At 42.8% G+C, this 144,179-nt stretch overlaps 1 protein-coding gene and 1 long non-coding RNA gene across 2 annotated transcripts; both read left to right on the top strand.

Annotated features, from left to right (window-relative positions):
- Nucleotides 1-31,635: 31,635 nt before the first annotated feature.
- LOC127192317 (uncharacterized) lies at nucleotides 31,636-41,806 on the top strand. The gene is made up of 3 exons (XR_007830939.1): nucleotides 31,636-31,699; nucleotides 39,441-39,535; nucleotides 41,257-41,806. It is a non-coding gene; the product is annotated as an uncharacterized LOC127192317 (long non-coding RNA).
- A 10,436-nt stretch (nucleotides 41,807-52,242) lies between these two features.
- Nucleotides 52,243-143,718, top strand: Pik3c2a (phosphatidylinositol-4-phosphate 3-kinase catalytic subunit type 2 alpha). The gene is made up of 33 exons (XM_051149271.1): nucleotides 52,243-52,393; nucleotides 72,335-73,466; nucleotides 86,584-86,687; nucleotides 94,394-94,551; nucleotides 95,876-95,996; nucleotides 97,006-97,117; nucleotides 100,003-100,082; nucleotides 100,215-100,278; nucleotides 107,930-108,073; nucleotides 109,630-109,675; nucleotides 109,751-109,961; nucleotides 112,284-112,406; nucleotides 113,235-113,402; nucleotides 116,112-116,211; nucleotides 116,738-116,883; nucleotides 119,545-119,733; nucleotides 121,713-121,806; nucleotides 122,363-122,457; nucleotides 123,203-123,383; nucleotides 125,140-125,244; nucleotides 126,684-126,776; nucleotides 128,403-128,532; nucleotides 130,125-130,261; nucleotides 133,686-133,855; nucleotides 134,390-134,546; nucleotides 135,252-135,361; nucleotides 137,378-137,585; nucleotides 138,263-138,387; nucleotides 140,105-140,222; nucleotides 140,316-140,388; nucleotides 141,151-141,260; nucleotides 141,344-141,469; nucleotides 143,536-143,718. Exons 2-33 carry the CDS (start codon nucleotides 72,396-72,398, stop codon nucleotides 143,716-143,718), a joined length of 5,052 nt encoding a protein of 1,683 aa, XP_051005228.1. The 5' UTR covers nucleotides 52,243-52,393; nucleotides 72,335-72,395.
- Nucleotides 143,719-144,179: the final 461 nt, after the last annotated feature.

Here is a 144,179-nt window from a genome sequence, read left to right as displayed (position 1 = left end):
TGATGATGGTGATGATGATGATGATGATGATGATGATGATGATGATGACGATGACAATGATAAAGTTGGGGACTGGAAAAGTAGTGCAATTGGTAGTGTATAAGAAACGCTGGGTTTGATCCCCAGCCCTGCATGAAACAGTCATGCTGGCTCCTCCTGAGGTCTCAGCATTGAGGGGGCAGAGGCAGGAAGAGAAACTGAAGGCCAACCTGAGTTACATTAAATCTTACCTCAACCTGAAGCCAGATGTGGCGGCTCATGCTTGTAATTCAAGTTCTGAGGAGTCTGAGACAGGAGGACTGCCAGAGGATGGTGCTGCCCAAACTGGCATCTGGCTTGAAGTTATGTTGGATCCTGTGTATTCTTTCTCCTAATTAGTTATCATATTTGGGGTTTCTGGAATAAAAGCTGAGATTTCTGGGTTCTCTTGAAGTGTTGGAGTTCTGCAAACCAGTGGCCTACACGCCTCAGGGCAACAGCTAGCTGGAGCAAAGGAGTGCTGTCCATCCTTGCACAGGACAGGTTCACTTAGTTTACCACCATCTTCCCGTAGCCTACATACTATCTATCTAGTGCTAAGAAGGGGGTCACTGTTTGGAAATACATAGGAAGAGAAAGAGATCGATGATCAAAGAAGGGGGACCTTCGTTAGCGCTGACCTGCAGCTCTAGCCACAGACGACAGCTTTCCACCATTATGGTGAAGGAGCACTGCCACCCCAAATGCATTGCTTTGCCATCCTGGACGTCTTTGAGTTGAAAGCATTTTAAAACCCCAGTACTAGAGGCTTGAAGAGGTGGCTCGGTGGTTAAGAGCACTTGTTGCTCTTGCAGAGGACCCGAGTTCTGTTCCCAACACCCACACGGTGGCTCATAACTGTCTGTGATTCTAGTTCCAGGGGGATTCTGATGCCTTCTCTGACCTCCGTGGGTACAAGGCACACATGTGATGCACAAATAGACACACAGGCAAACCCTCATTCACAGAATAAAATAAATATAAAAATGTCGGAACATGGATTTAACCCGACTTGCTAAATAGCAAATGATTTAAGGGAAAAGAAAAAAAATCCCAGTACACAGGAGACGGAAGCATTAAGATTACCACAAGTCTCAGGCAATCCTGGACTACATAATGGGTTCCAAGCCAGTTAGGGTTACAGAGTGAGATCCAGACTCAAAAACACCAAGCAATAAAAGGCAGTGGGTTCAAGATGACTCTGACATGTTTCTTTACGTTTTACTTATCATTTTCTATGTATGAATGTTCGCCTGCATTTATGTATATGTGTATGCATGTACATGAAGTGCCTGTAGAAGCCGGAAGGCGGTGTCAGATGCCCTAGAACTGGTATTAAAGACTTACCTATTTAGTATGTATACAATGTTCTGCCTGCTTGTACAGAAGAGGGCACCAGGTCTCATTATAGATGGTTGTGAGCCACCATGTAGTTGCTGGGAATTGAACTCTGGAAGAGCAGGTGGCACTCTTAACCACTGAGCCATCTTTCCAGCCTTTCTTTTTTAATTAATAATTTTTAATTAAAATTCCATTACAGCCAGTGGTAGTGTTGCTGGTGGATGACATTAATCCTAGCTCTCAGGAGGCAGAGTCTGGCAGATCTCTCTGAGTTCAAGTCCAGCCTAGTCTACAAGAGTGAGTTCCAAGACTGCCAGAACTACACGGTGCGTGTATATATATATATATATATTTAATATTGATTTGTACTTTTAATAAATAAATGGTTATTCCTTGACCAGCTTTAAGCCCAAATGACCACAGAGACTAGGATATGTTTAACTACCATGTATCAAATGCTGTGCAATAGCTACTCCATCCTAAACCTCCATGCTAGTATTGTTTCCTCCATTCAGATTTCCCATGCTATACTTGCTTTTCACTCATCTCCTAGGTCCAGCTCATTCCTCCTGGTGTTTCCCGGTACTCTCCCTTTCCTTCCTGTCCTTTCTCCTCCCCTCACCGGACCAGGATGTCCAATCCTATTCTCTGTTATTGCTCAGCATTGCCTAGTTGGCTCTTATTGACAATACAGAGAACAAATGGTGACATGTTTACACAAACTTGAGACAGGAGATACTTAGAATAAACACCGCAATGCACTATCTAGATTGAAACTGGGTAGTGGGGTGAAGAAATCAGCATTTGAATGAACAAGGGTAAACTTTACACAGTCCACAAGACATTATGCCAACAATGTGGGTGTACATATATATATATATATATATATATATATATATATATATATATATATATAACATATAATTACTAAATATAACTTTCTTAGTACATATAATATTACTTATGTGTATATGACTTCAGAACTGACCACTTGGTATTGGATAACCAACTGTGTGGGAGGCTTTTCCATGGGCAAGACTGTTTCTTTTTCTCTTAGTATTCCTTAGTTACCTGTAGTTTTCCATGTAGGCTTGGGGCCAAGAGAGTTCCCCCTTCCATGTGAGCGTGTGTGTTGGTGCCATCCTTGTTCGGGTTTTGTTTAAGCAGCTGTGTGGTTGAGACTCTGTAAAGTTCAGAGCCAAGGGCTGGAAGAGCGCTCTGCACATGCATACCCTGTGAGATAATTCCCCATTCTACCAGTCGCTCAGATGGACTGCAGCAGGAAACACCCGGAGCACCTACGAGTCACACCTGGGGAGAGGCGGGTGAGGGCTTCCAATGAGAATCAGCTATAGAGGAAAAGCCCACCTGAATGTGGGTGGCATTATCCCATGGGTTGGCCTAATAATGTAATAATAAGAACAATAACAACAACAATAATAACTAAAATGGAATAGGCAGCCAGGTGGCACAAGACTATAATCCCAGCCCTTGGAAGGCAGAAGCAAGATCTCTGCAAGTTCCAAGCCAGCTTGATCTACAGAGTGAGTTCTAAGCCAGTCAAAGCTATATACTGAGAGCCTGTCCTACCCTGACTCCCAAAAGCAGTTCAGTGGTGGAACGTTTGTCTCACACGCAGGCAAACCTGGGTTCAATCCTCAGTGTCATAAAAACAAAATGAATAAACTCCTACCTATTCAGCAAAGTGCAGGAGAAGCCTGGGGAGACGCTCGATGAAGTGAACATCTTGCAAAAATGAAGATGTGAGTTAGATCCCAGAACCACTGTTTAAAAAAAAAAAAAAAGCTGAGCATGGTGGTGCATGCTTCTAATTGCAGTGCCAGAGAGGCAGAGACAGGTAGATCCCGGGGGGTTCATGAACCAGCCCGCCTAGCCTACTTGGCAAGGTCCAGCCCAGAGAGTGAGTCTCTCTCCAAAATTAAAAAGTAACAGAAAGTGGATGGTACCTAAGGAATGGCACCCAAGGTTGTCCACTGGCCTCTACACACACATGAGTGGGGGTGGGGCACAAAATAGATTACTTCTCCTAACTACACCACAGTTTCTTTAAAGTAAGAAACAAGTCTTTTGACCTGGGATATGTTGGTGCACACCTATAAGCCCAGCACTTGACAGGCAGATACAGGAGGATCAAATTCAAGCCTGAGCTACTTGAGGACCTGTTTCCTAAGTCATATTCTCTGTGTAGCCCAGGCTGGCTTCAAACTTTCCGCCATAATAATCTTTCTGCCTCTGCCTTCCGAAAGCTGGGATCACATGCGCCTGTTACTGTGTTTCCCAAGTAACCATCCCTCTGCCATCTTCCACTAAACTCTGAAGGCGTCTTCATTGTACATTTATTGTTCTTATTGTAGCTTTATTGGTTTATTCATTTCCTTTCATAGAATTAAAGATTACAAATTAAAGGCAGTACTTTTGTGTCTTCTAGGCCTAGCAATGCAAAGATAGCTGGTAAATGTTTGTTGACTAATGATTGCGGGCAACGTAGAAACCTACTAGACATAGGTGATGGGGTGGGACCAAGATGGGACATACCATTATGTAATTTAAAAATTGCATAACCGGATGAAGCAGACTATGTCATGAGAAAAAAAATCTGTGAGGTTATTTGATGACACCATTCTGGAGTATTGACTTTACTTAGGCGTCCCAGGTGATTCAAGCTCCAAGGAAGTCCTCCCAGTCCGAGCCTTGGCACCTTCTGCAGCATCTGGAGCATGGTAGTGTATCGGGCTGGTTATTCGGTGGAGGTCAGGCAGTGTTGTCTGCGTACACACAGGCCACTTCATATTGTGACTGTTCTGCTGGGTTTTGTGTGGGATCATCCGCTAGTGCCTGGACCAGTACTGACCTATTCTGAAACAAGGCGCTTAGAATGACCTTCACAGGGCTGACCTTTACTGTGAGTTCCAGATAGACTGTGGACTAGTTTGGCATTTGTCTTGGCTCTGGAATTTGAGGCCTCAGGTGAGATCATAAACAAGGTCAAAACACATATTATAGCCAGAATTCAAGGATAAAAGCCTCACTCATTCTCCGCAGCCAGGGCTGGCCTTGAACCTCCCAATCCTACTGCCCCCACTTATCAATGCTGGGATTATAGGCATATGTCATTATGCCCAGCTCTTCCACAAGGTCTTTTGACAGACAGACAGACAGAGACATATAGACACACAAACACACAGACACACATACACACACACACTCACACACTGCACTAAAGACTAAGAAACTTTTAAATAAATATTCAACTCTAGTTTTTTGTTTGTTTGTTTGTTTTACCATTTAACAACTTAGTAATTCTGAAATAACTATTATGCATCTTAGGGTAGAGAAAACAAATACATGTGAGTTACTTATAGAGTCCTCGGTGTCAGGGGAAAAAGCACAGGCACAGAAAACAGGCGCACAGAATAAAGTTGGGTCTGAATTGGAGGGATCAGTGAGGGTGTGTTTTTATAGAAGTGTACGGGTGGACAAGTGGTGAGCTTTCTGGGGTCCCTGGAAAGCAAGTTCTGGTTTTTGCCAGTTTCTTAATTCATGTTAGGTTTATTTCTGGTTTTTAAGACAGGCTCTTTTGTAGCCCAGGCTGGCCTCAAACTTGCAATGTAACTGAGTATTACCTTGAACCTCTGATCCTGTTGGGTGCTGATATTACCCCACCACGCCCAGTTTAGCAGTGCTGGGCACTGGATCCAGGACTTCATGCATACTAAGCGAGCACTCTACCAACTGAGGTGTGTGCCCACACCTTGTAAAAGACAAAAGTAAAAAACAACAAAAACAGAGTTTTAAAGTTTATGTGTATGCCTTGCTCTCCCTTTCTCTGTCTCTCTGTCTCTCTGTCTTCTCTGTCTTCTCTGTCTTCTCTCTCTCTCTCTCTCTCTCTCTCTCTCTCTCTCTCTCTCTCTCTGTGTGTGTGTGTGTGTGTGTGTGTGTGTGTGTGTGTGTGTGTGTGTAGGGTCCCTAGAGCTGCCCAATATAGGTGCTTGGGATGTTTTTAACTGATGGGCCATTTCTTCAGCTGCCCCACCAAATGTAAAGCTTGATGTGAAAAAGATAAAACAATTAAGTTTTTTTTTTCAGACTAGATATTTGTTGCCCCTCTCTCTTTATGTTTTTAAAAAACTGTTTTACTGGCCAGGTGTAGTGGCACACACCTTTAATCCCAGCACTCGGGAGGCAGGGGCAGGTGGATCGCTGTGAGTTCGAGGCCAGCCTGGTCTACAAAGTGAGTTCAGGAGAGCTAAGGCTACACAGAGAAACCCTGTCTGAAAACAAACAAACAAAAACCTGTTTTACTCATTATTATTGTGGGGAGAGCATATATGTGCCACATAAATTCTCTTCTTCCACCACGGGTTTTGGTGGTTGAACACTGGTCATCAGTTTGAACAGCAAGCACCTTTGCCTGCTGAGCCATCCCACCATGCCTAGCTTTAACTCCATGTGTAATGAGAGATAGCCCTGAATTCCTGATCCTGATGAATCCAGTTCCCAAGGGCTGGGATGACAGGCCTGTAGCACCATGCTTGGCCTTTTGGTGCTCCGACTGCCTGGCCTTCACTAATAGAGTATTCTTTTTCTTTCTTTTCTTTCCCTTTTCTTCTGCTTGTTTTAGTTTGGTCTGGTTTGGATTTTTGAAACAGGGCTTCTCCGTGTAGCCCTGTCTATCCTGGAACTCACTCTGTAGACAAGCTCTCTGAGATTTCAAACTCAGAGATCTAACTGCCTCCGCCTCCCAAGTGCTGGGATTAAAGGCATATACCACCATGCCCAGCCTCTATACAGTATTCGTTTTGTTGTTGTTGTTGTTGTTGTTTTGTTTTGTTTTTTCGAGACAGGGTTTCTCTGTGTAGTGTTGGCTGTTCTGGACTCACTTTGTAGACCAGGCTGGCCTTGAACTCACAGAGATCCGTCTGCCTCTGCCTCCCAAGTGCTGGGATTAAAGGCATGCGCCACCACCACCTAGCTTATAAAGTATTCTTAACTTCTTCCTTCAACCCTGGTCCTCCCTCCAGTCTCCTTTCCCACCTCCTGTCTGTCACCTAAACACAGAGACTCTTCAGTGTTCTTGGGTTGAGCACACATATCTATTGGCAACGCCTGGGAATGCCCTCTCTCTCAGTATTTGCACTATTTCTAGAGTTCACCACTCCCATTCGGCAAGGTAATGAAAGAAAAGCAGATGTCCACACAACCCCTGGGGCCATGGCACTGCAGCCTTCCCTGGAAGATGCTGAGGGCCACAGCATGAGGCACACTGACTAGTGGTGAAAGAAAAACCCATTAAGGAACCTCGTGGTGTATAGAAATCCCGTATCTCAGTTGAGGAAGGCAATGTATGCCTGTAATCCTAGCCCCGCAGTGTTGGAGACAGGGGCATCAGGAGGAGCTCACCCTCTGCTACATAGAGAACTTGAGGGCCGTCTGAGCTACAAAAGATCTGGGGGGTGGAGGTGAAGAAGAAACCGACTAATTGAGATTTCTGAGAGGGAACAGTCATTCAGCCAGAGGACTTGTATATTACTGGTCCCTAAATTTCAAATCTATCCCCAGAGTCAGATAAAGCAGAAGGTACTAGGACTTTTGTAAAACTTAGTTTCATAAGTTCTAAAGTTCAACTGTGTCTGTCTGATTTGACCTTTTTCCCCATATTAGAGAATCCAAAGGCACTGGTTAATTCCAGATTGTGTGAGCAAGAGGTGGTGGTGCATTGAGGCATGGTGGTGTCCTTCTGAGGCAGAGTTTGAGGCCAGCCTAGACTAACAAGCACCAGGCTAGCCAGGATACTCAGCAAGACCATCTCACAAACAACAAGCAGCATGCCGGGGGTGGGGGTGGAGAGGGGGGGGTCGAAGGGGGGGTAAGAGCACTTACCTGGTGTGCGAAAAGCCAAGCTCAATCCCAGCCCCATAAAAAATGAGAAAGGTGGCCCGCTAGAATACAGACCTAGATTTCCAAAGGTACACGTCCTGCCTTTGGAAAGAAGGACAAAAGTCCCATCTGTGTGGCTGGGAAAGGCTGGGTGGCCTTGAGAGCTCCCGGTAGAGACTGAGCAAACCCTTCTGAGATGCCATTCCTAGTTTGACTCTTTAACCCTGCCAGGCTACTCCTCTGCCTGAGTCGTGCCCCTTGAAGGACATCTACGGGAGAAGGCCCGAGTGCAGAACCCTGTCGCACCGCTCACACAGATGAGCCAGCACAGCTTCTGCCCTGAGGCCACTCGCCTACCACAAAGGTGCCGTGTGGTCTCCACAGCATTCATTTTCACTGTGTATGAGCACTTGGCCTGCTTTTATGTGGTTCTGCAGCCTCAGTAGAAAGAAGCCTCCGACCACACACAGTAAGATAGCTATGACTTAGATCAAGCCACCCAGAACAAACGACTGCTTCCTCAAAGGAAGTTAATCTTTGCCCAAGATCTTATGCAGGTTTCTCCTGCTTTGCCCTCTCATTTTTTTCAGAGACGACTTCCCTATTCTAAATCTGAGATTGATGTATATTCAGAACTTTAGACACACCAACATAGGAAACATGTTTTCTTCAAGGCTGTCAAATACAAATAGCCAAAACACTAAGAATGTAACATTTATATAATTCCTGATTGTGTCATAGTTATTCTTACTATAGGTAATTTATTCTATGTATGTGGAATTATATAAATGTATATATTAAAAAAAAATTTTTTTTTTACATGAGAATCTGAGTGACCTATGGGAAGTGTCTCCAACTAGAAGCCAGACTTCTTAGCAGTTGATCCACACGAGCTCTGACACCAGGCATGGGTGGTAGAGGTTGCTTCACATCTCTGGGTCTTGACTCATTTTCTGACAATCACAACCAAAGCAGCTTTTTGTCCCATCAATGAACATCAAGGCTGGACAGCAGCAAGCCCGATCCCTCCGTTTTGCATAAGAGGAAGATACCAAGCTGAGTAGAGATAAAATGGTGCTCCAAGGTCAAGCTGAGACTAAAGTGGATCCCAGTGGCTGTGTGATAGAGGGCTAAGCCAGGCTCCAAGTCCTGTCGTGCTTGTGGGTTGTGTTAGTAAACAACGGTGTGCTTTTGCCTAACACATGCTGTTCTTCCTTCATTTAGACAGTTCCCTTTGAAGAAAATGAAGTCCTTCAGTTGCTTGTGATTTGCCTTGAGGGATTATGAGCTTTTATCTGAACTAGCTGTTTATCATAACTAGATCCACACAGCTTTTAAAAGCTGTTTATCTATGGGAAACAAAAGAGTAAAGCTTTCCAAAAGATGGAAATTAGCTAATCTTATAATTCAGCAAAATGCTCAGCATGAAGTGGAGGCAGCCGCAGGGCGGGGAGAGGTTGGGGGGTAGGATATTAAATTGCCTTGTTTTTAACTTAAGAATTAAAACAGAGCTGGGTATGGTGGTACCTGCCTGGAATCCCAGAAACTGAGAGTCAGAAGCGAGAGAATCAGGAATTCAAGGTCAACCTTTGATACATGGAGAGTTTAAGGCCAGGTCTGAGCTAAGTAGGATGCTGTCTCAAAATCAGACTTCTTTTAAAAAGAAAAGAAAAGAAAGAAAGAAAGGTGGAGGAGGATGCACGGCAGGGGAACGTAGAGGTGGCTCAGTAGTTAAGAGCACACACTGCTCTTTGGAAGATATGAGTTGGCTCCAGCACCCATGTTGGGCAGCTCCCAACCACCTGTAACTCTAAAGGGATCTAATGTGTCTCTATCATGTGCACATACCCACACACCGCCACACATAATTCAAAATCAGGACAAAAAAGTATATAAATAAAGTTAAAACATGATTTCCCTTGTTTGGAAATATATACATAAGTGCAGATTTTCAAGATTTGAAGGTATCCTAAATAATTATTCAGAGTAGCACCATTTGTCTAAAGACTGTAGGTGAATTTTAAGTTTGTCTGTAAATTTCATACAATCCATTTTAATTTATTTCTCTCATTAAAAAAAAAAAAAAAAAAAAAAAACACTTCACAGCCCAGGCCCTTTATTTCTTTTTGTATGTACATCGGGCCATGAATCCGTATGGACCGGGCTCCAGCAGCTCAGGCTCCTCCCCGTTAGTCCTCACGAAGTGTGCATCTCTGGTGGCGCGGGGTGGCGCGTCCGCTGACCCCAGGTGCCCTGCTCCTTGGCTTCTTCTTCTTCCTCGGGCCATTCTCCTTCACGCGCTTCAGGAAGATGTCCTGCTCTCAGAGCGCTTGATGTGCTCAACGCGCACAGTGATACTCTGGAGAGAATCTCGCCCTTCACCTGCTTGTTCACAGCGATGCCTACAGCATGCTGCGTGACGTTGTGGACTCTTCCGGTTTTGCCGTGGTAACACGGGGCGTTCCTTTTTGAACAGTGCCCATTCCCTTGATGTCGACATCATCACCCTTTTAGTAGTATGTGGCCAAAGGAACAACTGCACACTTCCTAAAAGGCCTGGAGAACATACAGCCAGTGCCCCTCCTCTTCCCCTCCCTGTTTGTCCTTTCGGCGCGTTACTGGAAGATGGATGCCGCAGCTGCTATTTCTCTTGTTTTTAAGTTAAACAAGTTGCTCTCTAAAACACTGGAGCTAAGGCCGTATATCAGTGGAGAACTGTGTGTTCATCATGTCCAAGGTCCCCAGACCAATTTAAAACAAGGAAGAGAAAGCTCTCCATGGCGGGGGGAGGGGGAGGTGCCCTTCTTCAAGTTGGCAAAGGCTCGTCAAGCCTGGCATGGTGGGGGATACCTGTAGACAGAGATGGGAAGCTTGCCCCATGGCACATTCCATGCATGGCTTACACAGCGAGTTCCAGGCCAGCTAACATAGCAAGGCCCTGTCTCAAAGTCGAGGTTTCTGATGCAAATTTAGCTTTCTATCTCATAGGAGGGATGACATGACTGCTACCAGTTCAGGGTCTCCTAGACCCTGTCTTGATTTGGAGGTCTGGGAGAAAGGAGGGCTTGCATTGAAGAGAGTGTCTCATATATCCTAGGCTGGCCTCAAACTCAGTATGTAGCTGAGGGTAGCCTTGAACTCCTGATCCGCTTGGCTCTGCCCCCCACTGTGCCTCAAGTGCTGAGATGGCAGGTGTACACCACTCCCCAAGCTGGTCCCAGACCTTGTCTTTCTAAAAGAAATCAACAGGCATCTACTAACTCCAAACAGTCACCACTATCCCCAGGCACTATTCCCACTCCCCTAGCTCCTGACCAGACTTTCCACTCTCCACTCAGCTGCCCTGTTTTGCCTTTATGCTTTTCTCCTCTCCCCCCCCCCCCCCCCACCTATGCTCAGGCACCTGCCCACCCCACCCTTACCCCCACCTCTGCTTCCCTCTACTTTGGGCAGGATTTCTGGCTAAAGCAGCAGGTAGCCATTGCCTTAGACTAGAGAAAGGCAACTGTCCTGGCCCTGGTCTAGGTATAAAAGACAAAGACAAAGGAAGCAAGTCCCTGGGTATTAAGGGAGCACTAGCTAGCTAAGGTCTCAGCTGGGAACTTGGGACAGAGAGGACAGTAAGCACTGATAAATCCCTATTGAGAGCTGATGTGAGCACGCAGTGTAATCCTAGCAATTGGGAGCTGAGGCAGGAAGGTCATTATGAGTTCCAGACCAGTTTGGGTTACATAGGAAACCCTATATAAAATAAATAGATAGGAAGGAAGGAAGGAAGGATGGACGGACAGAAGGAAGGAAGGAAGGATGGATGGATGGACGGACAGAAGGAAGGAAGGAAAGAAGGAGAGAGAAGAAAAAGGCAGCAATATACTTTGCTCTTCTCGTTGTAATGTCGGAAGCAGAAGCATTGGTGACACACAGGGAGCCATCAGAAAGCCAAGTCATCCAACTCACACCCAATAATTCTAAGCCTTCATTGACTTTTTTAAAAACCTGTTTAAAAGCTGAGTGTGGTGGCACACGCCAGTAATCCCAGCACTCAGGAGGCAAAAGCAGGCAGATTGTTGTGAGTTCGAGGCCAGCCTGGTCTACAAAGTGAGTCCAGGGCAACCAAGGCTACACAAAGAAACCTTGTCTTGAAAAAACAAAAATCTGTTTAAGGTCGTTTGAGAAAGGGTTTTACTCTGTAGCCCAGACTGGTCTTGAACTCAATATATAAACCAGCCTGGCCTTGAACCCACAGTAGTCCTTCTGCCTCAGCCTCCCAAATATTGGGATTGCACACATGCACTGCTGTGCCTGGCAAGAGCCTATGTTTTTATTACATCATTTATTTATTACATGGGGGGCACTCTCTTGCCACAGCACACGTGTGCGGGTTGGAGGACAGCTTTAGGAGCGGACTCCCTCCTTCCACTCTGAAACCCCGTGGGATCAAACTCGGGTCATCAGGCTTGGTGGCAAGCATCTTTACCCAGGGATCTGTCTCGAAAGCCCCACTTCTATATTTCGACACCCCTGGGAGCTCTGGGCAAGCATTCCTGTGTGTGTCTGCTAGGACTGTCACAACAGCACACCACACGCCCAGTTGTCAGGTCCAACTTCCCACGGCTAGACAAAAGCCAGCGCTCCTCAGGAGTCTGTGAAGCTGGCTCCTCTCCACCTCAAGAGCTCTCTCCCATGTCACTGGCAGAAGGGACAAATGGCCGTCTGCAGTGCCTATTAGCACACAGAAGCACATGGTGACCCCTAAGCTCCCTCAGTATTGCAAGTCGCTGTTACACATTTCAGAGTCCATGCTGGCACGCAGGGCGTGGTGGCCCACGCTTTTAATCCCAGCACCCGAGGCAGAGGCAGGTGGATCGCTGTGAGTTCCCGGCTAGCCTGATCTACAGAGTGACTCCAGGGCAGCCAAGGCTACACAGAGAAACCTTGTCTCAGAAAAAACAAAAAAACAACCAGAGTCCATGCTGGCATCCCGGCTCTTCTCACCTGGTCCCTTGCCAGCATTTCCAGCTCAGGGGCTTCCTACCCTGCAGCTTCTCATCGTCTTTATAACCCCGCTATTTAGGCTGGGCTGTCTCTCTGGCTCGTCTCTCTCTTCTTCAATGGCTTTGCGCTCCCCCTGCTCTCATGGCCAAGTCCAGTCCGCTGGCCATGTTTAGCCTACTACGTCCTCTGTCTGCTGCAACTCTTTCAGACGCCTCTGTCAGTTCTCTCTTTTATTGTGGATGAAAAAAAAGAAATAAAAAGGAAAGGAAAGACATGACTGCTCCTAGGTATGGTGGAGGAGAAAGTGTATTGTAGATATGTGAGAGAGCAGAGCCAGAGGCAGGGATGTCTGGGAGAGTCCAGCGGACATGACTAGCCTGAGCAGGGCCCTGTAGGGAGAGCAGGAGGGGAGGGGAGAGGGAAGAAAGGGGAGCCAGGGGCAGCAGCCGAGAGGTCAAAGGTACAAAAAGGACGGGATAACCAAATGTCTGGATTATATATAGGGAAGAGCCTCTGGGGAAGGGCACCCCAGGCCCTGGGCTGAAGAGTATGCCAGCCATACCTTGTAACAGGTAGGGACTGAGGGATGCTGGGAGAACCTGAAGGCCAGGTCCACTTTGATATGCCAAATAGACACCTCAGCTGTGAGGTTTGAAACTCAACACATATCTCCAACAAAAATCTTCTGGCCGGGTGTGGTGGTGCATGCCTTTAATCCCAACACTTGGGAGGCATAGGCAGGTGGATCACTGTGAGTTCGAGGCCAGCCTGGTCTACAAAGTGAGTCTAGGACAGCCTAGGCTACACAGAGAAACCCTGTCTCAGGGGGGAAAGGCCAGTAGGTGCTGGAGAGATGGCTTAGAGGTTAAGAGCACTGACTGCTTTTCCAGAGGTCCTGAATTCAATTCCCAGCAACCACATGGTGGCTCACAACCATCTATAATGAGATCTGGTGCCCTCTTCTGGCCTGCAGGGGTACATGCAGGCAGAGGACTGTATATATAATAACAACTAAATGAATCTTTAAACAAAACAAAACAAAATCGTCTGATTAACCACACCTTGGAGTGGTCCTTTCATCAATTTATATACCAAGGACCTTAATGATGGGAATTTTCTGGTGGAGGCTTTTAAAGACTGAGAAACCAAAGCTCTCAGTTGGCAGGATCAAGCCTGAGGCTTCTGTGCCTGCTTGGCCGACGGCTCTCCTCTCACTGTGCTCTCCCAGGGCCTTTCTCTGTTCCAACTCTTTCCTAGCGTTTCATGCAGGTCCTAAGACCCTCTCTGTATAAGGACATCAGCCAGTTGGGTAAGGGCCCCTTAACAGCCCCGCCTAATTTTAACCACGTTCTTCAAGGCCTTATTTCCGAATTATCGGGAGAAAGGATACTTACTAGCACGCGAACTTGGAGGATGCTCCAGCTTTCTGTCCTCAGCCACTAAGCTAAGTCTGGCTTCATCTGTCCCTTTCTCTGAAAGGGCCCAGGTAACCAGAGCCCAGAAGACAGGCTCAGTCTGCCCAAAATATACAATCTAGGGCTATGGAGATGGCTTAGTTGGTAGACTAAGTTGCTTAAGTTGCAAGTCTGAGGACCTGAGTTCAATCCCTATCGCCTACATAAAATCAATTAGCCAGACATGGTAGCACACACCTTTAACCCCAGCACTTGGGGGACAGAGGCATGTAGATCTCTGTAAGCTGAAGGCCAGCCGGTCTACATAGTAAGTTCTAGGCCAGCCAAAGTTACATAGTAAGACCCTGTCTCAAGAAATAAAGCTAAATAAATAAACAAACAAACAAACAAAATTTAAAGAGCCAGGCATGGTGGTGTGGATTTTATAAGTTAAAATATAATTACATCATATTCTTCCTTCCTTCCTTTTAACCCTTTCTATGCACCACACACACTTGCTCACTCACAAATTTATGGCCTGTATGTCTTTGATTTTTGATGTGTATATCATATATGTGTACAGACGGTTATAAATATAACCTGCTCAGTTCATATCTGTATATATTACCTCAGGACTGACCACTTTGTATTAGATAACCAACTGTGGGGCTCTTCCCTGGGAAAGACTGTCTCTCCCGCCTTCAGCATCGCCTGGAGTTCTTCGTCTAGGGTTAAGGCTCCATGAGGCCTGAACCCTTTCCGCATCAGCGTGTCTATGGTTTCCTTCTTCAGGTCTTCTTTAGATAGCCATGTTGATCAGATTTCATGGGTGTAGCTTCTTCCTGTCTCAGCAAACTTCCTGTCACTCTGGTTCTAAGAACCTTTCCACCTCCTCTTCCAGAGCGGTGATCCCTAGGCCTTAGGTACAGCAGTTGAGCTGTATATATAATCAGGGAGGCCTGGGCGCCCATGATCCCTTGTTCTCTGCATTCTGATCAATTGTGGTTTTCTATAATGGTCTCTATTGCAAGAAGAAGTTTTTTATTTGGTTGTTGGTTTTCAAGACGGGGTTTCTCTGTGTAGCCCTGGCTGTTCTGGAACTCACTCTGTAGACTAGACTGGCCTTGAACTCAGAGATCTACCTGCCTCTGCCTCCTGAGTGCTGGGATTAGAGGAGTGTGCCACCACCACCCGGTTTACGAGTGTCACTCTTGCACCCTTAGGGATATTGTACCAGGTGGTGTGGATTTTTTTTTTTTTATCCCAATTACAGTAGAGGCAGAGACAGGCAGATGACCCCTGATGTTTGCTGGCCAGTCAGCCTTCCCTAAGCAGCAGGCACTAGGCCAATGAGACATACTTGTCTCAAAAAAAGTAAAAAGGTTTCTGTTTCTGAGGAACAATACCAGGGTTGTCTAGCAAACACACACACACTCAGACTGAGGCTAATCTAGTCCCAGAGCGGGAACTGTCAGCATCATGAGGGTGACACACTCAAAGGCGGATGCCTCTGTCAGCATCATGAGGGTGACACACTCAAAGGCAGATGCCTCTGCTTCTCTGTCACCTTCCTCACCTGCGAGACTGGCTCTTCCTCAGGTTTCCCAGAGTACATGGAATGTCTTCCCCACTCCCAAATGACCTTGTTTCCCTAGAGACTATACAAGCTGGTGAAGAATCTCAAGCTTGTCACCTCTGCTTCTGAAGAGCACTCGTGTCTGGTGTTTTTCTCAAGAACTTCTGCGAACTCCCAAACAATAGCTCAGAACACAGGCTAGTCCGGTGATCTTATTCAACTCTCATAACACGCCACAGACACACTACCCCCTCTTTACAAATGAGGAAGGGGAGCTGCAGGGGTGTTAGGTAACCTGTTTAATATAGAATATTAGGAAATAGGAGGCCAGAATTTGAGCTGGTTTAAAAGCCTGCGGTTTTAATTCCAGCAATATCCAAATGATCCCCTTGGCTTTTTCTTCAGACAGGCTCCAAAGCTGCCTTTCCCACTGTTGTCTACCAACAACACAGGACTGACCTGTGTGCCTTCCCCTGTGTGGAGTTTATGGGTCACCTGTCAACCTCATGAGTTTGATTACTGTAAAATTTTCACTATCACCAATTAGCTAACATTGAATGCTCTAGCAGTGCTGGGTGATTTAATCTTAACTCCCCACATGCAATTTCTGCCCTCAAATGACTAGGGCTTCCTATAAATTGCTAGGACTAGGCAGAGTGTGGCAGCACTCATGTATAACCCCAACACTTGGGAGGTAGGAACAGGGGAGTGAGGTATTTGAGGTCATCGTTGGTCACACATCGAGGTGGAGGCCAGCCTAGGTTGCAGGAGATGAAAAGGGTGGGGCACGTCAGCACGAAAAGAATTCTTCCAGGAGTGTGATGGTTAGTGTCAACTTCACAAGCCTTGCAAGGCCCTGGAAGCTGGGCCTCCGGGCACGCCTGTGAGGATCTTCCTGTGCTCAGGTGAGAAGACCTGCCTGCCATGGTTGCACCACTCTCTGGGCGGGGACCCTGGGTGGTAGGACCACTGTGACTTCCCCCTATGAGTGACTGTAATCTGGGACTTTGATCAAAAGAAACGAAGAGAAAAACACTTGTCACTAGAAAGCAGCCACAGGGTGGTCCCCTGAGAGTCAGTGAGAAAGGGGAAGTGGAAAGAGAAAAAGCCTCGGCAGCACAGCAAGGCTTCTTCTTAGACAACTGACTGTGTCAGAGTACTGTCCCAAGGGAGCAATCGAGAGTTGTGGGGTTTCCCCTGGTATTTGACTTACGTGAGGTTATCAGCCTTGACCTCTGACCCACTTTGCCTCCCAACAACACTATGTAAGAAATACACCAGCAAGGATGGCAAGATGGCTGGTTCACCCGGCAGTCTGATGGCCTGAGTTCTGTCCCTGAGACCACGCGGTGGAAGGGGAGCACTGACCTCCACATGTTAGCTTCACCCCACGAGAATAAGACCCCTCGCACTATTTTTTTTTGAGCCAAATTTGAAGCAAGCTTCATTAAACTCTGGCCGGGAAGATGGACACTGGCTAGGTCCATATTCGGGAATCCCAAAGAATGTCCCTGAAGGATATTAGACAGGGGCTTATAAAGGCAAAACCCATGATCTTTTGTACTTCCCACCTTCAGCCAGTCAGAGGCAAGTGTACTTCCTGACGTACTTCCTGACGTACTTCCTGCCTACATACCTCCCGCCTACATCTGATCAAGCACATTCTTTTAGATAGATCTCTTAAGCACAGTAATTAAAACAAAACATAACTCATACATATGCACTCTGTGGGGCATGCTGGTGTATACGCACACACACACACACACACACACACCACACCACACCACAAACACACTCAATAAAAATTCAATAACTTCTAAAGAAGAAATCCCAATGGGGAGATAGATAGGACTCCTGTGTATGGACTGTGAAAATACACTTTCATACTGTTGACTTCAGGGACTTGTAAGTTGTGGGACTGACACTATTGTCTCAAAGTCGGGTGGTCAGTAGATTGGTTGGTTACTTTAGCTTGGTTTTGTTTTATTTTAATTTTCTGAGACAGAAATTTTAATGTGACCCAGGCTGACCTCAAACTTCCTATGTACAGATGAGGATGACCCAGAACTTCAAATCCTCCTGCCTCCACCTCCAGAGCTCTGGCATTACAGGCACTGCCAACACATCCAATGTTATGTGGTGTTGGAGACTGAAGCCAGGCCACTTTGCGTGCTAGGCGAGCACGCTACCAACTAAGCCACACTCCTGGCCCTGGAAGTCAGTTTGAAGAGTGTGCTTAAGCCTCAGTTCCACGGTCCCTCAACGAACAGCAGGAAGTTTGGAGTCAGTTCACTGAGCACTCTGAGTGCTTTCGTCCACTGAGATAATTTTCTTTCAGTTTTGTTGTCATTTTCATGGTGGGCTATTGTCTGCTCAGGCCTTCAGCAACAGCTGGAGGCTGATCCTTGGCAACAACCAGCCTTCTGGGAGCGGGAAGGGCAGTCTTGGATGTGTGTCACTTCCACCGTGGCAAACTTTGCTGCGTCATTGAGTGCAGAGCCACAGCTGTGTGTAGCCTTTCTGCCCTGCAAGTACAGTAGAGAAACAACCTCAAGAACACAGGTAATCTGGATGTGGTGGCTCCGGCCTGCTAACCCTAGCCCCCAAAATGCTGACGCAGGAGCACTGGTGTAAGGTTAACGATGGCTTGAGCTATAAAGTGAGGTCCAGGCCAACATGGGCTACAGAGTAAGTCCCTAACTCAAAACAAACCAACTTACAGATAATAATACATTTACCAAAATAATTAAGAAGTGATAATGAACTTTTTGTCTTTGTTTTTAATGTCACATGTGTTAATTTCCTATCAGTTAGCTTGTAACCCTGGGATTATTTAACGATGGGCTGACAAGTTCCTGAAAGTCGTCCGCACTTGTGAAATGATAACTCCCTCCAGCATCAACGCTGAAAACCACCAGTCCAGCTTGCTCTCTCTTAGTTAAGCAATGGTGACAAGTGTATGTGTCAGCTTTCCATCACTGCAACAAATACCTCCCGAGAGTAAAGAAACTTAAAAGGTTTATTTGGGCTCACAATTTGCAACTTCAGCTTCTGGTTATCCCTGTGGTATTTGAGCCCAGCCTGTCTGGGAATGAATGAGAGAATGAGGACCTCCCCTAGTATCACGCTTCCATGACCTACCCTCCCACTAGACCCACTTCCTAAACACTCCTCCTAAACAGCTCCGCTGTGCAGCAGTGCCGAGGGCCTGGGCTAAGGACCAGGTCTTTAGCACATGAATTTTGGGGGCATTCTATATCTAAACCAGAGTAGCCAGCAAACCTTCTTGGCCTGAAAATTAGGAATTGGTAGCAAACGATTTCGCTGTAGAATGCATTACATTCATGCTTTCCAGATGTCATTAACACAGAGAGATGTGCTGCTAACTCTGGTACTGGGGATTTGTGAATACAGACATAGGTGGTTCTAGAAAACGATCATTACTGCTCAGATCTAACATGCAAATGTCTCTGTAAACTATGCAGCCTATCTGAAACGATTCACATGGTTTAGAGAGAACTAGAAATGGATCATTGTATGAAAAAAAATAAGAGTGGTCCTTAGGAACAATGAAAAGACAAGCCTGGAAAGGCGTCTGTTGAAGAATGTTACGGGAAACACACAGGGAACTCTTTTGGGGTTTGGTTTGGTTTGGGGTTTGTTGTTGTTGGGGTGTTTGTTTGTTCTGTGTGTCTGTTTCCCAGGCTGAGCAGGAACTTGTCTTAATCTTTTTGCCTCAGCCTCCCAAGTTCCTGGACTATGTGCCTGCACCACAGAGCCATGCTGCTTTCTGACTTCAGGAATTCTGAGGTGATCTCCCTTTCTCTAGCCCTGCTCACCTAACCCCACTCAACACAGCTCAAGACCTGACTGAGTCCCATAATAAAAGCCAGGAGCTGTGGTGCAGGCCTGTAATCCTATACCTGGGAGGTAAAAGCAGGAAGACCAGGGAATCAAGGCCACCCTCAGCTCTAGCTCAAGCCTTGAGCTACAAGGCACCGTGTACCTAACAACAACAAAAGGAGTCCTTTCTGAGCTGCTCTGTTGTGTGTGTCCTGTCCAAGGTATCAACACCTGTGGCCAAAAAACAACATGTGCAGCATATGAGATCACTGTGGCCTTTAAACATTAGGTTCTGCTTGGCAAACATGGATCCAAATCTCTCCTGCTCAGCCTTCCTCAGGCCACCAGGGACAAGCTAGCAGGTAACAAAGTCAAGCTAACTAGCACCTTACAATGACACATAAGGAGCCCATGGGCAAAGGGTAGAATTCAAGTGTCACTGAGGAAGCATAGTTTAGACAGATTCAAAATGAAAGAGGGCCACCTACAAACATATCACAGGAGGCTGGGATGAGTAGCAGACCGAGAGAATAGTTCCCTCAGATAACGCAAAGCTAAGGTGGACATGGCGAGTTATGTCCAGAACTTACAAGGAACTTGAAAATTGAAACCAAGGCAGCTTTTTTTAATTGCAAGTTGACTTAGGATTTCCTGACTGTTTCCTTTGTTTGTTTTTTTGTTTGGGTTGATTATCTTCTTTTTTGAAAAAGGGTTTTAGCCAGGCAGTAGTGATGGTGCATGCCTTTAACCCTGGTACTCAGGAGGCAGAGGCAGGTGGGTCTCTGAATTCGAGGCCAGCCTGGTCTACAGAGCAAATTCTAGGACAGCCAGGACTGTACAGAGCAGTCTTGTCTGGGAAAGGATGGTGGGGGTGGGGGCTCTAATGAGATATGCCAGAGGTCATGGCTGCAGATAGGCACATGTATGAATAAGCCTGCCTGTAGTAAATCTGAACTTCACTGTCCTGGACATTTTTAAGGTAGTCCCCAAATACCATTGGTGGGCACGTAAGCTAGTCCGCCCACTGTGGAAATCAATGTGGACCTACCACATGACCCAGCTGTGATATTCCTGGATATCTGGCTGTTGTTTTGTTTTTTTGAAAAAAGGGTCTTATCTTATGTATCCCAGGCTAGCCTCAAACTCATTTGTCAGATGAGCTTGTGCTACCATACCCAGATTTAGGCGTTGTTTTATTTTGTTCATTTTTGACATGGTGCTGCAGAATTGGCATGGTGGTACGCATCTGGAATCCTAGAGCTTAAGAAGCAGAGGCAGAAGAGTCAAGAGTTCAAGGCCACCCTTGGCTACATAGCCAGTTCAAGGCCTGTAGGAGATCATAAGACCCGTCCTCAGTAGAACAAACAAACAGAAAGACAAGGTCTCAGTACACATAGCCCAGGCTAGCCTCAAAGTCCCAGTTCTCCTGCCTCCACTTCCTGAGTGCTGGGATTACAGGCCTGCATACTTAGCTTGTTAATGTGTATTTTATTATAATTTAAATATTTTATAAATTAACAAAATAGCTGGAATTCAAATTGTTTATGGTGGTTTGATTGAGAACACCCCCTTGTGCTCGCTTCAGCAGCACATATACTAAACTGGAACAATACAGAGAATATACCCCGAGTGGGTGGAGTTGTTTGGGAAGGAGGAGGAGGTGTGGCTTTGTTGGAGGAGGTGAGCTCTTGCTGTCCCTGCTGCAGTGCTTTGCTCCGTCAGCATGGCCTGAGGCAATCCTCTCAACCTACAGCCCAATTAAACTCTTTTTTTTTTTTAAATAAATTGCCTTAGTCATGCTGTTTTGTTATAGAAATAGAAAAGTAACTAAGACACCATCTATGATTATAATACATGTTCTTATACATGGTACTCTTGTGTGGGATTTAATTATTCTTGGCTAAACCTCAGAAGTGCAAGTACAAATTTAAAGCATAGGGAAATGACAGCATAGCCCAAGAGGAGGATGTGTACTTCTCCTTTTAAGACTCAGAACTGGGCCTGGTGTGGCAGGCCTGGAACCCTAGCTACGCAGGAGGATAAGCTAAGACTGAGAGTTCTAGGCCAATGCATCCAGATCCTATGTCAAAATAACAGTGTTTTTAGAACAACATAAAAGTGCCGTGGGGGTAGGGTGTGCTGAGGATGCAGTGCGATGGCAGAGTGCCTGCCTAGCACGCACGAGACTCCAGGTGCATATCCTGGAACCACAAAAAGGGTAGATGATGAACACGATTTACAAAACTTTGTTCTTAAGATGTTTTGCCTTTTTAATTATATGTAAGGGATGAGGAGATATGCGCATACAGGTGCAGATAACAGAAGAGGCCAGAAGGGGGCGTAAGATCTGCTGGAAATGTAGTTACAGGCAGTCGTGAGCCCAGTGCTGGAGATCAGATTCTGGTTCTCTGTAAGGGCAACAAAGCACTGTAATCTGAGCCCATTCACAAAGCTCATCAGATTCAGAATATGAAAAGTGAATTGGAGCTGATATTGACTCCTGAAAATTGGCTTCTGAGAGCTGGAGCGATGGTTCAGTTGGTCAAGTGCCTACAGTTCAAGGGTGAGGCCCAGAGTTCTGATCCTCAGTGCACAAACGGTCCTGGTGGTCACACGGTGAGATGGAGGCTGGGAGAGGAATCCCGGGAGCCCTCAGGCCTCGCAGTGGTGAGCGCGAGACCCTGTCTTACACAAGGTGGAAGGTGAGAATCAAACTCTGACGTTATCCTTCTGATATGTGTGCCTGAACACACACACACACTCACACACACACACTCACTCACTCACACACTCACACACACTCACACTCAGGGGGGAGGGGGGAAGAGGTAAGGGGAAAGAGGAGAGAGAAAGAGAGAGAGAGAGAGAGAGAGAGAGAGAGAGAGAGAGAGAGAGATTTTAAAAAGAAAAAGTCCTGCAAAATCAATGCCAAATTAATAAATGTATGCATGTGATATATGCTCTCCAAATGCTCACTGAACAGGGACCTGGAAAAACCTTTGAATTCAAGAACACAGCTTAAGAAGAAAAAGGACTGAGTCAGACAGGTCAGCTCTCAGCACTCTCGGGCCGCACGCCAGCTGGGTGTGTGTTGTCTTTAATGAAGCACTCGCCAGCCTAGATGACTGCAACGTGTTCTTCATAATGTGCCAAGCTGCAAGGCAAGCTGCTTTATAAAGTCAGCTACATAAGATGTCCTTATTTCTCCCAGAACTCAAAATGATCAGTCCATTATTTTTATTCTTAGTTTGGAGACAGGGTCTCTTGCTGTCTAAGCTGGTCTTGAACTTCTAATCCCCATGCTTCTGAGTGCTGGGATTATAGGCATGTGCCTCTTCCGAGTGCTGGGATTATAGGCATGTGCCACTTCCGAGTGCTGGGATTACAGGCGTGTGCCACTTCCAGAGCTATGATTAAAGAATGTATGTGCAGCTGAGGTCTAGCTTCCAGAATATACCCATTTTAATTATTTTCTTCCTCATACCATCTGCTGTAACGCCCTTGCTATCCCCACACTCCCTCCCCTATGAAGTTCTTTTTTTTTTTTTTTTTTTTTTTTTTACTTTTGTAAAGATTTATTTTATTTCATTTATGGCTCTGTGCGTGCACAGGTCTTCAGGTATTCATGGAAGCTAGAAGGGGCCTTGGATCTCTTGGGGCTGGAATGACAAGCATTTATAAGCTGTCCTATGTGGGTACTAAGAACTGAACTCTGGTCCTCTGGTAGAGAAGCAGGTTCTCTTAACTGCTACACCATTTCCCCAGCCTTTCTTGGATTAATTTTCAAGTGCATTTTCTGCTGTAAGATTTTTGCATCTATCCCCGATGGTGATGCATGCCTTTAATCCCAGCACTTGGGAGGCAGAGGCAGGCGGAGCTTTGTGAGTTCGAGGCCAGCCTGATCTGCAAAGTGAGTTCCAGGACAGCCAGAGCTACCCACAGAGAAACCTTGTCTCAAAAAAAAAAAAAAAAAAACCAAATAAAATACATAAACAAACAAACAAACAAATAGCAAAAGCAAAAATTAAATAAAATCTTTAAAACTTTGGTTTTTTTTTTTGTTTTTGTTTTTGTTTTTTGTATTTCCCTAGGTCATGGGGGTCAAAGGCTGGTTCATTCATAAAGGGTAACTAACTATTCCAGTTGATGCCAGGAGTGGGGGCGCTCTGAGAGTAAAACCATTTTAGAATTCCAACTGTTACAATAAAACTGACTTGATGCCAGGCAAACTGAGTACCAGGTGACCCTGAGTTCTGGGAACCTTTAGTCTGAGCAGGATGCGAGTCATCTCTTTGGCTGTTGCCATTTTGGTTTTGGTTGTGCACAGGCCAGGCTGGCCTCACATCCACCATGAATCACAAGTGTCCTTGAACCGCTGATCCTCCTGCCTTCACCTTCCAAGTACTGGGATGATAGTTGTGGACCACGGGACCTGAGCTAGGATGTTAGTCATTTGAAACCTATGATTTGAAATCCTCTTCTCATTGTGTCTTGATCTTTTACAAACAAGGGAGAGAGAGAGAGAGAGAGAGAGAGAGAGAGAGAGAGAGAGAGAGAGAGAGAGAGAGAGAGAGAGAGAGAGAGAGAGAGAGATCACATAAATACCTATGCATATAAATGTAAATGCGTATACATGTGCATGTATGCACAAAGGGGTGAAGGGAGCTAAGCTACCAATTGCAATAAGCCAAAAATAAAAGTACCAGCCAAGCATTTGTAATAATGTAAGAGGCTGAAACCAGAGAAAGCCCTGACTCCCGTCCGCCCCAAGAATGTCCCATGGAACATCAAGGATCATGAGATTGGAGAATACTGTTTTGCGGCCAAGGCACCCCTGAGAAAAAGACTCCGTTTTTGAGGACCCTGGAAGGGGAAGCTTTGAGTAAAGAGCCAGGAGTGGGCTGGGTGTGGTGGCACACACCTTTAATCCCAGCACTCGGGAGGCAGAGGCAGGCGGATCTCTGTGAGTTCGAGGCCAGCCTGGTCTACAGAGTAAGTCCAGGACAGCCAAGGACAGAGATCCTGTCTTGAAAACAGGAAAAAAAAAAAAAAAAAAAGAGCCAGGAGTGGAAAAGTACTAAGCCAGGGAAGAATAAAGTATCTCTAGCATTCCCTCTTTCCTGGTCTCTCCAACAAGGAGGTCTCCACAGAGACCCTTGAAGAAAGCAACAAAGACCCTCAGAAAGAAGCCTCATAGTCTACGAATGAAGACCAGCTTAAGGCCGCAGCCAACCAGGAAGCCTAAGACCTGAGTCTGTGTCAAAAGCTCCCTCCAGCAACCACAGTGTGATAGGTGTGAAAGACAGGCAAGGGGAGGACACACTCCGCTGTGACACTTGCCAGATAAAGCCTGCAACGGCCTGGAGTGACCTGTGACAAATCACGCATGTTTGGAGCAGGAATTGAAATCCTTCTTTACCTAAATATATCAACAGCCCAGTAGGAAAAGAGTCAAACACTGTCATTGACTGGCTAGAGAAAATGAAATGGAAGTTACCTTTTATTTCATTAGTGAAAATAAACACAGAAAAGTTACACTGACTCACTTTGTGTTTGCGTGTACGTGCACACGTGGCAGGACATGTGTGAAGAAGTCAGAGGACTCGTGTTGGAGTGAGTTCTCTTTTTTTACCATGTGTCCCAACACAATTCAGGCCATCAGGCTTGGAACAAGTGCCTCTGTGTGCTGAGCTATGCGCCTGTTTTGCTTTTGTTTTTTTGTCTTGTTTTTGTTTTGAGACAGGGTCTCACATATGTCAGGCTGGTCTCGAACTTACTATGTAGCCAGGGAAGCTCCCAGGAGTCTATGGGGGTGACCCGAACTGAGACTTCTAGCAGTCTGGGTTGTGGAGCCTGAAGTGGCTGCCTCCTGTAGACAAGTGGGACTTCCAGTAGAGAGAGGGGGACACCAACTCACCCGTAAAACCTTACACCCAGAATTTATCTAGCCTACAAGAAGTGTAGGAGAAAAGATGGAGCAGAGATTGATGGGACGGCAAACCAGTGACTGGCCCAGCTGAGACCCACTCCATGGGAGAGAGCCAACCTCTGTCACTGTTAATGATACTCTGCTCTGCTTGCAGACAGGAGCCCAGCACAACTGTCTTCTGAGAGGCTTCATCCAGCAGCTGATGGAAACAGATGCAGAGCCTCACAGCCAAACAATAGGCTGAGCTTGGGGATTTCTGTAGAAGAGTGGGAGGAAGACAGAGAGAGAGCCAGAGGGTCCAGGACACCACAAGACGACCTACAGAGTCATCTAACCTGGGCCCATGGGGGCTCACAGAGACTGAACCACCAACCAAAGAGCTTGCATGTGGATCCCCTAACAATGGGAGTAGGGTCTGTTTCTGACTGTGTTGCCTATCACTGCCTTGTCAAGCCCCAAGAGGATGCACTTAGTCCTGTTGTGACTAGAGGTGTCTGGGTGGATTGCTACCTCTTGGGTGCCTCCCCTTCTCTGAGAAAAAGAATAGTGGGAAGTTGGGGATATAGGGACATGAGGGTGGGACTGGGAGGAGAGGAGGAAGGGGGCAGGGATCAGGCTGTGAAGATATTATATTAATAAATAAATGAAAAAAAAACTAATTGTATAGCCAATGCTAACCTTGAACTCCTGATCCTCCTGTCTCATGGTGAACCTCCCAAGTGCTATGATTACAGATATGCACAACCATGTCCCACTTGGCATTCTTTCATACTGTGCAAGGGTGTGTATTCAATATTGGCTCTGCAGAATGCATGTTAAAAATCTGCTTATATTCAGAACTGTGTCTTTGTTCAGCAAACATATCCTAGGAAATTATCTTGCAGTGAGGCTTTCACATGTGAAAAATAACAGTGTGAAGTCATTGCTATCCACTGTGTAAGTAGCAAGCAATCAGAAGCCATCTTTATGGTAAGCTGCAGGCTAAACCGCACATGGCATGTCCATTCACAACTATGGCGCCTCCATTCAGAAGTTACGTCCTCATGTGAAAGTGCTGGACACTGTGTCCAGCGTACTACAGCTTATGTGATAAAAGGGAGACGCCAGATGTGTGACGTTGCTTAGAAAACGTACATGAGAAAGTAATAGCTGATTTTGGGGGAACAGCACAAAGTCCTGAGTAGGTGAAGTAGAAACAAGTGTTCACTCCTTTTGACCTTTTACATTCCGAACCATTGAAAGAAAAAGCAGAAAGCTGGTTGCAGCCCCTCACATCTGCAGTGCCAGTGTGCAAGAGGCTGAAGGCAGCGGATTGCTGTGCTACACAACAAGGACACATCAAGACTCGACGCCAATAAGACAAAACAGAGCCCAGCATGGCGCCTCACACCTGTCATCCTGGAAGTATTGCAGGAATTGAGGCCAAGGGACTGTGGCAGGTTTTATAATAGCCTGGGCCACATACTGAGTTCAAGAACAGCTTGGGCTATAGCAGGAGACCTGTCTCAAAACAGGTAAATCACCAGGCATAGTGGCGCACGCCTTTAGTCCCAGCACTCAGGAGGCAGAGGCAGGTGGATCACTGTGAGTTCGATGCCGGCCTGGTCTACAAAGCAAGTCCAGGACAGCCAAAGCTACACAGAGACCCTGTCCCAAAAAACCAACCGCCCCCAAAACAAAAACAAAAACCCCCAAAACAAAGCAAAAAAACCAAAAACAAACAATAACAACAAGAAAAGGTTAAGTCTTCTTTGAAACACTCACTTTTTTGTTTATGTTCCCTTATCACTCGTTGATTAACTCAGCTATCACTCCATTGACAACACTAATGTGTTTGGCCCTCTCTCCGTGGCCCAAGGACCACTGCAGAAGGAGTGGGAAGACCGAGAGCCAGAGAGGGAGGAGAGCTGTGAACTGCGTTGTCTGGCTATGGCATGGCTGCTGCAGTCATGAGCACAGCCCCACTCTGGCTGCCTGCACAAGATGCACAAGGACAGATGGCTAGGGTATCTGAGTTAGGGCTTCTGTTTGCCATGATGGAACACCATGGCCACAGCAACCTGAGGAGAACAGGTTCACTTGGCTCATAGTCCACTGAGAGAAGTCAAGGCAGGGACTCCCAACTGATCAGGAGCCTGGAGGCAGGAGCTGAGGCAGAGGCCATGAAGGAGTGCAGTTACTGGCTTGCTCCGCATAGCTTGCTGAGCTGCTTTTTTATAGAACCCAGGACCTCCAGCCCAGGAGTGGCCTCACTCACAATGGGCTGGGCCCTCCCACTCAATCTCTAATTAAGCAAATGCCCTACAGGCTTGTCTGCTTTTCAGTTCTTTTGCTGGAGGCATTTTCTGACTTGTCTGCAGGTGGTTCACAACTACCTGTAACTCCAACTTTGATGCTTTCTCCCATCCTCTGCAAGCACCTGTACTCATGTGCACATACCCACATACAAACACACACATATGCATAATTTAAAATACAATTAAAAAATTTTTTTGAGGGCTGGAGAGATGGCTCAGTGGTTAGGAGTGCTGCCTGCTCTTCCAGAGGTCCTGGGTTCAATTCCCAGCAACCACATGGTGATTCACAGCCATCTGATGTCCTCTTCTGGCCTACAGGCAGAACACTGTATACACTGTATAAATCCTTTTTTGTGTGCATTTATGTCTTTATTAATAAAGGAAATAACGTTTATAATTATGGAAATAATTTCAGGGGCTAGTTGCATCTTTAGAGGTTCCTGGGGCTTACAGAAACACAGATGAATCTGGTAGCAGACACCTCATCTTCAGTCCTTCAAGCAAGTCTCCAAAAGCCAAACATCCCCCCTCACTTCTGCAAATTCCAGAAACAACACAACACAATTCCTCCTATAATTTTTAGTTCAAGTGGTCAAAATTAGAACTTTTAATTGTATGAGCTCCAAATGATTGAATACCAACATGTGTAATGAGAAAAACAATTACAAACACAGACTACGGAAAGCCATGGGCACAGAGGAAATTTACCTATAGAATGATGGTGAGTTCTGACCTCAAGACCTCAGCAAAGTGATTTTTGGTCAGATATCCATTACCTAGGACTATGAAAAGCTAAAGGTCACAATTTCAAGTTGTTAGCTTTGATGTTACCACTTCCTTCCAAAAGATTTGCTTATGGGCTTGAATCCAGAAAAAAATTAAAAAGTATAAATTGTCACCATTTTGAGTGACTGCCTGCAGCAAAGTGTGATACAATTTCTAACAAGACAAAATGGAAGTTCACCCCATTTCAGACTGAGTTACATAAGGCACAACAGCTTTCTTTCAGGATCCTTCTCTTCCTCTGAAAAAGTCTTTAGATGGTATCAGGTTATTTGACAGGAAGTCAGTATGGCGCCAGTGTGCACATGGGTACACAGGCATGCTCTGGGGTCTTCACGTGTATACACATGCACATGGCCTCTTTCACCTTTTTTTAAAAGAGGGAAGTACAGTCCTCAGAGACAGTAGGTAGTTCAGCCTTCATTTGGGCCTAGCATATGATTCAACCATTGCAGACCACCAACCTGCTTGTCCACTGCCCCAGGGAGACCTACAGCCCATAACCCTTTCCATGAGAGTCAAGCTCTGATGGGGATGACCATGAGGAGCAAGGGCAAGCCAGGACTGCAGATGTGTGCACCTGGGAAGGCGCGTCTGGACTACTTGGACTCTGTTTTGTGTGGTCCAGTCAGCGCGTGTGAGGTTCTCAGGAAGGCAAGAGTCAGCCAGAATCCTGTTTGTGACAGAGGGCCAGAGGGCGAACCAGCCAGGGGTTCACACTGGAGAGATTTAGCATGTCTAGAAATAGATTAACTAAATGTCTCAAAAAATTAATAGTCAAAGAGAGGGGTGACAAAGAAAGAAGGAAAGGAAAGGGGGGGAGGGAAGAGGGGAAGGAAGGGGCGAACCCTTTGGAAAATGTTAGCTAACAAGGATGCCTTCCTCAGGCAGAAGGGGGAAATGCCACGAGATGCGTGGACTATGCAGATGAATGCGGCAGTGGAACCACAGGCCTCTCTATACTTCCGTCATGGCCAGTGCACACACAGAATGCCACCTAGGCACCGTTTCAGCACTTCTTAGTATATACAAGATTAAACCATCAGAATCATTCTAGACAAAATATATATCTTTCTTTAAAAGAGCAAGGTGGTGGGTGGGAGAAAAGTTTCTTCTTAGAGTAGATCCCCTACAGAAATACAAAGACCAAACTGGGCTTTTGGCAATTCTAGTTGACATAGCTGCAAGGTGACCACGATGTTGTCGGCTGACTTTGAGGGGGTGTCTTCAAACATGACCTCACAGCTGCCATCTGTGGAAACCTGTCTATGAGAGCTAAGGGACGGGTGGTCGGCCTTCACTGACGCTGTAGGGCAGAGTAGAAAGGAGCGTAGTTGAAGCCAGAGCGGGGACGAAGGCTTTAAAGCCGAGGTGGGCCCTCTTGGGTCCCTCACACGCCCAGGGATAGACTCTTAAATAAAATAGCACTTCCTTAAAAATCTGCCACCTAAGAACCATTTATACATCATAGAAAAATAGCGATTTTATAAAAAGAAATATAGTTACTTTGTTAACATGGTCTATTTTAAACCAGCAATTATTTTTCATATAAAGAATATCTAAACAGTCACACATAAAGTAGAACCAGGGAAGACAATGCAAAGCAGAGTGAGTGCAGTGTGTGTGTGCTTCAGTGCCAAGTGAGCCACCTCTTGGATACGTTACAACGAGTGCGACTCCTCAGGAACACGAGGAAACTGTTGTGATTCTAACAGCAGGTACTCACAAGTCACCCCGAGCTGCCAAAGAGGGCGTAACAAAAATGGGTCATACCTACTTACTCATAGTCCCTCAAACTCTGAGTGTCTGCACACCTAGCCACACTCCTAAACGTGAGCATGGGCTGGGGAGATGTGGCAAGGAACAGATGACATCACTGTGCAATCAAAATTACCCATTGCTCCTTCCGTATTTGATTTTTCACATGAAGCCAGATTAACATCAAGCTATTTATCATCTTGGTCTAATCCACCAGGAAGGGGAATTGATGGGAAAACTCTTTTCTAAACATGGGATTACATAGCCAGGCTGTAAAGACAGGTGGTGTCTGCAAACCACTGCCCTAACTCTGTAACAGTCCTGTAGGGAGGGCAGAAAAGGAGGAATCAGGACACTGAAAACCCAGCAGGTCCCAGCTTCAGCCTGGCCAGGACGGGTTGGTCAGCCCAAGAGCACTCCTTTAGCCGAGGCGGTGGGGGCCTCAGCAGCGTCCATCACACCCTCTCCACTTGGCTGGCGTCATATGAATCTGCACAGCACAAGTCCTGCTCTGCCATCTTCTCCCTTGACACTTCAGGGTGCCCGTTTTCTTCTTGAGAGATGGAGGACAGATGCCCTGCTTGCCAGGCCTGGTCCTCACCACTCAGGGACATAAGGCCTCCTGACAGCCAGGCCCGACTCGCCTGGCCTTTAGTTGGTCGGGCTCGTCCACAGAGTCTGCGCTCTTGGAGCTAAGAGTCCTCATCCGAGACAAGGAGTTAACCTCCCTCATTCTTATCAAGCGAACCAAGTCTGCCTTCTTTGGGGGTGATGCCAGTTTTTCCTGTAAGCTCCCAATCACTTTGGAAGGGCCTCTGAGCCTCTTTTCAGAGCCCAGCACACTTGTGGTCTTCTCTATGAGATGGAACAGAGTGGACTTGAAGGGTAGTTTTGACTCCTCGTCCTTCTGCTCAGACTCGGCACTGGTGGTCTGGCTTGCAGAGATTCTATCCACAGCTGAGCATGTAGAAGCCTGGGGGGCCCTTTCTCCTACAAAGAGGGGACTCTCGGTCCAGCCGCACTTTCTCCTGCCACAGAAGGCATCAGTGGTCACTGCGGGGACCCCTGATGGTGCTGAGCTGGGTAACACATCCTCCCTGGGTGAGTCTGGGCTGCAGGCACTTGTATCAGGCTCAGGGAGTGGGCTCTGCCCTCCTCTCCTGGCACCTGGCAGAATGTATAAATCTTTTTTTAAAAAATTATTTTGAGACAAGGTCTTACTATGTGGCCCTGACTGGCCTGGAATTCACTTTATGTAGAACAGGCTAACCTTGAACACACAGAGATCTGCCCTCCCTCCTCCTCCCTAGTGCTAGGATTAGAGGCAAGTGTGCCATCAAGCCGGTTCCACAATAAAATCTTGAAGGGGGAAAAAACAGCCTAATACAGAAGCCGTTAGAACAATAATGATAACAAGATGTCAAGGCATGAGAAACAGGGCATGGCCACTTATGGGACTCCCAGTTAGCCTTTTACCTCCTTGATCACCAGCAAAGAATACCACAGAGAGGATGGCCCCATTCCTCCAGCATTTTGTTTTGTTTTGTTTTGTTTCCTAGTGTTGGTTTTTGTTCAATTTTCTTTTTAATCAGCACTAACCTAGCTCCCCCTGCTGGACAGAAAACAGTACAAAAAACAAATCACTTTATAAACCAACCCATAATACAGTGGTAAGAAAACAAAGCCTGTGGTAGCATTGAGAGTCTTACCAGAGATGACAGAGTTGTGACTGTGACATTCTGGAATCTCTATAATGGCTACATAACAATCAGCTACCTCATGCATTTGGAAGCAGAGGTGTGGCAAGTCTGGGACTACAGACCAGGAAACTCTGAGCATAAACCCAGCCCTGGTTACAGCTATAAAAGTAAGTGGCCTCTGACAGTTCGGCGGAGCCGTCTCTTGACTACTTTTTGCCTCAACATCTGCACTGTGGGCACTGACTTGCTGCCGGCTTCTCGCTGGCATTGAATTACTTGAGTCAGGTCAGCTACCAGTGGAGGCTGGAGATCTAGGCACAGTACAGTGGATTTGGGGGTGCTTGAGGGAACGTGGGGGCTGTCTGTGTTTTTTAGCGTAGTGCTTGACTTACCGCAATAATGTCCCATTATTTTCTTTTTCACCACTGAATCTGCCAGGGACTTGAAGTCATTTTCAAGCCTCACAGAAGATGTTTTTAGATGGTCAGCCTCCACTGGGTTGTCCGTAACATGAGAAGTACTTAATCTTATTCACACTTTGTCCTAATTTCTTTGTTTGTTTTTCAAGACAGGGTTTCTCTATATAGCCTTGCCTGTCCTGGACTCACTTTATAGACCAGGCTGGCCTAGAACTTACAGAGATCCGCCTGCCTCTGCCTCCCGAGTGCAGGGATTAAAGGTGTGCGCCACCATCAGCAGGCTCATTCCAATTTCTTACCAGTAAGCCTGGCATGCAAAACTTCATGTTCTCAAGGAAATCCATTCTGCTCTTTAAAAACACTTAAAGTGTGTGTGTGTGTGTGTGCACGCACATGCGAGTGTGTGCAAGTGCTTATGCCATGGTGTTAGAGGACAGGAAAATTTGCAGGTGTCACTTGTCTTCCACTACCGTGTGAGTCTTAAGGATCAAACTTGAGTTGTCAGGCTCGGTGGCAAGTGCCTTACACACTAGGTCATCTCGTTGGTCCCTTATGCTACACTGGAGTCTCTCCATTGCTTGTTTTAAAGTGAGCTTTGGGGTCCTAGCTCAGTTGATAAAGTACTTGCCACACAACCATGAGGAGCAGAGTTTGATGCCCAGACCCATGTAAAACGCCCAGGGTTGCCGGGCAGTGGTGGCACACGGTTTTAATCCCAGCACTTGGGAAGCAGAGGCAGGCGGATCACTGTGAGTTCGAGGCCAGCCTGATCTATAAAAGTGAGTCCAGGACAGCCAGGGCTGTTACACAGAGAAACTGTGTCCCAGAAAAAAGGAAAAAGAAAAGAAGGATAAGAAAAGAAAAGAAAAAGAAAGAGAAATAAAAACAAGATGAATGGCTCAAGCAGAACACACACATGCACTCACATACACACAAAAGTATATATATACAAAAGTATGCAGGGAGCCAGATATCGAGGCCTGAGCCTGTAATTCTAGTATGTGGTCGGTGGGAGCAGGAGGATCAGGAATTCAAGACCAGTCTAGCTATACAGAAAACCTGAGGCCAGTCTGGGTTACACAAGTCATTATCGAACAAACAAAAAAGAGGGGGAGGGAAGTATACTTCCTGTGATATAAAATCACTGGCTGCCATCTTGCCTACTTGAAGATTACAACGAATCAAAGTCAGCTCCGTCCTGTTGCCTCTTCTATACCTTTTCTTGCCCTTAGATTAGGAGAGAAAAAACTCCTGGAAGCCTTCGAATTCCGCTCACAAGAAAGTTTGTATGTACAGCGCATATACATGCAGAAATGCCCAGTGATGAGTGCCTCGAAAGGGTAGTAGGTCTCTGTGAGCTTGAGGCCAGCTTGGTCAAATAGCAAGCTCCAGGCTAGCCAGTGCTCCATATAGAGACGCTGTCTAAATAAATAAATAAACAAACAAACAAATAAATAAAAGGTGGGGAGTCAGGGAAGGGCCAAAGAGGCTGCCAAGGAAAGCACATTCCAGCATTCCAGGCAAGGCAGCAAGTGCTGAGGCTCTTAAGAGGATTTGGCAGTGAGGAGCTGGAGGAGTGGGAAACAGCTTAGAAGCTCCACGAAGGTGAAGAGATGTCAGAAGCTATGCAAACACGAATTCCAACATCAAACTGATCGTTATGAGGTACTCAGTGACAATATTTGAGAAAACTTGCTCAATGTCTTTTGTTTACAAGATTCCAACCATTTACACGAAATAAATCAATTGGTTCAAGTAACTGGGGTGGAAGTGAGAAGACCAGCAGAAGCGGGGTCAACTGATGACACAAGCAAGCCCATTACACCATTGCACAGTCCTTAGCGGTAGCTAGGCCAAGGCAGTATTGCATTCTGGTCTCCCAGGGGGAATAAGAGTGGAAAATCCCAACAATAATGAGACTCAGTGAACCCAAGACAACAATGAAGTCATTCTTAAGGGAAATATAGCTTCCTGGTATATTTCTGACCTGAGAGAAATGGTCTCTAACTATGAGTCACTCTGACACAATGGCCAAAGTCTCAAGAATGTGCCTACACTACACTAATGGACCACTTTCAGCCCCAGAGATGAATATTACAAGGTTCTGAGGACCAACTCTTATAGCTAGTCTCAAGCATAAAGCCACCACGCAACAGCAAAAGCATCCCACAGGAAGCCAGCTGGCCACACAGCTAATTCTAGTGGCTACACATGAAGAATTGTGTTCTGAAAAGCCAGCCAAATCCCTGCATTAGTGACTCTTCGAGGAGCCCCCAAGGAATACCGAGTGAACCACAGTAGGGAATCTGACCTCCTCGGTAAGAAAAGAGGACACAGATGATCCTTGCTGCCAAATAATCACCAGCTTGACAGTCTGAGGAGCTGAAGACAGACAATAGAGCTCCAGACCAACGACAAGCCTAATGTTGGCACCTGACCAGAAAGAGCATTCTAGTGCCGTCTGGACAGTAGCATAAAGAGTTTGTAAGTACAGTGGGTATGGTGGCTCACTATAGGTATGAAAAAGACTAAAAGGCAATATGACTTCAGTTGGGTGTGTGGTACATGCATGCAGTCCCAGTGGTCAGCAAGATGAGACTGGGGAATTGCCCTAAGTTCAAGTCCAGTCTAGTCTTCATAAGGAGTTCCAGGTCAGCCAGAGTAACATAGCAAGACCTTGCCTCAAAAACAAAAATAAATATACCACTGCTATTAATAACACAAGAGAACAGAGACAAGTTTTACAACATGTCTGAGGTGATCCAAGGGGCTCAGAAACACACCAAAGCCCTACAGTCACAGAAGTGCGGGTCACGGCGCTGCAGATAGCAGCATAGCTGTGAAATCACTTGAAGCTAGGGCCTGAGTAGTCAGAAGAAGTGTGTTTCCTAGAACCCACTTGTAATCCCAGCGGGAGCTAACAGGAGCTGGATGCTCGATTTGTGCCAGACACTGGTCAAAGCACTTCCTATACATTTTATTTGAATATTTATTTATGTATATTTGTTTATTTATGGTTGTTTGTTTATATAATGGAGCTGAGGCATGAGGAAAGTGCATTAATAGCTCAGTCCCACGGAAAGGGAGTCTGAGGACCAGGAAGGTAAAGGCGTCTTCCTACATTTGTTTGTTTTCATGTGTGTTGGGGACTGAACCCAGAGCCTCATGTAGGCAACAAAAGCACTTAGCCACCAAGCTGTACCCGCCTCCAGCTCCAAACATCATCTTGACTCTGTTGGTGTCCCCCTGTGTGCTAGCTGCTCTCATGATGAGCTTTGTGATCTCATACAAGCCCAATTAAAAAGTTAGACTCAGGTTGCTGTCTCTAGTACGTCACCCGAGGTTTCTCGTATGTGTCCTAAAGGAGAAACAGATCTAGCTCCACTGGCCAGAATCACCTGTGCACACCTAGGCTGAGAATCACACATGCACTATGGGTTCATAGGGAAAGAAAAACGGCTTTGTCGTCAGCCATGCTAAGAAATCATCTGGCTCAGGACGTGCTCTTCAGTGAACTCAGAGCACCTTAAGATAGCTTTGTCCATGGCCTTTGATAAAAGAGGAAAGAGAATAATTTGTTCTCCTATCAGAAACATGGATTGGTTGCACTCAGTAGTCATTGTGTTCTACTTAATCATTATCAGAATGCATGGCGTGGCTTAGTTTTTATTTAAGGGCTCCCCCTCCCCCCAGCAAGGTCGTCTGTACCCAGGCTGTAGCCACATACTCCCTATGGCGCAGAGGATGACCCCGAATGCTATATTTAAAAAACAACAACAGCTGCTGCTGCATGTATTATTTATTTGTTATCTGGCGTATGCTTGTGTATGTGTACATCTGTGTACATGCCTGAGTCTCTTGGCCCATGTAGAGGCCACTGGTAGACATCAAGTGTCCTTTTTTATTTTATTTTATTTTTATTTATTTGTTGAGACAGTGTTTCACTGAACTCGGTGCTCACCTATTGCCCAGACTGGCTTGTTAGTGAGTGCTGGGGCTCTTCCTGTCTTTTTTCCCTTCCCTCCAGCACTGGGTGATAGACACGCACTGCTATGCCTGACTTTTACATAGAGGGTGGGGATCTGAGCCCAGGACATGCTTGCACAGCAAACACTTTACCACCCTTGTTTGTTTTTGAGACAGGGTCTCCAGTAACCTACACTAGCCTTGAAGTCACTGTGCAACTGAGGATGACCTTGAATTCCAGATTTTCCCATCTATATCCTCAGTGCTAGGATTATAGTTGGGAGCCACAGATTCATGGCTTATCCTATTTTAATTTATATGTAAAAACATTATTCTGAAAGGGGGTTTTGAAATCACCTGACTACCCAAAGGATACATGAAACAAAAAGAAAATGAAAAACCTTAGGCCGGGCGTGGTAGGGCATGCCTTTAATCCCAGCACTTGGGTGGCAAAGGCAGGTGGATCACTGTGAGTTCGAGGCCAGCCTGGTCTAATAAAAGCAAGTCCAGGACAGCTAAGGCTACACAGAGAAACCCTGTCTCAAAAAAACAAAAACAAACAACGACAAAAAAACCTTTAGTATGCTATTTGACTTTTGATTTTTATAACAAACATGGGAACCCAGGTATGGATGGTCATGCTTGTAATCCCAGCATTTGGGAGGCAGGAAGATTGCTATGAGTTCAAGGCCAGCCTGGGCTACATAGTGATTCTAGGACAGACTGAACTACAGAGTGAGATCCTACCGCAAATCCCTAAAATAGCTAGGCGTGGTGGCACACACCTTTACTCCAAGCACTCAGGAGGCAGAGGCAGGTGGATCACTGTGAGTTCGAGGCCAACCTAATCTACAAAGCGAGTCCAGGACAGCCAAGGCTCCACAGAGAAACCCTGTCTCGGAAGAAAAAAAAAAAAAAAATCCCTGATAGCTGGACATAGTGATGCACACCTCTAAGCCCAGCATTTAGGAGGCAGTCAGGTAGATCTCTATGAGTTCAAGGCCAGCTTGGTCTGTGTAGTCAGTTCCTGAACACCCAGGGCTACATATAGAGATCCTATCTCAGAGAGAGGGGAGGGGAGATAGGAGGGAGGGAGGGAGGGAGGGGGAGAGGAGAGAGAGAGAAGAGGGAGAGGAGGTTGGTTTTGATTTACAGCTTTGGAGGTTCCCTTCTGTGACTGGTTGGCCCCACTAACTTTAGGACTGTGACAAGGCATACACTACATCAGTAGCACATCAAGGAACAAAGATGCTCAGCTCTAGCACTGTATGCAATAAAGGAAGACAGAGGGACCTGGGACCCATTATGCCCTCAAGGGACCCGAAGACCTCCCACTAGCTTCTGCAACACAAACTCTTGGGGGACACTAAAGAGGCAAACTTTGGCACTGGCTTATTGGGTGTTACACTTAGATGCTTACCTCCATATAGTTTTTCTGGTTCTTCATCCTCTGACGTCTCAAAGCACTAAAGCAGGAACAAATACTGAAGTGGCACTCCCTAGGCCAGTGTGATAAGGTGACTCAGGGTTCAAGCCATGGCATCAGCTTGCCTGCTCCAATAGAGCATGTAATCTGGGCAAATTAACTTCCCGATGCTTCACATCTGTAAAACGGGAATTATAATGGCTCCTTCTGAGGTATTCATGAAGATAAAATGATATACTCTAAACATAGGAAGCCTTCAGCAAGGCTCAGCTATTGTTCCAAGTGCCACTTACAGTGTCTTTATGCTGTTTGAGGGCAGGGCAGTGGGAAGAGAGAAAAGTAGGTGACCTTGGTTAGCTAGTTCTCTTGTGAGTCACACCCGACACACTGTTACCTCTTTTCTTTCTTTTTGCCTCTATCGTGTTGCTTTGCTTAAAGACTGCTAATTCTCTAAACCTGTAACTATATGTATAGATTACTTTTCTTGTTGCTATGACTAAATACCAATTTAAGAAAGGAAGGTTGCTGGGCGGTGGTGGCGCACGCCTTTAATCCCAGCACTCGGGAGGCAGAGGCAGGCGGATCGCTGTGAGTTTGAGGCCAGCTTGGTCTATAAAATGAGTCCAGGACAGCCAAGGCTACACAGAGAAACCCTATCTCAAAAAACAAAAAACAAAAACAAACAAAAGAAAGGAAGGTTTAGGGGCTGGAGAGATGGCTCAGAGGTTAAGAGCACTGGTTTCTCTTCCAGAGGTCCTGAGTTCAATTCCCAGCAATCACTTGTTGGCTCACAACCATCTGTAATGGGATCTGGTGCCCTCTTCAGGTGCGCAGGCACTCATGCAGGCAGAACACTGTATATAATAAATAAATCTTAAAATAAATAAATCTTTAAAAAGGGGGGGGGGGTTAAAATAGACAACAAAAAAGCCAGGCATGGTGGTGCACACCTTTAATCCCAGCACTTGGAGGGCAGAGGCAGGTGGATCGCTGTGAGTTTGAAGCCAGCCTGGTCTACAAAGCAAGTCCAGGATGGCCAAGGCTACACAGAGAAACCCTGTCTCAAAATCAAACAAACAAACAAACAAACAAAATAGACAAAGAATTATTTCAGCTCACAGCTTGATGTATAGTTCATCAAGGTAGGGAAGGCATGGCAGTGGCCAGTAGCTGCGGCAGCAGAAGCATGAAGATGCACATCTGGGTAGACCAAGGAGGCAGAGATGATGGATGGCAGTACCAGGAGGCAGAGATGATGGATGGCAGGACAGGAGGCAGAGATGATGATGGCAGTACCAGGAGGCAGAGATGAGGATGGCAGTACCAGGTGGCAGGGATGATGATGGCAGTACCAGGAGGCAGAGATGATGGATGGCAGGACAGGAGGCAGAGATGATGATGGCAATACCAGGAGGCAGAGATGATGATGGCAGTACCAGGTGGCAGAGATGATGATGGCGGTACCAGGAGGCAGAGATGATGGATGGCAGGACAGGAGGCAGAGATGATGATGGCAGTACCAGGTGGCAGAGATGATGATGGCAGTACCAGGAGGCAGAGATGATGATGGCAGTACCAGGAGGCAGGGATGATGATGGCAGTACCAGGAGGCAGGGATGATGATGGCAGTACCAGGTGGCAGGGATGATGGATGGCAGTACCAGGTGGCAGGGATGATAGATGGCAGTACCAGGTGGCAGGGATGATGATGGCAGTACCAGGTGGCAGGGATGATGGATGGCAGTACCAGGAGGCAGGGATGATGATGGCAATACCAGGAGGCAGAGATGATGATGGCAGTACCAGGAGGCAGAGATGATGATGGCAGTACCAGGTGGCAGGGATGATGGATGGCAGTACCAGGTGGCAGGGATGATGGATGGCAGTACCAGGTGGCAGGGATGATGGATGGCAGTACCAGGTGGCAGGGATGATGGATGGCAGTACCAGGTGGCAGGGATGATGGATGGCAGTACCAGGTGGCAGGGATGATGGATGGCAGTACCAGGAGGCAGAGATGATGATGGCAGTACCAGGAGGCAGAGACGATGATGGCAGTACTCATTCAACCATTTTTGTCTTCTCCCTTTTATTCAGCCTAGAACCCAGGAGTGTACCATTCACATTCAAGATGGATCTTCCCCCCTCAGTTGGACCTCTCCAGAAACATACTCACGGCCTCCCATCTACAGGTGTGTCTCATAGGCGATTCTAAATCCAATCAATTTGCCAGTAACCATTATAAGATCATCCCTTCTCAACTTGACATCCAGACAGGGGCCGTCCCACCATAACACTCTACCCCCGGTTCTCAGAGTCTCATGGTGAGCTCATAACACAAAATGCATCTTGAAGGAAATATTCCTTGAAGAGTCCACTAAGTCTTAAAAGTTCCAGCATCATTCAAAAGCCCAAGTTGAAAGTCTGCCCTCAGACTCAACGTAACCTCTTCATTGTGAACTTTTGTAAAATCAAGAACATACTTCAAATATACAGTGGGATAGAACAAATACCCCATTCCTAAAGTAAAGAAAGGGGAACAGACAGGAAAGTTCAGACCAAAGCAAGACAAAAATCCCGGGAGGGCAAGCACAAAACCGCTGTCATCCACAGCCAGGATCTGAGCTCCTTCCTCTCAGTTCTGTAGTCTACAATATACATGGCTTTTCCACAGACCAGCTTCGCTGAGTGCCTGCAACTTCTCTGATGGACATCTGCGTTTCTGACATTTTAACTGCCCTGTGATAGCAACTGCAATTTAGGCGTCATCTTCACAGCTTGATATACAGCCACTCATAAAGAACTCTATGCAGGGACTACAACTACAACCCTGGTACACGATGCCTCCGTGGCTTTCTAGAAGTTTGTCACAAGCTTCCATGATGCCCTCACTCTTCTTTCCTATTTGCAAAAGTAGTATTACGTGGACAGTGTTGGGTTCTCCTAATAACCTGCCAGATCCCACAGGACCACAGCCTTGTTTGGGGGCAGGACTTCTTGTTTCTGCCATTGTGATGTGTCCTAGCACTTGAGTGTCCAGCTGACTCTCCGACATCTATTTATCTACATATTTGTGTATCTCTGTATCTATCTCTGTATCTATCAATACGTCAATACAATATATCTATGAGCAATCTCCATTTTTTCTTTTCTTTTCATTCTTTTTTTTCTTTTTGTTGTTATTTAAGCAAAGGTTCACTATACAGCTCAGTCTGGCTTCAAACACCATTCTCCTGCTTCAGCTTGAGTGTTAGAATTACGCCATACCTTGCTCAACTTTTGCTCAAAACCTTTGTTTTGAGACAGGGTCTTTGTATGAGAACCCCCACAGCAAGGTCTAGGCTGGTCTTGAACTCATGGCCTTCCTCCTGCCTCTGCCTCTCATGGGTCCGGAATTACAGGTATATGAACTGTCTCGTCCAGCTCCATTTTTTTTTAATTAGGAAAAAACAAACTGTCAACTGTGATGACCCAGGGCTGTAATCCCAGCACTTGGAAAGAAGAAACAGGAAGACCACTGGTCCAGGGTCATTCCCCCAGCTACATAGTAAGTTTGAGAGCAGTCCAGACTACATAGATCCTATGCCTTTAAAAATATGATACAAAATGGGTATGGTGGCACATGCCTTCCATCCCAACCTTCAGAGGCAGAGGCAGGTGGATATATGTAAGTTCGAGGCCGGCCTGGTCTGGTTTACATAGAGAGTTCCAGGCCAGCCAGGGCAGCATAGGGAAGCTGTCTCAAAAAAGCAAAACCAACTTAAGTAAATAAACAAAGAAAAACAGAGGCTAGTGAGATGGCTCATTCATTAGGTAAAAGCATTTGCTAAGCCTGAAAATAAGCGAACCACCTCTGATGGAGCAGCCTCCCTCCCCACAAATAGTACAACTATTCCTGTTCTTTTTCTTCCAGCTGTTCCTAAGCCTTGCATGGTCTCCCTAGCCAGACAGAAAAAGCAGGGCGCCGCGCACCAGCAACCCACAAGCCTTCGCGATGGCTCCAAACAGGGACACTGTCGGCAAGTCAACTGCCAGTGCACTCCGCTGTCTACATTCTGCCATGTTCTTGATAAGGCTGCAGAAGCAGTCTGCCAGCTCTTCCTCCTCCTCTTCCTCTTCTTTCTCTTCCTCTTCCTCCTCCTCTGCCCCCTCCCCCTCCTCCTCGTGCCTGCGTTCCTTCTTTGAGACAGGAGCTTGTTTTGTAGGCCAGGCTGGCCTTGAACTATGAATCCTCCTGCCTCAGACTCCCCAACTGTTACAGTTGCAGCCATGGGCCCAATATACCACTTTCATGACGCACAGAGTTGATATCCTTTCCTAAAGCACATAAAAACAGTAGACATTTTCCAACTTAATTTTATGCTTTAGGTAGTAACTCAATTCCATTTTTCTCCTTTAACATTTCAATTCCAATACAGATGCTTCTCACCGCTGGCTTACAAAGTAAGGCTTTGTAATTTGGACTAGGGGGTGTCAAATATAAATAATTTCTTTCATTTATTCATTCAAATATTAAGCTTTTTACTGAATATGGTTGCTCTTGCCTGTAAACCCAGCACTTAGGGGCAGAGGCAGAGGAGGACTGCTGAAAATCTGAGGCTACTCTGCATTAGAGTTAAGTCGCAGGCCATCCTTGGCGAGAAAGTGAGACTTTGTCACAAACAAACAGCTTGTGCTCTGTGCCAGGCACTGTCCTAAATAGTGAGGAATTAGCGATGAACAAGACAAAGACCCTGTTGTCACCGAGTTTACTTCCCCATGTAGAAAGAAAAACAACTGAAAGAAAATCATAAGGAAATTGTCAATGCTTCCCAGAGCATTAAAGTGATAGGTACTGAACTGCTACTTCAGACAGAGTGGTCAGGCCAGTTCTCAGGAGGGGACATTTAGGCAGAGATCTGAAGGATAAACATGGAGCCAGCTAAACTCAAGGGAATGGCATTCCAGGCAAGGGAATTCCCAACACCAGTCCATTCCAGCAGCATGGGAAGCAGGCATTCCGGCTGGAACGCTGCAGTCAGAGGTAAACCTGCTCTGTTTGTACAAGGCTTCGGGAGCAAAGAGGAGTGCTATTGTAGGTGGGGTGGGAACCTTCTGGAGAGTTTGTCTTGTTTCTCTTTTTGTTTGAGACCTACGTGCCATGTAGCCCAGGCTGGCCCGGAGTTCACAGCGATCCTCCTTCCTCAGCGCTGCCACGCTCAGTTTACTGGACGGTTTCAACCAGAGGTGAGATTTGATTTGGGGTTTGCTTGGCTAGCTCTTCTGTTGTCACTGTTTCTGAGGCTAGGTCTCATGTAGCCCAAGCCTGGCTTTGAGCTCACAGCAATCTCAAACTCACAGCAGCTCTTCTGAGTGCTGGGGTTACGGGCATGTACCACTACAGCCACCTTTTCTGAGTTCTGCGCTGTGAAGCATGCAAATGCAAACACGGGGAGTTCAGATGTTAGGTTTGAGCATCATTGATCCAGGAGTGGTACTTAAGCCCCGCGGGACTTGATGGACTCACCCAGTTAGAGCTGCACCTAACATCGAAGGATTGATAAGGAAGGAGCTGACAAAGGACACGGGGGAACAGAAGTTTGCTATGGTGATGAAATACAACCCCAGCTACCCAAGAGAGCAAAGCAAGAGAAATCATGAATTCAAGGACAACCTGGGACATATAGAAAGTCTCTGTCACAACATTTCACAAAGGAGAGCTGGGCTAGCCCATTGGCCAGCTCCAGCATCTGCTCCGCCCTTCAATCTCTAGTACTGAAAAACAAAACAGAATTAGCCAGCCAGTGTATGAGGAATAGGAAAGGCAGGAAAACCTAGGTGACTCTGGGGTCCTAGAAGCCTCCAGAGCCACAAAATGAAAAGCTGCCAAGTGGCCCAGAAAGATGGGGTCTTAATAAAAAGGTATTTCAGAATGTGACTGGGATGAGGCTCACTAGGGCGAGAAAGCCATCAGCAAGCACAGGCGATTCCTCTGGGTTTTGTTATAATCGGAGGCAGAGAAGGAGATGAAGCTAGCTGGAATGCAGGTATGATCCAGAGAGGATGGGGCCCTGGAGGAACCGCCCAGCAGCTCAGGGCACCTGTTGCTCTCCCAGGGAACTGGAGCTCTGCTCTAAGCGCCTACACCGGACAGCTCACAACCACCCACAGCCGGAGCCTCAGGGGACCTGACACCCTTTACTGGCCTCCACCTGCACCTGTATACATGTGGCTTATACTTATTCATAAATAAAGAATAAAAAAAAAGATGTCAAGAGAGACCCTGGCCTCCATGTCTCCATGTTAGCACATGTTTAAAATGGAAAAGGGACGGGGCTGGAGAGATGGCTCAGAGGTTAAGAACACTGGTTGCTCTTCCAAAGGTCCTGAGTTCAATTCCCGGCAAACACATGGTGGCTCACAACCATCTATAATGAGATCTGGTGCCTTCTTCTGGCCTGCAGACAGAATACTGTATAAATTTTTAAAAAGTATTTTTGAAAAATGGAAAAGGGAGATGAGATGACTCGTGTGCACGCAGGGTTTTGAGTCAGGAGGACACGCCAGGAAGGCCCGTTTTGAGTCAGGAGGACACACCAGGAAGGCCTGTTTTGAGTCAGGAGGACACGCCAGGAAGGCCACGAAGGGAAACGTTCTGAACTTTGGCTCCTACTCTTAGGGAAGCTGTAAGCCCATCTAGGGGAATCAACATTGATGACAGGAACGCTGTGCTTGCTTGGGCCTGCTGCAATCCCAGCGTTAGGGAGGCGGAGTTGAAAGCTCAGGAAGCTCAGGTGGCAGAGTATTTGCCTAGCATATGAGGTCCTGTGTTTGAACTCCAGCACTGTATAAAAACTGGGCATGGTGGCACAGGCGTATAGTCACAGTAGAGGCAGAAGGATCAGGAATTCAGGGTCATCCATGGCTACGAGAAGACATCAAGGCCAGCCTGAGCTACATCACCCAATCTCAAAATAAAAACAATTGGGCTGTGAATGAAATCTGTATATATATACATATACATATATATGTATATATATATATGCATGCTAAATACTCAGAACTCACTGGATGGAGGGAACTATAATTATAAAGCTATTTGAAAATATTAAAAAAAAAAAAAAAAAAAAGAAGTAATGGGGTGAGAGAGCTGGTTCATTGTGTAAGAGCACTGGTGCTCTTCCAGAAGCCCTGAGTTTCGTTCCTAGCACCCACATGGCGACTCACAACTACAACTCCAGTTACAGGAGACTGATGCCCTCTTCTGGTCTGGGAACCAAGCATACAAACAGTGTACCAACAAACATGCAAGCAAAACACCATTATTATTTTTTTTAATGGGAGGTTTTTAAGGATTAAACTATGGAAACAGAATCAGGTCTTCAGAAAATGGAAAGATTACAGTGACTGTATCTTCCCATTAAAAGTTAGGGCCCATTATATGGGATAAATTCAATTAATACAGCCATTTGAAAAAGTCTACAAACATTGAGAGTTTTAACTAGCTCATGGCTTAGAACATTTGCCTAGCAGGCACAAGTCTCAGAACTTTTTGTCATTAATGAAAGCAGGGTTTGACATTTAGCTCAGGCTGGCCCGGTGCTTGTTTAGCACAGGCTAGCCTTGAACTGATGGCAGTCCTGCCTCGGCCTTCTAAGTACTAGGCTTAAGGCTCTGACTAGGTTTGAACAGCAGTACCACAAAATCACACACACACACACACACACACACACACACACACCTCACAAATATTTTTGAAAAATTTTAAAATCTACTCATTTTATTTTACGTGTGACTGTTTTGTCTGCATATATGTATGTTACAGGAAGTCAGAAGAGCCCCTGGACCTGGAGTTGTGGGTAATTGTGAACTACTACGTTGCTGTTACTATGTGGGTCCTCTCAAAGAACAAGCACTCTCAGCCACTGAGTTGTCTCTCCAGCCTGTTGTGGGGTGCATTTGAATGGAGGCAATTCCAAATGTCTTCCCTCTGCCTGATGCACCAGTCTGTATCTCTTCCTGTCCAATTCCACTCATTGCCCAGGTTACTGTAACCTAGGAAGGTTACTTCCTGCTGGCCCTGTCCTTGCTCCAGCTGGCTGTTTTTGTTTTTTGTGTCTTGGTTTTTTCTTTGTTTGTTTGTTTGTTGGTTGGTTTGGTTTGGTTTGGTTTGGTTTTTCAAAACAGGGTTTCCTTGTGTACTCTTGGCTGTCCTGGACTTGCTTTGTAGATCAGGCTGGCCTCGAACTCACAGTGATCTACCTGCCTCCATCTCCCCAAGTGCTGGGATTACAGGCCTGTGCCACTGTACCTGGCTGCTCTAGCTGTTTTGGATGTTCCCTCTTGTGTTGAAAGCCAGAACTCAATTTTTCTTTATACTTTTTTTGTTGTTATTATTTTGTGTATGTATGCATGCATGATGTATTGATGTGCGTGGACACACATGTGCCTAAAGTTGTAGCAACCGAAGACCTGGGATTCCAGGAGTGGGCCACCATGCCTAGTTTATGGGTGCAGGGCCTCTCCCACAGGACTTTGTGCATGCATGGTAAGCACTTCACCAACAACTCACAGCCCTAGGCCCCAATCGGCAGTTAATTGAACTCAGCTGAATTTAACACTGGGCCTTTGTTGGAAACTCCTGGACACAAGTCCTTGAAGGACTGATAAAAATTCCATGGCAGCTTTGTGTCAGGCCTTGCACGCAAACCTGTACTGTTCCTGTTCTATCTTCATTTTTGTTGATCATTTAGTTTGTAGTCAAACATGTCCACTGTAATCTAAATATACTTCATGCCCCAATTACCAAGCTCTCAGACTTTAAAATTTAAAAACGTGTGTGTGAAAAAAAAATGTGTGTGTGTGTGTGTGTGCGCTACTACTCATGTGAGAAGTCAGAGAACAACTTTGTAAATTCATTTCTCTCCTTCCCTTCACATGAATTTCAGGAATAAAACTCAAGATCTTCAGGCATGTGCTTGAAGCGCCTTGACGTGATAAGCTATCTCACCAGCCTGATAAGTGCATCCTTTTAACATTACGTCATATCATTCTATTTCATAGTACAACTGATGCAATCCATTTCCCTGTTGATGGACATTTGTGCATTAGTCAGGGTTCTCAAGATGAACAGAATCAATAGAATACATATATATATATATACACACACACACACACATGCACATACACACACACACACGTGTATAACGTATATATACATAACATATATATAGTGTGTAACACGTATATAAGCTTATGTGTATACGTGTGTTAAGGGGGGTTTGCCTCCCCCACTCTGGCTCTCTGACTTGGTTTCTCTCCTTTCTGGGGCACCTCTCCTCTTTCTCCCCTCCCCCTTTTATAATAAAGGGGGGCAGATTTGGGCCAATGAGAAGGCTCATTGGGAAAAGGCACTTGCTGCCAAGCTTGATAACCTGAGATTGAGCTCCCGGATCTATACATTGTCCTCTGACCCACACACACACGCACTGTACGTGTATGGGCACACATATACACACAATAATAAAAATGTTTTCTAAAACTTTTAAAATAAAAGGTGATTTATTAGATTGGCTTACACGATATGGTTCGGGCTGTCGACAACATAGTGTAGACGCTGAGACACTCAGTCTACAACACAGGATGCTTCAGCAGTGCCAACGTCATGCTGAAAGCCAAGGAGAGTCTTGAGGAACCATTCGTCTTCAGGCTGGGTTCCAGTGTCTGCAAAGGATGGCCGTGCAGCAGTAACAGGGTAGATGCACTCAATAGCAAGATGCAAATGGTGTATGTTAGCGTACAGGTGGTCCCACTAGCCTGCCGTACAAGGGCCTAGCAACCTCTGATGTCATCACTTGTCACAGCTGCCAGGTGTGTGTCAGATAAGGACTCCCCACTCTCCCCCCCACCTCACCCTCCCTCTCTCCCTCCCTCCCTCCCCACTCTCTCATAGGCAGCCTCCTCCTCTCCCCCTCTCCCCCTTCCCACAGTAAACCTCCTTTATACCAGATCTGTTGCGGTGGCATATTAATCATTACTATAGCACTTTGCAAGAACAAAAAGTGCTCTTAAGTGCTGAGCCAGCTCTCCAGGCCCTGTAAGGGATTTTCCTGACTAGGTTACTTGAAGTGGGAAGGCTCATCTTAAATGTCACCTTATGATGTCAGCCAGATAAAGGGGTGTCCCAGGGGGAAAGCTTTGCATTGCTCTTGCTTGTTTTGTTGTTGCCTTCCTGCCATGCTGGCAAGTACATACACTTACTTACATGCTATATGTTGGCCTTGATACGTATCCCTGAGCTTTCTGGAACTTGTTAGATAGTCCAGTGGCCTTAACCTTGCAGAGATTCCGAGGAAGTCAGCACTGTGCAGGAGCCTTCTCACAGCCCCATGAAGTAACCTTTGTTATGGTCTCCTCCCCCACGCCCCATTTAAGCCATTAAATGAGACTGATAGCTGAAGTATAAATCTGAGCAATGCTTACATCCCTGACCCAGGGAAAATACGGCTGTGAGAGTCTTGTTCCTTTAGGCTGCTAATCTGGGGTATAAACAAACATGGAGGTCACAGATAGCTAGCAAACTTCCATCCTCCCTGGGCATCTCTCTCGAAATCCCAGTTAGTTGGACAGATCTCTATTAATGCTCATCCCACGCTACCCATCTAAGCCATGCTCTCCAACAGGACTGTCTCCAAAACCAGGAGCCCTGGCCTAGTCGGCGTATCATTCACTGTGTCTTATGCAAAGTTCCCGGCACAGATTATTTGTTCTAATTCCCAAAGTAGGCTACTTGAATCCTAAGACACCTAGTGTTGAGATCAAAGGCATGCGCTACCACACCTAGCTAGTTTTTAAATTTTTTTTCATTTCAGTTTTTAAAAAGTATTAAATTGTTTCTGCATGAGTGTATGCTGTGCGTGTATGGGCACCCAAAGAGGCCAAAAAAGTATGAGACTCCTTGGAGCTTGAATTACAGGCAATTGGGAGCTGTCTGACATGTGTACTGAGAACTGAACTCTGGGAGAGGAACACACACACTTGTAACCACTGAGTCCCTCTCCAGTCCCCATTTTGGGGGAAGTGCTTGTTTTGTTTTTGAGACAGACTTATGTGGCCCAGGGTGGCCTTAAACTCATGAGCCTCCTGCCTCCACTTCTCAAGTGCTGAGATTACAGGTGTATACTACCAGTTGGCGAGACCTAAATTTTTAACACTGTTTCCAAGACCCAGCATGAGATACTTGTTTGACTCACCAGGGAAATAAAAGTCACTTCCCTCTTGTTCCTGTAACAGTGACGCTGGACTTTCAGTTCCTCTGCTGAGCCTTGCTCCCTCAGTTTCTCTGCACACAGCCCTCCTTCAGGGCCTTTCTCTCCCCTCCCACGTTTTGAGATAGGGTCCTAGGCCGAGAGATGGTCCAGCTGTTAAAGGCTAGGCTCACAACCAAAACCGTGAGATCACGTCTCATGTAACTCAGGCTGGTCTTGATATGTAGCCAAGGCTGGCATGGAACTTCTAACTCTCCTGTCTCCATCTTCCAAGTGTGTGCCGCCATGCCTGACCTCCTTCATTCCTGGTTGAAGGCCTTCCTGCTCTCCATCCTAAATCCAAGAGCGCTGGAATTTTCCTTCATACTGGCCACCACAACTGAGAGTATATGACTGCCTAATTGGGGATTTAGTGTTTGTCTCCCATGTACTCTTAGCTCCGAGGAAAGAGAAACACTGCCTCGTTGCCCAGTGTGTGCTCTGCACAGAGCTGTGTCTGACATATTGCACAGCGGGTCAGGGCTCAGCATATCTTTCCTCCCTATGCACCCTCAACACACTTCCCTTGGATTAAGGCAAACATTTCTTATTCCCTTCACAAACTTCATATTCTTTTATTGTTTATACAAATTTAATATCCTGAGTATCATTTATCCATGTCCATGTTATTCACCACAGGTGATGATTTCTGAGGAGTATAGACATAACTTTAAAAAGAAAAAAAAGCTAGGGCTGGGCAGTGGTGGCACACGCCTTTAATCCCAGCATTTGGGAGGCAAAGGCAGGTGGATCTTTATAAGTTCAAGACTAGCTTGATCTATACAGCAAGTCTCAAGACAGCCAAGGCTACACATAGACACCCTGTCTTGGGGGAAAAAAAAAAAAGCTAGGATTGGAACTCCAAGTCTTACATATACAAGGCAAGTGATACACCATTGAACTATATCTCCAATCCTTGTTTTAACCAATTAATTAATTGAATAATTTGATTTAAAATAATTTAATTAATTAACTAGCTAATTAAATTTTGGAGATAGAGTTTCACTGTGTAGCCTAGGAACTCCGGCCTCTACCTCCTCCCAAGTACTGGGATTATAGGTGTGGGTCACTATGCCCAGAAAGGACCACAACTTTAAAATTTAGTGCAGCCCACAGTAGAGTCCTCTTATATAGTTGGAATATAGCATTATGGAAGGAACAAGCAACAGAACTACTTACTAGTGGCCTGGTTGTTTCATAAATGGTCTTGCTAGGTAGCCCAGTGTGCTCAGAAATACACACACACACACACACACACACACACACAAGGGGGTTTCCAACTTGGTGATCCTTTTGCCTCTGTCTGCTGGGCTTCGAGGTATGCACCACCATGGCAGGTTATTCATGGCCTTTTAAAGCTCTCCAGTTACATTTTAAGGGCAGTGAGAAGTTAAAGAGGTTGGGCTATGTAGTAAGATCTGCGTTTGGACTCTATCTTAACAGCTGTGTGACTCTGGGCAAGCTGCTTTTCTCTCTGGTCCTCAAAGTATTCAACTATAAATCAAGAGTGTAACAATGGCGGCCCTTTTCACTCAGGCTGTGGGAGGGCTTCAGTAAGGTAGTACAAAGCACTTAAGGGCAGGGCCTGGTTTCAGGAAATGCTCAACAAATGTCAGCCATTCTTTTCCCATGTGGTAAAAGAGAAAGGGTTCTCACTTCTCACTTGTTACTAGAAGAAATCTGGGGGTACTTGTGGTGCCATGAAGTTCTCTGTGAAAAGTTAAGGTTGAGGCAGTTTAAAGCAAAGCTACCTGCTCAGTTCTTTTGTCTTTTCTATTTTCAAGTCTTAAAACTGAATGGGGGGGGGGGGTTGCACTTCCTTTCACAGGGCTGTGTTCACAACGGTTGTTGCTGTTTAACAACCATCGTCAGGTACCACAGCCAGAGGAGAAAGGCTAAGAGAGGGCTGCTAGCTCAGCTTCTTGACACCTACAATTTGCAATGCTGCCTTTTTTGGAAGCCGCCTAAGTCTTTGCCTTTTCAATTCTAGCTGATCAGAGCCTACCAGCAGGGCCATACAGAAACCATAATAAACGAGAAAGTGAGAACTCCAACAAGGGTTTGTTTGACTCAAACCAGGGAGGGAATCAGCTACCAGGACCCGGAAGAGATAAAGAGGGGGGGAGGGAGGGAGGGAGGGGGTGGTATCTTTCCATAAGACTCGGTGTTTTCTTTCCTAAAGGCACACTCTGTTCTCCAGCAGAAGGTAGGAAGCCAGTCCTGAGAGAACTAGTTTTCCTCACCTTTTTTAAATCTTGAGGAAGAGCTGCCAAGTGTATAAATTCCTCCTTTGATCAGAAGATAAAGCAGACAATGCTGTGGAGCTGAGCAGATTCCTAAGGGACATTCTTATGGGGTGTGTAAGCTTGCTTGGAAATGCCAGGACACAGAGAGGAAGGTGGGGCTGGTGGGCAGCTAGGAGTTGGAAAGGTGGTACAACCGGATGTTGCTCATACGCTTCCCCCATAGAATAGCCTTTATTTTGCTTAGCTAGTGCTGGAGACTGAACCTAAGCCTCACACATTCTAGTAAGGTGCACTGGGCTAGATTGATTGATTGATTGATTGATTGATTGATTTTGAGATAAGTCCTGCCTGAACTGCTGGGCTTAAGCAACCTTCTGTTTTAGCCTCAGCTTGGATTTACAGAAACATTCTCTCTCTCTGCTTCCCCTTAAAGTAGAACGTCATTCAGTCTCCAGAAGTGCAGACATATTTATTTAAACTAAAGGATCAGAGGTCTCTCCTCCCTTACTAAAGGAAAGGGGAAAATGTTGGGAATACGCTTCGAAATTCCAAAACCCGAGCAAGGGCCTGCCAGTTTACTTTGCCACTCCTCTCAATAATTAGCGACTGCCCTCTTCTGCAATCTGTAAAACGGGAATACTTTTCCTATCTGCTTCACAGTTTTGAGTGAGACAGCAGAGTGCTAAACTCTTTACAAGCACAATTCCATTCGGTGCTCACTGGAAAGGTATGATTACTATGGGGCCTGGGTGTGATGTCTGGCCGAGCGCTGTTATTATCGGGCAGGCTACCTTCCTCACCTGGCCGGGGCAAGGCTGTCAGCAAACTCCAAGGCAAGAACCGCCGTCCGCACGCAGCCAGCCCTCCGCAGGAGCCACGTGATGAGCTAATTGCAAACTTCCAAGCACCTGGGCGTCCGCGAGAGTTCCCTAAAAGCTGGAGGGGAACCGAAAGGTTTCCTCTGGACTGTTCTTTTTCTGCCTTTCGATCCAAACTAATCATCTCCGGGCGGCCTGGGGTCAAGATTTCAAACGAGGCAGCCGCAGGCCAGAGGTCGGCTGTGCGCGGTGCTGAGAAAGGGCCCGGGAACAAAGGGCGCTTCGGAACCCGAGGCGGGACCGGGAGGCGGGGGAGAGGGTGGGGATCCCAGGGTCGCCTCCCCGAGAAGCCTGGAGGCCGTGCCTAGCCACCCATTCCCCGGGGCAACCACTCCAACCCCTACCCTCCCCGCCGCCGCCTCGAGGCCCCGCCCTCGCCCTATGCCCCGCCCCCACTCCTGCGCCCCGCCCCCCTCTTCAGGTAGGCCTTCCGCGCCAGCCAATCGCAAGGCGCCCAACCACGGCGAGGGCGGAGCTTGTACCATCGGAAGTGACGTGACGTGCTCGGCTGGCCGAGCAGTCAGTCGAAGCTCTCCGCAGCGGCCGGCTGAGCCAGCTGAGGCGGGAGGAAAACATGGCTTGGCCCTTGGAGGGCGCGAAGGCTCGGCTTGCGGTAGAGACCGAGGCTCCCGCAGCGTGAGGTGAGGAGCGGCGGGTGCGTGTGCAGCGAGGCCTGGCGGGACCGGGGACGCGGAGGGACCCAGAAGGGAGGGACCGCGGCCACGGTGCCCCTGGGTCGCTCCATCCTCTCGGACTCGCTCCTCGGGGCCCCGTCCCCCCACCCGGCCGTAGCCAGCGCCCGGCGCCAGGCCCCTTTGTCGCGGGACGCTGGGCGCTGCTGTCCCTCCGGGGGGGGAGGGGAAGTCACCTCACGGTCCCCCCACCCCACCCCCCGGGACTGTGGGGGAGCCACGGCGGTGGGTCCCAGTCTCCTATTGAACTTCTGCTATGGCCTCTTCCTCCTCCTCCCAGCTCAGTTTTTGGAGCCTCGGGTGATTCTTTTTCTTGTCCTGGGATCCTTCACCTCGTTACCTTAAAAAAAAAAAATCCAGAATCTACTTGCTTTCGGAGCGCAATAATACTTGTGTGTATTTAGCTCATCCTCTTTCTGGGAGGGCATTAGGGTAAGAATATTTAACTCTTCCTGAGTGACTGAGGAACAAGAAATAATTAAAAAGGTGGGGAGTGCATACGGTAATTCTTTGCCAGTGTTGTCCTGCTATAGTTTTATTTTAGACAGTGGGTGTTTGAATTGAGTGACATGAAGGAAGCTTCCCTGTTTGAACAAGAGTACTTATTAAAGAGGTACCCCAAAATCTTTCCAGGTGGGTGTCAGGAGGAAAACTGCCCTGGGAAAAATACTTGACCGTATCGCAACATCGCAAGCCCCAGGGACAAAAAATAAAAGGCTATTCTTAGAGAGTTGGTGAAGTCGCGTAAGGGAAGAGAGGCTGCACAGAGGTCCTGGAACACTGATTCCAGGGAAGACTTTGTACTCTCGCCTCCTTGACGATGGTTCATTCTCCACAAGAAACTTTTAAGCAGCTCTGCTGTAGTTGGAGCTGGTGTAGTCAGTCAGGGTTACAGAGCCTTGGTTGAGTGCCTTGGTTGAGATTTTGAAGCTCTCAGAATGTTTTACATTCAGTGTTTTGCGTATGAAGAAAAGCATTGTAACTAATACAGAGATATTTGTTAACTCAAACCTAGTTCCAAAGTGATTTTTTAACATAGGCACAAAATATAAACAGAGCTTCCACAAATTTCCGTCAGTGTTGGCTAAATTCAGATTCAAAAGTAGTTTATCTTGTGAAAACCTCTGTTGTCTCGGGCATGGTGGTGCACTTCTGTAATTGCAGTGCTTGCCCGCATTGCAGCGCTATGGCAGGAGGGTCAAATTTAATAAAGGAAAGAAAGATTTCTGTTGTGATTTGTGTACATGTTGCCTGCAGCTTAATTTGCAAACATGCTTTGGTTGTCTCTTTTTTCAGTTTTATAGAGCATAAAAGTTGACATATTTGCTTTCAGGATTTCAGAAACTTTCTGGAATTAGCTGTGTATTAAGTGTGTAATTCTTAGTCGCTTCTTCTATTGAGAACTCCAATTTTTCCATTCAGTTTAATGTACTGTGTACATTTCTGTGCCCAAGAGTAAATCTGGCACATTTTTTTGACCATAATAAGTTGACACCTTCAGTTAGTAAATTTGTACCTAAAGACGATTTGATTTCTAAAAGCTCAGAGTTCTTATCAAATCAGAACAGCCCTTCAGATGAGGAGAGGTGCAAAGTGCTTTCTTAAACCGCTTCAGCTGCCCACCTGTAGAGATGTGCCTGAGCTACAGGAGACTGTCTCCAAAAGCAAAAAAGCGAAACAACAAAAGTTTTGTGAACTGGGGCTACAGCTAAGAATTAGAGCTTGCCCACCACAAGGCCCTGCGTTTGATTCTCAGCATTCTCAGAACCAAGTGGTAACTTACCTTGCTTTGATAAGACAACTTATCTGTTTTACTGGTTTATCATATTCCCCAAAGAAATTTAAGACAGGCAAATGATGGTGTTTTAGTGTGCTGCATTTACAGACTTTGGTGATTTGTTTAATCGCACACTCCACCCCCCACCCACACCCCCAGCACTAGGGATTGAACCCAGTGCCTACCCGAGGGCTCCACCACTGAGCCATTTCCCTTTAGTTTGTAACTGAGTTGAGCTGTAGACCAACCTACAGAAACTGGGGAGTGAGAAGGAGAAGAGAGAAAAAACAGTTGTCCAGTCCACCCAGGAAGACAGTTTAACAACTGTCTAACACTGTAGTTATAAAGACAGTGGTGGAGTCAAAGTTCTAAGAAGGATGTGATCTCCTGGGTGGGGAGATGAAACGAGCAGTTCTGTTGAGAAAGTATGCTCAAATTGAGGCTTACAGGATGAGTTCTTTCTATTAACGAGGGCAGCGTGGGTAACAGGGATCAGGCCCTAAGCTTCCTTCCATTACCTCCAAGTGGTAAGTCAATTGAAAAAGTGCCTAACAGCTCTGGTACTGACTGGTAGTTTTCATATACAGTGTTCTTTTAGTAGGAGTCATGGTCACACTTGGAAATACGGCTCCCAATAGGTGTCTTCCACACTCTTCACGGGACTATGGATGAGGGTAAAAGAAATCTCTTAGTCTTTTTGCTTATGTGGGAAAACAAAAACAGTTTTGTTTGCTTGCCTTTGTTGTTGTTTTGAGATAGGTTCTCTTTGTGTATCTGGCTATCCTGGAATTTACTGTGTAGACTAGTCTGGCCTTGAACTCAGAGAACCAACTATTTCTGGCTCCCAAGTGCTGAGTAAAGCCATACACCACCATATCTGGCCATGAAGTCACACTTTTTATATCTTTATTTTGTGCATTTATGTATGCCTTGTATCTTTTTTGCAATGTTATTTCTTGATTTAAAACCTTAATTTCATGAATGTGTAATATAGCTTTGATATTTCTACCCCTACTCCTTTTCTCTTCTTTTATCTCTTCCCTTCCCAATGAACCTCTTCTTCCTTCCAATAACTTTCATGTCTTCCTTTTTCCCTTTTGTGGAAAAATTTAATTAGGCTTCTCTGCATGAGCATGGTTGGGTGTTTATGTACTTAAGTAAAGGTGGCTATCCAGGGCTTGCACCACAGAGGAATATGACTTCCCCACTCCTATAGCTCCTTGAGAGTGGGATGGGTTTATGAGTCTCTTCCCAGTCCATGAAGGAATGCTAATGGGCCCAGTCTTATGCAGGTCTCGTGCCATTGCTTCTGTGAGTAGTGGATGTAATAGCCGTGTCGTGTCCTGAAGACTGTTTTACATCATTCTCCCGTACTGTAGCTCTAACATTCTTTCAGCCTCTCTTCCTCAGTGTTACCTGAGCTTTGGAGTGGTGTTAGCTGATGTCCTGTGTAAGGCTGAGCCCTCAGCAGTCAGTTGTTCTTAGCACATTGGCTAGTCATATATCTCTTCATTAACTTAAAACTACTGTAAACAGAAGTTTCTCTGACCTACACTGAGGATAGCATTAATTTATATAAGTGGGAATATCTAGAAGGCAATTCAACATTATGTTCTCTTACCAAAACAACAGTAATAGCCTTGGGCCTATGACCTTTCTAGCCATTTACAGTACAAGTACAGGCATGAATTTCTGTGGAGTGGGCCTTGAAGCCAATTAGAAGCAGTTGGTTGCCCCCATAACAGCTGTGCTAGCTAATTTGTGTCAATAATTTTCACACAGGCTGGAGTCATCTGAGAGGAGGGAACCTTAATTGAGAAAATGCCTCCACAGATTGGGCTGTAAGTGAGCTTATAGAGCATTTTCTTAATTATTGATTGATGTGGGAGGGTACAGCCCATTGTGGGTGGGGCCACCTCTGGGCTGGTGGTCCTAGGTTTTATAAGAAAAACTGGCTGAGCTGCCCTCCATGGCCTCTGCATCTGCTTCTGCCTTCAAGTTCCCACCCTGTTTTACTTCCAACCTCTCTTCAGTGATGAGCAGTGATTTGGAAGCATAAGCCAAATAAGCCTTTTCCTCCCCAATTTGCTTTTGGTCTTGGTGTTTCATCACAGCAATAGTAACTCTGACTAAGATACTGCACCAGTGGGCACATGTTGGCCAGAAGGTTGGTATTATAGCTCATGGGATTCATAGCAGAAAAGAATGCTGATGACTTTTCTGGTAATCTGCATGATGCCTTCTGACACTGTAAAAGACAGGCGGCAAGGAGGAAGTTTCCAGCTCAGTTCTAACATGTTTTCTGTATGTCCTGCAACCAGAAGTGTTTCTTGTCTTTAGCAATAGTCTGTATTGGGGGATGGGGAGCTTTGGGGACTTCCTTATCCAACACGTTTACTAAGGGTTATCTTGTACCATCCCTGGCACTAGGATTTTTGTTTTACTTTTTTAGAATATTATCCACTCAGGGTCTTACTGTGTAGTCCTGGTCTGGAACTTGCCGTGTAGAGAAGCCTCACAGAGGTCTGCCTGCTGACTGCTGGGATTAAAGGCACGTGTCACCGTGCCTAGCCTATGTGTTGTTTCTCATGTGATAGACTCATAACAGAATGAGATGTACATGTAGACATTTTTGACAGCTAAAAGGGAAATAAGTACAACTGTGAACTACTTTCTGGATTACTTTTTTCTACTTTGCTTTTGTAGGTAGGATCTCTTGAAGCCTTTGCTGGCCTCAAGGCTGTAGCTGAGGAGAACTTTGAAGTCTAGTTCCTCTTAACTCTTATCTATTAAGTGTTAGGATGGCAGGCACCACCATAACTGACCTTGGATTTCTTTTTAGCTATTTGGGTACAAAATAAATGGAATTTTAAAATGATTTTTTCTTTCATTTTCTTTTTTCTTTCTTTCTTTTTTTTTTTTTTTTTTTTTTTGTTTGTTTTTTTTTTGTTTCTTTGTAGCCTTGGCTATCCTAGACTCGCTTTGTAAACCAGGCTGGCCTCGAACTCAAAGAGATCCACCTGCCTGCCTCAGCCTCCCGAGTGCTTGGATTAAAGGCATGCACCACCACCACCCCGCTTAAAATACTTTTTAAATAGATTTGAAAGCAGTTTTTGTTTGCTTGGCTCCAGAGTTATCTCTGAACTTTGAGAATATATCAAAACACTATTTAGTTAACATCCTTACTGTTGAACAGCAATACTTTCTGAAAGTCTTACTGTGAAATGGAGTTTCATAATTTAGTTCAGACTAGGAAAAAAAAAAAAAAACAGACTAGCCCAGAACTGACTGTGTTTGTCGGACTGGACTTGGTCTCATGGTCGTCCTCCTGCCCCAGCCCTCCAAGCGCTGTGTTATGGACATGAAGCACCATTTCTGTCTTTGGTATTGAGATCCAGTCTTGCTGTGCAATTCAGGCTGCCCTGGAACTAACTTGCTGGCCTGCCTCAGCCTACTAAGTGCTTGGGATTACAGGCATGCACCACCCTACCTGACTTCACAGTGACACTGTAGAAATAATCAAGTAGTGTATACTGTTGTTTCACTTCATTTGCTGTACAGTGAGATTGTTAGAAACAAACACCCGAATTAGATAACTTAGACCTGTGGGTTTCAACCACTTTGGGGTTGAATGACCCTCCTTCACAGGGGTCACTGAGACATCAGAAAACACAGATACTTACATTACAATTCATAACAGCAGCAAAATTACAGTTATGAAGTAGCAATGAAAATACATTTATGGTTGGGGGGTCACTACTTCGTGAGGAATGGTATTAAAGAAGTTCAGCATTAGGAAGATTGAGAACCAGTGACTTAGACCAACAACAGTAAGAGCCTGATGCTTGCATTGATTGTTGACTATAGCTTAATAATGCTTCTATTCCTCAAGACTTTATTACTTAGATAAAAAGTAAATACTCTTGTTTTCTTAGAGAAGAAAATGAGGCCTAAATATATTGCATCTAGAAGGTGCTGCTTGAACCCAGGTCTTGCAGTGCTGGCCCAGGGTTCTTTTCACTTTATTTCTTAAGTTGGTGTTTGAATGTTTACATGTAACACATAGCACAGTTTTGGAGTGCTTATTAAAGAATGAGCAAGTTTATATTCTATTTGGAAAGACCAATTATAGTCTATATGAAAATATTTTTCTGAGATAGGGTCACATAGCTAGGCTGGCCTGGAACTTGCTATGTGGCCACAGATGACCTTGAACTCTCCATCTTCCTGCTTCTGCTTCCCAAGTAGCACTCCAGATGTGCGAGGCTGGCTTCCTTCCTCTCTTTCCTTCCTTCCTTCCTTTGTTCCCCTTTTCAAGACAGCGCCTCACAGTATAGCCTATGCTGGGCTTGAACTGAGAGTAATCCTATGGGTCAGTCATATGAGTGTTAGAGTTACATGTGTCTAAGAAATCATTATTAAAGTTCCACTGCGTAATGAGAAGGCAAAGCAAACTATAAAGTTTTTCAGGCGAAAGTGTGAAAATGAATGAGAGGAGACCCCAAAGGAGATGAGTGCTGGGAATGCCTTCTGGTCAGGAGGGGATAGAGCGTGAGTGATTTTGTTTTAAAAACTGCAGTCTAATTAGCAATCAGGAAAATACTTTTTCAAATGTACTATTTTCAGTTTGGAAGCTTAAGTAAACATGTATGCTCTTCCTATGAGATAAGCTCTGACGGAGACCTGGCTATTCTTAGAAATAAAACCACAGTGCTGTGAGTAGCTGTAACTACATTGGTTTATTTATTTAAGCCACTTTATCTATGTTCACAATAGAATTTATGACTTTTAATAAACACTTCATAGTTTTATGTATGTCTGTTTTAGACTACAGTGCTAAGTGGGAAAAGAATGCCTTTTAGCTCCAGGGAACATATAATGTTGTACTTTACCTCTTTTTTTTTAGGTAGTGGGAGGCAGAGTTTTACTGGTAACCCAGCGTAGACTTGAACTCCTTCTACCTTAGTCTCTGAATTCTGGAATTACAGGCATGTACCCCATACCTGGCTTGGAATGACTCTATTTTGTCTGACCAGACTTCCTTCCTTACCCCTTTTGCATGCTAGATGAGTGTTCTGCCATGTAATTCTCAGACTAAAATTCTGTACATGCTGAAATGCTTGACATGACAGTGCTTGCTTCTTCTTCTTTTTTTTTTTTTTTAAGTTATGCTCTCACTCTGTATCCTAGGTTGGCCTTGAACTCATGACACACACATCCTGCCCCAGCCTTGTAAGTGCTAGGATTATAGGTGTAAACCACCACACCCCATAATTGCAGTTGCTTTTTTCTAGTCATAGTTACTGAGGTATGTTTTACATATAAAACCCATAAATCTATACATCTAGACTCAAAGAGAGCACATCTGTGGATTATGGAAAATAGCAATCACAGAACTGGAACAGCAGCAGTTAGGACGGAGATGGAGGGCTGGGGATGGGGCTCCATTGCTAGAGTAGAGTGCTTGCTTAGCATGTGTGGAGTTCTGGGATCAGGCTTGGTGGCTCACACCTGTGGTTATAGTGTTTAACATACGGAGGCAAGAAGATCAGGAGTTTATGGTTATCTTTTGCTACTTAGTATAGTGAGTCTGTGGCATCCTGAGCTACACAAGGATCCTGTCAACAAAAAAGAGGAACAAGGAAGGAAGGAAGAGAAAAACTTCATCACGTCAAGAGGATTGTGTTTGTTCTGAGTTACATCAGGTTGGCCTTGAGCTTCTGGATCCTCCTGTCTTAACCCTCTGAGAGCTAGAATTTAACACGTGAATCTGCACTCAAGTGGGTACATGATAGTTGGACTTGAACCCAGAACCTCGCACCTACTAGATAAGAGCTCTACCACTGAACTGTACCCTCAGTCTGTCTCTCTCTGCCTCATTTTCTCTCACAGACACGTTTACTCATTTGTAGTTCAGTTAGTTATAATATTGTCTATCACTACTGTCTATTTCAGAAAACTTTTATCACTGCACAATGAAACTGCCCATTAAGCGATAACTGTCCATCCTTCCACTCCCTGCTTCCCTTGATAACCATTACTCTACTTTCTGTCTCCATATTTTCTTATTCCAGATATTTCCTGTAAGTGGAAATGTGCTGTATTTGTTCCTTTGGTTTGGTTTATTTCACCTAGTATAACATCTGTAAGGATCATCCATGTTATAGTATTTGTCATTACTTTTCATGGCTAGATAATATTCTGTCATGTGTATATATCACATTCTGTATACCCTTGGTGATGAATACTTGGTTATTTCCACTTATTGGCTGTTATAAATAATAGTGCTTATACTAAGGCTGCACACTGTTTTGGTCAGCACAGTGTCCTTTAAACAGATTGATGTGTAAATTAAGTCTGTTTTCAGTACTTTTGAGTAGGAGTAGAATTGTTGGCTCAATCAATGATTACGTTTACATTTTAAAATAAGCACACAAAGGTTTTTTAGAGTGGCTGCCTGATCCTGCATATATTTGCCACTTCATATTTTCCATTTAAAAAAGTTATAGTTGTCAAGTAGATTTGAAGTGTGTCTGGTTGTAGTTTTGATTTGTATCTCCCTTCTTACTAATGATGCTCAGCATCTTTTCATGGGCTTGGACTTAGTGCTGGGAGCACATCGATGCTCATTTCAGTGATTGGAGACACACACACACACACACACACACACACACACACACACACACACACATATTCTTCATGCATACCAGCTAAGCACTCTACCAACTAAGCCACATTCCCAGCCTTACTCAGTTTTTTATCATTTATTACTGTTCCCTTACTTTGTGATTCTTTAGTTGTGTTTCTCAGTTTTACTTTGTCTCCTCTGTTGGAAATGGAGGTGTGTACGATTTACTATTATTTGTCATGCTGATATTTTGGTAATGTCAAAGTGTATTTAATGATTCATGTCAAATGAATGAACAGAAAAGTAGTCCAAAGTTCACTAATTATCTCCACCAAGAACTTCTGTTGGGAAACCAAGTTAGATTGCAGACTTTGTGGTCTGCATGTTGTCTTTTAGAAGAAGCTTCTTCTGTGACTGTCTTCTCATTCTTGACCCTGCCCACTCCCACATTAAGACTCCTGTCTAGACACAAGGTTGCTGTGGCTGGGTATCCTGGGTGTTTAGGATGTTGCTCTTAAGGGCTGAGAGTAGAACAGCGATTCCTGCTTATTAGGTTACATCATAGCCTTGCCTTTTGTTGACACAGAAGACTTAAGCCTGTTTATTAGTATACTTGAACAAAAGATTTTGAATTTAAAAATTTTAAAATATGGGTTGGCAAGATAGCCTATTGGGTAAAGGAGCTTGCCACAAAGCCTGACAACCTGAACTGGATGCCTGGGACTGATGTGGAGGAGAAAATCAACTCCCACGGTGCCCCTCACACCTCATACACACACAATAATAGTAACAGTAATATTAATAATTTAACTGAAATAAAGACAAGTAAAATTATTTGTCTTCCACTTTATTCTTGAGCTTCCGTGTTCCTCTGTTTACAATTGTATGGCAGGCACTATACCCACTGAGACACCTCACTGGCAGATCCTGGAGCTCTGGATATCCTTACTTGCTTTTTTCCCCCCTCCTTTTGAGCCAGGCTTACACTGTGTAGGTCTGGCTGGTCTGGAACTCTATAGTTGGAGCAAGCTGACATTAAAATCACAGTGATCCTCTTGCCTCTGCCTCCCGAGTGCTGGAATTATAGGTATGAGACACCATGCCTGGCTTCTCCTGTCTTTAAGATCATGAAGAATCTTGGGGAAACTCTTCTCTTAGTTTTCCCATGCCTCATTCTCCCCGCCCACCCCCAATTGATTCAAAATAACATCTACGTCCCCAACAAAGTGATTCTTGTTTTTAAATTTCATTTACTATCTAAACTTAGCATGTTTTGTTTAAATTAAACCACTTCCTTTTTTTTTTTTTTTTTCTTCTTTCTTCTTTCTGGTTTTTTGAGACAGGGTTTCTTGGTGTAGCCTTGGCTGTCCTGGACTCACTTCGTAGACCAGGCTGGCTTTGAACTCACAGTGGTCTGCCTGCCTCTGCCTCCCGAGTGCTAGGATTAAAGGCGTGCACCACCACTTCTAACATTTCCACTGCCACCATCCTTATAGCAAGTCATTGTTAGTTCCCTCATTGTCTGTTTATTTGTCCCTTGGGCCTCCCTCCATTTGCCAAGAAACCCACAGCCCTTTACATGCTAGGCAAAGCTTTCTACTATGAGCTACATCCCGAACCCTCCATTTTTTCATTTGTCTATTTTCTACAGGTAGGGATTAAATGAACAGTGTAAATTCATGTGCATGAAATCTATCTCTGCCTTGTTACATTGATAAGTACAGTAGTGTGTCTCCAACACCACATACTCTCGTCTCTCTCCCTCCCCCCTCTCCTAGTCAGAGCCCCCTACCCACCCACCCCAGCTCATCAAGTTGTATCAGGACTGAGCTCATCCTCTTTCCCTGTGTTCTGGCAAGGCAGTCTTGTCAGGGGGAAGTGGTCGAAAAGCAGACAACAGTCCATGTCGGAGACAGCCCCCGCTCCCTTTACTAGTGGATCCTGAGCCGGAGCTGCCATCAGCACATCTGTGTAGAAGGCTTAGGTCCAGTCCACACAGGATCCTTGGTTGGTACTTCAGACTCCACAAGCCTCTCTGGGCCCTGGTTGGTTGGCTCTGTTAGTCTTGTGGAGCTCTTGTCATCGCTAGGGCCCTTTTCTCCTGTGCCCCCCCCCCAAATTTTCCACAAGATTCTCTATGCTTCACCCAATGTTTGACTATGAGTCTCAGCATCTTTTTCAAATAATTCTGGGTGGAGCTTCTCATACTCTTATTGTCAGTTTTCAAGGTTCTCTGAAGGAAGGCAGGGAGGGTTGATACACAATCTTAATGCTTGAGCTTTTTTTTTTCTATTTTGTGGCTAGACATTGAACCCGAAGCCTACAGCTTCAGCTAACTAATTCTCCATCTTTATCAAAAACATTTCACCAGATCCACAGAGTAAAATTAAGTTTGATACAAATGAAGAACTTTCATTGTGTCAGAATGTAAGGCGGAAATATTACTGCACATTTAATATCAATTTAGAGGAAATAAAATTTGCAAATCAAGTTTGATGTTGAAATGTTGGTGTTTGAGTAAATCTTACTATTTAGTGCATAAGTACTTCATTTACTTGAGAAATTGGTTCCCTGAGAGCTGAAGTGCAGCTAGGATAAGAATCCAGTAATCAATCTCAATCTCAGTCAGTCATGTCCCCGTCCCCTCTTTTACACACACACACACACACACACACACACACACACACACACACACACACACACACCCCGCCCTCTTTGTCTCACTTTCTTGCCCAGGCTGACTTACAACTCTATATGTAATCTGTGCCAGTGGCTCTCAATCTTCCTAATGTTGAAGCTCTTTAATACAGTTCCTCATGCTGTTGTGACCCCATAACCATAAAATTATTTGTGTTGCTACTTCATAACTATAATGTTGCTACTGTTATGAATCATAATGTAAATATCTGTGTTTTCTGGTTGTCTTAGGGGACCCTTGTGAAAGTGTTGTTACACACACACACACACACACACACACACACACACACACACACATATCTCGGCCAAGGAGTTGCAGCCTACAGTTGAGAAACACTGTTCTATGTCCTGCTGTCAATTTTGTTTAGTTGTTTGTAATTGTAGGTTTGATAATCTGTTAGGATACATAAAATGTACTGAATGCTGTTATATTTGTGGTTAATGGTTTATTACAGGGAAAGGATAGATTAAAGTCAGCCAAGGAAAAGAGCATGTAGAGCAAAGTCCGGGAGTGTTCCCAACATGGAACTTCTGGTCATTTTCCCCGTGAAGCCAGAATGTGCTATGCTCCTACTATCAGTGTGTAACTGTATACATGGAATATTGGCATCCACGGATTCTCACATGAATTTCAGGGACCAATTTTTTTCCCTACTATATCTTCATTACATAGGCATGGTTGGTAGTCTTCCTGTGTAGTTGAACTCAATCTCCAGGTTGAATTCAGAACATACTTTACCGCCTAAAGTTTTTCATACCCCAAGTCATATAGCTGGTCGTTCTGTATGGCCAGTCACACACTAAGCAATGACATTTCTTTCAGATATGCCAAAGTAGACTTCTTTTTGGACAAGGATAATTATTTATGCAATATGTAAAATTATATCTTACTTCTAGTCAGGCATGGTGGCAAGTGCCTATAATCCATGCACTCAGGAAGTGGAAGCAGGGAGATCAGGAGTTCAAGGCCAACCTGAAATACATGAAATAAATACACAACCCTTCACAAACAACCCTTCACTTCCTTCGTTAAAGTACCATCTGTTTAATAAGTTAATTTGATGACAACATATTACAAAAGGAGTTACAGGTGGTTGTGAGCTACTTGACGTGGATGCATTGGATCTCATAATTTCTCTCTGGGAATTAAACTCTGGTACTCTTCAAGAGCAGTGCATGCTTGTAACGACTAAGCCACCTCCAGCCCTGTGGGTTTCATTTAATGATTTTTTTTTTTTTTTTTTAAGGATCATGTTGGCCTTGAGCTCACAGATTTTCCCTTCTGCTTATCTCTAGTTATCTACCATAATAAGCACACATTTTATTTGTAGTACTTATTTTGCACTTAATTTTTTGCTTTTGAGACAGATTGGTCTTGGACTATTACATAGCTGAGGATGTTGTAGTCCAGCTCCCACATGGCAGCTATTTTACTGTAAAATTTTAAGTTTTATAAAATACTTTCTTAGTTAATTATTTTCTCATGCATGGGTTGGGGATATAGTTTGGAATACAGATTTAAAATAGTTTTATTGCTATTGTCTCAACAAGAGAAGGTGATTTAAGCATCTTTTGTGAAGTGCTTATTCAGAGTCTTTCATTTTACTGCAGTGTTGTTGATTTTTCCCCCCAGTGGCTCTTTGTTATCTGTCAGGGGGATTAGCTTTTGCTACACACTGTAAGTAGTAGGAAGCTCTTTCTTCTTGAGCTATTGCTTTCTACAGACATTTTATAGGGTTTTTGTTTTCATTTTGGTTTTTTTGAGACAGGGTTTCTCTGTGTAGCCATGGCTTGGCTGTCCTGGAACTCTGTAGACCAGACTGGCCTCAAAGTCACAGAAATCTCCCTGCCTCTGCATCCTGAGTGCTGGGATTAAAGGTGTGCGCCACCACTGCCTGGCATAGTTCAACAACAGCAGCAACAACAGCAACAACAACAACTACAACTACTACTACTTCTTCTTCTTCTCCTCCTCCTCCTCCTCCTCCTCCTCCTTCTTCTTCTTCTTCTTCATCTCCTCCTCTTCCCCTTCCTCCTCCTCCTTCTTTTTTTCAATTTGGCTTTCATCATTGAGAACAGTACAGGGTGCATAGTATACATCTGAGAAACAACATTGAAAAAGGAACACAGTTCATGGTGCTTTCCTTTGTCACATTAAAATGTTTATGTACCCTGCTAGAGATGGCTGGGTGGTTCAGAGTGCCTAGTATTCTTGCAAAGAATCTAGGTTCAGTTCCCAGTATCTGTATAGCAGCTTATAACCATCTGTACATCCAGTGCCAAGGGATCTGAAGCACTCTTCTGGCCTCTGGGCACCAGTCATACAAACAGTATACGTACTTGCATTTAGGCAAATATTCATGTACATAAATAAAAATAAATCTTTTTTTAAAAATGTATGTGCCCCGTACGTTCATATGTTTATAAGTTTTGAAACAAGCTGTATGCAGTGGCTACACATAAACTGTTATTTTTGTGTTTGTGACTTTTTTAACTATATATACATATGTATGATATTATATATCATATATATATGCTCTATCTGCGTGTGTACCTGCAGGCCAGAAGAGGGCATCAGTATAGATGTTTATGAGCCACCATGTGGTTGCTGGGAATTGAACTCAGGATCTTTGGAAGATTAGACAGTGCTCTTAACCACTGAGCCATTTCTCTAGGCCCCCCCAAATATACTTTTTAAAAAATTTATAGCTATGAGTATTTCGCCTGCATGTATGCATATGCACCTCTTGAATGCCTTGTACCCTCAGAGACTGGAAGAAAGCATTGAATCCCCTGCAACTAGCACATAGGTTCTGAGAATCAAATCCCGTTTTTATTCAAGAGGAACCAGTGCTTTTACCTGCTAAACCACCTGTCCAACATATATATATTTGATTGTGAATACATTCTGTCTGGTGGGTGTATATATTTGTACATGCACATGCAAAGGCCAGAATATGACATGAGGTGCCTTTCATCCTCACTTTCCCATCTTATCCTGAGGGATGGGGTCTTTCACTGACTTGAATCAGGCAGCCCATTTATGGGAGGTTGGTGGTTAGTCAAGCTCCTGGGGTCTGCTCGCCTTAACCCCAGTGCTCTCCTTTTAGGCATGTGCTACCATACTCAGTTTTTGTTGTTTATTTGTCTGTTTGTTCTCTAGCCTAGTTCTCAACACAAATACATTGTCTATGGCATGTTACATTTATAATTCTAGAATATTGTTAATCAGAAGTTATATACTTTAAAAATAGAAAAGTTATGAAGAGGGCTGGGGATATAGCTCAGTAGCAGAGCATTTGCCTCACGTGTCTTTGGTTTGGTTCTTTCTTTCTGGTTTGGGTTTTGGGTTTTCTTTCTTTTGGGGGGGGAGTGTTTTTTTGGTTTTTTGTTTGTTTGGTTGGTTGGTTTGGTTGGTTGGTTGGTTTTTCAAGACAAGGTTTCCCTATCCTGCACTCTCTTTGTAGACCAGGCTGGCCTTGAACTCATAGTGATCCGCCTGCCTCTGCCTTCCAAGTGCTGGGAAGGCCTGCACCACCACACCCAGCTCCAGGGTTTTGGGCTTTTGAGACAGGGTTTCTCTGTGTGGCCTTGGCTGTCCTGGAACTTACTCTGTAGACTAGGCTGCCTGTGCTTCCTGAGGGCTGGGATTAAAGGCGTGTGCTTCCTGGCTAGCATAAGCATCAAATTTCAGACCCAGTACTAAAAGAAGAAAATAACTCTACTCATTTGTATATTGATTATCTGTGATGTGATAATTTGGATATATTAGAATACAGTATGTTGTTAGAATTGTGCATGTATTTGTTTTCATTAATAAACTTGTTGAAAATTGAAATTTTCATTTAAATTATGTACATTCTGTGTCTTCCGTATTACTTTGTGACACATTAGTGTTTAATACCAAAGTATTTGGCTTCTGTCTTTAAGTTTTTAAAATATTTATTTTAGGTATATGAGTGCTCTGTCTGTATGTACAATTGTATGCCAGAAGAGGGCACCAGATCTCAGTATAGATGGTTGTGAACCACCATGTGTTTGCTGGAAATTGAACTCAGGACGTCTGAAAGAGCAGACGGTGCTCTTAACCTCTGAGCCATTTCTCTAGCTACTGGCTTCTCTCTTTAGATGGATGAGTTTCCCCTTCCCATGAATCAGAGATAGGATGTTCTCTTTTCATCTGCTGGTGTTTCCATCTTTAATTGAGATGGAACACCTATATTCAGTTCTCTGTTGCCATATTCTTTCTAGTGTTCAAGATAATTGCCTCTTTCTACTTATTCTAAACCCAATGTTGTGTTTTATTTTGTTTTTAAAGGACAAATTGTTAATAAATGAACACATTTTTCCTGGTTTTTGTTTTTCAATTTGAGCTTCTCTTTAATAAAATGGAAGGGTATGTTTGGTCACTAAAATTTTGATTGTAGAAGTGAGAAAGAATTCTTGTCTTTGGTGAAATCACAAATGTGCTAGCCATTTGTTGATGGTAAATTAACTGACAAATTCTGTATGTTATGACTACATAACAGTGTTAATTGCCTCGTGATGGGACTGAAGTGAAATTTATCAGTATAGAAAAAAATAGTTCAAGATTAAGAAAGAAATTTGATATTTATGATGGATAAGTTATGGTGATTTAAGCCTAGACTGGTTTAGGTAATTGAAAAGTGCATCATGTAAATTAGTAGTGCTTGAATTCATTCCACTTGCCATCTGCAATAAGCTTATTTTTATTGTGCTTTTTAGGCTTATTTATTTTATGAGTATGAGTGCTCTGCATGTATGTATGCATGACATTTGTGTGACTGGTGCCTTTGCAGGTCAGAAGAGACTGTCAGGTCCCCTGGAACTGCAGCTAGGGATGGTCGGAATCACCATGTGAATTCTGGGAGACAAAACCAGGTCTTCCGAAAGAGCAAGAGCTCTTAAGTTCTGAGCCATTTTTCCAGCCACTACTTGCTCCAAATTTAGGCATATTATATAACTCTGCTTATGTTTCTTCATTTGTGGACCAGAGATATTAGCAATAGGACTTTGTAAAATTCGTGAGGATTAAATTGCTAATGTACTGTGTGACAGCATCTTTTATTCTCTACCTCTACCTAAATAGAAATATGTGGGTACTTACTATGTTTTGTTTTTTTTTTTAATCAAGCATTAGTAACTACAGTTTCCATAATTGGGGCGCGGGGGAGGGCATGTAGGCCAGAAGTCAACCTTGAGTGTCCTTCCTCGGGGCCTATCCACCTCTTTTTGAGACAGGGTCACTCACTGGAAGTTAGCCGATTAGACTAGGCTGGTTGACCCGTGACTACAGGGATCCACCTACATGTAACACCTCCCATGCTGGCATCGTAAGCCTGCACGACCACGCCTGGGTTTTCACATGGGTGCTAAAGATCAAACTCAGGTCCTCACAGCAAGCAGTTCACTAATTTACCTGTCGTCCCAGCTGCATAATTTTATTTCTAATGCATAATCGGTTCCATATCATTGTCATATTAGAATAGTGTCTTTCTAAAAAGTGATTTTATTGCCTGAATATTTAAGACAGATTTATGGCATTAGAGCAGAGGCCATGGATGACTCATTCTTTGCATTGAAAGGAGGACCTGCTTAGTTCTATAATAATGAGCCATTGAAAACTCATCTGTCTGTCACAGTCAGGTGGAGTTTAGCCTCATCCTCATCATCTCTGATACTCAAGATGCTTGTGGGCAGCAACTGCTTTTTTTTTTTTTTCAAGATTTATTTATTACATATACAGTGTTCTGCCTGCACACCACACGAGGACATTAGATCACATTATAGATGGTTGTGAGCTGCCATGTTGTTGCTACAAATTGAACTCAGGACCTTTGGAGGAGCAGCCAGTGCTCTTAATCACTGAGCGATCTCCAGCCCAGCAACGGCTTTCTTATCCAAATAGTAGAGATCCTCCAGGAGATCATAGGGGCAAGGCCTTTGGACTTAAAGATTCTTAAAATTTGTATTGCCGAATATAAAGCAGACCTGTGCCACACTGTAAGTCCGTCAAGATCACACCGATTTCTGAGGGTGTCAGGCCTTCTTGGCCAGTTTGTAAATATGCTCCTGGACACTGTCAACTGTCCCCTTCAGCCAGGTGTGGGTATAGGCAGTAGAACAGTAGAGCAGAGCCAACTTGGACAGGCCCTTCCAAGAAACAAGTGTGCAAGCCATGATGGTGACTGGCAGCAAAGAGAGTTGTGTCTATTGTTGAACTATAACTTTAAAATCGTGTTTGTGTGTAGATGACAGAATTTAGAACACAACCTACAAGAATTGGCTTTCTCTTCAGGAATTGGCTTTCTTTTTCAACCATGTGAGTACTGAGGCTTTAACTCAGGTTCTCAGGTCTGGCTGAAACTGCCTTTACCCACTGGCTCTGTTTCCTGTTTTTGACTGAGTCTGGCTTTATAGGACAAGCTAGACTGGGGACTCATGGCTGGCCCCCTGGAGCTCCCCGGATCCTCATCCTCCAGTGTTCTTCAGGGAGACAGCCATGCCCAGCCAAGTATCTTGAATTGTTAACATCAGAAAGCATTTAGATGAGTAACAAGCTGACTTGTTTTATTTTTCCTGAGGTTTAAATTTAAATTGTGAGTGAATGTCTAGCACAAAAGGAACAAGGAGCTTTTAAATTAATTTCTTTGTTTTAGGGTGTGCAAATGGTGTCCAAAATTTGGTTGGCTAGTTTAATTGCCCTCTTTTAGAGAATTTTAGCATAGCTATAGCCTTTGTGATCATAAGTTAGTGATAAATACTAATTATAGCATTATTTCTTTAATTTGGCTTTTAAATTTTTAATCTTTAAAATTAAAATGAGGGGCTGGGCGGTGGTGGCGCATGCCTTTAATCCCAGCACTTGGGAGGCAGAGGCAGGCGGATCGCTGTGAGTTCAAGGCCAGCCTGGTCAACAAAGTGAGTCTAGGACAGCCAAGGCTACACAGAGAGACCCTGTCTCGAAAAACAAAACAAACAAACAAACAAACAAAAAAAAAAAAAAATAAAATAAAATAAAATTAAAATGAGGCACTTTGAAACACTTTTACTTTCAAAAAGATAATATATCCCTTCCTTCCTGTTTAATTAAAACAAAACAATTATTTGGGGGCTTGTGGGATGATGGCTCAGCAGTTTAAAAGTACTTGTTCTTACAAAGGACCTAGATCTTACTTCCAGCACTTGCATGTCAGTTCACAACCCCTGTGACCCCAGCTCCAGGCGTCCAATGCGTTTTGCTGACCTCCATAGGCACCAGGCATGCATGTGGTACACAAACACACATGCAGGGAAAACATTCATACAGATAAAAAATTATAATAATAAAATGAATAAGAATTAAAAACTTTATTATGTGTATAGGTGTTTTGTATACATGTATGTGTACCACTTTACCAGAAGAGGGCATTGTATCCCCTGGAACTAGAGTCACAGCTACAAACCTTTGTGTTGGTGCTAGGAATTGAACCTGAGCCCTTTAAACGAGCATCCAGTGCTTTTAACAAGTTCTCATGATTTTTGCTTTCCTTTTATTGAAAAATAGTTGTTTTTTCCCTCACATAATATATTGATTACAGTTTTCCCTCTCTCTTCTTCCCAGTGCTTCTCCACCTCCCCTTCCATCTGGATCACTCCCTTTCTGTCTCTCAGTAGAAAACAAACAGGCTTCTAAGGGATAACAGTACAAATATAACAACATAAAATATCATTATTGGATAAGACTCAAAAGCAGAAGGAAAAGAGCAAAAGAATCAGTGGACAGGGTCTCATGTTAAGGGAGGTTGGCCTTGAACTCACTATGTAGCTGAGGATGTCCTTGAACTTCTGATTCTTCTGCCTCCACTTAGAGTAGTTGTCTTAGAGAGATACATATTTTCATTTACTGTTAAGGAGAAGGTTTAAACTATTTTTTCATGGGTAAAAATAAATATTTTAAGGATAAGTTTTATCAGTATAACTGCAAATAAATTGAATAGGTGTGTAATCAAAACTGCATGGTAAATTGAGTTATAATCTTTGAATAGGTGTAATATTACAACTTTTTATAATTTTAAAACTTGTCCTATTGTTCTAAGCTATGCTACTTTGTACATTTTTTAACATTTCTGTAGTATAATAAAAGGGTCAATAAGTTTTTATAGATTTTGATCAAATAACAGTTTATTTTATTGACTGATAAAGTTTGCTTTTGAGCACTCTAACATCAAGAAGACCATAACTATTTTGACTTTTTGCTTGTATAATTCCTGCCTTGGAAATATGTGAATGGTTCTTAAGTCATTTCATGCCAGAAATAAAGCCAGTGTCACTGGTAAATGACAGCCATTGTGACAGCCGACATGAATTACTCTGCCAAGAATTTTGATAACTCAGGAAGTGGGATAAAGTAAGTGTATTGTCTCAGGATCTTCTGAGCCCAGAAGTGGATAAGGTGTTAATGTGCTTCTCCATTAGGGTTTCATGAAACCTGTCACGGTATATTATTTGGTGTGTGTTATTTTAAGTGGCTTCAAATATTCAGTAATATAAGATGGGTTTTATTTAATTTAGTTACTTGTTTTTTCAGATGGTGTATTACTGTGTAGCCCTGGCTGATCTGGAGCTCACTATGTAGACCATGCTGGTCTTAAACTCAAAGAGATCTGCCTGCCACTTCAGCTTAAATGCTTGGCGTTTGCCATCACACCCAGCAGGGATAGGTTTAAACAAAATAAATTTGTGTTTAGAAAATCTAACTGAGTGTTATGTTTATTTTTATGTATAGGCCCTGGTATTTTGGAAGCCAGAAGGAAAAAAGATTTAAAAGTTTGGTCTCTTTTGTGGACATGGCTCAGATTTCCAACAACAGTGAATTTAAGCAGTGTTCATCTTCTCATCCAGAACCAGTAAGAACCAAAGATGTGGGCCGTGCGGAAGCATTGCAGATGGAAGCAGAGGCTTTAGCAAAGCTGCAGAAGGACAGACGGATGACTGATAGTCCGAGAGGCTTTGAGCTGACGAGCAGCACTAGACAAAGAACACCAAGTTTTAACAAACAGGATTATGATCTCATGGTGTTTCCTGAGTCAGATTCCCAAAAACGAGCAATAGATATTGATGTAGAAAAGCTCACCCAAGCTGAACTTGAGAAGATATTGCTGGACGACAGTTTTGAAACTAGAAAACCCCCTGCATTGCCAGTTACTCCTGCTCTCAGCCCTTCATTTTCAGCACAGCTGTGTCTTAGACCGACTGTTGAAAGAGTGCAGTGGCCCCCCGCGTTATGTGGGCCCTCCACATACACTGTACCCTCTATTTATCCTTCAGCACACAACAAACAGGCCACATTCCAGAATGGCTTCAGCCCAAGGGTGCCTACTTTCCCATCTACAGAACCTGTATATTTAAGACTTCCAGGACAGTCTCCATATTTTTCATATCCTTTGACACCTGCCACACCATTTCATCCACAAGGAAGTTTGCCAATCTATCGGCCACTAGTCAGTCCTGACATGGCAAAACTATTTGACAAAATAGCAAGCACATCAGAATTTTTAAAAAATGGGAAAGCAAGGACTGATTTGGAGATAGCAAACTCGAAAGCTTCAGTCTGTAATCTACAGGCATCCCCGAAGTCTGAAGACATCAGTAAGTTTGACTGGTTGGACTTGGATCCTCTAAGTAAGCCTAAGGTAGACAGTGTGGAGCTGTTAGACCCTGAAGAAGAGAAGAAGAATCCAGTGTTGCTGGCGGAGGATCCTTGGGACGCTGTTCTTCTTGAAGAGAGATCTCCAGCGAGTTGTCACCTGGACTGGAAGGTGAATGGAAAATCCCTTTCTGGGGCAACTGTAACAAGAAGCCAGTCTTTAAACATTCGAACAGCTCCATTTACAAAAGCCCAGGGCCAAGTATCTCAGGTATAGTCTCTCCTTGCTAACTCCTTAAATTCAGTAGTAAAACAGAGTGCATATTTGTGTGAATGATTTGTTAGGAGAAAAGAAAAAAGGTGTTTTTTAAATCTTGCTTTTCTTTGCTTCCAAGGCCACTTTGGTTCTTTTGTTGTGTGGCAAAAGATTAAATGTGATTAGGCCAACTGAAAATTTGCTTAGTTTTTTGTAAGACTAAATAAAACCTAGTTAGTGCTCCCCTCTAATCCCAGCACTAAGAATGTAGAAGCAGGTGGAACTCCGTGAGTTTGAGGCCAGCCTATTCTACATGGTGACTACTAGACTAGTCAGGGTTACTTACATAAAGAGACCTTGCCTCAAAACAAAAAAACACCAAGTAAGACCAGCCTAGTTGAAGATCTGTCATCACTGAAGAAACAGAAGATATTCTTAGTCGCTCTATTATTACCTTATATGTAAACTTTTCCTTTTCTTCTCTTTTATTTCAGGGCAAGCAAGAAATTTTGTCTGTCATTCATTATACAAATTCCAATATATTTTCTTTTGTTATTAAATCATGAAAGCCACAAAGAAAAACATAACTTCAGGGAGCCAGGAAAAGGGCCGTTTAAAAGCTTTTCCTTAAATAACTGTATTGATGAAGGAGAAGAATGGGGTGGATTGTAGAGGTTATCACTAGCTTATGTGTGTGGGTTTTTTTTTTTTTTTTAATTCTTTGAGGTTTTTTTTTTTAATTAGGAATTTAATTTTATGTGTGTGGGTGTTTCACCAGCTTGTATGTCTGTGCCACACACACATGCAGTGCATGTGGAGGCCAGAAGACGGCATCTGAATTACAGACGGTTGTGAGCCACCGTGTGGGTGCTGGGAACTGAGCCTGGTTGTTGCCAGTGCTCAAACTGCCCTCAAACTTCAAATGGCCCTCCCAATAGAGCCTGCCAGAGTGCTGAGGTTACAGGTGTGAGACACTTAGTTAAGGGATTACTGGAAATGGTAGTATATGTTGCTCAGAAGAGAGTCAGGCACCATTTAGCATTTTCCTTTACAAACATATCATTCTAAATATTTTACTTTTATGATATCTGTAGATCTTGGAAATGTTTAAAGATTAAAAAAGAAAAACACCCAAACATGGTAGTTCACACCTTTTTCCCAGTACTTGGGAAGCAGAGGCAGGCAGATCTCTGATTTTGAGGCTATCCTGGTTTATATAGCAGTTTATGGTCCACCAAGGCTGCATAGTGAGAGTCAGCCTCAAAAAGAAAAAAGGGGCCATGGGTGGTGGCGCACACCTTTAATCCCAGCACTTGAGAAGCAGAGGCAGGCAGATCTCTGATTTTGAGGCTATCCTGGTTTATATAGCAGTTTATGGTCCACCAAGGCTGCATAGTGAGAGTCAGCCTCAAAAAGAAAAAAGGGGCCATGGGTGGTGGCGCACACCTTTAATCCCAGCACTTGGGAAGCAGAGGCAGGCGGATCACTGTGAGTTCAAAGCCAGCCTGGTCTACAAAGTGAGTCCAGGACAGCCAAGGCTACACAGAGAAACTCTGTCTCAAAAACAAAACAAAACAAACAAACAAACAAAACAGAAAAAGAAAGAGAAAGAAAGAAAAAAGGGGGCCAATATGCCTGAGTGGATCATATGGTAATTTGTGTACAGTTCGTTGTTTTGTTTGGTTGTGGTTATAGAGTTTCGCTCTGTAGCCCAGGCTGGCTTTGAACTCATGCTCTTCCTCCATCAGCCTCCTAAGGACTGGTGTTTCAGACAGAGTTGCTGATAGGCCCAAGTGTATGTGCTATTTCCATAGCATTGCTCTGATTACATTCCTACCAGTGACTTATGAAGGTTCAGGGCTCTCCAGGTTCTTTGCAACACTTACTGCTTTCCATTTTTTTAAGTTGATTATTCTTTCATGGCTTTTGTTTGTTTTTCTGTGGTATTATGGATCAAATCCAGTGCCGTTAGGGAGCTTAACAAGCTTTCTACTACTGAACTACTCTAGCCCTCCATTTTATGTATTGACTGGCCATCACTGTCTTTTATGGCAGAGACACATACACGGTCGTTTTGATGGCCTACTGAGTTGTTTGTATGAGACAGAGTTTCACGCTATTAAACTCACATGCCTCTCATGCTATCTTCCAACTGTTAGCAATCCTTCTGTCTCAGCTTAGGATTATAGACCATCTCTCACCATGTCAGGCTAAGAAATATCTATTTAAGATCTTTGTCTACTTTTTAAAAAATGAGTTATTCATAGCAGTCTTATTCATAAAGATTCAAAGTAGAAACTGCCCAAATGCTGAATTGATGGTGGGTTAATATGTGATCTATCCATGCAATGGAATACTTTTCCCTTAGGGGGGAAAAATGAAATCCCAGTATTTACATAAAGCTTGGAAATATGCCAAGTATATGATTGAGGATTTAGCTCAGTGGTAAAGTGTGTGGGCAAGGCTCTCTGGGTTTATTGCCCACAAGTAGGAAAAACAAAAGCACACATATTGATTGAAAGAAATTAAATCTAAAGATCCATACAGGGCTTGGCCTGGTGTCACAATCTGTAATCTCAAAATTTAGGAGGCTGAGTCAGCATGATTGCTACAAGTTCTGAGGCCAGTATGAATTACATAGTGACCAACCAGGGCTAAGACCTTGCTTCAGAATTAACAGCAGCAGCTCCGCTTCCACTGTGTATGTGTTGTATAATTCCAGTTACATGAAGCCTCCTTAAGAGGCAAACGCGGGGCTGGAGAAGTGGCTCACTTGTTAAGGACACTGGCTCCTCTTCCAGAGGACCTGGGTTCAGCTCCCAGCACCCACACCGTGATGCACAGTGGTCTGTAATTCCAGTCTGAGGGGGTCTAATGCCTTCTTCTGGCTTTCTAGAGGCACCAGACTTGGACATGATGCACAACATATATGCAGACAAAACAACCATATCCATTAAGTAAATAAATAATTCTTAAAGGGAGCAAATGTGTAGAAAAAGGGAGCAGATTAGTGTCAGCATGGGCTAGATTTCTGTATATGGAATGGCATAACAGTACAGGCTCTTTGAAGTAATGAAACCATTCTGAAATTGTTGATGATTGCACAAATTTTGAATGTCTTGAAAGCTGCAGAATAACACAGTTTTAAATGGTTAAAATTGCGACTTTTATGTTTTGTGAATATTACCTAAATTTTTTAAGTGAGGAGAGGGGAAGAAGGGAAGTTAGTCATCCCCAGAGCTTCCACCTTGAAGTAAAATTGGCCACATGTTAATAGCTGTTGGAGCCAGATACATGGGTATTTTCTATTATTTTCTTTTTGTGTGTATTTCAGATTTTCCATAGTAACATTTTATTCTTCCAGGGGAAGGAAAGGAAATTACTTGTTAGAACCACAGATCTGGTGTCTGGATTTTTGGAAGTAATAAGCTCCTTGTTACAGAAGATACTCAGATGCGTACTAAAAGTCAGCTCCTTAGATCTGCTTGTATGTCATTGTGTTCTGCGAAGCTTAGGCCACTCAATTCTGATTTGGGGTTAGGGTGGAAGAATGTGGAATTTGAAGGGATAGTTTTCAAAACTTCCCCTAAATGGTCCTGATGATGCCTGACTTCTTTGGACTCTCCTGATAGAAGCCTTGAAAGTCCCTTCATGCTTTAGGAGTCTGTGAAGCGAGGGGTGTGGGTAGATGCAGAGGAAGGCTTACTCAGAATATGGCTGTTCTGGCAAGAGATGACATCCAAAGACCTTCTAGGTCTGTGTGATCCGCCAGGAGACAAGGGAAACAGATCTGCGTTCAAGGCCAGCCTGGTATAGAGCAAGTATCAGGTAAAGAGATGCTTAGGGACAGGCGTGGTAATACAGGCCTTTAATCCCAAATGAAAGTAAAGTTAGTTTGTAGAAGGAAGCACTGGTGTTTGAAAGTGATGTCTAGTTGAGTGCCAGAAAAGGTGATGAATCAGAGAAGATTTGACAGAATAGGATACGCCCAACTCTCAGGAGAAGAGAGAGGGAAGGGAAACTACTTAATACACTATGGAATACTACTCAGCTATTAAAAAACAAGGAATTCCCGAAATTTGTGGATAAATGGATTGAGCTAGAAATGATCATAGTGAGTTAACCCAGAAGCAGAAAGACTTAAATGGTATATACTCACTTATATCTGCATACTAGCCCAAGGGGCATGTCCCACGAAAGCCTTCACTTACCACAAAACTGGGACAGAGGGGAGGACATCCTATTGGGACTCCAAATGAGAGAAGCATGGGAGAATGGCAAAGTAGAAGGATCCAGAGGGTCCTAGAAACCTACAAGTAGAACATTATGATAGGCAGATTTGGGCCCAGGGGTCCCGCTCAAACTAAGGCACCAGCCAAGGACAATACAGGCGGTAAACTTGAAACCCCTACCCAGATCTAGCCAATGGTCAGAACAGTCTCCACACTTGAGTGGAGAGTGGGATATGACTTTCTCACGTACTCTGGTGCCTCACATTTGACCATGTCCCCTGGAGGGAGAGACCTGGTGACACTCAGAGGAAGGACAGCAGGTTACCGAGAAGAGACTTGATACCCTATGAGCATATACAGGGGGAGGTAATCTCCCTCAGGAACAGTCATAGGGGAGGGAAATAAGGGGAAAAGGAGAGGGAGGGAAGAATGGGAGGACACAAGGGATGGGATAACCATTGAGATGTAACAAGAATAAATTAATAATAAAAAATTAAAAAAAAAAAAAAGAAGCATCTTTACAGAGAGGAGGCAGTTTTACTGGGACAGTAATGGAGAGATGGGCTGCAGAGAGAGAACTCAGGTAAAGATGTAACAAGCCAGAAAATGAAAGATGATTAGAGCAGATTGCTGAGTTAGTTTGAGGCCAAGCAGGGTGGAAAGAGAAGCCAGATTGAATAAGTCAGCTGGGAGAGGAGTTTGATCCAGAACAGCTGAGTTGAACCTGCCAGCCCAGAGCTCAGAGAAAACAAAGGGTGAGCTTGTTAAGCTGCAAGTCTCAGAGGCTGAAAACATTCTAGGCCTAGGTTAGATTTGTATAGAGGCTGGAAGCTTCCAGGACTAGACCTAGGTTAGCAGAAGGAAGCAGTAAGCCTCCCAGACAACAGTTGAGCCAGGAGAGTAAAAGTTACTTTTACAGGAAGATAAGTAGCAAACTAGAGCATGCTGGGAATAGTTTCTTTAAGGCCTCTCTACCCATAGTTAGATTGCAAAGACTGGTCACTGTCACTTTGCTTTGATGAGGGAAGGGGAATGATGTTTATGCATGTCTGCCCTGTGTGACTCTTTTCCTGCTTGTTTTAAACGTTTCTCACTTCAAATGTACCATCAATACTATTTTCCCCCCTGTAAATTGAGAATTAGTAACTTAATTTTACAGTTTGTGTCTCAAAAGTAGAACAAGTGCAGATAGGGAGGAAAATTTGACATCTAATTGACAAGTTTGACATCTAATTATCTGCAAAGAAATCTATAAGTAGCTATTTCATACACTTGGGTTGCAAACATAATTATTAGAAGCACTAAATCAGTTTTGTATACAGTTAACAGTTTAAATTTTTCGTTTATTGTTTATTTGTGCATATGTGCACAGGAGTGACTGCAGGAGTCAGTCCTGCAGTGTACCTAACTCAGGGGACCGGGCTGGGCAGCAAGCACCTTCACCTTCTAAGTTATCTTACCTATCACTTTTTGTTTGTTTGTTTCTGGTTTTTTTTTGTTTGTTTGTTTGTTGGTTGGTTTTTTTTTTTTTTTAGTTTTTTGAGACAAAGTTTCTCTGTTATCTTGGCAGTCCTAGGCTTGCTTTGTAGACCAGGCTGTCCTCGAACTCACAGCAATCCACCTGCCTCTGCCTCCCAAGTGCTGGGATTTAAGGTGTGCATCACCACGCCCAGCCTTTTTTTTTTTTTTTTTTTTTTTTTTTGAGATAGGGCCTTGATATGTAGCTCAGGCCAGCCTCAATTTTTCTCGAGATGCCAAGATATCATGCTGTTTATGAGATCTCATACTGACTGTGCATGCATAGCATGAATTCAGTCCCCAGAACCTGTGTAAAGATGGAAGGAGAGAACTGATCCCACAGTGTTGAATTCTGACCTCTGACCTCCACACATGCATGGTGACACTCAGGCACATATATACTTACACACACACACACACACACACACACACACACACACACACTGACATCATACTTACGCACTATAATAAGAAAAGGAAGTTTGGTTAATGTAGTCCAAAGGTAAAGAGGGTAACAATAACAGGCTGACTTTGGAAGTCACTGGAATGGGATTTTCATATGCTCACACACAGCCCAGTGTCTGTCTGTTTACAAGCATTTCCCAGAAGTTTTTGCTTTCTGTTGGGAAACAGCATTGCAGTCCCTATTCTCCATAATTACTGCATGTACTTGAGTGTTCATTTCCTGTTAGAAATTCTGTGTGTTAAAAACCACACTCTAAAGGGTATTTTTCTCTCACTCAGCAGGCTTACTTCCTGTTTCCTCTTAGTTTGGTTAATAATAATCTAAATACTTAAGTGCAGTTTTTGTGTGTGGCCAAAACCAGGAAAAGAACAACATTAAGAAGATGTTTAGTACTTTAAGTTAAATCAGATGTGGTGATCAATAACTATTTTAGCTTATTGAGCTGATTTCAGAGATTTCAATGGTAGGATTGGATAGCACTCAAAATGTGTTTTTGAAGGTTGGAAATGGTACACATCTAAGATATTTGGAGCTAAGGAGATGACTCCATTGTCAGGAGCATTTATTGCTCTCAGAGGACCCGGCTCGGTTCCCAGCATCCGTGTGGTAGCTGACAACTATCTGTAACTCCACGTGGTGGTTTGAATAGGGAGTGGCCCTATTAGAAGGTGTGGTCTTGTTGGAGGAAGTGTGTCATTGTGGAGGTGGTATACAGTCTCCTGCTGCTGCCTTCGGATCAAGATGGAGAACTCTCAGCTTCTTCCCTAGCACCCTGTCTGCCTGCACACCATGTTTCCTCCCGTGATAATGGACCAAACCTCTGAAGTTGTAAGGCAGCCCCAGTTAAATGTCTTGCTTTAGAAGAGTTGCCCTAAAACCAAGGCATCTGATTCCCTGTTCTGGCTTCCTTAGGCTGCAGGCATACACATGCGGGTAAAAAATGCGTGTGTGTGTGTGTGTGTGTGTGTGTGTGTGTGTGTGTGTGTGTGTGTGTGTTTGTGTGTGTGTATGATAATAATTAAAATAAAATAAAATTCCAGTACTTGGGACACCAAGGGAGGAAGATTATCCTCTTGCCTATTTTTTTTCCAAGACAGGGTTTCTCTGTGTAGCCTTGGCTGTCTAGGACTCTCTCTGTAGACCAGGTTGGCCTCGAACTCCTAGAGATCCGCCTGCCTCTGCCTCCCGAGTGCTGGGATTAAAGGCGTGCGCCACCACGCCCTGCCTACCCGCTTGCCTTTCGAGTCAAACTTGATGATACATTGGCTCTTTCCGGGTGTTAAACTTTCTGGATTCATTACCATGTGCAGATTTGGGGATATCTTGGTCTTGTACTGGCATGAGAAAATTCCTCATCACCAGTCTTTTCCTCTAAATGAGGAAAGGGGAGGAAGAAAGCAGGCATAGATCTTATCTCTCTAACTATCAGATATAACCCCTGGTGTGTCCCTTAGCTTCACCGAGTGAATCTTCTATTGATGGAGTTTAGTTAGCCCAAGTTCCCTTTGGTTGAGATGTTGTCTTAAAATGATTATAATGGATACCAAAAGTCATTAGGAGATAGAAACAGACAGACAGAGACATCCTGTGGAGAATTACATAAATAAGATGACGCCTAAATCTGTTTTCAGTCTCTGGAATTTCTAGAATATGACATGTCTAGGGAAGAAACTTTGGGTGGTGACCTAAACATTTACTTGGAATTTCAAACGTATGTTTACTAGAAAACTTAGTATCTTCCCCTACAGCCATTTTTTATTCTGTGTATTGGCTGACAGCATTAGCAATTTTATTGATTACTGTGTCTTTTTTATTTGTTTAAAAAAAATTACTGAGGGTGGAAAAATGACTCAGTGGCTAAGAATACTTCATCTTGCAGAGGACCTGAGTTCAGTTTCTTGCCTTTTTTTTCCCCAAGACAGGGTTTCTCTGTGTAGCCTTGGCTGTCCGTGACACTCTCTGTAGATCAGGCTGGCCTCGAACTCCTAGTGATCCACCTGCCTCATGAAGGCTCACAGACATCTATAATTTCAGTTCCAGAGGATCTGATGTCTTCTGCCAACCTCCATGGGTGCCAGGCTTACACATGGTACAGACATATATGTGAGCAAAATACCCATACACATTAAATAAATAAATAAATGTTTTAGAATATGTCTGTAGCGTGTTATAAGTATTAGTCATTTTCAGACCTGACCTCTAAAGAACTTGATCCAGAAAGGAGATTAGGGGTAAAAGGCAGTATGAAACAGAAAGCCATCAAGACTGATGGAGACAAAGGCTAGTTGGTGCTTTTAGTTGTTGGTTTGGCATTTAGGGATACAGTAGAACATGGCTCAAAAGAATAGGTAAAAAAAAATTGTATTTTTCCAGAGAGAGGGAAGGACTTAAATGGCTGTACACATGCCTACAGTCCCAACACTTGTGAAACTGAGGAAGAGGAGGATTCTAAGATTGAGGCCAGCCTGGGATACATAGTGAGACCCTACAAAACAAAAACAAAGTTAGTGTCAAACATCTGAGCTAACCTAGGTAGCTTTATTTTTTAAACCCATTATGTAAATAAAACTTTTAAAATTGTATTATCTTGATACTGTTTCTGTCTAGTCAATTGAAATTCGGTAACTTAACAAAAGGGGGGACATCTTTAATAAAGAGTATCATGAAAAACATGCATTTTCAAATTAAAAGGTCTAAACATGCCATTAAGGAGATTGGGAGTCTATTTAACAGCAGGTTTCATGTCATTACCTCCACAAAAGTCACAGTTGTTTTCTAGCTTTTCCTGGTTGGTTTTTGTTTGTGGATTGGGGGTGGCAGGTGGATCTCTGTGAGTTCCAAGGCTTGCCTGATCTACAAAGCAAGTCCAGGACAGCCAACTCTGCACAGAGAAACCCTGTCTTAACAGTTTATTTTTATTTTATGTACATTGATGTCTACCTCATGTGCATCTGTGTGAGGGTGCCAAGTCCCCTGGAACTGGAATTACAGACAGTTGTGAGCTGCCATGTAGTGCTGGGAATTGAAAGAGTAGCCAGTGATCTTTTTGTTTTGTTTTGTTTTTTTGGTTTGGTTTGGTTTGGTTTTTTGAGACAGGGTTTCTCTGTGTGGCCTTGGCTGCCCTGGACTTGCTTTGTAGACCAGGCTGGTCTCCAACTCAAAGCGATCCGCCTGCTTCTGCCTCCCAAGTGCTGGGATTAAAGGCATGCACCCCCACACCTGGCTTTTAGGGGGTTATTTTTAAAAACACCGTTTCTTAAATTCTTTAAATGTTTTGTTGTTTTGTGAAATATGTGGATTTGGTTCTTTGGTTGGTTGGTTTGGTTTGGTTTTGGTTTTGGTTTATTTGTTTATTTGGTTTTGGTTTTTGGTTTTTTGAGACAGGGTTTCTCTGTGTTTCTCTCCCCTCTCCCTCTCCCCAAGAGCCAGGGCAGGGGTTGTTACTTCATACTTACTTTTAATAAGCATGTAGAAGTGCCACTCACTGTGCCCTAAAAACTTACTAGGTTTTTTTGGTTTTTTGGTTTTTTACATGCTATGAGGGTAGATGAAGAGGAAGACATTTTGGCAAAGAGAAAGTTCAGAGCAAGAGTAAGGCCATTGTGTTTATATGAACAGGGTGTGATCACGCTAGAAGTCAGTACAAAGGCTAGAGAAGCCAGACTGCAGTAGACAGTGGCTGGCTTAACGAGCTTAAGAATAGAAGACTTGCATTTTTAGATTTAAATTTAATATACTTCAATTTTGTGTGCACGTTGATGTGTTTGAGCCACCTGTGCCGTGGTGCACATGAGAAGGCCAAGGACTAGCACTCTGCGGCAGTTCTCACCTGCCACTTGGTGTGAGGCCGTGCTTCACTGCGCTCTGTCCCAGGCTGTCTGTCTGTGAGGTCAAGGGTTCTCAGTGTCCACTGCCCAGCTTTCTTCCCATAGGAGTGCAGCTCCAGAAGTGAGTGCTGCTGCTTTTACCTGGGTGCAGAGGATCCAGACTTGGACCGTCAGGCTGGCGGAAGGCAGTATTTTACCCACTGAGCCATGTGGAGCAGAATCACATCTCACTGTTTAGAGAACTAAAGTCTGCTTGTTAATATAATGTGAATATGATATTGTTAATTCCCAGATTGGTGTAGATACAGCGGGGAAGTTGTACTAGTTTAGTTTTCCTAGCATGTTCTTGTTTTGTAGCAATCCTGAATAAACTTTTCTTAAAATTTAAAAGAGATTTTTGACAATATAAGAGGTTTTATGGAAAATACTGAATATTCTGCAGAAGTGTCCTGTTTTAGTGGAAATGGAATTTCAGGAGTAGATCTCTGTCCACAGTACTGAACTGGTGAAACTGAGGCCAAAGCAGCCATGAGGACACTGGCGCTTAAAAGAACTTTGTCTGCTGGTCAGTTGAGGTGCCTGTGTCCTCATCCTGTGCTCATTGCTCAGCAGTTGTCAGGGAGTAAACGCTGTGAAGAACCTTCCATCACAGAGCAGACAGCTGGGCTTGAGAGGGCTGGAGGCCACAGGGACAGGGTACATGAGGATGGCTGTTTAACTGAGAGGCTTGCTTTGATGTGGGGTTTTTGTTTTAAATAGGGTCTCATTCTGTAGAGCTCAGGCTGGCCTGGAATTCTAGATTCTCCAGTTGAGAGCTGCAATCCTTAGCTGTGTTAGGAAGCTTTATTATAACGGGTTATTTTTGTTTTAGTTAGCATTTTCCTGCATGTTAAATAGTGTAGTGAGGATTCTGGAAAAAGCACAGCGATTTTATAAAAATATGTTTTTGTTTTAAAGCCAGGTGTGTGGCATATGGGGCTGCTTCACAGCAGCTGACTGTGATTTGCCTCGTGCTCCAGCAGGGGCGTGGTTTTTCCAGCTGCAATAGTTTCTGCAGTTGTGTGAAGTTTAGAATCTGGGAACTCTTCAGAGGGTGTGTAAATGCTAGGGCCCCAAAAGGCAGGGTGGGTTGTGGTTGCTATTGGTGTCAGTGTCTTAAGTAGTTGTGTGCGAAAGGAAGCAAGAAGAAGAAATGAGATATCCTGACAGATATCTGAAAACCAAATGTGTCCTCAAGGAGCTGGAATCCTCTAATCAGCGGGAAGTTGTCTAATGATGATGTCACCCCTTTCCCACTCCTGACTTTATTTCAGGAATCTCTTTCCTTTCCTCTCTATCCTTTTCCTCTCTTAGCCATTGGTAGGCAGTTGAAAAGGTAGAAGAAAAGGGGTGGAGAAGAGCGGAAAAAAGAAGAATCCTCAAAGTAGCAAACACCAGCTACAAAATAGTCTATTTTAACTGTCTTTTCCAGGAGCTATGCTAATTTTACTTGTGATTTTGTAAGTTGTTGCCCCCAAATATGTATATCACATTCTAGCAGAAAGGTCTCTGCCACTATTTAACTGAAGGAAGGTTATAAAGTAATAATTGCCCTTAAAGTTTTAACTTAAGCATCTTGATAAGCATCAAGATCATAGAAACCTATCGACTTTTGACATTTATATGCTGCTTCTTTGCTTTTTACATTTAGTTTTTTAAGAAATAGTGTTAGTTTATTTCACCATAACTAATGTTTTTGGTAGCAAAAGAAATTTTTACATTTATTTAGAGAGTGTGTGTGTGCATTCACAAAAATCAGACAGTTTTCAAGAATACCTATCTATTTTTATCATGTGGGATTGAACTTAGGTTTCTATGCTTGGCAGCAAGTACCTTTTTACCTGCTGAGCTGTCTTTCTGTTCCCGCTTATTTTTTATTACTCATTTGGTTTTTTTCCATGTGGGATATTGATCCCAGGGTCTGTTTCATGTCTCTGCCACTGAGCTAATGCTTTGGCTCTTTATTCACTTAGTTTGGATTGAAACTATTCCTAATTTTATTTTTACTTTTTTTTTTTTTTTTTTTTTTTTTTGAGACAAGGTCTCTCTGTGTAGCCTTGGCTGTCCTGGACACACTTTGTAGACCAGACTGGCCTTGAACTCACAGCAATCCACCTGTCTTTGCCTCCCAAGTGCTGGGATTAAAGGTGTGCGCCACCACCGGCCAGCAAAACTATTCCTAATTTAAAAGGAAATTTATATTTTAAATTTGTTCCAAATCAAATATTTCTATGTTGCGTGTTAAAATAACTCTAAGTAAACTCTACCATTTAGCTGCTATTGGGTGATACATTTATCTCCTTAAATACTGCAAACAAATTCTGACCAAAGTTAACTTATAAAGGACTGTTACAATGTTTATGTATGTTTGCTAACATTTAAAAAAAAAAAAAGTACATTGTCCTAAAATTCATTCTCTACCTAAAATGCCGGTTATTCTCTTGGAACTTAAAGAGGATATATATCGACATGCTGGGTTAGTAGAGTCCCAAATGAGCTTGATCTTTTCCCTTTCTTAAGATAGATCACAGTCTTTTAGTTTTATTCAGCTGCTAGCTCACTGAAATGTTTAGAGTGGAAAGGTCATCACTGTTCTAGCTGATCATACGTATGTTCATAATTTTATCAATTAAAAACAATGAGTTAATACCAAGATTAGTTGATATTTTAACAGGACAGAAATTCCCTTTTTCTTCCGTTGCTTTGTTTTCTGAGATGGGTTCTCGATTCTATACAGGCTACGTTGAGTTGGAGATCCTCCTGACTCGGCTATGTACAAAGAAATAGGTGTTTTTATCCAGTTGTAGTGGTTCATGCTTGTAATCCACATGCTTGTGAAGCCAAGGCAGGAGGATCACTAAAGTCTGAGCACTGCTTGAGTTACAGCATAAGATGCTGTGTCAAAGCCACTTTAGAAAGTTCTGCTGCTTAAATGAGTCTTCTTACCTCTGTAATTTTGTATAGCTTCATAACACTGGCTTGTGAGGTGCTACTATGTAGCAGTTTGGAGATCTTTGACTTTTAAAATAAAACCACTTTTTTGATTACAGAAAGACCCAAATGGGACCAGTAGTTTGCCAACTGGAAGTTCTCTTCTACAAGAATTTGAAGTACAGAATGAGGAGGTGGCAGCTTTTTGTCAATCCATTATAAAGTAAGGAATTTTTCTTTATAAATTATAGATTCTTTACATTGAAATGGTCATTTTTTTTAAAAATTCAGAGTTGGGTAAGGCAGAGGCAGCATATCTGTGAGTTCCAAGCCAGCCAAGGTTACACAGTGAAACCTTGTCTTTAAAAAAAAAAAAAACCCAAACTTGCTACTTCGTGCCAATACTAAAATTTGTAAGGTTTTTCCTTCATGTGGCTGACATGTGGAAGCAGACAGCTAGTTGGCCCCTGACTACAAGCCACAGATGGCAGCTAGTTGGCCCCTAACCGACTACAAGCCACAGATGGCAGCTAGTTGGCCCCTAACCGACTACAAGCCACAGATGGCAGCTAGTTGGCCCCTAACCGACTACAAGCCACAGATGGCAGCTAGTTGGCCCCTAACCGACTACAAGCCACAGATGGGTCTAGACTCTTATTGTTGGGCTTCTGATGTGTAAGAAAGAAATGAGACTAGAAGCGCATTTCTGATGCTGTATTAAACAAATGAAATTTTGGCTTTTTTATGTGCTTCCATGCACCTAGAAAGTGTCTGATTTTGTTTTTAGACAAAATTCCATCTTCTCAGAAAAAATTCTTTTTGTTTGGTTTTGGTTTTGGAGACATGATTTCACTTTGTAGCCCAGATTGGCCTCAAACTCTAAATCTTCCTGCCTCAGCCTCCTGAGTTCTAGGTTTATAGGCATACGTAACTGTGCCCGTTTTCTCAGAAACTATCTAGCATTTAGGATGTTATTCCACTTATTTAATTAAAATATCTCTTCTAAATACTAGAAAAAATATAGCTCTTAAATGTTTTTTCACTCTCGTATGTCTTGGTTAGTATTGATTTTTGCTTTTGTTTTGGTTTTTTTGGTTTTTGGCTTAGTTTTGTTTTTTGAGGCAGGGTTTCTCTGTGTAGCCTTGGCTGTTTTGGACTCACCTTGTAGACCAGGGTGGTCTCGAACTCACAGCGATCCACCTGCCTCTGCCTCCCGAGTGCTGGGATTACAGGTGTGCACCACCACACCCGGCTGGGTTTGGTTACTGTTGTTTAGAGATGGGGTCTCTAGCCCGGGCTGGCCTCAAACTCCTGTGTGGCTGGGGATGATCCTGAACTTTAGCTGTTCCTGCTTCCACCAAGGGCTGGGATTGCAGTCATGAACTACCACATCCAGTGCTGTGCAGTAATGTAGAGCAGAGCCCAGGCCTTAGTCACAGGAAGCAGGTGCTCTGCTGACCAAGAGCTGTGTTGCCAGCCCTCGTACCATCTTCTCTGTAGATGGAAACTAAACTCCAGGGAAGCACCTAACAAAGTTTTCTCTGCTGTCAGTAGCATCTTCTGTGCCTGTGATTAAATGTTTGTTTCTATTACATGATTGTATCAGTTAGGGCTTGTGTTATACTCTACTGTGGGATCAGGGGATCAAACTCAAGTTGTCAGGTTTGTGCATCAAACATTTGCCTGCTAAACTGTCCTGCCATCCCTGTTGTGTTGTATGAGACAGAGGAGGCCTCACTCTATAGCCCTGCTAGACCAATCCTGCCTCAGCTTTCCTAGTGCTGGAGTAACAGTATGCACCACCATCCCACCTTGAATTCACTTTTTCTTTTAAATTAAAGTTATATATATATATATAATCTTTCTGCCTGTACTTCCCAAATCCTCAGATTACATACAGACTACAGACTTCCACCATGGAGGCTCAAATTCACAATTTACTCCTTCCTCTAGACCCTGTGGACTTTTCCCTTCCCTTTCTTACCATACCCATCCTCCATGTGGTTCATCTTCATTTTCTCCTACTGCACATGGCACTTTTTGTTTTTGTTTTTGTTTTCGAGACAGGGTCTCTCTGTGTAGCCTTGGCTGTCCTGGACTCACTTTGTAGACCAGGCTGGCCTCGAACTCACAGAGATCCACCTGCCTCTACTTCCTGAGTGCTGGGATTAACACTGTAACTGGCTATAGCCACTGACTCTATATTCTGATGTTTTTGATAGCAGAGAGGAAAAGTGAACTTAGCCAGTCAAACAGAAAAGTTATGCAAAAGACTGGTGCAGCAAACTTCAAGGCAGAGAGGACAAAATCTGCTCTCTCATGCAAGGAAAGCCATTACCACCAGGGAATTAATTCTGAATCTAGAGCCGTCTTCAGTAAAAAGATCTCCTTTTTAAGCAGGTCATGGGGCGGAGGCGGGGGAGACAGATCATTTTTGAGTATATATTCTGCTTAATGATCTAGGGGTAATCGCTTACTTTAAGGGCTTGGAAATAATGTTACATTCCTTACATTATTTCTTCCCCTATCCCCCAACAAGTGGTTTCCATTGGACTGCTTTTACCTAAGTACTATAGTTAAGCTTTGCAAGTTGGAAGATTAAGCTCTTTATGATCTGCCTTTTGAGTTGTAGAGCTAGAGTTCGCTTCACAAACCTCCCAGCTTAGCTCAGTGATGACAGTAGTCCATATTTGGCTCGGACGCCTACATTCTATAACTTCTTAGTGGATGTCTGAACCTGAATACTGAGTCCTATGTAAGCTATTTCGTAAAACATATGTGTCTGAAAGAAAATAATAGGGATGACTCAAGTGGCTCAGTAGGTAAAAGTGCTTGCCACCAAGCTGATGACCCAAGTTTGATTCCTGAAATCTGTTCCCTCTGGTTGTTCTCTGGCTTTCACCTATATGCCGTCTTCTCACATAAATTCCAAAAAAAAATAATTTTCTTAAAAATTTCCTTTATTATTTTATGTGTGTGTTTCGCCTGTGTGTAACTAAGTATACGTGGTGCCAGAAGAGAGTGTTGGGTCCCCCTGGGATTTACATTACAGACAGTTATAAGCTACCATAGGGGTGCTGGGAATTGAACCTGGGTCATCTGCAAGAGCACCAAGTGCTTTTAGAGAGCCAGCTCTCTAGCCAGTTGCTGTTTATTAAATGGTATGACCTAATAAATGTTTATTATTAGGTTTATTATTACATCAGTATTATTTAACCCGCTTCAATCAATAAAGACACAGAAACCTGATATGTTTTAGAGTAGTCTTATCACATAGGGCAGGGCAGATATTAACTGCTAAGTTACCTTCCATCTCATGCCATCTGCTTCTAATAATTTCTATCTGGGCTACCTCCCATCCATAATCCCAAAATACTTTCTAAGGTGGTTCATTTGGGCCATTTTTTTCATGTTGAACTTCAGAGTTCCTCCTCTAGGCCCATGTGGCTGGTTCCTATCCCATGACAATCCCCCAGCACCTCTGCACCTCTCCTTCCCAAGACCCTCTCTGTCCTGCAAGCCCTCAAACTTTTGCTCCACCCCTTCCTTCTGCCCTGCCCAGATGTTGATTTATTTATTTGTTTATTTATTTATTTTTCTTTTCTTTTTTTCCAGACAGGGTTTCTCTGTGTAGCCTTGGCTTTCCTAGACCCACTGTGTAGAGCAGGCTGGCCTCGAACTCACAGAGTTCTGGGATTAAAGGCGTGTGCCACCACGCCCAGCCCGACAATTTGCTTGTAAACAGTAATAATCTTGGGGAGCAAGCAATTACCAAATACAAAGCACCAGCCCATCCATATTCCAACACTAGCCCCCTCAGATAAGTTTTTAAGTTAAAAAATTAGTGATTTATGTATGACAACAGTAATTTAGCATCAGTCTTAGCAGCCTGGGCGCAAGGATTGTTTTCTTCCCTTATTGGTTCAGTGTTTCCTTTTTGCTGACTGATTTGAGAACCACAGTTGATAGGACAGTAGCTAGAATTGAGTGAGGAGACTGCTGCATTTATTTACATACATACGTATTTACACTCAGAGTGGTTTGTTTAATATGTAACTCTGAGTGAACCAAATAGAAATGAGCCCTTATTCCCTGACTCTCAGTAATATATAGTATGGTTGCCGCAACTATCAGAACAGTAAGAACTAGAGGTTTCTGAAGCCATGTTCCAAGAGTTTTCTTTTCACCCTGGAAACATGGGGACTCAGCACATACGATCCTCAAAAGTGGCTGCTTTTTTCTTGCATAGTTTCCTCACAACCTCAGTGGACTTCACACACGCGCGCGCGTGTACACACACCCGCGTGCGCGTGTACACACACACACACACACACACACACACACACACACCTACCTACCTCTCTAAAATAGTCTCAGCCTTTCCTCCCAAGCTGGGAGTTGAACCCTGGACCTCACATATGCCACACAAACACTGTACCACTAACACTAAAGTTCTTGTCTCTCTTCCTCACTCCCCTTTTGAGACAAAAACTGGCTTTGTAGCCCAGGCTGGCTTCATCTATAATTTTCTACAATGCCTCACCCTGTGGGGAATTGAACCAAGCGTGCATATAGCAACTGAGCTATAGCCATAATACCCAGTTTGTGCTTTTAGAAAGTCTTCTGAAATTGTGCATACCAACATTGTGATTCAGCTGTGAAGACAGTGTCAGACTACTAGGGTGCTGGGTGTGCTTACAGTCGAAAGTGCAGTATAGCATTTTAAACAAGTTAGTGCCAGTTTTAGGCCTGGGCTTTTGTTACTGTTATTGTAAATGAAATTACAGAATTGAACTAGTGAAGGTCTTCTACTTTAACTTAGGACTGCCTTTCATTGTATTTGTTACTTTTTCTTTTGCTTTGTTTTATGTTTGTTTGGTTTTGTTTTTGTTTCCCACCCACCCCCCCCCCCCCGAGACAGGGTTTCTCTGTGTAGCCTTGGCTGTCCTGGACTACCTTTGTAGACCAGGCTGGCCTGGAGATCCACCTGCCTCTGCCTCCTGAGTACTGGAATTACAGTTGTGGGCCACCACTGCCTGGCTTGTTTCCTTTTCTTGATAAAACCTACTAGATCTACTGGTTGTAGTCTAGAGAAAAGTTTTTAAAAGAATGTTTATGTATTAGACTTGTTTTGGAATAATGAAGGTTGAACCTAGGTCACTAGGCATGCCTTCTAGCCCCGAGCGCCAGCCCTGGCCTGTGGTTATTGCTGCTTCCTCTATGTTTCTATAGCACAGAATGAGAAGCTATATTCTATGCCCACCTTTTCTTCATATGTGATTCAGCGCTCACGTATAATAATCTTCTTATGATTAGGGAATGTTAGTTGTGCAACATTCAGCTAACACTAAGCATACCCCTCCCCAACAATATCATAATCTCAAGCCATTCCATATGTTAGTAAAGATTGATTTCATCTTTGAGTTATTGGTTAGGTGCTGTTTCCTGCAATCCAATCTCACCTTGACCTTGCTGTAGAACCGATGATGAGGTTGAACTGTCAATCCTCTGTTCTCAGCCATTTCTCAGATTCATTATCTGCATATTTTGATGTATGTATTTTACAAACTTTGTTTCTTAATTTAATATTTTTGAGACAGGATCTCACTGTGTTGCCATAGCTAACCTAGAACACTCTTGTTAGAGCAGGCTGGCCTCAAATTCATAGAGATCTGCTTACCTCTGCCTCCTGAGTGCTGCATTAAAGGTCCAGCTTTACTTGTTGAATTAGAAAACAAGACAATGCCAACTATGTATGAAATAATAAAAATAAGCCATTGCAAGCTTACTGTGTTAGGAAGGGATAAGCTTACAGTGCCCCTATGTAATATAGCACTAATGTCAATTCAGCTTATATCACTTTGATCATGTTTCATCTTTTTAAAGAATTATTTGTAAATTTTGCTTATATTTGCTTGTGTGTGGTTATGTGCATGTGAATTTTGGCACTGGTAAAGGCCAGAGACATTGGATCCCCTGGAGCTGGACTTAGAAGTAATTGTCAGCCATCTGACATAAGTATTGAAAATCAAACTTGGGTCCTCTGCAAGAACTGTATACAGTTTTAACCATTTTCCATTTGAGCCATCTCTCCAATTCCATGTTTTATCTTTAAAAAAAAAAAAAAAGATTGATTTATTATTTATACAATATTCTGTCTGCATGTGTGTCAGAAGAGGGCACCAGATCTCATTATGGATGGTTATGAACCACCATGTGGTTGCTGGGAATTGAACTCAGGACCTGTGGAAGAGCAGCCATATTTCTTAACCTCTGAGCCATATCTCTAGCCCCATATTTTGTCTTTGTAATACTGGATCCTCTGTGTGTGTGTGTGTGTGTGTCCGTCGTCCGTCTGTCTTCTAATGTTTCAATGTAGAAACCACATTTATTCTTTCACTGATTCATTTATTTTATAAGATATTTACAGTATTTGTTATGTAGTAGGCACTAATATAAACTTATTTTACATATTCTTATAACAACTCAGAGAAATAAATTGTCATATTACTCTGAAGCAAGAGAGTATCAGTAACTTAACTGGGCTTACACAGCTAAGAAATATTAAAAACAAGGTTCAAGATCAAGTAGTCTGCCTTACAAGTTTTGTATTGATGGTTAAATTTGCTCTTATCTCAAACTGTTTTATTCTCTATGTGTGCCTTGAATAGTTTAATATCTATAGAAGCACATAGACTGTATTTCCAGCATGCATTCTATTTAAGGCCTCATGAAAAACAGATGATGACTAAATATAGAGCTCAGTGGTAATGAATATGTCTAGGTGCCTGGCGTGTATGAGACCTTGGGTTCAATCACCAGCACTGCAACAAACAAACAACAACAAAACCATTGAGGCAGGGGGACTGAAACCTTTTACCAACTTCCAGGGAAAAGTCAGATACAGGGCCTGTGACAGTATTTCCAGTGTGCATTGACAGTGTTAAATCTCCCCTACCTTAAAAATGTTTATTTCATTTATTTGATCATTGTGTATGCTTACGTGTTTATGAGTAAGTGTGAACTTATGTGAGGGTGGACATGCCGTGGCAAATGTGTGAAGAACACCTGGCTTTTTTCTCATATTTGTGATGAGCCACATATTACATTCATGAATTTGCATCTAACTGTGTTGCTCCTATGGGTACCTTTGCATGTGACTCCTAACTTTTAAGGTACCCTTGTAGCGTACTGTTAAAGGCCTTGTAACACTATGAAAACTTACTTTTTAAGATTTTTTTTCTTGTCTTACAACCACAAACAATGTTTATAGGAGGAAAAAAAATGTCCTGCTTAGAAAAAAACATTTGGCCAGGCGTGGTGGCACACACCTTTAATCCCAGCACTCGGGAGGCAGAGGCAGGCGGATCACTGTGAGTTTGAGGACAGCCTGGTCTACAAAGTGAGTCTAGGACAGCCAAGGCTGCACAGAGAAACCCTATCTCAATGCCCCCCCCCCAAAAAAAAAAGAAAAGAAAAAAGGAAAAAATATTTTAAAAGGACAGAATATTTTTATCCCTCTGGTATTTATAATTTTAGTTAATGTTGTTCATAACATCAATAATTCAGTTAAAATGGATCACTTTATGCAATTGCCTTGGTACAGCCTAGGAATTAAAGCAGAGGACCTCATGTGAAGCCAGCCATCTCTGAAACATGCCTGGCTCTTGTTGACAGTGTTACCAAAGATATGCTGGCACTAGTTCATCTCTCCCTTTTCTTTGGCTCCCCTTCATTTAAAAGACACATGCTGGTATTTGGAGTTTTCACAGGAGCTCATTCATTGCCGTTCTCACGAGCCTCTCTGGGGTTGGGCAAAGACGCAGAAGTGAGTAGCTGGAAGCATGTAAAGCCTTCTTCAGGGGTTTCAAATGCAGCTTTTAAAAGCCTTCTTAAAAATGTATTTAATCTCTTCTTTCTTGTGAACAGATTGAAGACCAAATTTCCATGTACTGATCACTGCACAAACCCAGGCTACCTGTTGAGTCCAGTCACTGTGCAGAGGAGCATGTGTGGGGAGAGTGCCAGTGTGAAAGTCTCCATCGAGATTGAAGGGTTTCAACTGCCAGTTACTTTTACATGTGATGGTAAGTTTTGCGTTGACTAAGAATAAAATGTTTCAATGTCAATATATCCTTTTCTTTTCATAAGACATTTTGTTATCATCAGTTATCTTTTTACAAATTTTGCATTCATTTGGGAAGTTTTCTGGTAAGTGAACCAGGTCACTGTTGGATTGTTTCTGTGAATATAATAAATTCTTAGCTAAGGCTCAAAGCTTAGCTATCAGAGCTAATTTTAATAATTTCCTTTACTTTTATGGCCAGAAAGGTGCTTTCTTACAGAGAGCTGTCAGTGCCATGAACCTTCATATCACTTCCTAATCTCCTCTGCAGGAAGGGTGTTAATTTTCCTTTCCACGCTTGGGTAAATATCCTTTCTAGAGCTGTGCCCTGATGTCTGTAGCAAGCTTTCGTTACTGGGTTTTTCTTTCTTTTTTAATTTTTTTTTAAAAGTACATTGGTTTTCTCTTAGTTTATTTATAGTGTGCATTATTTAAGTGAAATTTGAATGGTGAAATAACTTTTCTATTCCTAAAAGATTAAAGTCTTTCTTTCTTTTTTTCCTTAATAGTTGTAACTGGCAATGTGTCTAGTATTTAAATATCTTCTGGATTTGCACTTTTGGAAAGCCCATTGAAAAAAATGTAAATCTGATACAGAAAATGTTAACCAGCTATAACAGTTAGTCTTTAATTTTTAAAGGGAAACTTACTCCTTTTAAGTCATTTGAAATAAAAGCACAAATAAAAGCAGATAGCAAACGTTAATTTCTATCAAGTCTTAACTTACATCAAAGTCTGACCAACCTCAGAATGTCTAGTTAATGTCTGTCGGTTAGTCACAGTGCACATTATACTGTGTGTCTCCGTCATGTAGAGCCTGGCTGAGAGTGTAGCTCAGTTGCACAGTTGTGGCCTAGTGTGAGGAAGGCCCTGGGTTTAATCTGTAGAACTAGAAAAAAAATTGTAAGCAATTTATGATAGAAGTGTAGACTGTATGATCAGATTCTATGTTTTTGTTTGTTTTTAGGCTATAAAAAAAGCTGTTTTATAAGATATTTTAGTACATAGAAGCTTTTGATGCTGTCACCAGTTTTCATGTACTTTAAGAGCCAGTTTATCTTTTATAACCAGCCCAGCTGATTGCTCATGTTTATAATCCTAGCATCTAGAGACTGAGGTAGGACTGCTGTGATTTCAAGAGCAGCCTGGGTGTCGGTGTGAGAACGATAGCCACGCAGTGGTGGCACACGCCTTTAACCCAGCGCTTGGGAGGCAGAGGCAGAGTATAAGGAATACTTAGTAGAGGTAAGTGAGCCAAATGAAAATGATAATGAATTCTTTTTCAGTGAGTTCTACTGTGGAGATAATTATAATGCAAGCCCTTTGCTGGGTGCACGATGACTTGAATCAAGTGGATGTTGGCAGCTATGTTCTGAAAGTGTGTGGTCAAGAGGAGGTTCTGCAGAAGTAAGTTTACTGACTAGTGAGTGCTATCTTTGGAAATTTCATTTCTTAAGCCTAAAATTTTTTCAATTTAAATTTGTAATCTAAAAATATATTTGGGTGCCAGGCATAGTGTCACATTTTTAAAAAGACTTATGTGTTTTGTGTATATGAGTGCACTGTCTTCATGCACACCAGGAAAGGGCATCAGATTCTAGTACAGATGGCTGTGAGCCACCATGTGGTGGTAGGAATTGAACTCAGGACCTCTGGAAGAGCAGCCGGTGCCCTTAACCGCTGAGCCATCTCTCCAGCCCCATGTCACATATTTTTAATCCTAGCATTTGTGAAGCAGAAGCAGTTGGATCTCTGTGACTGTGAGTCCAGTCTGGTCTACATATCACGTTCCGGGCCAGCCAAAGCTACATCGTGAGGCCCTGTCCCTAAACTCATTCATTCATTACTTTTATGTTTTTATATATTTATAAAATATAAGAAATATATTTAATTCTAAAAACTTGTGTTGAGATATGTTATATCTGTGATGGTGGTGGGATTTCAGAAGTAAGAAAGGCATGATATTCTCTTAAATTTAATAGCTTTATGTGTTAAAAATTGTAGTCAATTGATTAAAAGTGGAATAAAATGCCTTCTAGAAGGTCAGTAACCGCATTATTTGTAGACTCCATTCTTCTTTGCAGCATGCAGTTACTATATACACAGGAGTCAGTTGTTACAGCCTTTTATTTGCCTGAAATAATCATTATGTGAACTTTAGCAATTTGTTATAGCCTACAGTTCTTCCAGTTGTTTTAAAGATCATGGCTTCATATTCTTATCTGCCTCTGTCTCCTTTCATCTTCATTGGTTCATAGAAAATTCCTGTTTAAATGCTTACAGTTGGTTTAAAAATAATGTGTTTTACCATTTTTTTCAATTTCTGGTACAGATGCAATTGTATTTTACTTTTATGTCTGTAACTTGTGATTTGAATACAATTATACTGGTTTTCATAACTAATGTGTTTAAACAGTAACCATTGCCTTGGAAGTCATGAACATATTCAAAATTGTCGAAAATGGGACACAGAGATTAAATTACAGCTCTTGACCTTCAGTGCAATGTGCCAGAATCTGGCTCGAACAGTAAGTGTGCATGAATTGCATTTAGTACATCCAGATCATTCTGATAGTTGACTAACTTTTCAGCCTCTATGCGTTTCATTTTGTTCTGCACCACGCTGGTGTGATAACTCTTGTTTCCAGCAAGAGTCTTCTAACGTCTTTAATCAAAGCAAAATGAAAGAATGAAATGTTTGCTTTTTTTTTTTTTTTTAAATGTGAAGGAAATAATGTCTCCTGTATTTCACACTGGCTTTGAGCTCACTAAGAACCTAAGTATCACCTTGTGTCTCACCATGATCAGTTTTATACAGTACTGGAGACTGAACTGAGGACTTTGTGACATTCTAATAACTTTGCTACATCCTTAGCCCTTGATTTTTTTTTTTTAATTCGTTTTTAAAGAAAAAGATGTTTACCAAGTTCATTGCAAGAGCATAGCAGCCAATGGCAGTAACAGAAGAACTGACTACCCAAGTCTCATGTTTAATAGTCTCACAAGAGTGAAAATTTCAGGGTTAATTAAGAGGGAACAAAAGAAGAAGAAAGAGATTTGAATACTAAATAAGGGTTTTCAGTTTCTCTTGAATATGTTTGCATAATGTGCGACTAACTAGTGCTTTTCTCACTGGTGATGAGCAGAGAATGGGACAAAACTTATTGAGAAGAAAAATAAAACACTGAAATTGAATTAATGACCTTGTCTCCGTCTGGCCGCATCCCAGTTTTCCCCATAGTTATTTGAGACAGGACCTTGCTACATATCTCTGGCTGGCCTGGAGTTTCTAATATAGATCATCCTGACCTCAAACTTGCTGACATACCTGGGTTACAAGTGTGCACCATTTGACCCTGCTTAGTTTTTGTTTTTTGATTTCTGTTTTTCGAGACAGGGTTTCTCTGTGTAGCCCTGGCTGTCCTGGACTCGCTTTGTAGACCAGGCTGGCCTCGAACTCACAGAGATCCACCTGTTTCTGCCTCCCAAGTGCTGGGATTAAAGGCGTGCGCCACCACCACCGAGCAAAATTTATTTATTTTTATTTATGTGCATTGGTGTTTAGTCTTCATGTATTGTCTGTGTGAGGGTGTCAGCTCTTGGAGTTACAGACAGTTGTGAACTGCCATGTGGGTGATGGGAATTGAACCTGGATCCCCTGGACGAGCTCTTAACCTCTGAGCCATCTCTCCAGTCCCCAGGTTTTTGTTTTATTTGTGCATCATAAACTAGATCTAAGAACATTTATCTTTTCCATTTTTAAGAAATGCATTACACTGTGTGTGTGTGTGTGTGTGTGTGTGTGTGGAGAGAGAGAGAGAGAAAGAGAGAGAGAGAGAGAGAGAGAGAGAGAGAGAGAGACGGTATGTATGTGTTTAGGTCAGAAGATAACTTGTGAGAGTTGGTTCTTTCTTTATACCATGTTAGTCCCAAGGATGGAGCATAGGTCATCAGGCTTGGGGACAAATGACTTTATGCTCTAAACCATATTGCTGCCTCTATAAAATAGAAGTTTGTGGCTACATAGATGACTCCAGCGTTAAGAGCCCCCTGGCAGTTCTTCCAGAGGACCTAGATTTGATTCTCTGTACCCACATGAGAGCCCACAGACACCTGTAACTTCAGTTCTAGGGGATCTGACACCCTCTTCTGGCCTCTGAGGGCACCAGGCATGTACATAACGCACAGATAGATACACATAGGTGCAGGCAAAACATCCATTCAGTTAAAACAGAATTTTTAAAATTAGAAGTTTTGTTCAGATGTGGGAAGTGGTACGCTTCTGAAATCCCAGCAAAAAGACAGAAGAGTCATGAGTTCAAAGCCAGTCTGAGTTACGTGAGACTCTTTCTTTAAAACTAAAAGGGGCATTGCAGAGCCAGCTCAGTGGATAAAGGACTTAAGGACTTGAGTTTGGAGCCCCGGTACATGTAAAAAGCTGGGTACGACGGGGCATTTCCATAATCTCAGCACTAGGGAGAAAAAGACTGACAGATCTTCCAGCCTGGCTGACCAGCCAGGGTAGCCAGAGGATTAGCTCCAAGTTCAGTGAGGGAGCCTGTCCTGTCTTAGAAAATAAGCTAGAGATCAATAGAAGATAAACGCCATTGACTTCTGGGCTCTGCACATGCGCACACCGTTGTATACATACGCACAAGAGTAAATAACGAAACATTTAAAGATGTATTTATTTTTGTTTTATGTGCTTGAGTGTCTACCTGCGTATATGTCTGTGTATCTTATGCATGCCTGGTGTCCGTGGAAGCCAGAACTGGGGGTTAGTTCTGTTGGAGTTGGAATTACAGATGGTTGTGAGCCACCATGTGGATGCTGGGAACCAAATCCAGGTCCGCTGCAAGAGCAACAAGTGTGCTTGACCTCTGAGCCATCTCTCTAGCCCCACATAATGAAACATTTAAAGCAATTAAGAAAATGAATTTAACAGGCAGTGGTGGCACAGGCCTTTAACCCCGGCACTCTGAAGGCAGAGGCAGACAGATCTCTGAATTCAAGGCCAGCCTGGTCTACAGAGTGAGTTCCAGGACAGCCAGGGCTACACAGGGAGACCCTGTCTCAGAAAAAGAAAGGGAAGAAGGGCCAGTTGCAGTGGTGCACACCTCTAATCCCAGCACTCAGGAGGCAGAAGCAGGAGGATCACTGTGAGTTTGAGGCCAGCCTGGTCTACAAAGCAAGTTCAGGACAGCCAGGGCTACACAGAGAAACCCTGTCTAGAATGAGGGGGGGGGGGGAGGAAGGAAGGAAAATGACTTTTTGTTAATATTGACTAACTTTTTGAGTCAATTATAAATAATAGTTTTGATAGCATTTTATCTCCAGTTCTCAAAAATTATTCTATTTTTAAGATTTCATCTAGATTTCTAGATTGTTCTTAAATGTGTGTATATTTATTTAGGCAGAAGATGATGACGCACCTGTGGATTTAAGCAAATACTTGTATCAAATAGAAAAACCTTATAAAGAAGTCATGACAAGGTATAGCATCTAAAGCACTTACTGCCGGTTTTCAAACTTTGTTTTGCTTGCGAATATATTTATTGTCTGTGATCAAAACAACTACTTATGTCTAAGATAGTCTTCAGCCCCGACACCTGTTTTTCATTTCAGACACCCTGTTGAAGAACTCTTAGATTCCTATCACAACCAAGTGGAACTGGCTCTTCGAATGGAAGTAAGTTTTGGCATAAGAACTTAAAGATTTTGTTCTCTTTTCTCTGAAATACTAGTTTTGAAATTAGATTAAATGTTTTAGGACTATATTCTTGGTGTTATTCACAGCAGTGGGTGACAGGTGAGGAGAGCTTTAGAAAGAGTAAAGAAGCTCAAAGCATTAGACTTTAAAGCATACTTCGGCTCCAGCATATAAAGTCAGAAGAGAAGCAGGAGCTAACAACTTCTCAATTCCTGACTCAGGAAAGCAGTCAGACCCAGATGAACTGTGTTGGTGGCTCATGCGAACTGTCTGGCTAATTTTTAACAGCTTAAATTAGCCAGAAAAATGTTGAGAAGGGCCTGTAAACAGAAGTGTACGTACATGATACACGGAAGTAAGCAGTTCTACAGTAGTATGTCAGTGTGGAATGAAACAAGTGGCAGGAGGCCACTGGAGAGAGGGCCCACTGGCTAAGAGTACTGGCTAGTTTTCCATAGGGCCTAGATGTGATTCCATCACTCACACAGGGGCTCACAGCCACCTGTGACTCCAGTCTCAGGGTACCGCAAACCCTTTCCTGGCCTTCTCAGGCACCAGGCATGCCAATAATACACAGATGGATATGCAAGCAAAATACCCATATGAGTAAAAAATACAATATTTTTAAAAGTGAGGATGTAACATTAGACATGGCCAGACCTAAGACCTTATAGCTCATAAATGAAAATTTTTAGCCCATCAAACCGATTTGCTCACGTTGTTTTTGTCATTTTCATTTTATATTCTAATATTAGAGTTGAGTAGTTAGAATATAGACTTTATTTTCTGTAATTCCAAAACTTTAAAAAAATTACATTTATTTTATGTCTTTGGGTGTTTTGCCTACGTGTATGTGTGCCACGTGCATGCCTGGTGCCATCAGAAGAAGACTCCAGATCCCCTGGGACTTAGAAAACAGCTGTGAGTCACCATGTGGGTGCTGGGAGTCAAGCCTGGGTACTCTGCAAGAGCAACAAGCTATCTTAACCCAAGAGCCATCTCTCCAACCTTATTATTTGATCCTTTATAAGAAGAGTTGGCTGATCTCTTACGTCATGGCTGGTTCTGGCCACTTAGGTGTTTTTAGGCAAGCACAGGCTGGGTGACGTTAGATTGGCTGTAATGTAGACCTCACAGCGACAGAACTGGTTTCAGAAGGAAGGAGTTTCGTAGTAATTCAGGTAAAAGATGAGCATTGTGAGTGCTGCAAAGATAACTGACTAACAAAGAACAAGTCATGAAAGTCAGAAATGTAAAATGAACAGATTGCTGAGAGAGAGAGAGAGAGAGAGAGGGAACACATGTCACAGCACACTAGGAGATAACTTACAGAAGTTGGCTCTCCTTCCACCATGTGGTTTCCTAAGATTAAACTGAAGTCATCTGTAGGATTGGCCTTGAGCTCCTCTACCCACTGAGCCATCTTGCCAGCCTTTCTGCTATAGTACATTTCTATCAGCATATGGCAATACTGAGTGTCTCATCTCGAGATTGTGTTGGTAGTGACTAGTTGATATGATCCTGGACTTTTAGTATAAGAGGTCCAAGTCACCTTACAGCTATAAGACTAGTTGAATTACTAAGAAAAATCATGGCAGGAGGGACAGAAGAGTAAACGCAGCAGTTGAGAGAGTGCCTGCTCTTCCAGAGGACCTGGGTTCTACTGCAGCACCCACATGGCAGCTCACATTTATCTGTAATCCCAGTTCTAAGGGATCTGATGGCCTCTTCTGGCCTTCTAGGGTACCAGGCACACATATCCTGCCACATACATACATACATACATACATACATACATACATAATTTTGAGAGCCATGTAATTCGGTGTCAGCCATGCCATTTCTTATCTCCTGGCAGCAAAACTGAAAGTACATGGTTTTGCTGCTTCTCTTTTTTTCCGGTTTTTAGGGACGCACTCCATCTATGCCCTCATTGCTAGCACTTCTTCCAAAAATATACATATTTTATTTGCTGTGTCTGTAAGTGGACATGGATATGTCTGTAAACATGCACGTGGAGGTCAGAGTACAGCTTGAAGGAGTCACTTTTCCCCTTTAGTTTTGTGGATCCTGCGACCAAACTCAGCTTACCAGCCTTGGGGGCAAGTGCCTCTGCCTGCTAAGCCAATCCTACTGGCCCGTTGCTAGCATTTAAATGAAACTGTGCTTCAGGTCATCCGGCATGCACATAATCCCAGTCTGGTAGTGCTTCTCCTTTTTTGGGTTTGTTTGTTTGTTTGTTTGTTTGTTTGTTTTTCTCAATCTTTCTGTAGATTTGTATATACCTGCTTTTTAAAAAAAGATTTGTTTATTTATTTTAGTGGGTTTTGTTTTGTTTTGTTTTGAGAAAGGGTCATAGTATGTAGCGTTGGCCGGACTGGAATTTACTAAGTGGACTAGATTGGCCTCAAAATCATAAGAGGTCCACATACTTCTGCCCGAGTCTGCTGCACAGGTGTGTGTTGGAAGAGATGTCTTATATAGCGAGTGTATTCCAAGCTCTGTCTTTTAACTGGAAAAGTTAAAGTTGGGCTCATCTTATACGCCAGAAAATAAATCTAAACTAGTTCACTAAATATAGTGAAGTGTCCTGAAACAGAGCAGGACAGGGAGTCAGTAGAAACACTGGTACTGCCGCTGAGCAAGTCTAGAGTTCATTTGATAGTGTGCTGCTGCTTCAGGTGTCACAGTTATGCCAGCTGCTGGACTGCTTTATGTGGGAACTCGCTCTACTAGTTTTGTATCTTCCTGTGATTCTAAAATTATTCCAAAGGAACAGTTTACTTGAAGTAAAAAAATTTTAAAGTGAAAATAAGAACAGAATGTAGACGTCAAATAAGAAACAAATAAAACAAAACAAAAAACCAGCCAAAAGTGGACTTTTAGAACTGGCTGTAGTGGCACACATCTTTAATTCTAGCACTTGCGAGGCAGAGGCAGATGGGATCTCTGTGAGTTTGAGGCCAACCTGGTCTACATAATGAGTTCCAGGGCTATATAATAAAGAGATCTTATCTAAAAATAATAATAATAACTTTTAGAGAAAATACAAAATTTAAGCTATAAAGCAATGTGAGCTCTTAAGCTAGTTTGAACTTACTATTTAGCCTGGGCTGGCCTTGAACTTGTGAGTCTCCCTCCTTGCTTCCTCTATTGTAGGACTGTGTCCTGAGACCTAGCTCTGGTTTAGAATGTACCAAGTTGCTCCCCAGCAGGGAACTGTGCTTGTGTTCTCTGGTGCTCTTCCCTCAGGTACTTGCTTGGCTTTCCATTTCTTAAGGTAAATGTTTAAATGTTGTCAGGGTGCTCTGCACTGACCACCTTCTCTCAAATATCAGCTCTGTCATTTACTCTCCCTTTTAAAGTTTGAAGTGTTATTTGTTTACTTTAAGGCAATGTCTTGCTATTTAGCCCAGGCTGGCCTCAAACTTGCTGTGTAGTTTAGGCCATACAACTTAGGATTTTCCAGCCTCCGCCTTCTCAAGTGCTAGGATTATAGGTTCACACTCATAATATATCATGCCCACCTTAAGGATAGTTCTTTTCTTTTCTTTTTTTTTAAGTATAATTTACTTTATTTTCCCCTGTGATAGTTTGAGATGGGGTCTCATTCAGCTCAGCCTGACCTTGAACTTGCAATGGTGTTAAGGCTGGCCTTGAGTTCCTCATCTTCCTACCCGTAGCTCCTAAGTGCGGCCATTATAGGCATTTGCCATCATTCAGAGAGTTGCCAAATTCACAGAGTTCTACTACCCCAGTCCTGTTTAAGAGCATTTCACACACTACTTTACTTTACACACACCTCCTTCCAGCTCTAGCCTCATAATCGCTGAGCTAGTTCCTGTCTCTATCATGATTTCCTCCTCTGCACATTTCTTGTAAATGAATTGTAGTGATATTTTTCCTATGCCTGTTTTGCTTTTCAAGTACCAAACCCTTTTACTTACTGTAGTATTTATTGGTAGTTTGTACCTTAACAACAATAACAATTTTTTTTTTTTTTTTTGCTTTCTGTGGTGTGTTGTGTGGTGTAAGTACTTAATTAGCGTGGGTGGATCTCCTGGAACTGGTGGGAGCCACTTCACATGAGCGCTAGGAGTCAGGCTCAGGTCCTTTGCAAGAGCAGGACACTTGCTTAGCCCCTGAGCCATCTCTACAGCCCTGCCCCCAGCCCTTTACATGGCGCTGAAGGTCCAACCTCAGGTTCTCGTGCTTAACAGGCTTTACCAACTGAGCCGCCTCCCTAGCCCCACTAATGCTTCCTTTTTATTGCATACTAGTCCATTGTAGCACATTTTGTTTGTCCATACATCCAATAATATATATTCGGACATAAGTTGATAGCCTTTGGTTATCGTGAGTAATGTTGGCATAAAGATTCATATATAGTTTGTATACGCATTAATGATTTACTTTCTCTTGGGAAAAGTTTTACAAATAGATCAGGAAGTGTAGTTGATACGGGAGTTTACCCTAAATAATTATATATAATTCCTTCAGTCACTAAATGGTAATAGAACTTAGATTTCTTTAGGAATGTTACTCTCATGTTAGTAAAAAAAAAAATACTGTACTATTAAAAATTAATTAGTTCATTTAAAATAGTGGGTGGATCTCCTGGAGCTGTTTCTCTCCGGCATATCCCTTTCCCCTTTCCTTCTCTCCCCAATTTCATTTAATAAACTTCTCCATCTTAAAAAAAAAAAAGATGAGATGGCTTCCCTTGCACTTGAAGGTGAAAGGGGCACGTGCGGCTTATGAGAGCCAGGCTTCAAGAACACAAATACTAAGGGGATGCCGTGCTGAGCTGCAGCCTTTCATAGTATTTGGCATAAAAGTGTAGCGTGGATGTTTTATGAATCTTTCAGCTGCAGGGCATGCACAGTTACAGTTACTAGGGAGGGAGAGAGAAGATCCCTTGAGCTTATGAAGTTGAGGTCAGCCTAGGAATATATCAAGCCCTGTCTCAGAAGGAAAGGGGATATATGAATGCCTCTCTTGTTGAGGGTTTTAAAGCTCTAGTTTGTGGGTGTGTATCTGTGCGCACAGATTCGTGTGTACGTGCCGATTCTTCAGCATGCCATCCACCTTTCCTTGGAGCCAGGTCTGGAGTTACCAAGTAGGCTAGTATGGCTGTCTTAGTTACTGCCATATTGCTGTAAAGAAACCTTGACCAAAGCAGCTTACAAAGGAAGATACTTAACTGGGGGCTGCCTTACAGTTTAGAGGGCGAGCCCATGGCCGTCATGGTGGGGAGCATTTTCTGCAAGTTGCTGACAGACAGCCCGATGTGGGCTTTTGGAACCTCAAAGCCCACCCCCAGTGACACGCCTCCTCCAACAAGACCAGACTTCTCAATCCAGTAGTCCACCAATCAGGACTCCCAACATTGAAATATATTAACCTGTGGGGGCCATAAACATTCAAACCACCACAATGGCTGACCAGGTAGCCTCAGGGATTCACCTGTCTCCTCGTCACTGGGATTACAGTCATACCCCTCTATGCCCAGCTTTATGTGGACTCTCATGCTTGCAAGGCCAGTGTACTGTACTGACTGAGCTATTTCTGTAGGCCTAAAAGGTTAAGTTTTTATTTTTATTTTTGTTGTTGTTTTTTGGTTTTCAAGTCAGGGTTTCTAATCGCAGCACTCAGGAGGCAAAGGCAGGTGGATCTCTGTGAGTTTGAGGTCAGCCTGGTATACACAGGACAGCCAGGGCTATTATACAGAGAGAAAGAAAAAAAAAAAAAAGACAGAATTTCTATGTGTAGCTTTGGCTGCCTGGACTCACTTTGTAGACCACGTTAGACTTGAACTCACAAAAATCCAACTGTCTCTGCCTCCCAGAGTGCTGGGAATGCAGGTATATGGTACCGTGTCCAGCTTATAGCCCTAAAATTTACAGCTATCTTACATAATTATACAGTTATGATATGCAATGTGATATTTCAGTGTATTTATAAAATGAGTAATGATGCATGCAAGACAGGTTAGTACACTACTGTAATCCTAGCAGTACACAGGTAGAGAAGTTATACATTTGAGGTCAGCGTGGGTTACATAGGGAGTTTCAGAGCAATGTGGGTTGCGTACTAAGACGTCACTTAAAAAAAAAGTTAAGTAATACGTGAAATTATAAAATAAAGATCACCTCTAGTAGCATATTTCCTCAAACAAGACCACACTTCCTAATCCTACTGTTTTAGTTTTCGTTTTTGTTTTAGATTTATTTATTATATATATAGTATTCTGCCTGCATGTGTTCCTGCACACCAGAAGAGGGCACCAGATCTCACTATAGGTGGTTGTGAGCCACCTGTGGTTGCTGGGAATTGAACTCAGGACCTTTGCAAGACCAGACAGTGCTCTTATCTGAGCCATCTCTCCAGCACCCCCTTCTACTCCTTTCAAACAGTCCTACTCCCCGGTGACTGAGCATTCAAATACATGAGCCTATGGGGACCATTCCTAGTCAGACCACAGCAAGTGTCCAGTACTACATTAGGTAGCTCACAACTGCCTGCCAGCTCCAAGAGATCTCTCTGGTCTCTGCTGATACCTACACATGTGTCATTCACTTACATGGAGACACAACACACATACACAAAACTAAATATAAAAATAAATAAAAATGCCTAAGTGGAGAAGAAGCTCTGTGTCAGTGATCTTTTGGTGCATTTGGGTGCCTGCTCCAGTTGGCCATAGTGTAGTGACATACATGAGCTGCCCGTATGGACACTGAGGTCAAACCAGACTTTGGTTGGTTAATTTGTTTTTTGTTTTATCTGTTTAGGCAGGGTCTCTATGTGGCTCTGACTATCCTGGAACTTGTTACCTATACCAGGCTAGCCTTGAACTCATAGAAATCGTCTGCTACAGCAATGGCTCTTAACCACTGAGCACCATCTCTTCTTAAGCCCTTCAAGGATTATCTGTTTGGTTTGGTTTGTTAGAGTTTGCCTTTTAACACCAGGGTTTGATTTTTTGTTTGTTTGTTTGTTTGTTTGTTTGTTTGTTGCAGAAAAGAGTATTATTTTCTTGTTTTGTTTTGTTTTGTTTTTTTGAGGCAAGGTTTCTCTGTGTAGCCTTGGCTGTCCTGGACTCACTCTGTAGACCAGGCTGGCCTTGAACTCACAGCGATCCACCTGCCTCTGCCTCCCAAGTGCTGGGATTAAAGGCGTGCACCACTACGCCCAGCTGAGAGTTATTTTCAACATGGAAATTACTTCCAAGTGAGAATTTAAAAGATAAATATAGTTTTGCTTACTTTTTAGGTTTATTTTATTTTACATGTATGAGTGTTTTGCCTGGATGTATATATGTAAAAATCTGTTTTTAACAAATGATTTAGTAATCTGTTCCTAATTTGTTGTCTTTTCTTTTTATTCTAATATGAAATTAATAGCATTTGCATATGAATAATTGTGACAAGGTAAAAACTAAACATGTCTTGCTTTAGTACATCTCTCAGTGTGCCATGTAACTGAGAAGGTATCTCATTTCATTTCTTTTTCCATAGAATTCGAAAGTCAAGCTTAGAATTGTCTGAAATATCTAGCTTCTAACTTCATCTTTGACATGGGTCCTATATTGTGCCTAGCTATTTTTATTTTACTTTTTATTTTTAAGAACCAGCACCGGGCTGTCGATCAAGTGATTAAAGCTGTAAGGAAAATCTGTAGTGCTTTAGATGGAGTGGAAACCCCCGCCATCACAGAAGCGGTGAAGAGGCTAAAGCGAGCAGCTAACCTGCCGAGGAGCAAACGCGCTGATGTGAGTGTTGGCGTCGACCTAACGGCCGCTGCCCGTCACTTACCCAGGGTGCTCGCCTCTTGGTAGACAAAATATTGTCTCGAAACCCTGTCTCGAAAACAAAACAAAAAAACAACAACAACAAAAAAACCAAAAAACCACTTACTATAGAAAAGAACAAAATCAGTCCTTTCATTTTAAATGAATTAAATAATTTTTAACAGTACAGTATTTTTTACTAGCATGAGAGTAACATTCCTAAAGAAGTCTAAACTCTACTACCATTTGGTGACTGAAGGAAATTATTAGATATAATTATTTAAGGTAAACTCCCATATCAACTACACTTTACTGCTCCTTCATCCAATAAAGGAGTAAAAAGAACGGCCTTGGCTGTCCTAGACTCACTTTGTAGACCAGGCTGGCCTCGATCACAGTGATCTGCCTGCCTCTGCCTCCCACCACGCCCAGCTTCTATAGTAAGTTTTAGGTGCTCTGATTTGTTTGTCTTCTTGAGACAGGGTCTCCTGCTTTCCAAGCTGGTCTTCATCTTACTGTGCTTTTGCTAAGGGAGTCATGAGCTCCTGTCTGTTCTTACTTCAGAGGCGCTGGGACTGTAGCATGTATGACTTTGTTTCTTATTTTGAGTCAGGGTCTCACTCTGGCCAGGCTGGTCTTGAACTTGCTGTATTCCTTCTTCCTCAGGTTCCCAGGTGCTGTAATTACAGCCATGAACTCCCACTCCAGCTTGCCTTAATTTTCTTACTAAAAATCATTTGTTGTCAGGCATGACGGCACACATCTTTAATCCCAGCCCTTGAGAGGCAGAAGCAAGCAGATCACTTGAGTTCAAGGCTTCATAGTAGTGAGATCCTGACTCAGAAAAAAAACTTATATGTTTACTTAGGTTTATTTTTCACTTTTTACTTGGTTGTTATTATTGTGCATTTGTGTGTATGCTTATGTGGGTGCACATATTCATGTGGGTATATGGATATGTGTTGGGGTGGGTAAATGTCCATGTGGAGGCTGGAATTCAACATCAGATGTTAGCTGCCCTCCACTCCTTTTGAGACAGGGTCTCTTGTAGAATCTAATGCTCCTCAGCTTAGCTAAACTAGCCCGGGAGCTCCAGGGTCTACCACAATCCACATTCTGCCTCATACCCTCTCCCTCTCCTGTGCAGTCAGGATAGACCAGCTTTTACCTAGGTGCACAGAATTCTACCTCATGCCTTCTTGGCAGTTATTTTACTGATTGAGGCATTTTATAGCCCTTCATTTCTTTGCTTACTATTTTATTAATTTTTTTTTCAGACAAGTTGGCAGATTTCTTCTGAGAAGGGTTTCTTTGACATTTAAAGAAATGTATCAAAAGAGAGGTTATTCAAAACAAAAGCAAAGACCCAGCATGGTGATAAACTCCTGTAGTCCCATCATTTTTTATGTGGATCAGAAGTTTTCCAAGTTTGAGACCAGCCTGGGCTACACAAGATCCTGTCTCAAAAAAGGAAGAAAAGTAAACATTTTATATTAAATTGTGGTCAATTTCTGACTAATTAATACATGTGTACACAGGTGACTTCATTATCTGGAGGAGATACTAGCAAGGACTCAAATAGGGGTATGTCTTTAAATTCTTTACATTTTGGCAACAATTTCTGCCTCTTCAGAGAATTAAGAGCTTGTTTCAATGTAGGCTCACTGCGTCCTGAGAGTCCTGCTCAAGCAAGCATGGAGCACTTAACGGCAGCAATCCATGATCTTCTCAGGCTCCACGCAAACCATAGTGTGAGTTCTGCAGACTGTCCCCAAAGTAGCAGGAGCGTCAAGGAAGCGTGGACCGCAGCAGAGCACCTCCAATTTACTGTCTACGCTGCACATGGCATTCCCAGCGACTGGGTGTCAAGGTCAGTAGCTGCTTAAAGCAAGTGCACAGCTTGACCCAGAAGCTGCACTAACCTTAGTGTCAGTAACTACTTTTATCTTCTTGGTTTAAATGAAAGATACAAAGATCACTGGGTATCCTTATACCTTTGTGGTTTTAATAAAATTACAGAGATATCTGAAATTATTGTAGTGAAAAATCCCATTCGTATGACTTGAAAAAAAAAAGGGCAAAAGAGTCAGGTGTGGTGTCTCATAGCAGAGGCAGGCAGATCTCTTGAGTTCAAAGCCAACCTGGTCTACTAATTCCAGGACAGCCGGGACTACACGATGAAACCCTGTCTCGAAAAAACAAAACAAAAGCAAACAAAAACTAGGAAAATATATAATGAAACTGACAAGGAAAAATGCTGTTTAAGATGAATTACCTTAAGATTGGTGGGCTTTTCTGCCTTTCCTTTGGAATCAGGGTAATTTGAAACAGTACAGTAAGGCTAGAATTCAGGTTCTACCTTTAATAGCTCACAGTGTACTGTTGCTAATATTTGAATTTTACAAGAGCATATTTCCCCTACTGAAGTTTTGATAAGGGTTTTCCTCTTTCAATTTTTTTCTTTGGTTAAAATCTTTAAGGCATAGCATTTTGGGGCCAATTTTAATTTTTTTGAAATAACTAATATAACCAAAAGGTCTAAAATGAGTATTTGTATTGAAATAGTTCGTAATGGCTTAGTGCTATAAAATAAAAGTCTAGTGAAGAGTTAAAAAACTAAAATTCCACTTGATTGAAATGATGGAGTGACTTGAAAGTGGTTATTGTTTGTTTCCAAACTGGGTCTCTCAGTCTTGGCAGTTCTGGAAATTGCTATGTAGACCAGGCTGCCTTGAACTCACAAAAGTATATCAGTCTCTGCATCCCAAGTGCTGAATTAAAGGCCTGTACCATCATTCCTGGCTGAAAGTGTTTTTATTTCTAAGTCATGGATGAAGTGTTTACTGAGCACCAGATGGTTTCAATATTGGAAATCCAGTAACAAACAAACAAGAAAACAGTACCTTTCTGGAACTTTTATTTAAATGGCTACTACTGCCAATTTCTTTTGTCTGTCTTGTTACTGACATGATTCTCACCATGTTGCTTAGGCTGGTCTCATCTTCAGACTGAGCCATCTTTTCACTGCAGCCTACTTAAGTAATAGGGTTACAGGTATGTGCCAAAATGCCCACCAAAAAACATGGCAAACACATTGTGTGGGCGTTTTTAGCTTGTGTTTTCTTTTGTTCATGAGAATTCCAGATAGGAGGACCCACGTGGTAAGAGAGAACCAACTCCCACACACATTCACAGGCTCAAACACACTCTAAATAAATGTAATGAAATTTTTTCTTTTCTTTGTTTTGTTTTCACACAAGGTTTCTCTGTGTAGCCTTGGCTGCCCATGAACTCGCTCTATAGATCAAGGCTGCCCTTAAATTCACAGAGAGAGTGCTGGGATGTAAGGCATGCGCCATCACTGCCCAGCTGGGGGAAAAAAAACCTTTTAAATTATAGATGTAGCTGGGCATGACGTGCTAGTCCTTGGGAGGTGGAGACAGAAGAATGAGACGTCTCAAAGAACAAGCAGCACCTCACTGCTCACATGCAGAAGACACTGGGGTGTGACTAGGATGGTTAGCATGTAAATCTGCAGGTGAGTTAGAATACAAACAGCACACAGCTTTATTGTGTCCAAGGCTCGTAGACGACTGTCTTACTGTACTTGTATGTGCAGCGGTTGGAACTAAGTCATTGCTGTCTAGGGAAAGACCACAGCAGTGCCAGGGAAGACTGGCGGAATCGCCGGGTCTGTCTGTGGCCAATATGCTTAGCTGAGCATGTCAGTGATGGAGCAAGGAAAGCAGCGTCTCCACCACTGCCAAGAAAGAGCAAAAGAAACTAAACAAACCAACCTCAACAAAAAGCAGGAATGTAGTGGAAGGAGCACTACGGGAAGGTAATGCTGGTCGTGCCTTCCTGGGTGTTACCTAGGCGTGGACAGCGCACGGCCTGTCGTCTCTCACCTGTGCTCTGACGCTGGGAACTAACTGAGCATAGCACCTGCAGCAGCTTACAGCCCATGGTCTCTTACAGCCTGATGCCCACACTGAGGCTTACGCTCCCTCCTTACTTCTTTTGTTATACCATTTCCCTGTTTCTGTAGAATTTGCAAAGGTTAAATTTCAGATGGATTTCAAAAAATAAAACAAATGGTGAGCATTTTGTGACTTGGGAAAAATAGCCAGTGTACCTGTTTAGTCAGATAATTATTACAACCTAGAAGTCAAATTAAGCTTTCTTTTCCCAGTTATGAAAAATACTACTTGATATGTTCCCTGTCTCACAATGGGAAGGATCTTTTTAAACCTATTCAGTCAAAGAAGGTTGGCACGTACAAGAATTTCTTCTATCTTATTAAATGGGATGAACTGTAAGTGGAGTTTTTGCTTTTATAATCATTTCAGTGTGCCTTGTTCTTTAATTTTTCCAATGTATACGTTCTTTTTATTATATCTTTGCTGAAATCTACTAAGTTCTTACTAATATGTTGATTTTTCTACACAATTCTATAAAACAAACTGAAATTAACATAAAAAATTCTGAAGTATTCTTTTAAACCTCTTTATTTTAAAATCACAATAATATAGTATTAATTCTTCCTAGACTTTTGTTATGTCAAAGATAGAAATATACATATAACTCTAGAAATGGTGTTTTATAACCTCTGTTTTACAATTGCAATAACATAGTGTTAATTCTTCCTAGACTTTGTCATGTCAAGGATAGAAATTTACACAGAATTCTGAGGGGTATTTTATAAACTGCTTGCTTAAGTGTTGATTATATAACACTATACAAGAAATCCAGCTCTTGATGAATAGACAACCAAAATCTTAAATCTTGTCTACATGATAATAGTCTATAATGTTAGGTGTTTTAAAATACTGTTTGTTTGGTTTTTTTTTTAACTAAGATCTAATTTTATTTTGCCTAATTATCAAACTGCCTATCTGTAGGTACTTAGACATTTTTACAAAAAGAAATGTTGTATTTTTGAAGTTCTATACTGATAATGAAATTTAAGACTTAGCAGTACAAGTTAGCCATACTTGCTACTTAGCCAAGTTACTGGAAACTAAAGATTGTTTTAGAATTGAAATAAAACACCTAAAATTATGTCTTCATTAAATGATTTGTAAGCCTTTTAATCTAATTTTTTTTCTTAACACCAACAAATATTTTTTTTTCTTCCCTGTAGAATCATTTTTCCTATCCAGATATCACAGTTGCCATTAGAGTCAATTCTTCATCTTACTCTGTTTGGAATCTTAAATCAAACCAGTGGAAGCTCCCCTGATTCTAACAGGCAGAGGAAGGGGCCAGAAGCTTTGGGCAAAGTCTCCTTGACTCTTTTTGACTTTAAACGGTGAGTATTGCTAGATTATGATAATGAGTTCTATGACACATCTGTACATCGCAAACAGGCTGGAGGACAGGGTAAAAGCAGTAACAGACACGCACCTAAAGCTAAGCAAAGTAGTTACTGCTGGGGTCTCAGTATAACCAGTGGGTGTGCAGAGGATTGCTTGCTACTCCCTGTTTCAGGAGAAAAGCAATAGCCAATGACTGTTATTTCTGTAACGTATATTATGATAGGATGCCAGGGTTCTATCAGCTTGATACTAAAAGAACTCTTATTTTAAATACTTCCCACCTTTCCCCATTTTCAGAGATTCAACAGGATTAAAGAATTCTAACTCATTAACCAGTCCTTAGTGTTATGGGCCCTTGGTCTAAGAGTTGTAAAGATCTCCGCTGTGGACATTAGCCTACTTGTACATGTGGGGTCCCAAGTACAGCCCCGATTACCGTTCTTCCAGAACACCGTCCACCTTATTTCTGAGGCAGAGAGTCTCTCATTGGCTGGGCCTTGTCAATTACGCTAAACTGGCTAGACAGTGAGTTCCCTCAGCACTGGGATTGTAAGCGCACACTGGCACGTCTGGCTTCTTAACATGAGTTCTGGACATCAAACTCAGGTTCCTATGCTTGTGGGGTGAGCACTTAACCAACTGAACCATCTCCCCAGCCTTCAAATTGTTTATTTTTTGAAAAACATAAAACAGTTTATAGATGAAATAATGTCATGAAGATTTGGAGTTATCCCTTAGAACTGGAGTCACAAGTGATTGTGAGCTGCCCAGCACAGGCCCTGGGGGCCAAACCAAGGTCATCTGGAGGAGCAGCAGGTGCTATAAACCACTGAGCTATCTCTCTAGCCTTTATTTATACCCTCATACACACAAAGGTTTAAGTTTAATCTTGGGGGCTGGAGAGATGACTCAGAGGGTCAGAGCACTGCTTGCTCTTCCAAAGATCCTGGGTTCGGTTCCCAGCAACCACATGGTGGCTCACAACCATCTATGGTGAGATCTGGTGCCTTCTTCTGGTGTGCATGTGGCAAAACACTGTGTACTTATTAAGTAAGTAAATAAATAAATAAGTTTTAATTGATCTTAGGAAAAAATTTATCTATTAATGATCAATCAAAATCTGTAGCTAATGTTTTAAGTAGACCATCAGTTGATAGTTCAGGGTGATGATTGACATACGTGAGCCTCACTGCCTTTTTTGTTTTTGTTTCTGTTTTAACATTTATAGTGTCTGTGTGTGTGATGGTCAAAGGACAGTTTGCAGGAGCCAGTTTTCTCCTTCTACCATGTGGGTCTTTGGAATTGATTACAGGTTGTCATGTGTAGGAACTAGAGCCTTCACATGCTAAAGCATCTTACCAACCCCTACTGCCCATTTTTATAAATATATTTTGTTACAATATGTCATACAACATGCTCACTTATATATCGTTCTTAGCTACTTTGTATTACTAAACTTTCCTACGGAGCCTGGTGTCGTCTTTCTAAGGCTGTAGTTATAAATGTGTGATACTATGTTCAGACATCCCCACCCCCACCCCAAGACAGAGTTTCTCTGTGTAGCCTTGACTGTCCTGGACTTGCTTTGTAGACCAAGCTGGCCTCGAACTCACAGTGATCCACCTGCCTCTGCCTCCCGAGTGCTGGGATTAAAGGCGTGGGCCACCATGCCCAGCTATGTTCAGACTTTTAAAATGTATTTAGTTATTTATATTTATATTTCTTTTATTTTATGCATATGAATATTTTGCCTGCAACTATATCTGTGTACCATGTACATGTATGGTGACCACAGTGAGCAGAAGAGAGCATTGGATTCCCTGGAACTAGAGTTACAGGCAGTTGTGAGCTATTGTGTGGATGCTGGAAATTAAACCTGGGTACTCTGTAAGAACAAGTGGTCTACCCACTGAGCCAACTCTTTTTTTTTTTTTTTTCTGTTAAAGATTTATTTATTTATTACTATGTATACAATGTTGTGTCTGCATGTACATTTGCAGGCCAGAAGAGGGCATCAGATCACATTATAGATGATTGTGAACTTAGGACCTCTAGAGGAGCAGTTAGTGCTTCTAACCTCCGAGCCATCTCTCCACCCCGAGCCAACTCTTTAGCCTCTAATTTTTATTTTTTTATTATTTAGGCAGGCAGTCACTATTGTAGCCCAGGCTAGTCCAAACTTAAGGTTCTCCTGTCCTGGCCTCCTGAGTACTGAGATTACAAACATGTGCTGGTTCCTAAGTATTTATAGAGAAAAAAATTTACTGAGGAGTACTCAAATAAGTTGTGTTTCAATGGCAAAGCAGTTACTTATTGTCTCGGCCTCTTACTCTAATGGTAAAAGTTAAGATGCAGGTCTGTTATCCAAACCGTGGCCTTGCAGTCATGGTCTCTGGAGGAAACTTTGGCACAGCCTTCTTTCAGTTCTCTGTTATGTAGTGGCGACGGGGACAGTGTGCGGTCTTGTCCCTTCTGTCTCTTCTCCATGCCCTTCTCCCCAGGACGCATTTCTAGCCTCCCTTTGTTCCCACACCACACTTGGTATTTTATCTGACTTCTCAGGCAGTGTGGCAGCTGACTCCTTCCAGGGTGTGATTAAACGAAATGCTGTTTTTTACCAACATTTCAAGTTGATTATCATGATGCATTGTGTTTAGGGTTTTCAAACTGAAAGTCACAGTATTCTTTTTATGTCCATGAAGGTTTTTAACATGTGGAACGAAACTTCTCTACCTTTGGACTTCATCACATTCAAGTTCTATCCCAAAAAAAGGCTACGTCATGGAGAGAATTGTGCTGCAGGTAATGGGAACTCTTGACAGGTGAAGGGCCTTAAATGTGAGTGTCTTTGTGAAAGGTGTTCGTATGTACCATGACTTGGATTGATAGTGATTAGTAACTGTTTACAGTTTCTGAGAGACCAAAACAGGCCTCGTATCTATCCTGAGAAATACAAACATACTTTTGAGAATGAGCAGCTATTGGTAATCACTGTCATCAGAAAGAAAAAAGCACCAGCTTTATATACTTAATATACATTTACCTAGATTGTTATAGAAATCAGTTGCCCGAAGACAAAGATGCTGATAAGGAAAATATGGATTATAATTTGAGTGAGTTTACCAGGCGGTGGTGGTGCACACCCTTAATCCCAGCACCCAGGAGGCAGAGGCAGAAAGATCTCTGAGTTCAAGGGCAGCCTGGTCTACATAGTGAGTTCCAGGACAGCCAGGGCTACACAGAGAGACCCTGCCTTGGAAAAACAAACAAACAAACAACATACATTAAAAAAAAAAATAATTTCAGTGATTTCTGTTCATTTTTTCAGGTTGATTTTCCTTCTCCTTCATTTGACATTATTTATACATCACCCCAAATTGATAAAAGCGTCATACAGCAATACAAGTTGGAAACGCTGGAGAATGACGTAAAGGGGAAACTTGTGGACATTCTTCACAGAGACTCATCATTCGGGTACGCTTCGTTTACTGCTCTCTCGGGACTCTGCTGTGGCGTACAGCTCAGGCTGATAGCCCATGAGTTAGAAGTGCTTTTGCTGTGGAGCAGGCTTTGCAGGGCTGGGAGTGCACAGTGACCCCAACCCCGCCAGTGAGAGATTGTATAAATCAAGTATATCTATAGTGCGCGCACGTGCATGCGTGTGTGTGTGTGTGTGTGTGTGTGTGTGTGTGTGTGTGTGTGTGTGTGTGTGTGTGTCTCCATCCATTGGAGAGATGTCTGCGTGGGGTGTCTTCTCTGTGTAACTCATATTTTGAGACACTCTTACAGAACCTGGAGTTCACCACTTGGCTGGCTGGCTAGGGAGCTTGAGGGACCCTCTTGCCTCTTTGTTCCCAATGTTGGGGTTGCAGATGCACACTGCCGCACCAAACTTTTATGTTCATGCTAGGGAATCTGCTCTCAGGTCCTGATGTTTGCACAGCAGGCACTTTATTCACTGAGCCACTTACCCAGACCTATTTTTTCTTTTTGTATGTGCATACATGTATGTGTATAGAGGGTATTAAGTCAGCATTAAGTATCTTCCTTGATCACTCGCCACCTTTTTTTTTTTTTGAGACAGGGTTTTCTCGCCTGCCTCTGCCTCCCCAGTGCTGGGATTAAAAACGTGCACCACCACGCCCGGCTTCTATCTTACTTTTTTTTAAACAATTAATTTTTTTTTTTCAGTGTACATTGGTGGGCTGGAGAGATGGCTCAGAGGTTAAGGGCACTGGCTGCTCTTTCAGAGGTCCTGAGTTCAATTCCCAGCAACCACATGGTGGCTCACAACCATCTATAATGAAATCTGGTGCCCTCTTCTGGTGTTCAGGTGTACATGCAGACACAGCATTGTATACATAATAAAATCTTTTTTTTTTTTTTTTAATGTGCATTGAGGTTTTGCCTGCATGTATGCCTATGTGCTGGTATCAGATCTTAGAGTTATAGACAGCTGTGAGCTGCCATGTGAGTGCTGGGAATTGAACCCTGGTCCTCTAGGAGAGCAGTCAGTGCTCTTAAGTTGCTGGGCTCAGCAGTTTTTGATACAGGGTCTCTGACTGAATCTGGAGCTTGCCAGCAAGTTGAGTAGACTGGTTGACCATCAGGCCCTAACAATCTGCTTGTCTCCACCTCTAGCACCCAGATCCTTTAGAACAAAGCAAACCCCAGCAGTTTCCCAGCTGAGCCATCTTCCAGTCCTTCTTGTATTATCAAAGGCAGACAGGCTGAGAAATATATTTACAGTAGGTACCAGTTGATTAATTTGCTTAACCTATAAAGAATCTTTACATCAGCTAACAAGGTGGTGCAGCAGATAATGTGCTTGCAGTGGAGCCTGGCCACATGTTGTCATCTGGTACACACGCTCCATGGCATGCATGCCCAGCACGCGCGTGTGCGCGCACACACACATGCACACCATTGTATACAATACACCATTGTATACACATGCATACACACACACCATTGTATACACATACACACACATACAGTTTAAGTTCCCTCCTCTCAGAAAACTATAGCTTATGTTAAGCTGTCTTAGCTAGCACAACTTCGTTATGCACTTTTTGTCATATTTGTGGGTTTTTTCATACTGAACATGAGAAGAATGTGTCGTACTTGTGTGCTAAAGTCTCAAAGGTAAGTAGGTCAGCCAGCCATGTTGTTGCACACTTGTAATTCTCACACAGGCAATGGAAGCAAGAGGAACAATCTTAGCTACATGGCAAGTTTGAGGCCAGCCTGAACTACATAAGATCCTGCCTCAAAAAGAATGAGTAAGGAGCCAGGCATGGTGGCCCATGCCATTAATCTCAGCACTCTGGAGGCAGAGGCAGATGGATCTCTGTGAGTTTCAGGCCAGCCTGGTCTACAAAGAGAGTTCCAGGACAGGACAGCCAGAGCTGTTAGAGAAACCCTGTCTCAAAACAAAACAAAACAAAAAGAAGAAGTAATAAAAGTGAAATATTTCAGGATCATGTCATTGAAGTGAACTCAGAATTTGTCTCCAAAATATATTTTCCCATTTTGACTGTTTTTTAATTCAACTTTGTGCTTCTCTAAAAGTTCATCCCAGCATTTGTTTTCTCCATTGCATTGATTTTGCTTGTATGGATGCAGTCCTTGCTGTCTTACTGTGTGGATGCAGTCCTTGCAGTCTCATAGGGTGAGCTCTACTCACTCAGCTCTAGCTTTGTGGTGCTTTGACATCTTGTTGGAGTTACCCTTCATTTTACTAAACATGGTGCTTCTGTTTGGTTGGTTTTTTTGTTTTTTGTTTTTTGAGACAGGGTTTCTCCGTGTAGCCTTGACTATCCTGGACTCACTTTGTAGACCGGGCTAGCCGTGAACTCACAACAATCCACCTGCCTCTGCCTCCCAAGTGCTGGGATTAAAGGCGTGCGCCACCATGCCCGGCTAACATGGTGCTTTTGTCAAGGCAAAACGATTTTCATCTCCAGGTGAGGGTAGATTAGTGATGTTTGCTGTACATTGAATATTTCTATTTCATATTAGTATTAGCAGTATCCAGAGGTGACTGTCACAAATGAATACATTTCTTCTTTAAATTTTTAATTATTGAGATTATAACTGTATTTATAATTCTACTTAATTCTCTTATATATGCAGACTTTCTAAAGAAGATAAGGTCTTTCTGTGGGAAAAACGCTATTATTGCCTCAAACATCCAAATTGTCTTCCTAAGATTCTAACAAGTGCCCCAAACTGGAAATGGGCTAATCTTGGCAAAACTTACTCATTGCTGCACCAGTGGCCACCATTGTGCCCGTTAGCTGCATTGGAGCTTCTTGATGCAAAGTAAGTCAAATACACTTATTTGATGTTTTATTGTCAAATTTTCCATTAACATGTTATGCTGCAGGATATTCCCTTTTAACATGAAAACAGCATAAAGTAATGTAAATGTGTACATGTAGTTTACATAAACCTAATCTTTTTCATTGAAATGGTCAAGAAAGCATTTTGTGTCATTTAAAACCTAACCTAGAGCCGGGCATGGTGGCGCATGCCTTTAATCCCAGCACTCAGGAGGCAGGGGCAGGTGGATCACTGTGAATTCGAGGCCAGCCTGGTCTACAAAGTGAGTCCAAGACAGCCAAGACAACACAGAGAGACTTTGTCTCGAAAAACCAAAATAAATAAATAAATAAAAATAAGACCTAACCTAGTGCTGAAGAGATGGCTCAGTGAGTTCAATTCCCAGCAACCACATGGTGGCTCACAACCATCTATAGTGAGATCTGGTGCCCTCTTCTGCCATTCAGGCAGAACATTGCATACAAAATAAATAAATAAACAAACAAGTAAATAAATAAAATCTTTTTTAAAAACTTAACCTTAAGAAAGAATTAAGTGACTATTTTTGAATAATAATTCGTGTGTGTGTGTGTGTGTGTGTGTGTGTATCTGGAGAGACAGCCGTAGGTGCTAGGAACCGAACTATTATATTTTTGGTTCTGAGTCTAGCCTTTAACAGCTGAGCCATCTCTCCAGCCCTTGAATAATAATTCTTAATAGTTATTATATAATTTTCTGGCTGTGGTGGTGCACACTTATAATCCCAGCACTTGGGAAGGCAGAGGCAGGAGGATTTCTGAGTTCGAGGCCAACCTGATCTACAAAGTAAGTCTAGGACAGCCAAGGCTACACAGAGAAACCCTGTCTTGAACCCTCCCCCCAAATACATACATATTTATTTGTGGGGGGGCCAGGTTCTATGTATAGTTCTAGCTGTCCTGGAACTCACTTTGTAGGCCAGTTTGGCCTCAAACTCAAAGATCTGAATTTATAAATATTGATAGTATTTTATGATGGGGACAAAATTAGTTTTTATGACACTAAAGTTTTGTAATAATCTGGGAATTGAATTTGTATTTACACAATTTTTCCTACTTTAGAAAAAAGAAAGGTATTAAGGAAAGGGTGGGAGGGTAATAGAACACGTATGATACGAAAGTAGAAGAGGGAATAGTAGGAATGGAAGAGTTAAGTGGAGGCAGTGAGCCAGGCAATGGTGGTGCTCACCTTTAGTCCCAGCACTCGGGAGACAGAGGCAGTGAGCCCGGCAATGGTGGTGCTCACCTTTAGTCCCAGCACTCGGAGACAGAGGCAGTGAGCCAGGCAATGGTGGTGCTCACCTTTAGTCCCAGCACTCGGGAAACAGAGGCAGTGAGCCAGGCAATGGTGATGCTCACCTTTGGTCCCAGCATTCGGGAGACAGAGGCAGTGAGCCCGGCAATGGTGGTGCTCACCTTTAGTCCCAGCACTCGGAAGACAGAGGCAGTGAGCCCGGCAATGGTGATGCTCACCTTTAGTCCCAGCACTCGGAAGACAGAGGCAGTGAACCTGGCAATGGTGGTGCTCACCTTTAGTCCCAGCACTCGGGAGGCAGAAGCAGGTGGATTTCTGAGTTTGATGCCAGTCTGGTCTACAAATTGAGTTCCGGAACAGCCAAAGCTACACAGCAAAACTTTGTCTCAAAAAACAAAGAACAAGACAAAGTGGAGATGTAGGGGAGGTTCAACTAGAACTAAGTGCTTAGGAAGATTCCATTAGGAACTTCCTTTGTAGACTAGGCTAGCCTTGGACTCACAGATCGGATTGACGCTGCCTCCTAAGAGATGAATTTAAAGGCTTGCACTGCCACACAGCACATTGATTTTGAGTGAGAGCCATTTGGATCTTCTTCATCTGGGATAGACTAAAATTGTGGTTTCAGTTAATGTAGCTGCATTAGCAAGAAATCACTGTTGAATCTTGATTTTCTGATATTGTAGATTTGCTGATCAGGAAGTACGCTCTCTAGCTGTGAACTGGATCGAGGCCATTAGTGATGATGAGCTAGCAGATCTTCTCCCACAGTTTGTGCAGGTAGGAGTTTTTACTAGACTACCTGGCTTCCTGCTTACCTACCCTACCTAGTTCCAGTGGGTAGGGAACTGACTGTGGGACCCGTTGTCTATTTTAAAATGCCATTGTACTAGCAGAAATGTTGAGGGCACCGTGTGAGGATACAGCATGACCCCCCATAACTGGTGTCCCCCTCTCTTGAGTTTGCCATATGACCATGTGGATTTGTAACTCTCAGGCTTCTTAAATCTCAGAATTTCAGAATTTGTCAGACTTGGGCTTTTTTTCTTTTGCTTTGCCAGTGAAACATAGCTAATAAGTAGTATTCCTGTTGATTTATAACTTGGCCTATACTCATGTGGTTTTTATTTGAAATAGGTTCCAGGACAGTTGAGAGAACGGCATTGCTTCTGTTAGACAAGCGTTCTACCATTGAGCTATAAAACCTAGCTACTTCATTTCTATAAGTATCATCTTTTCACCAACGAGTACTATTTAGTCTATATATTTAATGGTTTTATCTGAACAATTTAGCATTGTTTGACTGCTAATAACTCTTATTTCCTCTTACACATAGGCTCTGAAATATGAAATTTACTTAAATAGTTCACTAGTGCGCTTCCTTCTGTCCAGGGCTTTGGGAAATATCCAGATAGCACACAGTTTGTATTGGTAAGATTTAAATTTTATCAAGTAGCTTCTTTCTTTTGCGGGTATTGACGGAGTTGACATAATCGTTAAATATAAATAGTGTGCTTATGATATTTGCTGTGGGTAACCAGCTGTATAGTGAATCTGTTATTTTAAGGAAGCTAAGATTTTTGTCTTTAAAAATAAAAACGAAAGGGGCTGGAGAGATGGCTCAAAGGTTAAGAGCACTGTCTGCTCTTTCAAAGGTCATGAGTTTAATTCCCAGCAACCACATGATGGCTCACAACCATCTCTAATGAGATCTGGTGCCATCTTCTGGCCTGCAGGTGTACATGCAGTCAGAACACTATATATGCAGTAAATTAATTAATTAATTAATTGAAAACAATAAAAAAAATTAAACCAAGCCAGGCACAGTGGTGCATGCGTGTAATCCCAGCACTTGGGAGGCAGAGGCAGGTGGATCGCTGTGAGTTGAGGCCAGCCTGGTCTACAAAAGCGAGTCCAGGACAGCCAGGGCTACACAGAGAAACCCTGTCTTGAAAAACATCATCATCATCATAATAATTTTAACAACCAAAATTAATAAAATTGCCAATATTTGCACATTATGGCTTTACAATAACTAATGGAGCTTTTTTGCTTATATTATTTAATTTCCTAGGTATCCAAAATAGAACTTGTTAAACTGGCCTTTGCGAGAGTTCCATCTAGTTCACAGAAGTGGCTGATATAATTGTGTTTTGTTTTTTTATTTTTCCATTAGGCTTCTCAAGGATGCTTTGCATGATACACATTTTGGAAGCAGATATGAACATGTGTTGGGTGCTCTTCTCTCAGTAGGAGGAAAAGGACTCAGAGAAGAACTTTCCAAGCAGATGAAACTTGTACAACTTTTAGGAGGAGTGGCAGAAAAAGTAAGGCAGGCTAGTGGATCAACCAGACAGGTATGTACCCATGAGAGAGAATGCAAATATTTCATTCTGTCCTTTGTTTGTTTGTTTGTTTTGAGACAAATCTTTCTCTGTAGCTGGCCTGGCCTGGCTCCTGTACCCTCTTGTCTAGGCCTCCTGAGTACTAGGACTATGGATGCATGCCACCTCACTTGGGTAGTTGGTACTTTTTTTTTATTTAATGATTTTATTGATTATTTGGAAATTTTACATAATACAACCCAATGCCATTCACTTCCCAGTCCTCCCAGGTCTACCCCTAGCCCTTATGACCTCTCCCAAAACAAAAGAAGAAGAAAAAGGAAAAAAATACCAAGTATAATTTATGTTGCCCATATACTCACTGGAACATGGTCAGACTCATAGTGGCCAGCCCCGTAAGGATAACTGAATGCTTCCCCACCGACCTCCAGAAGCCGCCAGGAGCTTCACTTCGGCACCCTTATCACAGTTCTTAAGCGTTCTCTTCTCACTTAGCAGTTGGAGTTCTAATAACAACTATGTTGAATCTATAGATCAATTTTGAATATATTACGATCTGGTTGGGTTGTTTGTTTGTTTTTGTTTTTTGGGTGGTTTTGGGTTTGTTTTGTTGTTTTGTGTTTTTAAAAATAGTTCTTTTCGCTTTATCTTGGAGAATTCTTGTCAGGACATATAGTTACAGTTCACATTCAATAGGTATATAATGTCACAAAGTATTTAGAGCTCTGTGCATTTTGTTTATACATTTTTCCATTCCCAAGTAATGCTGCTGTGGATATTACTGCATGCATCTTTACCCATCCTCTCACATTTCTTTTTCTGTTTGGTTGGTTGGTTATTCGAGACAGGGTTTCTCTGTGTAGCCTTGGCTGTCCTGGCCTCACTCTGTAGACCAGGCTGGCCTCGAACTTACAAAGATCCACCTGCCTATGCCTCCCTGGTGCTAGGAACCCGGACCTCTAGCATTTCTTATTTCTTTCATTTTCTGTTTGAAAAATTGGAGTCTCACTGTGTTGCCCAAATTGGTCTCAAGCTCCTAAGTTGTCTTGTAGTCCTGTTTCAATCTCCCTAGTAGCTTGTTCTGTAGACACGTGTCACTGCTCCAGGCTTGCTTTCATTTCTTTATGGGAGATTCCTATAGACAAAATAGTTAAGAGCTATGTACATTTTTACCTATTATGACCTCTGTTAGATATCTTGTTTTCTCTAAGAAGTTATACCTGTCTAGGCATGATGGTGGATGCCTTTAATCCCAGCACTTGAGAGGTAGAGGCAGGAAAATCTCTGAGTTCAAGGCCAGCCTGGTTTACATAGTGAGTTCCAGGCCAGCCAGGGAAACATAGTGAGACCCTGTCTTAAAAATAAAATAATGGGTAAATGTTGGTGGGTGGCCACTAGTAGGTTTCCCATAACCTTATACCCTTGTGTATATGGGCATCAGTGTGTTACAGAGGAAAAAAGAGTTCATGATGTTGGGAGGGAGGCATGTTGGGATTAGGAGGAGGTGGGTACAAGCAAGATCATTGTATATACATAGATGAAAATTTCAAAGAACAGATCTTTGGTGCTGGAGGATGGCTCTGACAGGAAAGTGCTTGCAGCACAAGCCTGGATTTGGATTCCCCAGTGCCCATGTGAACAGGCAGCACAGTGGTACCCACCTGAAGCTCAGTGCTGGGACTCACTGGCCAGCTAGCACATATGTACAAACTCAAATGAGTAGATCTTTATTTTCATGGTGTACTTACAGAAGCAATCTTTTTCCTAGGTCGTCCTCCAAAAGAGTATGGAACGAGTACAGTCCTTTTTTCTGAGAAATAAATGCCGTCTTCCTCTCAAACCAAGTCTAGTGGCAAAAGAATTAAATATTAAGGTAACACAATACTCTCAAGTTGAACAAAAAGAAGACAGTTCTATCTGGGTGTGGTGGCACACACCTTTAATCACAGAACTCGGGAGGCAGAGGCAGGTGGATCTCTGTGAGTTAGAGGCCAGCCTGCTCTACAGAGAGTGTCCCGGAAAGCCAAGGCTACACAGAGAAACCCTGTCTCGAAAAGAAAAAAAGGCAGAAAGAAAGGAAGGAAAGAAAGAAAGGAAAGAAAAAAGAAAGAAAGAAAACAAAAGAGAGTTGGTTAATACAAGCAAGACTGAGGCCTGTGGTCTATAAGCATGTAGAAAAGCATGTCTGACGTTAGACCTAGTTTACCTAATCGATATTCCTGAAATACATAGTGTCAGAGTTCTGTACTATTTTGGGTTTTGTTTGTGTTTGTAAATTAGGGTTATGATCTCACACTAGCTTTTTGTTAAGTTTTATTTTAAGGTTAGATTTTGTAGCTCAGTAGCAGAGCATTTCTCTATCATTTGTAAGGCCCTGAGTTCATTCCCCAGTCCAACAAAACATAGGTAAACTGTGACTTTATCTCTTCTGTGAAATTATTAAAGTATTAGTATTTGATTACATAGGTAATGAATTTCATCAGTACATATGTGAACTGATGAAATTCATTACCTATGGAGCTGTTGTCCCAGATCAGGATGAGTGTCACACAGCTGTGTGTCCTGTTAAGAGATTCAGATACTTAGAAGTTCAATTGGTCAGTAAAAGGTTTTGTACCAGGTTTTGTTTTGTTTTGTTTTGCTTTGCTTTGCTTTGCTTTGTTTTGTTTTAAAACAAGGTTTCTGTGAGTACTCTTTGCTGTCCTGGACTCACTTTGTTGACCAGGCTGGCCTGCACTCACATCGATCTGCCTTGCACCAGGTTTTTAAGTTTTTGGTTTTCTGCCTTTATAGAGAAGCTACTAATATATGCTATGTTTAAATTTCAAGAGATATTTGCATACATTATTGACAGATTATGTAAATACTAGTTAACATCTGCTGTTTGATTTGCTATAATTTAAAGAAAAACAACAGGGACAATAAGTTCAAAATTCACTTTTATGCTAGTGTTAACTCTTCTTTTGTTTGTGTGTGTGTGTGTTCACTTTTTCTTTTCATTATGTTTCTTTTTTAACATATACATTTATATTATTACACATTAATAAAATAAACTACATACAGCAGGAAGAACCATGAGACAATCAGGAGTTAAATAAATGTTACATTCACAGTGAGCTGGCTGTGTGTGTTTGTGAAAGTTGTAGTAAGCACCTCTTCTGTGTCCGTGTCGCTCCCTCACACTCAGTGTTGTGTTGTTGCGTTGCAGTGCTGGGTCCGTGTCACTCCCTCACACTCAGTGTTGTGTTGTTGCGTTGCAGTGCTGTATCTGTGTCGCTCCCTCACACTCAGTGTTGTGTTGTTGCATTGCAGTGCTGCTCCTTCTTCAACTCTAACGCTGTGCCTCTCAAAGTAGCAATGCTGAATGCGGATCCTTTGGGGGGAGAAATCAATGTCATGTTTAAGGTGAGAAAACTACACTTATCCTTTGGGTTTGGTCTCTTGGGGGTGTTTGGGGGGAGAGGGACAGGCATTGGTTCAGTGTTGTTAGGTTTTCAGCCAGGGCCTCTCTGTAGCCCTGACTGTCCTGAAACTTGCTCTGTAGACGAGGCTGGAATTGAACTTGCAGAGCTATTCATGTTCACGTCCGAGTGCTGCTATGGTCCAAACTTTCTCTTGTTAGGGGGGTTTGGTTTTGGTTGAGACAGGGTTTCCCTGTGTAGCCTTGGCTGTCCTGAAACTTGTTCTGTAGACCAGGCTGGCCTTGAACTCAGAGACTAGCCTGCTGATCCCAGCTCAATGTGCTGGAACTAAAGGCGTGCAGCCACCACCGCCTGGCCTTGTCTTTCTGTGTAGCCGGTTGAAGGCCTAGGCTCAAGGGACCCTTCTCCTGCTTGAGCTTCCCAAACACCTGATGCATTTTTTAAAAAGAAAATGAAAATTTGCTGAGATTCCAGTTAGCTTTATCATTTTGGGAAGAGTAACATTTATTCATTGTATATGTATGAATGTTTAAATATATACACATGCATGCTGAGATCAAAAGAGGACATTGGATATCATAGAACTGGAGTCATGGACAGTTGTGAGGCACCATGTGGGGCTAGAAACTGAACCTACATTGTCTGCACAGACAAGTAATCTTTCCCCCTGAGTCATCTCTCCAGGCTCAAGAGGACTGATATTTTTTAAGTGGCCTTTTATTAACTTTAATGTTATATTCAGAATATTAGCATTGATATAGTCAAGAAACAAGGTATGACAAAATTCCTATGATTTGTTGTTGTTTTGGTTTGGGTTTTGTTTTGTTTTCTTTCCAAGACAGGGTTTCTGTGTGTTCGGATTGGCTGTCCTGGACTCTCTTTGTAGATCAAGCTAGCCTCTGCTGGGATTAAAGGTGTGTGCCACCACACCCGGCTTGGTTTTTTGTTTTTGTTTTTTAATATAGTACTCTGCCTGCATGTACACATGAAGGCCAGAAGAGGGCATTTGCTCACATTATAGATGGTTGTGAGCCACTATGTGGTTGCTAGGAGTTGAACTCAGGACCTCTGGAAGAACAGTTAGTGCTCTTAACCTCTGAGCCATCTCTCCAGACCTGTTGTTTTGTTTTGTTTTGTTTTGTTTTTCTGAGACAGGGTTTCTCTGTGTAGCCCTGGCTGTCCTGGAATCTGTAGACCAGGCTGGCCTTGAACTTAGAGATCCCAGTACCTCTGGCCTCCCAAGTGCTGGGATTAAAGCCGTGAGTCACCACTGCCTGGCTTCATTTTATTTTTTTAATTGAAAGTATTTTGCGTGCTCTAAAATTCAACTTTTTAAATGTACCGTTGAACAGAGTGTAGCTCAGCGGTAGAGTGCTTGCCTAGTGTATACAAAGCCAAAGACTCAGTCCCCAGCACTTCAAAATCAATTAATTAAAATAAAATACGAGTTTAAAATAAGTTTCTCTAGGACAGACACCCCCAGAGGAGTACAGTGCAGCTCTAATAATCTTCTTTCTCTCTGTACATGGCCTTTCAAGTGCCCCTCAGATCTTACAGCATGTAACAAGTGCTTAAGGAAAGGTACAGTTCTTATTTCCTTAATTTCAAGGTTGGAGAAGATCTTCGGCAAGATATGTTAGCTTTACAGATGATAAAGATTATGGATAAGATCTGGCTTAAAGAGGGACTGGATCTGAGGATGGTGATATTCAAATGCCTATCAACTGGCCGAGATCGAGGTAGGTCTGTTAGTTGGGTCTTGATTTTTTGCTTTTGTATCATGAACATAGCTTACTTTTGAACTTAATTTGGTTGTATACTTACAGGTCCTGGTGCAGGCTTACTGAGATCTCATTTATTTACATCTAGTATTACTTACTGGTTGGATTATTTATGATTAAATGCTTTTAAAACAACTACAAAACATTTACCTACTGGCAAGTCATGCTGGAAAATGTGAGCAGCCAAAATTATCTTATGTTTTTTTAATTTTCCAAGAGCCAAAAAGATGACTCAGCAGCTAAAAGTACTGGCTTGTCTTCCAGAGGAACCAGGTTTGAATGCCAGCACTCAAATGTAGTCCTACTAACAAAACAGCTCAGTAAGTAGTCCTAATAAACACTTTGTAATAGCCAGAAGTATAGATTAATTGACCCAATGAGGAATTCATTTACTTAAGCCAGTTTTGGGTTTATTTCCGCAGACTAAATAATGATAATGTTTTGTTTTGTTCATAAAAGTAGATTTTTGTTACTCATTTGATAAATTTTTCATTTTTACTTTGTTATTTGCATGTGTTGGGAGGATAGGTACACATGGAGTTCAGAGAACAACTTCCAAGAGTCATTTCTAAGTCCTTCAGTGGTGGCGCACACCTTTATCTCAGCACTCAAGAGGCAGAGGCAGGTGAATCTTTGTGAGTTCGAGGCCAGCCTGCTCTACAAAACTAGTTCCAGGACAGCCAGTACTTCAGAGAACAGCCCTGCCTCAAAAAATGAAAAAGAAAGAAAGAAAAAAAATCAGTTCTCTTTTCCCTGTGGATTCTAGGGATTGACCTCAGATTGTCAGGCTAGCATGGCAGGCACTTTTATTCACTGAGCCATGTCGCTTAGTCTTCAGTGGGTCATTTTTTAAATGATGACTGATAACAGCTCATTATGTCATACAGACTACACAGTCATCAAATGACACCACCATTGTTCCTAATGAGCAAACAGTCACGGGTACCTAGCACATGAACAGCATATACACACAGCACGCACACAAATCAGTCATTACATCTTAGATACACTTTGTTTTATTTTTATTTTCCACCCCCTCACCCTACCCCCCGTAGGATTTCTCTGTATAGCCCTGGCTATACTGGAACTCACTGTATATCAGACTGGCCCTGAACTCAGAAATCTGCTTCCCTCTGCCTCTGGAGTGCTAGGATTAAAAGCATGCACCACCACAACCTGCCTTTTTTCTTTTCCTTTCTTTTTAACTTGATGTATATGGGTGCTTTGCTGATGTGTATGTTTGTGTACCGTGTGAGTGCTTGGTACCTGTGGGTGCCTAAAAGGGACATCAGATCTCCTGGCACTGGGGCTACAGATGGTTTTGAGATAGCTACATTGAGTGCTGGCATTCGAACCTGGTTCCTCTGGAAGACAAGCCAGTACTCTTAGCTGCTGAGTCATCTCTTTGGCTCTTGGAAAATTAAAAAAACATAAGATAATTTTGGCTGCTCACATTTTCCAGCATGACTTGCCAGGTTTGATATCTTATTTCAAGGACTGAAATCTATAAATATTTGAAAGACTTTGGGGTGATATTTTGTTTGTTAAAGGCATGGTGGAGTTAGTTCCTGCTTCGGATACTCTCAGGAAAATCCAAGTGGAATACGGTGTGACAGGATCATTTAAAGATAAACCACTTGCTGAGTGGCTGAGGAAATACAATCCTTCTGAAGAAGAATATGAAAAGGTGATCAGCATGTTTCTTTATTCTAAAGAACTGTCAAAATAATAGTACAAAGGCTATTAATGCTTCTCAGAGCTGTTACAATGTTAATATGGCTTAAAGGAAGACTCATAATTACTTTGAATAGTAACCTAAGAAGACTCCAGTTTTGGCGTGCTTTAATTAATGTGTTTTGGGGGGTATTTTTGGTTTGGTTTGGTTTGGTTTTTCCGAGACGGGGTCTCTGTTGTAGCCTTGACTGTCCTGGACTCACTTTGTAGACCAGGCTAGTCTTGAACTCAAAGCTACCTGCCTGCCTCTCCCTTCCAAGTGCTGGGATTAAAGGCCTGTGCCACTGCCGCCCAGCTTCATTAATGTTTGTATTATCTTGTGAGAATTATGTTTCGGTATGGCATTTTAAAACTAAATTTGCTGCTGCTATTGTTTGTCTTCCCTCCCTTGTCCCTCATGTCCTCTGTTTGAACAGACCCAGTTTTAGCCAGGTACAAACATCTGTAATCCCAGCACTCAGGGAAGCAGAGGCAAGGGGATTTCTGAGTTCAAGGCAAGCCTGGTTCACAAAAGTCCAGGAAAGCCAAGATTACACGGAGAAACCCTGTCTCACAAAACAAAACAAAAAACCAGCCAGGCATGGTGGCACACGCCTTTAATCCCAGCACTCTAGAGGCAGAGGCAGGTGGATTGCTGTGAGTTCGAGGCCAGCCTGGTTTACAAAGCGAGTCCAGGACAGCCAAGGCTACCCAGAGAAACCCGGTCTCGAAAAACCAGAGAAAAAAAATTTTTTTTTAAATAAAATAATAAAAACAAACAAAAAGGACCCCAGTTTTAATGTCACTTAGCTACCTAGTGTAGGTGTCATTTTTATAGACATTAAAGTGCTGTCTAGGGGGATGGAAAGATGGCTCAGAAGTTAAGAGCACTGTTTACTCTTCCAGAGGTCCTGAGTTCAATTACCAGTAACCACAGCGTGGCTTACAACCATCTATAGTGTGATCTGATGCCCTCTTCTGGCCTGCAGGCAGAACATTGTATACATAATAAATAAAGTGCTGTCTTTGGGCCCATAGAGGTAAAGCAACACAAATTTGTACACCATGGGTCTTTTAGAGTGGTTTAGTTAGACCACTCTCATTTTAAAATTATTTTTGACAGGTTCTCTCTACATAGACCCTGGCTGTCCTGGAACTTACTATGTAAACCAGGCTGCCCTCAAACTCAGAAACTTCTGCCTTCCTCTGCCTCCATAGAGCTGGGATTAAAGGCCACCTCATCTGGCTTCATTTTTTAGTTCTTTGTAGTCTTGGGAAGACAGTGTTTCTTATTTTTAATATTGGCTTGTGCCAGGCGTGGTGGCACACGCCTTTAATCCCAGCACTCAGGAGGCAGAGGCAGGCAGGTCACTGTTGAGTTCGAGGTCAGCCTGGTCTACAAAGTGAGTCCAGGACAGGAAACCCTGTCTTGAAAAACCAAAATAAAATAAAATTTCATATATATATATATATATATATATGTTTTAAAATAAGTAGTTGTATATAGAGATTGATGTTAAGTATAGTGTGAACATTTTGTTGTCGTCATTGTTGGCTATGGTTTCTAGAGGATTGCGAAATAAAATTAACCACAAAAACCGATAGAAATCCAGTAATTTGCTAGTATTAGCATTGTGGTACAAGCCTTCAGTCCCAGTCTTAGAAGACTGAGACAGGAGAATGGTGAATTTGACTGGAATACAGACCTTGCCTGAAAAGGAAAGAAAAAAAAAATCACATTATATTAATGCTTTAAAATACTCACTATGTGCATCTTACACGCTGTATATCCTTCTGTGTTACGTTAGTAATCCCCAGCAATAACAAGCCTAACTGAACCTTGACATTCTGGTCATGAGATACAAACACAATTATTGAATGTTTTAAGATATAAATTGACTTTTCTTGTGTTCTCATATATGCTAGATAAACAATGGCACATATATATAATATAATATAATATAATATAATATATATGTATATTAGACCATAAACTGACCGACTTAAAATTACATTTATTTATGTGTATGCTGGCATGAACCCTTGCAGGCCAGAAGAGAGTGTTCAGTCTGTAGCTGGAGTTACAGGCAGTTGGGGCCTACCCGATGTCAGTGCTTGGAATCAAACTGATTCCTTAGGAAGAACAAGTACTTGTAACTGCTGAGTCATATCTACAACTCTGAGCTGACTTTCTTTACATATGTTCTCTATACTATTAGAGAGGAAAATTAATTTGATCTAGGTTAAAAATTATGTCCTCCATGTTGGGAATTGGACCCAGAGTTCTGTGCATGCTAAGCAAGCATAAGATTAATTTATGTCCCTTTGATAACCTCATTTACAAACATGATGCCTAAAAGCTGGTCATGAAGCTGGGCGTGGTGGTGCACACCTTTAATCCCAGCACTTGGGAAGGCAGAGGCAATCCAGGACAGTCAAGACTATACAGAGAGACCCTGTCTCAAAACAACAACAACAAAAAGCTGGTCATGAGCAGTTAATGCTTTTTGTTTGTTTGTTTGTTTTTCAAGACAGGAGTTCTCTGTGAAGCCCTGGCTATCCAGGAACTTGCTCTGTATACCAGGCTGGCCCTGAACTTAGAGATCTGCATACTTCTGCCTCCTTAGTGCTAGGATTAAAGGTGTGAACCACCACTGCCCAGCTTATTCTCTTAAGTAGAGACTAGTAGGATGCAACAGTAACTGCCTTTTAGAAAGGCATTTAGCTTTTGAAATACGAAAAGGACTGGCTTTTATTCCCAGTGGGTATGCTGATACTGCTAAGAGAAGTTTGCAATAGTTGTTTTATTTTTATTTTATACCTCTATTTTGTGTGTGTGTGTGTTTGGGTTTTTTTGAAACAAGATCTCATTCTAACTGGTCTGGAATTCATAGCAATCCTCCTGCTTCTACTTCTTGAGTGCTGGGATTATAGATGTGAGCTACCATACCCAGCTCTGCAAATAGTGTTGTTTGTTTTTTTGTTTGGGGTTTAGGGGATTTTTTGTTTTGTTTTGTTTTGTTTTGTTGAGACAGGGTTTCTCTGTGTAGCCTTGTCTGTCCTGGACTTGCTTTGTAGACCAGGCTGGCCTTGAACTCACAGTGATCCACCTGCCTCTGCCTCCCGAGTGCTGGGATTAAAGGCGTGCATCACCACACCGGCACAAATAGTGTTTTTAAAGAGTGATGAATTGGGCTTGATGTGGTGGCGCACATCTTTAATCCCAGAACTCAGGAGGTAGAGGCAGGTGGATCTCTTTGATTTTGAGGACAGCCAGAGCTACATAGTAAAATCTTATGTCAAAAGAAAGTAATAAATTGTTACTGCACATTAGCAAATTCTGCCTCCTTTAAGACATTTTTTTTTTCCTCTAACATAATTTTATGTCTTTATTTCAGGCTTCTGAGAACTTTATCTATTCTTGTGCTGGGTGCTGTGTAGCCACCTATGTTTTAGGCATTTGTGATCGGCACAATGACAACATAATGCTTCGAAGCACAGGACACATGTTCCACATTGACTTTGGAAAGTTCTTGGGCCATGCACAGATGTTTGGTAGCTTCAAAAGGTACTAATGTTGTTATTACCATCACTGAAGGGACATGCCCGGCCTGGGCCTCTTGCTGTACTTTGCCGTGTGGCTCCTTTTGAACATAACTGGGGATGAAAAGGCCTTAAGAGATGACCTTGCCACAAATAGACAAAAGCAATGTGCATGTAAAAAATGGGCATGTATTCTATTTACTCTAGTTCACGGTGTCTGCTAGAAATGGTTCCATTTGTATAAGGATAATGAACATAAGTTTCCTCTGCATATTTTTGTAACCACTGTTGAATCTCTCTTTGAGCATATATATTTCTAAGTAATCACTTTTGTGAAAATTTCATATTTAAGTTCTGCTCCCATGATAAAGTTGCAATGTAACAGTTTTCCTCAAAATGTAAATTTTTAAATGTTAGGGAAATGCAAAACCGTTTGGTGCTGTTTCCTACTTGAAAACTGTTATCGCTCACATGGCTTCATTTGATAGCTTTGAACAGCAATGGCACCGTTTATGCTGACTGTGTTCTGTAAACTGTGCTCTGTGTGTACTTTCAACAGAGACCGAGCTCCTTTCGTGCTTACCTCTGACATGGCATATGTAATTAACGGAGGTGAAAAGCCCACCATTCGTTTCCAGTTGTTTGTGGACCTCTGCTGTCAAGCCTACAACTTGATAAGAAAGCAGACAAACCTCTTTCTTAACCTTCTCTCACTGGTAACATTTACAGACATTGAATTGTATATTAGAACCTCTGTGTTTTGATCATTTTAAAAGGATGCTTTATGCTTTTGACATAAAATTGGCTGTAGTGAGCACACACCTTTAATCCCAACACTCAGGAGGCAGGGTCTCCCTGTGATCTCTGTGAGTTCAAGCCCAGCCTGGTCTACAAGCAAGTGCAGGATAGCCAAGGCTACACAGAGAAACCCTGTCTCGAAACAAACAAAACAAAAACAAAAATACAAAAAGTCAGGAGAGTGGTGCCCACAGGGGAGAGCAGTAGCAGCTGGAGTTTGAAAGGGGCATTCACTGCTGGTGATCGAGTGCATGTGTGTCTCTAGATCTAGAATATCCAGGTGGCGAGCATTCATTAAGCGTCTACTCAGGATTTATGCACCTCCTAGGATATACAGCACCTAAGTAAAGAGAACTAGAGCAAAAGGTACTGAAATTATTGTGACTGGAATTGCTATAGTAAACATAATCCTAGGAGAAAATCTGGATTTTACGTGTTTCCGTCCATAAATGGACATTACTAGCAGGAACTCCTGTGACTTTATAAGCTCTAGTTTTTTCATTTGTAAGAGTAACTTAAATACCCAAGACCTTAACAAACTCCTCAAGTGTATGATAATTTTTGTTCCTTTAATTCTAAGTACATGACCAACAGGGATGTTAACAATTTTTTTCCTTCTACAGATGATTCCTTCAGGGTTGCCAGAACTTACAAGTATTCAGGATTTGAAATATGTTAGAGATGCTCTCCAGCCTCAGACTACAGATGCGGAGGCCACCATTTTCTTCACTAGGTAACAGTGTCAGGGCACAGGACAAGGAGCGCTTGTCCTTCCTTCCTGCTGTGAGGGCCTGGTGCTGCAGGGAACTGTTTGTTCCTCTCAAAGTGTAATCTGAGGGTATTCAATTCATGATTTCCACTGGATGAGTCCTGCTTATAAACACACACACACACACACACACACACACACACACACACACACACACACATATATTATTATTTTGTTTGTTTGTTTTGTTTTTTGACACAGAGTTTCTCTATGTGGCCTTGGCTGTCCTAGACTCACTTTGTAGAGCAGGCTGGCCTCGAACTTACAGTGATCCACCTGCCTCTGCCTCTCGAGCTGTAAACATGCCAAGCTGTAAACATATTTCTAAGAAATGTGCTTCCCACAATATTGTGCTTTTTTGAAAGCTGCCTTCTGAAATGATTTTTTTTTTTTTTTTTTAAAGAATCTACCATGATCAGCCGGGCGTGGTTGCGCACGCCTTTAATCCCAGCACTCGGGAGGCAGAGGCAGGCGGATCGCTGTGAGTTCGAGGCCAGCCTGGTCTACAAAGTGAGTCCAGGATGGCCAAGGCTACACAGAGAAACCTTGTCTCGGGGAAAAAAAAAAAAAAAAGAATCTACCATGATTGTTTCCCTGGATACCATAGCCCAGCAGCAGACTGATACACTAAGGCGGTAAACTGGTACTTCATGACACTGTTTGAAGTCCATGCCAGGGAATGGCTAACATTTGAATGTCATTGTTGTTTTCAATAAAAACAGATCTTAGCAAACATATTCTAAAGACCCAGTGACCATGTTCTCTGACTTTTGCTGTCCTGTCTTCTGGGCAAGGGAAAATGGAGCTCAGGTTAATGTGTCAAGTTGAGCTGAAATGAAGGAAGATGGCTTTTCAGTGCCTCCCAGCTTAACCTACCAGTTTGGCTGTTGATAGTTGTTATTGGGGTTGTTGTTTCCCTGCACGGGGCTGGGAACCAAACCCGGGACTGGGCTCTTCGCAAGCATTTAGTGCTGAGCTAAGCCCTCAGTCTTTTGTGATTTGTGTGTGTGTGTGTGTGTGTGTGTGTGTGTGTGTGTGTGTGTGTGTGTTTAGTCAGTGGTTCCCCTAAGCCAAGCAAGTGCTGGACCACTGAACTACATCTTAGCCCTTAAATATGTTTCTGAATAGTGTAGCTCCTTTGGTGACCTAAATGTGTTATCTAGGCCTGTCTCACAATGGGCTTCTTCAAACTCCATCGTCTCAACACTTCCTCTCATAATTAAATGTTATCACGATTATCTGAGGGATGATTTGCCACCAAATTCTCCCATGCTGCTTAATAGAATTTTTAGTATGTGAGCAAAAATAATAGTCATCTTTTTAGTAATACATTTATAAGCCTTCTTCTAGTTCTACAGCTCTTTGGTCTTGGACCCCATATGACTCAAGAAATCTAGGTGTTGTTTCCTTATTAAATATTTTTCTGTTGGAGTGAGATGGATTTTAACAGATTTTCTTTGTCCCAAAGAAAAAGAGAGTCCTTGGCAGATTGAAAACCTACTCAATTTTTCACTTTTTAAAAACATTTTTAGGGCCGAGCGTGGTGGCACGTGCCTTTAATCCCAGCACTCAGGAGGCAGAGGCAGAGGCAGGTGGATCACTGTGAGTTCGAGGCCAGCCTGGTCTACAGAGAGAGTCCGGACAGCCAAGGCCACACAGAGAAACCCTGTCTCAAAAAAGCAAAATAAAAAAATATATATTTTTAAAAATTATTTCTTGGGTGTGGTCTGTGCTGCCTGCTTGCATGCATGGTAGAGGATAATAATGTATAGGGGCTGGTTCTTTCCTTCTACACTGTGGGTCCTGGGGATTAGCTTTGGATCACTAGGCTTGGTAGTACATACCCTCACCTGGTGAGCCATCCCCAGAGCCTGCTCCTGCTTAATGTTTCAAAGGGAAGTGGTTTTTTTTATTTTACTATCTTGAACTTAGCATGTGTCTCCACGAAAACTTATTAACAAGTTTCTGATTATTTTGTAGGCTGATCGAGTCAAGCTTGGGAAGTATTGCCACAAAGTTTAACTTCTTCATTCATAACCTTGCTCAACTACGTTTTTCTGGTCTTCCTTCTAATGATGAGCCCATCCTTTCATTTTCACCAAAAACATACTCCTTTAGACAAGATGGTCGAATCAAGGAAGTCTGTGTTTTCACATATCATAAGAAATACAACCCAGATAAACACTATGTAAGTTTGTTCAGTGTGTGTAGATAATCATGCGTAAGATTTTTTTGTCCTTTGTACATCTTCACTGACAAAGTTCTAAGCATTGATTCTGTTTGTGCTTGTTGCTTCCATGGATGCTCCAAAAATTAGTAAATGTACTTAAAGAACAATCATAATAGGATTTTTTTTTTTTTTTGTATTGTTAAGTTTGGGTAAAAAAAATCATGAGGGCCAGTCAGGTGTGGTGGCGCACACCTTTAATCCCAGCACCTGGGAGGCTGAGGCAGGCGGATCTCTGTGAGTTTGAGGCCAGCCTGGTCTACAAAGGGAGTCCGGGACAGTCAAGGCTACACAAGAAACCCTGTCTCAAAAAACAAAAAACAAACAAACAACAAAAAATGTGTGTGTGTGTGTGTGTGTGTGTGTACATATGTACACAAAGCTTATTTTTATATACGTACAATAACCATAAAGCGTTTTGTTTTTCTGTGACTGGGTCTTACCGTGTAGCATTGGTTGTCACAGAGCCATCTGCATAGACCAGGCTAGCCTCAAACTCACAGAGAGTCTCAAGTACTGGGAGTAAAGGCTTGTGCCACTGTGTCCTGCCAAACCTTATTTTGAAGCAAATACAGGATTTATATATATATTTTAATTTCATTATAATATAATATGCCTGCCATGTGATTTCTTTTCAGATTTATGTGGTCCGAATTCTGAGAGAAGGACACCTTGAACCGTCATTTGTATTCCGGACATTTGATGAGTTTCAGGAACTTCACAATAAGCTCAGTATTGTTTTTCCACTGTGGAAGTTACCTGGGTATGTTCCTGTTCTTGCAAAAATTCATACTTATTTTCCTATGTAGAAACAATTTGTTTTTACATGTAGATGAAAAACTTTGGTTAACATTTAGTTCCAGGAGGCTGGAGAGATGGCTCAGAGGTTAAGGGCACTGACTGCTCCTCTAGAGGTCCTGAGTTCAATTTCCAGCAGCCACATGGTGGCTCCCAACCATCTACAGTGTGATCTGGTGCCCTTTTCTGGCCTGAAGGTGTATATGCAGCCACAGCACTGTATACATAATAATAAATAAATCTTTTTTAAAAAATTAAGTATGAGCCGGGCGTGGTGGCGCACGCCTTTAATCCCAGCACTCGGGAGGCAGAGGCAGGCGAATCGCTGTGAGTTCGAGGCCAGCCTGGTCTACAAAGTGAGTCCAGGATGGCCAAGGCTACACAGAGAGACCCTGTCTCGAAAAACCAAAAAAAAAAAAAATAAATAAAAAATAAAAAAATAAAAAAAATAAAAAATTAAGTATGTAACTTAAGCATACAGTGTCTTCAAAACCAAAACAACAAAGTGTGAGCTTTCCAGACTCCAGTTTTGTCACTTTGATGGTACAGACACAGCAGTACCAATTAAGATAATGCAATTTTGTTTTTAATGGTTCTGCATGCTACAGCTGTAGAAATCATCCATATGAGCCATACAGATCTCCTGTGATAAATAATAAAGCTGAGGTCAGGTGTGATGGCTCAGCAGATAAAGGCATTTTCTCCAAGCCTGACAACTCTGAACCACATGTGCCATAGCATAACCCTGACCCCTTGCAAAAAATGTCAAAATAAATAAATAATAATAACAATAATCTGGAGAAGTTACCACTATAATTCTTAGATGTAGTAATCTTAATGCTTAGCTTTTTTTTTTTTTTTAAGATTATTTTTTGTTTTAAATTGTGTGTATGTGTGTTTGCTTGCTTGCTGTGTTGTCTGAGGAGGTGTCAGGTATCCTGGAGCAGGAGTTGCCCTGGCCATTGGGAGCTGACCAGTGAGGGTGCTGGGAACTGAACTCAGGATCTCTGCAAGAGCTTCTGACTGCTAAGCTGCTGCTTTTACCTCCAGTGCAAAGCTTTTTATCAATCTCCTCTTTAAAATCCCATATTTACTGTAGCTTAATGACCAATAGATAGTCTTTGCCACATTCTTCTCAGAAAAGATTTCAAAAACAAGGAGGCAAAATGGGTATCAAAGTATGTTATTGCTGGGTGTGGATCTCTGTAAGTTCAAGACAAGTCAGGGATACAGAGTGAGACCTTGTCTCTTAATATTTATAAGGTGTAGCTAGGTGGTGGTGGCATATCTGTGTGCGTATATATATATATTTGCCTCCCAGTTTGTTTTGGGGTTATAGGCATGTGCCACCATACCCAGCTATATACACAAAAATATAATAGATTGGCCAGGCGTGGTGGCACACACCGTTAATCCCAGCACTCAGGAGGCAGAGGCAGGCAGATCACTGTGAGTTCAAGGCCAGCCTGGTCTACAAAGCGAGTCCAGGACAGCCAAGGCTACACAGAGAAACCCTGTCTCGAAAAACCTATTAAAAAAATAGATAGATACATAGATAGATTAAGACCCTAATTGGTATCTTAGGTATATAACAAAGTATATTTCTAAGTATTGTTCATGAGTCTACAATACTTTCTGATGAAATAATTTAAATCTCATTTGTTTTTGTTTTTCTTTTGTAGCTTTCCTAATAGGATGGTTCTAGGAAGAACACACATAAAAGATGTAGCAGCCAAAAGGAAAGTTGAATTAAACAGTTATTTACAGAGTTTGATGACCTCGTCACCAGATGTAGCAGAGGTGACCTTCCAATGTAACGAGTAAATATAATGTACTCTATTTTTGTGTTATGTGATTTTTTAACTAATGAACCTTTCTTCTCTTTAATCTTAGTGTGATCTCGTTTGCACTTTTTTTCATCCATTACTTCGTGATGAGAAAGCTGAAGGAATAGCTAGGACTGCAGGTGGGATTATCCTGTTTCCTCCTGGTTTAATAGTTTGTGAGTTTTGTGATGGAATGGATGTGGATGTGTGTAATTGCGTGTGTATGTATGTAGAGGCTGGAAGTCAGCTTTGGGTGTTGGAGCTTTTTTTTTTTTAAGATTTATTTTATGTGTTTTGCCTGAAGTATATATGTTTACCACATACATGCCTGCATGGGTCAGAAGAGAGGGTTGGTTTGTCTGGATCAACAGTATGGATGGTTGTAAGCCATTGTTTAAGTGTTGGGACTCAAACCCAGGCTTTTTTGTAAGAACCACAAACTCTCTGTCTCTGTTTATCTATCTCCCTCCCTCCCTCCCTCTCTCCCTCCCTCCCTCTCTCCCTCCCTCCCTCCCTCCCTCTCTCTCTCCCTCCCTCCCTCCCTCTCTCTCTCCCTCCCTCCCTCCCTCCCTCTCTCTCTCCCTCCCTCCCTCCCTCTCTCCCTCCCTCCCTCCCTCCCTCCCTCCCTCTCTCCCTCCCTCCCTCTCTCCCTCTCTCTCTCCCTCCTTCCCTCTCGCCCACCCTCCTTCCCTCCCTCCCTCCCTCCAGGGCAGTCTAAGCTAGTCTGTTTCTGAGAAAAACTTAGCATTCTTAATAGTTACCAAAAAAGGTACAAATGTCATATGAAGTTTACTTTCCCTATCGACTTCCGCGCACCCTGTCCTTGTGCAGCAGTTGTGTGGTTGAAGTGTGAACCATTTGCAGGCCCATTGAGATAAAGAAGAAAGTATTTCTGTTTTCAGGTACAAGCCCCTTCAGCCCTACTCTGGGACAAATAGGAGGAGCAGTGAAGTTATCTGTTTCTTACCGAAATAGCACCCTCTTCATCATGGTGATGCACATCAAAGATCTTGTGAGTGGCTACACATGATGACTGTAGAACAAATCTGTACCTTAGTAGGAAGCACTACTGTTAAGGGACTGCTTTTCTTATAGGTTACTGAAGATGGGGCTGACCCAAATCCATACGTCAAAACATACCTGCTTCCTGATACCCACAAAACGTCAAAACGTAAAACCAAAACTTCACGTAAAACTAGGAACCCAACATTCAATGAAATGGTAAGCTAAACTGCATGTCTAAAAATTTCAGAGTGGTTGTTTTGAGATTTCGATACTTTTATTTCTATAAGATGTACTTATTTGCCGGGCGTGGTGGCACATGCCTTCAATCCCAGCACTCGGGAGGCAGAGGCAGGCGGATCGCTGTGAGTTCAAGGCCAGCCTGGTCTACAAAGTGAAACCAGAACAGCCAAGGCTACACAGAAATCCTGTCTCGAAAAACACACAAACAAAAAAAGATGTACTTATTTATTTTTTGTGTATTTAGTGTTTTGTTGGCAGGTACATAAGTGCAATGTATGTGTGCCTGGTAACCACAGAGGCCAAACGCTGGGACTGGTTTCTCTGGAACTGGAGTTTACAGGCAATTTTGAACTGTCATGTAGGTGCTGGGAATTGAACCCAGGACCACCTCAAGAGCAGCCTGTGCCATTAACTGCTGAGTTGTCTCTAGTTCTTCCTTGAATGCTTTGTCTTAGTAATCCTCTTTCAGTGTCAGCTGAATAGTATTGAGCTTAACTGTTACTGAGATACTCCTAACTGACTGGCAGATCTATATCCCGTCAGTAACCAGTGAACACCTGCTAAAATTCCCCCATCTCGCTCCCTTACTTATTTTTTGGGTAGACACATTATTGTGTCTGGTCAGAAATTAGAAGATAACTTGAATTTTTATCAAGATGGTGAGCTTATCAAAACCTGTTTTTTAAAAAAAAAGCCAGACATGGGCAAAAAAAATGGCCCAGCACTCAAGAATAGTTGTTCTTTCAGTCCCCAACACCTACATCAGAGGGCTTAAAACTGCCTGTATCCAGTTTCAGGAGATCTGACACCATCTTCTGTCTTCCTCAGGCCATGTATGAATGACATACACATGACTTTTTTTTAAGATTTATGTATACAGTGTTTTGCCTACATGTGCGCCTACACATCAGATAATATGATTGTAAATGGTTGTGAACCACCATGTGGTTGCTGGTAATTGAATTCAGTGCCATTGGAAAAGCAGCCAATGCCCCCAGCCTCTGAGCCACCTCTCTGCCCTACATTAAAATTTTTAAATATTTAATAAATTTTAAAGAGGAAAAAGCTAGGTAGGATGGTAAATTCCTGTAGCTCTTTAAGGGTTGAAGCAGGAAGAATCTAATGTGAATTCAAGGTCAGCCTGAATTACATAGCAAATTTGAGGTCAGCTATCTATATATAGAGTCAGTGTGTGTGTCTCTCTCTCTCTCTCTCTCTCTCTCACACACACACACACACACACACACACACACAGCCCTATAGAGGGTCGTTCACTCTTTAAAAACACACACAATGCTTACCAATGAACACTTGGTGTTCACTCTTATAAAATAGCAGTGGATTTTTAGTGGATTATTCACTGGTTGATGTTACACTGTCAAGACAATAAAACAATGAAATGCCAGCAAGTGTTCTTGTGGTTGTTTTAGTCAAAATTTAGACGGTCTAGATTAAGGAAGTGTTTCTCAGAACTTACTGTGAAGCTTTATGGAAAAATAAAAATGTTGAATGTTGTAATGAGGATTTGAAGTAGCTTTCAGCACCACAGAGTGGTGCAGACTGCACTTGCACTGTGGGGTTGTGTCTCCTTGTAAGAAGTCACCACTTCCTGGCACACAGCATGTAAAGAACAAAAGAAAATGATGAAATTTTAATGTTTTTGCAACAAATATTTTTAAAATTATATTATCCAACTTGCTTTCCTTTCATCCTTTTTTTTCTCCAGCTATTAGATCATCTTAAGGTAATCATCAGGTAATCTCTTCCCTCCCTGTCACTTCCATCTCATAGAAACCATGTCTGAAGGTTTGGGGTTTGTTTTGTTTTTTGACAATGATTGGTCCTGCTTTATATAATCTCTATATTAAATACTGATAGGAATGATTGTTCAACCCAAGATTCCCGAAATTGAAAATATGCTTCTGAGGAGGCATTGAGACAAGCCCTGCCTCTATAGTCAGTGCCATTCATCGTGCCACTGTTTGACATTTTGTTGAAAATATTCCATGAAACCAAACGTTATCATTTTTTTTTCTCTCCAGCTTGTTTATAGTGGATACAGCAAAGAAACTTTGAGACAAAGAGAACTTCAACTGAGTGTACTCAGTGCAGAATCTCTTCGGGAGAATTTCTTCTTGGGTGGAATAACTCTACCACTGAAAGATTTCAACCTGAGCAAAGAGACAGTTAAGTGGTATCAGCTGACTGCGGCCACATACCTATAAATCGTGGGCTTCTGAGTTAAGTGGCATCAGCTGACTGCAGCCACAGACCTATAAACCGTGGGCTTCTGAGCTGTGGAAGCGAAAGTTACACTGTGTGCACATGTGCACACACACACTTGGGAACTTTGTATAGTTTATATGTGAGCAGAAAAGCGTTAACTGAACCTGTTGGACCAACTGTCACATAACTGAACTTTTATAGATTGTGGGAAGCCATTGCTGTTTTAAAGTCATTCTGTTGGATGCTACCAATCCCAAATTGAATATACAGTAAGTCCTGAAAAAGACTTTGACATAATACTGTGTCATTTTTGCCACCTTGTCTGTATTCTTCCTACACAGACAGAGCAAATTGTTTTCCTATTATGCACCTCACAGCCTTCACCACTGTATGCTCACGGACACCAAAGGAAAGATGCAGCTGCTACTCAACAGGCTGAAAAGCAAAGCACAAATAATAG

Source organism: Acomys russatus, chromosome 7, assembly GCF_903995435.1.
Source record: "Acomys russatus chromosome 7, mAcoRus1.1, whole genome shotgun sequence".
In the NCBI taxonomy this organism is placed as follows: domain Eukaryota; kingdom Metazoa; phylum Chordata; class Mammalia; order Rodentia; family Muridae; genus Acomys; species Acomys russatus.
Note: the sequence above shows the minus strand (reverse complement) of the source record. Positions and strands in the feature narration are given on the sequence as shown.

Bases quoted from the DNA above. Each gene is read 5' to 3' on its own strand.
- Pik3c2a (XM_051149271.1), top strand. From the start codon at position 72,396: ATGGCTCAGATTTCCAACAACAGTGAATTTAAGCAGTGTTCATCTTCT. The intron at 121,807-122,362 runs GTAGGAGTTTTT...TCTTACACATAG, and splicing joins TTCTCCCACAGTTTGTGCAG to GCTCTGAAATATGAAATTTA. The intron at 123,384-125,139 runs GTATGTACCCAT...TCTTTTTCCTAG, and splicing joins CTAGTGGATCAACCAGACAG to GTCGTCCTCCAAAAGAGTAT.